The sequence below is a fragment of the Sorex fumeus genome, unplaced genomic scaffold, assembly GCF_029834395.1.
Source record: "Sorex fumeus unplaced genomic scaffold, SorFum_2.1 ptg000051l, whole genome shotgun sequence".
In the NCBI taxonomy this organism is placed as follows: Eukaryota; Metazoa; Chordata; class Mammalia; order Eulipotyphla; family Soricidae; genus Sorex; species Sorex fumeus.
This window is the reverse complement of record NW_026606108.1, coordinates 18,819,466-18,963,644: the sequence shown is the minus strand read 5'-3', so window position 1 is coordinate 18,963,644 and position 144,179 is coordinate 18,819,466. Positions and strand designations below refer to the sequence as shown.

The 144,179-nt window shown below is 40.5% G+C and overlaps 1 protein-coding gene across 1 annotated transcript; it reads left to right on the top strand.

The window, feature by feature from the left end:
* The first annotated feature begins 26,020 nt into the window (after positions 1-26,020).
* Positions 26,021-111,870, top strand: DTWD2 (DTW domain containing 2). Its single transcript, XM_056124632.1, has 6 exons — positions 26,021-26,299; positions 45,859-45,949; positions 49,988-50,082; positions 51,980-52,172; positions 100,086-100,214; positions 111,119-111,870. The coding sequence occupies exons 1-6, from the start codon at positions 26,091-26,093 to the stop codon at positions 111,287-111,289; spliced, it is 888 nt and encodes a 295-aa protein (XP_055980607.1). The 5' UTR covers positions 26,021-26,090; the 3' UTR covers positions 111,290-111,870.
* The last annotated feature ends 32,309 nt before the right edge of the window (positions 111,871-144,179 follow it).

Below are 144,179 nucleotides of genomic sequence, written 5' to 3'. Positions count from 1 at the left end.
TGCCTTTAATTGGGTTATTATATTTTTTTACTTGTTTTTTGTTTGTTCGCTTTGGGTCCACATTTGGCAGTGTTCAGGGTTTACTCCTGGTCCTGCACTCAGGGATCACTCCTGGTTGACTCGGGGAACCTTATTGGGTACCAGGATTGCCTGTATATAAAACAAACACCTTACCCATTGTACAATCACTCCAGCCCTGATTGTATTATTTAATCCACTCACATTTGTGTCATTATTGATAGTGTTGGGTTTACATCAGTTTTTTTTTTTACTTAAAAAAAAACTATTCAGCACTGATTTAAAATGTAATGTGAACTGGGGGTTTAGTCTTCTATTTCTGTGTCTGTATAATACTCATCAGCCTCTCATCAAAATTCCAGTGCCATCCCACCACCAAAAAGACTTTTTATTTCTTTCACTCCTTCTAACCTCTGTCTCTCAAAAACCACCATAATTTTCACTGGGTCTAGAAGTTTTGTTTGATTTTTTGGGGGGGTCTTTTTTGCATTAGTTATTTATTTCAACATGAGTGAAACCATCAAGCAACTGTCTTTCACTTCCTTGATTCATTTAGTATATCACCCCAGGTTCTCTCCATTTTGTCTCAAAAGGCACAGTTTGATCTTCTTTAAGGGAAGAACAGTGTTCTGTTGAGTATCTATCCCATATCTTCTTTATCCAATCATCTATAGATGGGCATTTAGGGTGAGTTCATGTTTTTTAAGCCATTTTACTTTGTTTTTATGTTGCTAAAGCTCTTTTTTCTTTTCTATAGGTACTTACCACTTTTATTACTAAATGATGTTACTAAGTGATATTTTCTATAAAAATATCATTATTATTAAATGATATTTTCTCATGTAACTTTTTGCTTTTACTAATAACTTTTCTGACATTTTTAGTGTTTACTTGTTGATTATTGTAGGATTGACCATATCATCTTACTTTATCATAATTAGCTTCATATCTATACTAAATTAATTTCAGAAATATACAGAAATATTATTCCTATGTATTTCGATTTCCTTTTCTCCCTATTGTTCGATTCTGGTTATAAATAAAACATCTATCAAAGTCAGAAACCTAATCATATATTAATATAATTGTAACTTCGTATAATTTTATGGCTTTTTTGTGGGGGGGAGGGTTGGGTCACACCTAGCAATACTCAGAGGTTATTCCTGACTTTGCATTCAGGAATTACTCCTGGTGGTGCTCAGGGGGCCACATGGGATGCTGCCAGGCAAGCAAGCTAGATTGGCTGCATGCAAGGCAAGCACCCTACCTGCAGTATTATCACTCCAATCCCTTAATTTTAAAGCTTTTAAGGAAGTGAAGGCAACAAGAATACGTTGCCCAGATACTTGTCCACAAAGTAACAAACATTGTAAAACAGAAGAGGGCCTAAACCTTGAACTAATTTTCTGTAGTTTTGCCTTCTCCTGTGTTTTGACTCACTATTTATTTGGTTGAGAATTTGCTGCTACTCTTGAGCAGATATTTTCGATTTCTTGACCAGTTGTAGTTTCTCTCAATAAGAAGATTCCTGCATATGAACTTGTCTACTACCATTAGAAGCAGATGTCGTCACTCTATTTTTGAAAAAAACAGATTAAACTCTTTATTTACTGCTACTCTACTTATCAAATACTGAGTTTGCAGTCTCTTATGTTTGTTTTAGAGAAGACAATGAATGAAAGTTCACTTTATGGCAGATGCTATCCTGTTCTGTTGAATCGGTGAAAAGAAAAGTGATTCTCAGGCAAACTTTGTATCAAATGAAAATGCTAGATGTGCTTAGGTTAGATCAGAGAAGAGTTGAAGGATAATTTGCAAAATTGGAGAGCAAATATTCTCTAGGATTCCTCTTGGGGTTTCCTTGCAATATTTGGGGCAACAATACCTAAATCTGTTCTCAAGGAGATAGGCTTTTTTTCTTTACATTGTCCACTAGATGTTGATAAAATATCTATCTCCCATTAGACGGGCTTACCACTGTGTGTATGTTTTCTCCTTTGTCTCTGCATTGCTGGGAAAATATTTGTTTACCAATACTTTCCTCATTTTCTTGGAAATTGTCTTTCTCTCCAGGTATCTGCCTTCGAATAGCTAATGGCTCTTGCTAAGAAAGAGAATTCCAATCACATGTTGTGAGGTCTTTCTCATCTCACCTTGTTCTGTCATCCCTCTCCCTCCAGAAAAGCCTGGATCTCAGTGGAGTGACTCAATAGCATATCTTACCTATCTGCCATGGTTGCCTAATGCTGTAATTTGCATAGTAAAAGCTAATGTTATTCCTTTCCTATTGTTTTCCCTTTCTTGTCTTAAAGACCTATTCTTCAACCTGCCTCTGAAACTTACATACCAAGAAAACTACCTACCTTTAAAGTTTTGTCTTAGGGTACTATTTTGGGGAAATATGGTCTCAGACACTCTCCACTCCTTTCTCCCTTGTCCATCTGATTTTTATTTTCCTGGCTTTTGGGTGACACTCGGCGATGCTCAACAATTACTCCTGGTTCTGCCCTCAAGAATTACTCTCATAAGTGTTTGGGGGACAATATGGAATGCTAGGGACTGAACCCAGGTTGGCCATGTGGATAGCAAATGTTCTACCCACTGTACTATCACTCTAGTCCATTACCCGCCCACCTGAGCCCAAGAAACAAGAAATGGTTTTGCAAAAATGACCAATATGCAGGCTCAAATTGCACTATAGGGCTGAGGATTTGGATCAGAGATAGAGCAAAATGCTTTGCATGCTTAAGCTTTTGGATTCAATCCCTGGTATGGCAGAAATACAAAATGCCCCTTCACATGACAGGAACATAAGCTGCATGTAGAAAGTAAGCAACAGTCCACATTTAGTAAGACACATTTTTTTTCTTGGGGGAACAGTGACTTGTGAAAATGAATCACTTCTTTAGCTTTCCTTTTGGTTATTTTAATTGTTTGACCAGCAAAGAACCCAGAAAGATATATGGAAGTGATGTCCACCCCTACAATGTGAAGCCCAGGCTTTATGTCCCTTGTTTTTCTCTGAAAAAGAGAGAGCAGTAGGAGGTGTCATACATCCAGCAGTATCCTGACCCTGCCAGGCTCACTTTTTTTGCAAGAGGCCCAGGGAATGGGGCACACTTCTTTGTGTGGCATACAGCTGGTGATATAACTGACTTCTCCTTTGGTGTGATAGTTCTTTGAGCCTCAGTTTCCTCATCTTACCCTCAAGATAAGGGTAAACAACGCTAATCAGACAGAACTGCTTTGAGAACTAATTTTCTCTCTTTGTTCAACTCATGTGTAAACAGCACCAAATTAGCATTCATATATTTACTGCAAGTATGGAAATAAACTCTTTTAATAGAGTGAGGTGTTCTGAAAAGGGCATGGGCTTTTAGCCGTCCATTTGGCTTTGCAATTCGATATGCTCAACAAACAGGCAGAGTGCACTTGGGAGGGCTGGATTCAATCCTGGCACAGCATGTCCCCTGAGCACCACTGGGAGTGGTCCCAAAACCAAGAAAAGAAATCTTATTACATTTTGATTTTGTTGCCTTGTGATCTTGAGTAAACTTTTAGCTCTCTGAAGTGGAATGTGTGTTAAGAGGGATGAGGTCTATCAAAGCATTGAATGCATACTAGAAACTTAACATGTGTGCAATAAATGTCTGTTTGGCTTCTGCTTTCTTTCCCTTCCTTATTACTTCCATTCATTCTTGCTTGGCTTCTCACACCTTTTTTGACTCCTCCTCCTTTGTTCCATCTATCCTGACCTTACCCTGCTCTGAAGTTTCCCTGATAGACAGGAAATGCTTTCCTTAATGCTGCAGATTCCTAGAAGGCTGCTCAGAATGCAGAAGTGAGTCTTTAGTTGACTTTATGAGATTGGGCATGTTCAGAGAGGTATGGCCATGCTTAGCTGACTTGTGCTCAGAGCCTGGTGCACTTTCTTGACAGCACCACAGAGAGGGACAGGGAAGTCAGCATTGCTTTTCATCATCTTCAGTTTTGAACTCCTCACATGTGCAGTGCATTGCTCACATTATCAGTCTTACTGAGGCTGGGGTGAACATCCCAGCGGTATCCGGGAGCTAGGACACTCTGTGACACTGCCCTCCTGCCTGCAGAGCTGGGACCCTGGTGGCCATGAGGGCCATCCTGCCCCTGGCTGGCTTGGGGTAGTGCCAAGTGGAGTCAGGGAGCCAACCTTTGAGCTATCTCCCTGGCCCCGGTCCTCAGATTTTTATCTTCATGCATCTCTGGGCTGTTCTTTGCTTCCCTCTTCTGGTGAGTTTCCTTTCTTGATTTCTTCAAAGTGTGAAGAGTCAAATATTGCCCTAATTGACACCCAGTTCTTACCCTTGTTTCTCAGCCCCCGAGATAGTTTTTTCCTTTCATACAATGGTATTACTACTATCCATGGAATTAGAAAGACTAGAAGAAATTGAAACTTGGAGTTAGACACTCTCTTGAGAGATGGGTATAAATAACCCAGTGATTCAGGTAATGTGGTGGCCTCAGTAACTCAAAAGGCTTTGAGTTTTGAGTCCGTAATGCAAATTAATAAAGAGACCGGTGTTTTATAGGTTTTTTTTTGTTTGTTTCTTCCTTTTCTTTTCTATTTTTTTTTGTTTTTATTTTTAGGGGCAACAGATATTATGTAATGGGGAATACTGGATCAGTGGGGAACTAGAGAACTTTCCTTCAGACTATGTCAGATTATTTATCATGTTATTGATATAACTATAAAATATAATGGTACAACAGGGAAGAGTGCCTGCCTTGCATGCTACCAACCTGAATTTGATTCTCAGTACCGTGTATAGTCCTATGAGTCCCACCAGTACAGATCTCTGAGTACAGATCCAGGAGTAACTCCTGAGCTCTCTAAGGTATGCCAAGAAAAGAAAAGAAAGAAATAAGAAAAAACATCAGTTTTTATGTTATAGCTTAATTTAATTGGTTGGTTGTGTTCTTCCAAAATGTTTGCATTCCTATCTTGCTAAAATGAATATCCTAAATTCCACTGTAAAAATTATAGACTATTTTGGATTTATATAACCTCTGGTTTTTCAAAATGATTTTGTTTTAGAATAATTCTAATTTGGCTAAAATATGTAAAATGAGTGTGACTCTTCTTGGTCTTCATTATTGGTTTGTGGTATATAATAGTTGTATATGTTTGTAAATAGGCAACTACACACATTTTTAATATCAAAGTAACTTTACAAGGCAAATTGAGACTATAGCTTAGTTGAAACTATAGCCTGAAGTCCAAATTAATTGTTTTTATTATCTGCTAATTTTAGGCACCATAATTTACAATTCTGTTAATTATAAAGTTTCATAGATACGATATTCCACATTCCACCCAGCACCACATCTGCCACCAGATGAAATCAATTGTTTAATACCTGGTATGTTTTCATGTTGAGATCCATCTCTGGAGCTGTATTACAAAATTTGCTATTTGAGAGCAAGAGTATTTTTTCTCTAACTGATCCCCCCAAGAAAATTTTAGAAATTTTAGAAGACTAACATCATCTTTGGAGAAATGTTCACTTTTCAATTCTCTGGGCTCCTATTAAACTGCACTTACACCTCTTTTAAAGTACACAAAATAAATCATCCATCATTTATCCAGATAGAGGCATATTCACTGAATAGGGGGCTTTATGTCTAACGCAACTCCAAAATACGAAATTTAAAATTTTCCATATGTGCCACCACAACAAGTCTGCTCAAGCATCCTAACATTTCTTCTACCTTTAGTCTTTCTTTAAACTTCTTCATTTTGAGGGGTGTGGGGAGGCAATGGCTGCATCTGTTTAGTTATGTGACTTTTTTAAACTTCCTTCTGGGAAAAGATTTTTAAAAACAAGCATGCCACTTGTACAACATAACCATTTTCTGCATAAACTTGGATGGAAATGTAGTTAAAGTGCCAGAAATTGTATTAAAAGCATCTTACTTATGTCTTGTTGTTGTTATTTTTGTTTGGAGGCCACACCTGGTGGTACTCAGGGCTTACTCCTGGCTCTGTGTTCAAGGATTACTCCTGGCATGGCTTGGGGGACCATATGTGGAAGTCAGGGATTAAACCGCATCTCTAGGTGAATCGTCAATGAATATTAGATTAGTTAAGAAATCAACTAGGAATTACCCATCTTTGATTAGAAATACTAGGCTTAACTTTTTGGTTCAACTATAGGATGGGAAGTCATTCATTTTACTCATTAGTTACATCAATTTTCATGAACCACCTCAGGCCCCAAGTAAGCTCCTTCACCAGCCATGATCCAGAGGTGCATAACTAAAATCTCGAAAGAGATCAACAAGTAGTGGACAGTCTCCTCTCCCAGACCCTGCACTAGGCCGAGTCATCTGGGGCTCTTCAGGGAAGGGGGTGTGGGTCAGCCCAGAGCCCGCTTAGACAGAGCCCTGGCAGCCAAAAACCTCACACTCCACAATCGCCACTATGTTCCCAGCTGGACTCCATTGCTCAGGACGATCCTCACCCAGAAATTAATCTACTGTGAAACTCAAGTATGAGGCTTTTGTGACTGAAATCTCCAGGCTTTTACAGAGTCAAGGAAGAGTTACCTCCCCCATACTCCTTGTACTTCTGGGAGCCCTACAGTCATGCACACACTCCAAAGTTGTCACCCAGTTAAAAATTTAACTCCAGCTTTATCACCCCATTAAAAACTCTGGACTTCTTGGAATATGTGGCAACATTCAGAGCTGCATGAAATCTCGAACTCTACAACACTGAGTAGTACCAGGAGTAGTACACCACATTGTATGGGATGTAAAGTAGATGACAACCAATTTCCATCAACAAAATATAAACACAGAAGGCTTAACCTGTAATAACATCTTAGTAATCACTTATATAAGTACTTAATGGCTCCATGGTGAGCTACAACAATTTTCATCACTTTTTTCTAAGAAAACATTTTTTGATCATTCTGTTAGCAAATTATTGATAACAAGCAATGTAAAACAAGCAATGTAAAATAAATTATTGAGGGCCTGCTTTGGGGAAAGTCTTAAGGGGTGGTTGGGAAAATTGGAGACAATGGTGGAAGAAAGGTGCAATGGTGATGGGATTGGTGTTGGAATATTGAATGCCTATAACAAATCACCACAAAGAACTGTGTAAACCACAGTGTTTATATAAAGTATAAGGAAGAAATAAAAACAAACACATTTTTAAAAATTATATCAATTTTATCTGTTATGAAATTGGTGAAATTATTTGTGGGTGTGGGGGAAGTGAGGTGTCCCTGTAGTGCTCAGGAGGCCTGGGGGGCCCCTACTGGTAATTCTCAGCCAATTTAGCCAGAGGTTCAATACAAGGACCTGAGGGTGCAGTGTTGTCAGAGCCCCGCACGGCTGGGACCACTGGGGCAGCCAACCTCAGTGGACCAGTGATGCAGATAGGGCATCCTGGGGTCACAACAGGCCATGTCTAGGGGACCTTGTTGTGCTGGAAATCTAACCAGGGTAGGCTAAGTGCAAGGCAGGAACCATGTCCTCTGTATTCTCTCTGGCCCTGAAACCATGGCAATTTCTAATATCTACTTACTGTGGGGTGGGGGGAGGGAAGAAAACCTTTTTACATTATCTCTGAAAGACAAATAGGTTCAGTTAGATCTCGTTTTTCAGCCTTGTCTTAGCTCTTAAAATAGCCATGTGAATTGGGACGAGCCTCCTCATTTTTAGAGCCTGTCAGTTTGTTCTTATCTGTCAAATAAAGATAGTAATGTATCTTGTTTACCTTGTTAGCTGCAGGAAAGAACAAAATGAAATGTTGATAAAAGGACTTTATAAATTGCAGAGTGCTGCATGAGTGTTCATTATGATTTCAGAAATCATTTCAGGGCTTGGCTACATACAGCACCATCTGCTGCAAGATGGAATTCAATATAATGCTGCTCTATTTCAAGAGGCAAGGCTATTTATGTTCATCATTGCAGGAATTTTGAGGTTGGTATTATCATGAAATTTATGGGATATTTATTTTGGAATTCAGTGTTTCTGTTAAATTATATTCACGCTAACTCAACGATTTACATTCATTTTGAGAAATATCGGATTTTCCCCTGTTCCTTTGCATCCCACTCCTTCGGCTACCCGTTCCACTGTCTGGAACAATGAAGTAAAGACATTTTTATTAATGCACCAGTGATTTCCTTTATGTACTAGACCTTTTGGAAGTTGAGAATAATATTAAAAGGACTGAAAAAAAAACTCATAGAGCTATTTTAGACCACATGTAGAAAGCTATGGTTTGCACTCAGGGATCACTCCAGGCAGACTCGAGGGACCATATGGGGTACCGGAGATTGAATCCAGGTCAGCATGTGCAAGGCAAGCACCCTATCCTCTGTACTATGCCTCCAGCCCCCACTCCCAGTATTTGTAGGGGTTAGTATATTCCCACCCCCCCAAATTTAAAGCACATTCCATAATATCAGCATTAATTTTAAATCTGCATTTCCAACAATGTCCTCTTTCTAATATTGCAAATTCTTCTCTCTAACTGGAATAGTCACTATCTCAACATAATTTTAATGTTGATACTTAAAGCACATCAAGGACAGAGCAGAGTTCTTGGTACCCAATTTTGGCACCCTACTTTCCCAAACACATTCATAACCCATCTTCCCAATTTCAATTGACAATACCATTGTTATTTAGTTTTGCATGATTTTTTTTTCCAGTCTTGGGACCACATCCAGTGTGCTCAGGGACTACATCTGTACTGTGCTCAGGGAACTGTCCTGATGGTGCTCAGGGAGCATACATTTAACTGTATGTAATTGAACCTGAGTCAGCTGTGTATGTGCAAAGCAACCACCTTACATCCTGTAACTATCTTTCTAGCCTCTGATTTTTGGGGGATTCGTTCCTAATCAATATCAATGTTTCCCAAAGTAGGTAATGCTGTCTACCCTACCCCCAGGGTACTGAAACAATTTTGGGGTGGTAGTGATCCTCAGGTGCAATTGGGGGTAGGTGGTATGGATGTGTTACTTTTTGTTTGCTTAAAGCTGGTAGATTTTTCTGGAGGACACTGAGTGGTTTTGTTTTTTTGAAAAGGTGATGGGGGTGTGGGGGTAGGCCAAATAAGTTTGGTAACCGCTCTATATATGGTGATATATATATGTGTGTGTGTGTGTATATATATATATATATGGTCACAATCACGGTCCTCCCGTTGTTCATCGATTTGCTCGAGTGGGCCCAGTAACGTCTCCATCATGAGACTTGTTGTTACTGTGTTTGGCATATTGAATACTTCATGGGTAGCTTGCCAGGCTCTGCTGTGCGGGCGAGATACTCTCGGTAGCTTGCTGGCTCTCCGAGAGGGGCGGAGGAATCGAACTCGAGTTGGCCAACATGGCCGCTTGTGAGGCAAACGTCCTACCGCTGTGCAATTGCTCCATATATATGGTGCTAAAAAGTACCCTTTTTTCACTTGCCTGACATAGGCCTCAGAAATGTTTCCCTTGCTTACTGAAAATAAGGCCAGACACAGACAGGCCCCACCTCAAATTCCAGAAATGATTAACAGATTAACAGAACCATTTGCCCTCCTGATCAATTATATATATATATATATGGGCTGGAGCGATAGCACAGCGGTAGGGCGTTTGCCTTGCACGCAGCCAACATGGCCGACCCGAGTTCGATTCCTCCACCCCTCTCGGAGAGCCCAGCAAGCTACCGAGAGTATCTCGCCCGCACAGCAGAGCCTGGCAAGCTACCCGTGATGTATTCGATATGCCAAACACAGTAACAACGAAGTCTCCAATGGAGACGTTACTGGGCCCGCTCGAGCAAATCGATGATCAATGGGAGGGCCTTTACTTTTATATATATATATATATATATATATATATATGTCACTGGTCACTGTCCTCCCGTTATTCATCGATTTGCTCGAACGGGCCAGTAACATTGTGAGACTTGTTACTGTGTTTGGCCCTACCCGCTGTGCTATCGCTCCAGCCCATACCATATATATACATATGTATATATATACATATATATATACACATATATATATGGTAATGGCCCTCCCGTTGTTCATCATTACTCTTTGCATTTTATTTTCGTTTTCACTCTAGTCTAACTCATATTTTTCTCTGTGCATACATACACACATGTGTAGACTTTCAATTTTTTTTTTCCTACACATCTAAGAGTAATTGCAGACTGGAGATGTTGCTTACTAAGTAGAGCACATATGAGGCCCCTGGCTTAATCCTCAGGTTCAAACCCAGATCCATAAATAAGTAAATAAATAGATAATGAGTTACAACCATGATGACTCATTACCATAGAAAACTTCAGTTACAAGATATTATATAATTACATACTTTTTTTTTTTTTTGCTTTTGAGCCATAGCCAGTGGAATAGATAATAGCTATGTTAAGCAATATTTTCTCCAATTTTTTTGGTGGGGGTGGGGGTCATAGCCAGCAGTACTCAGTTACTCTGGTTCTGCACTTCAGAGTATCACTCCTGGCTGAGCTCTAGGGACCAAGCTGCACGCAAGGCAAGTACCTATTGAACTATCACTCCTGACTGTTTTCTTCAAATTTATTCAAGATGATATTATTTAGAATATCTACTATCTACTTTTTTCCCCCAGTTTCATTAGTTTATATTTTTTGTTTTTTGCTTTTCCCCTTTGCCATACCGTCAGTGCTCTGGCACTCCGAAATCTCTGCTGACAGACTTGTGAGATCTGGGAATCAAACCCAAGTCTGTCACATGCAAACCAAGCACCTTACCTGCTGTACTCTCTGGCCCTCTTTGGTTTAGATTTTTGGGACTAAGAATCAAACCAAGTCCTCACACATGGGAAGGGTATGTTTCACCACTGAGCCACATTCACAGTGCGAGAGTTATTCTGTTCTAGTGAGTGATCTCAGTATCATCAGCTCATTTGCAATACTAAGAGCAGAATAACATGCTGAGAATTGTATAACATGGCAGTCTTGCTTGCAAAGGATAGACAGTGTTGTTTTACTTACTTCTGGAAAAGAGCAATGATTAAGAAACTGCATTTCAGCAATGTTTTATTTTGCTTCGAAGTACCCTTTTTCACTTGCCTTATGCAAGCCTCACAAATACCTCCCTTATTTACTGAAAACAAGGGCAGACACAGATAGCCCCCACCCCAAATTCCCATTCACAAATGATTAACAGAACCGTTTTGCATCACTGATTAATGGCAACAACAAAATGCTGATTAATCAAACCCCATTAAGATTCTTTCCTTCCTTGGGTCCCTGAACTTTGACCTACCCTCAGCCTGAGCCAGCACTTAGCCACTCCTACCTGTCCTTCTGGAGAAAGGCTGGCTTGGGGTGAAGTATTTCCTCTTCCCACTCTTTTTTTTTTTTTTTTTTACAAATAGTTGTTTTTTTTAAAAAAATTTTTGTTAGTGAGACACCATGAGGTACAGTTGTAGACTTATAAATTTTTGTGCTTGGGTTTCAATTATACAATGATCAAATACCCATCCCTCCACCAGTGCCCATTTCCCACCATCATGGATCCCAAAATCCCTCCAACCCCCATCCCTCCATCCCACCCTGCCTCAGTGGCAGGGCATTCCCTTTTGTTCTCTCTCTCTTATTGGGTGTTGCGGTTTGCAAAAGAGCCATTCAGTGGCAATCATGTTTGGTCTATAGTCTACTTTCAGCATTCTTCTCCCATCCTGGGAGAATCCTCCCAACACCCTTTATTTGTTGCTCTCTTCTCTATCTGAGCTCCCTTTCCTCTTCCCACTCTTCCTCCTCCATGTCACATCAGAGTTATTCCAGTCTTGTTTATTCTGCTTTTAAAAGTAAATATTTTTATTTTTTTCAATCAAACCTTTGAGACATGTGCAGACATTCTAGTAAGACAGTTCTCACTACTGCTTTAGTCCTTTATCTTCCTTGAAATTATCCTTTCCATAAAATCTGTCTTTCTTAAGTCTGGATTTGTTTTATTTTTCTATGAAAAAAAACTGATTCATTATCCTTTATTACCATACATGTCTTTTAAGATTTTATTGGTATTGAGGTAACAAGATTTATAATAGTGTTGTGTTTACGCCTCCATGTTCAAATTTATTGCACCTTCTGCCCCCAACCCAAAGTACCTGTGACTTTCTACAACTCCTGATTTTATGCCACTTGCATTCCACACCATCAGTGTGAGACTGGCTGCTATAAAAATAAAATAAAATAGTTTTAATTTTTTGCCACTTTATTTTCTGGCTCTACAAAGTGCTCTAGGCTCATCCTGTCTGTCCTGTCCCAGGCCAGACACTGGCTACTTTGCCAGGCAGACTTAGTCTCCTTTATTAGAGACTAATAATAGACAAAAATCTGTGTACTATGTGTGCTAATTATTTTAGAGGGTTGTTGCTCTTGCTGAAAGAGCAAGAAAAGATGAGTATTATACCAGTGTGAGTATATATAAATATCATTATACATTTCTAGATGTAACCATCTGTATCTTCAATAGCTAAATGTGAAGGTAGACTGATGTCTCCATTTCTGACCCACTTCTCATCCTCAAGCTTCATTCAAGCTTCCACATCTATCTGTAAACTCCCATCTGCGTCCCACCACCTACTCTCAATTTAGTGTTCCAGATCAGAATCATATAGAGGAGTGGAAGAATTTTAAATTTGTGCTCTTGTAGGGAACATCTTTGTTGAATGGAGTGCAATTCTTACATATACTGTCCATTGTTTTTAATTTTTTTAATTCTATAGACTATAGTAAATTTACAGTAAAATTATAGTCATTTTCTACGAATGTCCTTTGCTACATAGGAAATCTTAATTTGGCTTTTTATCTTATTTCCTCATTTAAGCTTTAAAATTTAAGCTTACTGAATATTCAGGCTCTGTTATTGGGGAATCAAGTCTGGCAGGGCTTGAGGGACAATATAGGGTGCCGGGAATCAGCAGTATGCAAGGCAATCATCCTACCTGCTTTATAATCTCTCTAGTCCTGAAATTATTTTCTTACGGAATCTTATAGACTCATTTGAACCTATAGTATAGCACTGTAGCACTGTCCTGTTGTTCACTGATTTGCTCGAGCGGGCCCAGTAATGTCTCCATTGTGAGACTTGTTGTTACTGTGTTTGGCATATGTACTGTGTTTGGCATATCAAATATGTCACGGGTAGCTTGCCAGGCTTTGCCATGCGGGTGAGATACTCTCAGTAGCTTGCCGGGCTCTCCAAGAGGGCCAGAAGAATCGAACCCAGCTCGGCTGGGCCGGCTGCGTGTAAGGCAAACGCCCTACCACTGTGCTATTGCTCCAGCCATATAGTATGCTGGAAGAATTTCTTTCTTTTTCTTTTTTTGTCTTTTTGGGTCACACCCAGTGATGGTTGGGGCTTACTCCTGGCTCAGTAATTACTCCTGGTAGTGCTCCGGGGAACATATGGGATTCTGGGGAATGAACCCAGGTCATCTCCACTGGTCTATCACTCCAGACCCTGTGGAGGAAATTTCTTGACAACCTTTTCAAAATACTGATCTACTCATGTCTTCTGTTTTTTTCTCTCTCTGTCTCTTTCTCTCTCTCTCTTTCAAAATTTTGTAATTAAAAGATCCCCAAATGGCTTTGGTGATTAAAGAGAAGAATGTAATAAAAAAAAAGAAACTGGGAGAATTCAAGCAGTATTTCACAGAATCATTTTTGACAGACTTTGGGTATTCCTTAGAACATTCCTATAGTTCTGAGGTAAAACTGCTAAGGTTTCTAGTCTGATCACTGATTCTGTGTCAGAATGATCTCATTTGAGTCTTGATTAGAAATTCTAACTGGAATTAATTTTGGCCAAACTCTCAATATTTAAAACTCTGTCTTTAGTTCCTATAACCATGGAAGAAACTATAATCTTCTCTGAGGGATCAGTGATGTGGGGGAAAGGAAACTCTCTCTCTCTCTCTCTCTCTCTCTCTCTCTCTCTCTCGTTATTGAATCACCGTGAGATATAGTTACAAAGCTTTTTTATGTTTGAGTTTCAGTCATAAAATGATCAAATACCCATCCCTCCACCAGTGCACATTTTCCACCACCAAAATTCCCCGAATCCCCACTATCCCAATTCTTCCCCTGCCTGTGTAGCAGATAATCTCCACAATACTTTCTCTCTACTTTTATTACATTCAATATTTTGACACCAATCCCACCATTGCTATTTGGAATTTTCCCACCACCACTTAAACCTGCTGAAAAGACAATGCTAGACAATTTGTTTTATATTGCTTGTTCTGAATCCTGGAATTCTAAAATTTTAATAATTTGGGTCTGGAGAGATCTCTGCAGTGAACTGCTTGGTTCTGAGATTCATTTGCATATCTCTGGATCTTGGCCATTTAGAGCTTAATAAGAGTGGGGGGGCAGTTCGTAGGCATCTTCTCAGAGTCTCATCGGGTCAGGGGGAATGAAAGGCATCTTTCTTCTTGTTCACTCACTCCCCCTTGTACCTTTAAAGTCAATCTGGATTAAGCAAAAGGACTAAGTCTGGTCATCTCTTTACTCACTTGAGACCTCACTGTCACAGATGTTGTTTTAAAGACCTGCCTGGGAAGTTAGCCTCAGGTCTTATCACAGGCTGCTGGAATGCACCTGAGGGCCAGAGGAGATGGACTGGGCAGCAGGGAGGGAGCATAGGCCCACGCGTCTCCAATTGTGACACACGCTGCTGTCTTTGGAGAGGTGGAAACAGTTTACTGCCATGAGTCACGGAGACTCACCAGATGTCTCATCCTGCGGTAGCAAGTCTACACTGGGTGCTGCTTCAGGCAGAGGTTATGTGAAGGAGGGCCTTACCCTGGGAGAAGGGAGAGTACCCAGGGAATTGGGCCTCTGAAACTGCATGGATAGGATACCCCTCTTGAAGTCTCATCATGTGTTAGATATGTATATGTAAAGTGCCACAATCCACTTTGGGTGAAGGCTATTTTCACCACAATAATTAGTTACTACTGGGTAGCTATTAGATTTTCCCTTACAGCAGTCTTCAGTCCTACCTGCCTCTGGGCTTATGCCACACGGTCTCTGTACCTGGCTCCCACACTAACAATGCCTTCTCAAGAGTTAGCTCAGCAGCTGTTAGGATTTTACTCTGCATCTATTTGAAGAAATAAAACACTTTAAAATTGTATGATTGTAACTCATGAAAGCTTGTAGCTGTATCTCATGATGATTTAATAAATTAAAAAAAAAGGAAGAAGAAAATTTGGTCTCATCCATTAATTGAAAAAATTAAATGAAATTTTATAAAATTCACTAGGGAAACCTGAGCAATAGGGTGTTGGCCTTGCAGACAGCTGACCTGGGTTTGATCCCCAGCACCCCATATGGTTGTTCCCCCCAACCCCCCTTCCCTGTCCCCTTCTAGCCTGCCAGGAGTGATCCCTGAACACAGAGCTAGGAGTATGCCCTAAGCACTACTGGGTGTGCACCTCCCTCCAAAACAAACAAAACCAAAACAAAAGAAGGAGAGGAAAGTCACTAGGACAGCCAGCAAATCATGATAAACTGAGTTTATGTAAACCCTAGGATTTGAGAGAAGTCTTCTCAGTTAGTGTCCCTTATACCCAGGGACCAGGTACATACCTTGGCATTGGACATTTTTGTTAGTCATTCACAAGGGGCCAGAGCACATGCTTGACCTGCTGAGACCCCAGTGTTCTGTCCCTGGCAGGCACCGCATATAGCACACTCCCCAGCACTGCTCCCATTCCCCACAAGTTACTCTTTCTATACTTCAATTTTCCTTCTTGGTAAAGTGCTTATTTTCCCAAGTGTTTATCTTGGTAAAGTGTTTCTAGGATTTTATGTCATGCTTGCCCTTATGATATTCCCACCACAAAGCATATAAAATGGCCCTAATAGGTTATGTCTAATAGCTTCTATGTGTGGTGACATCATCTAGGTTTGTTTAATTACACTCTGAGAGTGTCCCGTTGATGAAACTACATAATAACACACTTCTAAGAACATATCCATGTCATTAAGTGATTGCATAGCTGTGATACAATACCTGACAAGTGGGGAGATTTTCAATACACTATCAATCAATGTGTTTGTTATTTTTGTTATTCTCTTCTCGAATTGTTCTGTCAACATCTTTTTGAGTTTTTGACATTCTATTTTTAATCATTATGCATGTTTTTCCTATTTGATTTTCATATTTACTTATTGCCTTATCTCAACAACTTACAGAATTTAGGACATAAAAATATGAGGGGCAGAGAGAGTAGTAATGAATTATTGTGGTGAAAATAGCCTTCGCCTAAACTGGATTGTGGCACTTTACATATACATATCTCTCTTATATTTATATGTATATACTCACGCATATTAATAGAAACAAAGAAGATAAAGATGTGAAATATTGATTATGATTTATTATTATAAAAGTAATTTATTTAAGCAAATTTCAGTGTTTCTCAACTTCTGGACTCACCCAAACTATTTGGGTAACCGATTGTTCATCAGATTGACAGACTGTTTCTTTAGATTTGTGGTAGAACCTAGGACTTTATGAGAGCATTGTGGATGCTCTAATGAGGATTTCAGTTGAAATCTGACTGAAGAAAACTTTTTTAGGCAAGGTTGTCCTTCCTACACACTTTCCCCAAAGTCTAAAGGCAGGGCCTCAGTGTACCCTCCCCTCACCCCAGCCCTAATCTAACTTTACTTAGGTTTGTAGATAAGAATTGTGCCTCCAGGGACCCGTACCCACCCCCACCCCACCCAGAGGATTTTATTGTTGCTTCTGGTGCCCTTGGTCTGCAAACCACCCTGTCTCAAAACTTTCCATTCTTTTCTCTAAAAAACTTGTTGTCATGGTACAGGCAAGAAGGTTCTTTGAGGGAAAGGAGCCACCATCTTCACCCATCAGTAAAGCTGTCATTGACCAGCCTTTGAACTTCAGTAGAATCAGACCCTTGCAGCTACACAATCACCCCAAAGAGGGAGAATGAGGTGAGCAGTGGAAAACACGTGAGGTTTAAAGTCAGGAGTTTGCAAGATTGGCCTAGATCTTTCCCTCTTCTTTGACTTTAATTTTCTAATCAGTTAAAATGGAATCTTGGAACAGAACAGTGATTTTTTTAAATTCAAGATACAAAACAGAACTTCAGAGATCTTTACAGAGACGGCTGCCTGCAGGCCCCTTTGGGTGATTCCAATGTTAGCCAAACTAGAGAAGTACTGTGTTACATGATGTTTAAGTTTCCTTCCAGCTCTAAAATTAGATGCATCTTGTAAGTTCCAGATGTTCCTAGAATTACTTTTTATGTCATTCGAATAGTTGAAGCAACTGTTTCAACTGCCCATTATCAGGGGTTTTAAATTTTAATTATTTAATTTTCAGTAGGGAGAGTTGATTTACATTGTAAAATGAGTATCCCCTGTCAGAAAACTGATTGGTAAAACAAACAAATCCAAGCACATATGATGCTTTAAAAAATCCCGAGAGCAGAGGATTAAAATTATACATGTGCGTGGGGGAATGATACATTTCCAAGTTAATTAACCTAGACTTTGAAGAAAAAAATGAAAGCAAGACCATGCAGCCCGGGAATATAAAACATTAGAGTGGGTCCCACAGAGAAAACCGGGCTGAAAAACAAGGTCAGTTTTGGAGTGTCAGCAAAGTTAAAGAAGGAAAAAGACAAACACTATCTCCAGGATACAAATGAGGAAGTGGTGCATGTGATCTGGGAGGGGAGACTGGGTGTAAGGCAGGAAGCCCCTGCACAGAAGTTAGAGAGCAGAAAATATCAGGGACGAGGGGTCCAGAAGAGACTGCCTCTCTATCACCACCTGGGCCACTTAAGAGTAATTTATGCCAAAATAGTAATGACAGGTGTATTCAGGGAACTTATATTAAACACAAGGATCACTGAGCTCATTACTGATTCACATGTAACGAGATGGCAGGACTGTCATGGCTGCTGCTGTACTTGTGGTAGCAGCGGGTTTGAGCTTGGGGTTTCATGCGGACCACACAAGAACTGTAAGCCATTGAGCCAACTTCTGGGCTTCTAGTGAGAAGACCTTAAAACTAGAGAGAGTAGAGGTTGGGGAGAGAGCTCAAGGAAGGAAGGAACCCCTGAGTTCAATCCTTCGCGCCCGCTCCCTTCCTCCCTCTGCCCCTCATAGTTCTGGGGTGACCCTAGTAGCTCCTGAGCACTGAACCATTAGGCCTGGACAGCCAAGCCAAGTCTCTCTACCACCCCCAGCCAACAGAGAGGTTATTATGGAAGATCTCAGTGGAAGTCAAAGTGGAAAAGGAAGAGAAGAGGGTTGATCAGTGAAAGTGACTGTGAAGGAAGGGATGGGAGAGATTCAGATGGTCAGAGGGACTCAACATTCCATTAGTGGTGAGGAGGAGTAAAAACAGGTTGCCCTAAAATAGGCCACATTGACGAGGGGATTAGTTTGATTGTAGGTAATTAGGATCCAGCGGATCCAGGAAGTATTTTCTTTATGTCTCCATTTTCTATTACCAGAGGTAGAGGAAGGCTTTCTGGAACAGAGACATCATCAGAGAGAACTGCACAGATTGTGGAACTAAATGTGGTAGGCCAGAGGGGACCAAGGGCCTGGTGGATGCTGGCAATCCCGTCTTCCCATCTTCCTATAAATTGTCTTCCTTACCTTTGAAGTTTCAACTCTTACCATGAATTTCTCCTTAGCACACAATCCCGTTTTTCAAGGACTCCCAGGGAGTCTTTTGGGAGTCTTTTGGGGCACCCATCTGGACATAATTCACATGTTTCCCTCCCATTAATGTCTTTTATAACAGAGAGTATCTCAAACCATAGCTTAGAACAGTATAAGAAATTTATTTTCATCTTTATTCTGGCTTTAATGATAGAGATAAGGGGCCATGAGCCTGAAGCAGTTCAGAATATGTTACCCAAACTATGTGCTAGATTGCCTGAGTGATTCTTTTCAATTAACAACACTGAAAAAAAAGCTGTAGATACAAGAAAAACACTGGACTTCCTCTTATTTGGCGAGATGGGTGACAGCTGTCCTATTACTTCTGCCCACTTTCCTCTTTTTCTTAAAAGCAGGAGATCAAATTCCTATATCAGAGAGATGTTTTCTGTAATGTAATACAGAAGTATTCTGTATTACGCTACAGAATGTAGAAAGAAATTACAGTCTTTTGATTGTCTGTTATTTGGGCCACACCCAGCTGTTCCCAGGGCTTACTTCTGGCTCTGTGCTCAGAGATTACTCCTGACAGGTCTTGGGGACCATATGAAGTGATGGGGATCGAAACCAGGTCACCTGTGTACAGGGCAAGTGCTCTACCTCCTGTAGCATCTCTAGCCCAGAAAGTACATTCTTACCATCAGCGCTGGGAAACTAATTACAAGAGAATTCTACACAAATGGACTTTGTTAAATTAATGTTCCTTTTAAATTTCTCCGTGAGTTAATTTTCCATAAATGTCTTTCTTTGTTTAACCTAATATTAAAGCAAGGCATTTTCACAACTTCCTTGGGTCTTCGTTCCTTTTAAAGGCTCCAGTGTCCCATAAAATTTATGTCAAAAAAATTTTATGCTCTTCTTCTCCAGCAGATGTGCCTTATGCCAATATAATCTCCAAGCTCAGTCAAAGTAAAACGAAAACCCACCTTAAAAAACCCCAAAGGCCTGGATGCAACTATTCAGAACTATCATGAAACAGATGGGCAGGCTGGATGCATGTGTCAGTCAGTAAACAAAAGGACCCAGCTAGCCTGGCATGTCCTACTATTTATTTCTCTGGTGCAACTGCAGATATGGTTCTCCAGAGGCTACAGGGTTGCTAGTTTCTGAACATGAACTTGGTGTTCAGCATGAATGCACCGTATTTGTCCTCTCTTCTGGTGTTTTCTTTCCAAATAAACCCTGTTTGGTGTTGAAATATCCAAATGCTTTTGTTTGAGGTCATCATGGGTAAAGGTAAAAGTTTGATTTTCCCTACATTTCCAAGAGCATGAGTGGCCTCAACAAGCTGAGAACAGCTCTGGCCTGTTAGTTCTCAAAAAATGAACAAATAAGCAAACAACAAACAAACAAAACCCTGACATTGCAACTACAGTAAGTGAATTCTGCCAAGAACTTGAATAATGAGAAAGGAAATGAAATCCGCCTTAGAGCCTTGCAAGGAATGCAGTCTGCCCACACTTAGATTTGTGTCAGGTGTGTGTGTGTGTGTGTGTGTGTGTGTGTGTGTGTGTGTGTGTGTGTGTGTGCCTGCGCGTGCATGTCTGTGTGGGCGATAATTTTGACACAGACTGACACTAAATGTGGATTGTTTTAAGCCACCTAATTTGTGTTTTTTATGGCAGCAGTGTTTTTTAATTCAGCAAGATGCGCTCGATCTCTATTTTATTTAAAAAGAAATTTTTATAAGGTGGAATCTTAACTTTGCTGGGCTGGCATTCAGTTCTCGACACTGAGGTCTTTCTCCCTACATGGGTACCAAGGATCTCAACATGTGAGCCTTATCAGGGAGCTCCTTAGACCTGCTCTCATTATTTGAGAAGCCATTATCCCTCTGAATTCTGGTGGGTACACAGGCAGTTTACAAGGCCACAAAATCTAAGGGTGAAGTTTACCCACTGGTGACACTTGAAGACATTCCTTTATCCCTTCAGTTTGGATGTACATCTTTGGAAAGCATTATGGGGGTGGGATTTAGATGGGTCTTTTCCAGATTTTCAGAAAATTTCAGCTTGCACTCTGAGACATAAACCCATTCCTCCCTTCTGCTCCACACACGACAGTGAGTTTATTTCCACTTTTACCACCCAAATCCTCCTAAAGCAAAATTCAGTGGTTTTGTTATGTTCTTGGCATAGGGAGATAAACAAAACAAGTTCACCCTTCACTGCATTATCTCACAACATGGAGGCATGGATAGGTTGGGTATATTCTTTATGGGAACTCTAGGACCTGTGCCAAACTAATTGGCATAACTTCATATAAAATAGCAGTTGATTGGAGGGTGATTTACCTAGGCTTCTCTAAGGTAGGGTTCATGAATTTCTTGAACTACTTGTATTAATTTATTGCTTTCAGAAGGGGCAAACTCCCTCTTTTTTATACCCACTCTGGCTTTATCTTGCAAGTGAGTTTCCTCTTATTCTGATGGAGCTCAGGGAGAATAGATTACAGAGAAGCAAGGATGGAGAAGGAGACTAACTTAAATGCCAATAGAAAAATCCTTGCAGGCGATGATAGGGGCTTTGCACAGAATAGAAGGAGAGATTTATTCAGGATTTTAATTCTCAAGGGTAGAGCTCATGATCTGGGGTTTTAAAGAGAAGGACACAATGAGTAGCTTATCCCTCACTTCATCTCATATACCTCATAGATGGAGTCCAGAGAAACCATAGCTTGTGAAAATTCTCACCAAGAGCCAGTGAAAAACCAAGCAACACACTCTGAGAGGTTGGAGAACTCAGGTTTAATTATGCTGGTGAACTCAGCTGAACTTTTTAGACAAATTATTTGATTGACTTTGGATTTTGGGGATCACTGAGATCTATTTATGAGTCTCAGGAGCAAGGCTGGCAGTGCCAGAGGTGGTTAGTGAGCATGACTGTCAGGGCTTCCGGAAGTATAGGGGGTGGGGGATGGGCAGTACATCCCAACTCCAAGAAAGCCTAGAGATTTCAGTCACAAAAAAACTCATACCTGAATTTTCAGCAGGTTAATTTCTTTTTTTTTCCCTTTATTTTATTTATTTTTTTTAAAGTTGTAGATTTACAATTTTTTGTGCTTTGGTTTCAATTATACAATGATCAGATACCCATCCCTCCACCAGTGCCCATTTTCCACCACCATGGATAATATCCCTCCCACCCCCATCCCCCCATCCCCCCTGTCTCTGTGGCAGGGCAATCCCCTGTGTTCTCTCTCTCCTTTTGGTTGTTGTGGTCTGCAAAAGAGGCATTGAGTGGCAAACATGTTCAGTCCATAGTCTACTTTCGACATGCATCTCCCCTCCTGGGAGGATCCTCCAAACATCTTTTATTTGGTGCTCACTTCTCTATCTGAACTGCCCTTTCCTCTAGGATACCTGGCTGGCCTCTAAGTTATGGAGTAATCCTCCTGGTGCTGATCTCAGCTATTCTTGGGTATTAATCTCATACTTTGTTGCTTTATATCCCCCAGATGAATGCAATCTTTCTATGTCTATCCCTCTCTTTCTGACTCATTTCGCTTAGCATGATACTTTCCATATTGTACCACTTGTATGTAAATTTCATGACTTCATCTTTTCTAACAGCTACATAGTACTCCATTGTGTAGATGTACCAAAGTTTCTTTAACCAGTCATCTGTTCTTGAGCATTCAGGTTTCTTCCAGTTTCTGGCTATTGTAAAGAGCAGCAGGTTAATTTCTTGTTGAGGTTCATCCTTGAGACAAGTGAAGTCTAGCCAGGGGGCATAGTAGTGACTTTGAAGTATGGGAGCAGGCTGCTGCCATGGTTCTGTTTGGGCGGGCACTAGGCTGACTCAACCCCTCTGGAAAGACTACTGTTTTCTAGAATATCTGTTTTCTAGAATATCTGTTTTCTAGAATATCTGATGAGAGATGGAACATTTCCAGCCAGCTGATGAGCGAGCACAGCAGCAGAGATTCTTAAGCATCTCCTCCATGAAGCAAGGGAGAGACCACTTCAATGACATGAGCACACTTGCAGCACATTCTCAGGTGACCAAGGAAATAAAGTGAGACAATGACTGTCTCAATGCATTCCATGGTAATGTCATGTTGTTCAGACTCAATTGCCTCTTGGCAGTTTCTACTCTCTGTGATAGCCTTTTTGAAACGTGGGCAGGCTTCTATTTTCCTCATCAGATGATAGAGCACAGAGAAGATCAATTCATATCTTGAAATGACCAGGAAGAGTTTAAAGGTGGTCACAGAAGAATCCGGTTTTGGAAATTGAGTTGGTTCTCCAACCTAAATTTGAAACCAAGGTTATTATCATCACCATAACTGCCTCCTTTTCCTCCTCTCCCCCTCCTTCCTCTTCTCCTCCTCGCCCTCCCTTCCTCCTCCTCCCCTTCTTCTTCTCCCTTGCCCTCCTCCTCCTCCTCCTCTTTCTCTTTCTCCTTCTCCTCCTTTTCCTCCTCCTTCTCCTTTTCCTTCTCCTTCTTCTACCTCCTCCTCCTCCTTCAAACCCTCCTCCTCTTCCTTCTCCTCATTTTTTGGGCCACACCTGGTGTTGCTCAGGTCTTATTCCTGAGGCTTGGGGGACCATATGGAATGGAAGGAATTGAACATGGGTTGGCTGCAAGCAAAGCAAAAGTCCTACCCACTCTATCTCTCTGGCCTGCATTACTTTATGTTCAAATTCACTTCCTTTCTATAATCTTTGGGTTTCAATTACACCTCAATTCCAATTGGTCACTTGATCATTTGACATCCCATTACTCATCAATTTGCTTGAGCGGGCACCAGTAACATCTCCATTTGTCCCTGTCGCGTGCTAGTGTAGTCCACTGGTGTCTGCTTGCTCCAGGAACAAAAAGAGCCTCAAACCAATCATTCAGGGACTTGACAAAGAAGTCTGACAATCTCGTAGGTGAGCGGCCACACAATCTTTTGACATCCCCTGGAAACCAGTCAGTAATGCTCTAGTCCACCAGTCATCTCCAAATCGCATTACATGTCCAGCCCATCTGATTTTCGATGTCTTGGCAAATGAGACAGCGTCCCTGATTCTCCATCGTCGATGGAGGTCGGAACTCCAGATTCTTTCTCTCACTTGAGTGAAGCGTGATACTCCAAGCATAGCTTTTTCAATTCCTCTTTGGGAGACCCAAATAGCATTTTCATCCTGTTTTTGTAGGGCCCAGGTCTCTGCGGCGTATGTTAATGCAGGAAGAATAGTGGAGTCGAAGAGATGTGCCCGGAGCTGGAGGTTCTTTGTCCTCTTAGCTATTTCATTGACGTTCTTGAAGGTGTTTCAAGCCACTCTCTTCCTCCTGCACAACTCAGGTGCCAGGTTATTTGTCATGTTGAATTCTTGATGTAGGTACACATAACTGTTGCATTTGGAGATGTTCGTTCCTTGAGAGCGAATGGAACATCAGGAACAAGTTCGTTTCTCATTAACATTGTCTTTGTGAGATTCAGCTGTAGTTTGACCTTTCCACACTCACGGTTGAAGTTGGCCAGCGTTTGTGCGGCTTGGCTAATATTTGGTGTTATTAAAACAATGTCATCAGTGAAGTGGAGGTGGTATAGTTCCCAACTGTCTATCTTCACTCTCATTCCTTCTCATTCTAGTTGTTGGATGACTTTCTCAAGGGTGGCACCGAAGAGTTTTGGTGAAATGGTATCACCCTGCTGAACCCCTCTCTTGACATGGATGATCATTTCCGTGCAGAATGGTGAGATTCTGGTAGTGAATCTGTAATACGGCATGGAGGATCCTGATGTTTTGAGTTTGAATACCCTGTTTGGCTAGGGCTTCAATGACCTCTTCAGTCTCAACAGAATCAAAGGCTTCTTAATCAATGAACGTTAGACAGAGCAGCATCTTGAACTCCTGAGAAACCTCAATGAGCTTGATTACCCTGTGGTATTCCAATTGGTATAAGTATCAAACCTCTGGTCCACCCCCACCCTGCTCCATTCTACATTAGTTGGGCATTTGAGTCTTTCTATCCCTCCAATCAGTTCAAGAGAAAATAATGAGTGCTGTTGGCAGAGGGGGGAAAAAATTCAGAAGAGTTGAAAACAGCCATATATTCTATTCTCAAGCTTGGTTTTAAGACAGCTGAAAAATCTAACAGTGAGACAAATACACTTAAAAACACAGTACTTCTCTGTGTCTTCTATTTAATCCTTTGTAGCTCTAGAATCAAGATAACTACCAATGTAAGCCATACAATGGCTTTTAACTGAATAATTGTTCAAAATTTGAATATTGGTAAAAGTAACATTAAGGATAAATTTAAACTTATTTTTATTCATTTGGAGCAAATAGTACTTCTGTTTTTATTCTATCATGGGCTTCATTTGACCTTAAAAAGCAAAACCCAAGCTAAATTTCCTGCAGGCTTGTTATTTGTTATTCCAGAGCTGTAACAGCTGAGTGAAGTAGTTATCTCTCCAGGACCGTTTTCTCATGCAGAATCCTAGGTCCTCCTATTTGCCTCCCGATTTTAGAGGTCTCTACTTTGCAAAAGCGACGTGAAAATCTGATGCAGTATGCTTGATGTTGAGGAATTTCAAGAAGTACAAGCACAGGACACAGGCCGGGCTCCATTTCTCCAAGAGATCAAGAAACTCGCATAACGAAAAGGACCAGTTGAGAATCCACCTTGCACAGGCACCACTCCTAGCTACCTCTCAAGGACACCTACTTTTACCTTGTACCCACATTTTTTAATTTGCAAATATGTTTTTAATTTATCCTTTCTTTTGTTTTTTGGAGCTACACCCAGCTGCGCTCAGGGCTTACTCCTGGCTCTGCACTCAGGCTTCACTCCTTTTTCTTCTCTTTTTAGGTCACACCCAGTGATGCTCAGGGGTTACTTCTGGCTCTGCACTCAGGAATTACTCCTGGCGGTACTCAGGGGACCATAAGGGATGCTGGGGGGATCAAACCCTGGTAAATTGCATGCAAGGCAAACGCCCTACCCACTGTGCTATTGCTCCAGCCCCTCAGAGGGCCTTTCAAGGAAGGAATTTCTTTAACCCGCAGGCTATCACCTGTCATTTGTCCCACCTGCACCCCGCAGGGAATCTCCCACAATCCACCCAAACGCATCTCCTTCCTGCTTCTAGGGCAAACGGCCTTCCAGCCCCTGACCAATAGGTTCCTTCCTCCGCCGTGGGCGGGGCGGGAGGGCGGGACTAAACGCCCGGGCTTTGGAGCTCCGCCCCCTACGTGGCGTGCGTCCGCGCGTGCGTGCGTGCGTGCGTGGCGGGCCCGGTTTCTGCAGCGTGTGGCGCCCCCCGGCGGCGGCGGCGGGGCATCGCTGCGACCGCCGGCCTGAACGCCCGCCATGGAGCCGCTGGAGGAGGCGCGAGCCCCCCGGGAGCCGCTCCCGGGCCCGCCGGCGGCCTGCAGGTCGCAGACGTGGAGCGAGGAGGAGGCGGCGTCGGCTCAGAGGGGCGCCGCCCCGGACGCGGAGGTGGACGGCGCCAGCGCCGACGGCCTGTGGGAGCTCCCGGTGGAGCCGGCGGAGCGGAGGCCCGAGTGTGGCCGCTGCAGGTGAGCGCGGCGCCGGAGGCGCGGCTGCAGCGTCCCCTGCTGGGGGCGCGGCGCTGCGGCGGGCAGCTCGGCGAGCCGGTCCCGGGGAGCCCGGGCTGGGCGGACCTTGCTCGTGAGTCACGGCTCGGGAACCCTGGTCCGGGTCCGTCGTTGTTTCCCTTTCTTTCTTGCAGGACGGAGCGCGCCGTGCGCAGACCCCAGCGCTGCTCGCGGGACCTGCTGGGCTTGAGTTGTCTCCAAGTTGCACTTAGTACTTGGAATTATATTTTGATTCCAGTATTTCTGCACTTGGCTGTATTGCTAGGGTATGTTTCCTGCCGTTAAAAGCTCTTCACCTCTTTAGTATGTTTTTCTTTTTAAAAGTTGGTGAGAATACAACTCTGGAGATGTGGAGAATTAGAGGGATGTTATCTATAAAGTATAAACTAGTTGGTTGGCTCCTTCTATTTGATTTGATGGTTAGGATTCTCCTGCTTTTCTTGGTGAACTTTTTTGTTTCTACTCATCATAGTTCTTGAAACTAAAGTGCAATCTTAGATTTGAGTGATCCATTAATTGGTAATTTGCACTGTAGCACTGTAGCACTGTCCTCCCATCGCCCATCGATTTGCTCCAGCGGGCCCTGTAACATCTCCATTGTGAGACTTGTTGTTACTGTGTTTGCATATGGAGTACCATGGGGAGCTTGTCAGGCTTTGCTGTAATTTGCACTCAACAGTTTAATTTCTCTAAGCACAGTACTATACCTGTTCCAGCCGAGGGAGTTCAGTAATTGGTTCTGTTCAGGAACTTGTTGGGAGCATAGCACAGTGGTAGGGCGTTTGCCTTGCACGCAGCCAATCATGGCCGACCCGAGTTCGATTCCTCCGCCCCTCTCGGAGAGCCTAGCAAGCTACCGAGAGTATCTCGCCCGCAGGGCAGAGCCTGGCAAGCCACCCGTGATGTATTCGATATGCCAAACACAGTAACAACAAAATCTCCAATGGAGATGTTACTGAGCCCGCTCGAGCAAATCGATGAACAACGGGAGGGCCTTTATCCTTATCCTTTATCCTGATCTGTTACAAGTTCTGACTTACTCATTAGAGGTATAGTGTATCTTAAATGTGTTTCGTTTACAAATCCATAGCATGATTTGCTTCTAGGTCAGTTACTCTCTTAGTCCCAAACACATCAAATCCAAAACTTTGATCTCCAAAATATATGTGGTTCTGATGGCACAGTGGGTAGAGCGTTTGCCTTGCACTCGGCCGATCCGGTCGGCCCAGGTTCGATTCCTCTGCCCCTTTCGGAGAGCCCGGCATGCTAACGAGAGTATCTCGCCCCCCCACGGCAAAGCCTGGCAAGTCAAATACCAGTGACGTATTTGATATGCCAAACACAGTAACAACAAGTTTCACAATGGAGACGTTACGCTCCAGCAAATCAGTGAGCATCAGGAGGACAGTGACAGTGACTATTTGATATGAAATTAAGGCTAAGGGTTATTGGTCATTGTCTGTACACAGAATGGTGAATTAATTGGCAAAGAAATTTGACACTATGAAATCAGACACTATGATGGGGCATGAATATGCGATAAAAGAGTTAGGCAGTAATTTTGCAGTAACTCATGTCTAGAAGAAAATGGCATATCCTTAGGTCGAAAATGTGAGGCTTTTGGGCATATTTCCCTTTCAAATTACAGGTAATGAGCCATAGAGAGGCTTTTATTTTACACACATCTCGATGTTTAATTGTCTGGGGGTCATTGCCAGGTGTTTGGGGCACGTGGCCAAACCTAGTGCTCCAGGGGCCCTGTAGTGCTGAGCAGCTCAGGGCTTCAAGCTCACAAGGCCTGCAGTGTCCTGCTTGAGGCACATCCCTGGCCCTTTCACGTTTTTCAAAGTAAAAATGTGTTAAGCGACTTTGTTCCCTTAAGAATCATTTTGCTGGTCCTGAGCAATAGTACAGCAGGTGGGGTGTTTGCCTTGAATGTGCCCACCTAGGTTGGATTCCTAGCATCCCATATAGTCCCCTGAACACAGAACCAGTAGTAACCCCTGAGCATTAGCAGGTGTGACCCCAAAACAAAACAAATGAAATCTCTTCGCTCTTTGTCAAGGCATGTGGGCCTCATTCTCCATCCTGGAGACTGGCCCACATTTAATCTGAGATGTATCCTCTTGGCTCTTTTCCCTCTGGTGAAGCCCATATTCTTTTTTTCCCCCTCTCTCTTCCCTTTTCTCTAAGTTTGATTAAATAAAACTATTTTACTTCACTAACAAAAAGAAATACCTTGCTAATTAAAATCTTGTTTGAATTACAGGGAAGCCAAACATTTTATGCATAGAGATGTGAATATGTATCTATAGCGATCTTTTTATTTGATAGTCTCTGAAACAAAGACATGGGACGGAGTCAGAAGCTAAAGAGGACACATGTCCACTAAGTTGTTAATGTTCCAAGAATTTACTTGTCTTTCAGTGGGTTAGGAGGTCAGGTGTAAGCATATTTTCTTATGTACCCTTGGTACAGTCTGCACTATTAGCTTCTTGCTCTGGTGGGTGTATAGAGAGTGGTCACTGTCACTGTCACTGTCCTCCCATTGTTCATCGATTTGCTCGAGCGGGCCTAGTAACATCTCCATTGGAGACTTTGTTGTTACTGTGTTTGGCATATCGAATACATCACGGGGAGCTTGCCAGGCTCTGCCATGTGGGCAAGATACTCTCGGTAGCTTGCCGGGCTCTCCGAGAAGGCAGAGGAATCGAACTCGAGTCGACCATGTTGGCTGCGTGCAAGGCAAATGCCCTACCGCTGTGCTATCGCTCCGGCCCATAGAGAGTCCTAGAGTCGTATAGAACACAAATGGTGCAGCTGAACCTTCTATATAGGGGACCTTGAAGAGAGGGTACAGGAAGCTTGGAAGAAACATTGACTCTGAGGCAGAAAGGTAAAATGGTTGTCCTTATGTACTGGCATTTGGATTGACTAGAGAAGAATCTGGGTGAGGGTACGTAGTATAAGGGAAAAGCATATATATTTTTTTTTGGTAAGAAGCAGCTTGTGTAGGAGAATAGTGGACAGCGGCATTTCTCAACCATGGGTTTTATGGTTCCTGCTGTGGGTTCCCTGAGCTGGAGCGATAGCACAGCGGGTAGGGTGTTTGCCTTGCATGCGGCCAACCCGGATTCGATTCTTCTGCCCCTCTCGGAGAGCCTGGCAAGCTACCGAGAGTATCCCGCCTGCACGGCAGAGCCTGGCAAGCTCCTGTGGTATATTCGATATGCCAAAAACAGTAACAACAAGTCTCACTATGGAGACGTTGCTGGTGCCCACTCGAGCAAATTGATGAACATCAGGAGGACAGTGCTACTGTGGGTCCCCAGGATATTCCAAGGCTACTGGCAAAAATTGTGTAAGGGGAGAGGGGCACATATGAGATAATGGGGCCAATTGGTAGTGTGGGATGGCCACAGGAAAAACAAGGTCAGCAGAGGACTGTGGTTGGATGAAGGTTGAGAAACGCTGACATAGAGAGTGCAGTGGGTTTGGAAAATGTGGAGAAAAGAAGGAGTGATGTATAGGTGGGCCACAGAGATTGTAGTGGTTGTACTGGGGAGGACTAGAATAAACTGTTAGGGAGTTTGAGCCTCCTGGGCTAGAACTCAAAGGACCAGCCACACTAGTTGACTTTTTTGTTTTGCCCTTGGGCCTCACCTGGGACTGCTCAGTGCTACTCCTGACTCAGTGCTTGGGGGTTGATGTGGTGCCAGGGACTGTACCCGGAGCTCCTGCATGCCAACTATATGCCTCAACCCATTGAACCATCTCCCCAGCCCTGAAGTGTGAATTTTCAGATTTCAATGGTGGTAACAAGTTTTTGCTTCTAGGTTGCTGCTTTATTTTATTGAAAGAACAAACAAATGACACCTAACCAAAAGTCTACCACTACAGATTTGGTAAGGTCCAATGGTAAAAGACTTGCCTGGGAAGAGTTAGCGTCTCATGCCAGTGAAGATGTTAGGTACCTTAATTATACTTTTATGTCTTCTATAGATAACGCTCTGAGCCTGAATAAAGGCATCAGAAACCCACTTGCTAATCATTGGACATAAGAAAGGTGGAAGCACATCTGAATACAGAGCATTTGGTGTGGGGGAGGGCTTGAGAGGGGTTTGTACCACACTTGGCAGTGCTCAGGGCTTACTTTTGGCCCTGTGCTCGAGGAGTAAACCCAGGTTGGCCTGGTGCAAGGCCATCACCCTACCCACTGTGCTATTGCTCATCTTAGTGTGGGGTGTTGAAAATACACTGATTGAGAGAAACAGTGGGCAGAGCATGCACTCACTGCTGCTGGGAGACCTTGAGAAACTTGAGAAACAGAGTCTACAATTGTAATGATGATGATAAACCACACATGTCTATTTAGCGTCAAGCACCTGCCAGTTGCCTATCAGACCTAGGTTTTTCTTGGGGGTGGTGGTGTGGTGGATGGGTTTGAACTCAGGGTCTCATGCAAGCTAGTGTTGACCAACATTCCTGGCTTCTAGCTATTTGGTGTAGCCATGGCCTATTTATTGCCCCCAGTCTTCTGGAGTGGATGAAAATGATGACTCTAACTTGTTTTTTTGGAGGAAGGTCATACCTGACTGTGTTCAGGATTCACTCCTTGTGGGGCTTGGGGGAGCATGTGGTGCCAAGGATCAAATTCCAGGTTGGCTGCATGCAAGGCAAGGGCCTTGTATTAAGTTTTATTTTTGAAATAAAATTTAAAATCTGAGTTTGGTGCTCAGGGCTTACCCCTGACTCTGCTGTTAGGGATCACCCCGGTGGACTTAGGAAACTGTGTTTACAGGGGATTGAACCTGAATCAGCTGCATGCAAAGCTCATAACCTACTCACTGTGCTTTCTCTCTTGGGCCCTGAAAAGCATAAGACTCAGAGCTGCCCAGATAGCCCTTAGCATATCATTGGAAAATGGGGCAACACCACACTGGCCCCAAACATTAAGGTGTTAACTTTTTTTTTGTTTGTTTATTTTTTGGGTCATATCTGACAATGTTCAGGGATTACTCCTGGCTCTGCACTCAGGAATGATTCCTTGGGGGTGCTTGAGGAACTTCATGGGATGCCGGAGATTGAACCTGGGTTGACCATATGTAAGGCAAGCACCTTGTCTGCTGTACTATCTCTCTGGCTTGATGGCATTAACTTTTAAGTGATAGGGAGGTGGAGGTAGCAAGCACGGGAGCTTGGCTCCCAAGGACATGTGAGCCCGTTGGCTCCACGCTCTTTTCCAGCGACATCTTGATGTTTGGGGTCAGTGTGGTGTTGCCCCATTTTCCAGTGATATGCTAAGGCTATCTGGGCAGCTCTGAGTCTTATGCTTTTCAGGCTCATAACAAGATGCTCATATTTCAGTGTTTTCCAGCTCTTTTAAAATGTGCCTTGAGATTGAATTGACAGTTACTATTTTAGAAGTTAAGGTGTACAATGTGTTGATTGGAATATGTTTGCCCATGACAGCTCGCAGCCTTCTCTTATCATGCAGTTATCATGTAATTTCTTCTTTGAGGTGAGAACATTTTATATCTAGCCTTCCCAGAATTTTGAAGTTTGCCATACAGTGTATTTGACTGTAACTACATTACTAGTCAGTCTCCAGAATGTATTCATCTCCTTGTTGCAAGTGTGTAGTCTTTAATAATATCTGGCTCCTTTATCCTTTTCCTTCTCCTTCTTCTTCTTCTGCACGGCTGCAGAGGAAAATAGGACTGGGAATAACATCATCAGAGAAAGAAGCAAGGAGACTAAAAGGTGCTTAAGGAGAACACAGCTGCCAAATTGTCTTTTTTCAGGTTTCATATTAGTCACTGATATGAAGAGTCAAAGAAAGATAGAAGATTCAGATACTTGGCTTCTGGGAGGATGGGAAGATGTCTCTGCACTGGAACTGCCTCCTAGGCAGTAGGTGGCCGAGCTGCATTCTCGCCATGCCCTGGGAGTGTGCTCACTTTTCCCTAGCAGCTTGACTACCGTGAGCCCCACAGAACCCATCCAGGGTTTGCTGCCTGCCCGAGTCTGGTTCACTTTTGGATTCTGAAGTTCCTACATGTCTTTGCCTTGGTCTGCCTGAACCACAGGGCAGGCCAGTCTGGAAGATTCAAGTCATCAGTAATCCTTCTCGGGGTTTAGAAGAATTAAGACTGCTGAATCCTTATCAGTGTTTAGGGTTTGGGGTAGTGGGGGAACAATTTTTGTTAAGTTTGGAATCAACTTGATTATTAATAATTTAAGGATGAAAAGTTGGGTGTTCTGCCTGTTCTTTGTTCATAGCAAAAGTGTCATACTCCCGAGAGAAGATTGTTATTTATTATGAATTTTTTTTGTGGTGCTCAGAGATTATTCTTGGCTGAGTGACTGGGGTGCCCAGGGGATGGAGATTCAAACTGGAGTCAGTAGAAAGCAAGGCAAATGCCTCCATCTCTGCATTGAAGATCATTACAGTAATTTGTTCTATCCTGTTGGTTTAGAAAATGTTTTTTCTTTGAAGTAGTAAAGTCGTAATGTGAAAAGCGAACTGATTTACTAATTGCTCTGCAAGCTAATTGGACGTTCAAACATAAGCAGAGATGATATATGACAAGAGGGTTTCTTTTTTCTTAATCTTAATTAAGTCTCTAAAGGAGTGACCAATTTTTAAAAACCACATGAATGATTTTTAAAGGTTTGATTTATTTCCTCGTGAAAAATTAAAATTGTTTTTTTTCCTGTTAATAAAACTTCCCTTCAAAAGACATCAAAGCCCATGAATTCCTTAAGCTCATGTGTCCACAATTATTCATTCATAGTTCTGTTAGTGTTGGTGTCATTCACTTGATCACTTGACATCCCGTTACTCATTGATTTGCTCGAGCGGGCGCCAGAAATGTCTCCATTTGTCCTTGTTGCTTGCTAGTGTAGCCCAATGGCGTCTGCTCGCTCCAGGAACACGAAGAGCCTCAAACTGATTGTTCAGGGTCTTTTTTTTTTTTTTTGCTTTTTTGGTCACACCTGGCTTTGCACAGGGGTTACTCCTGGCTCATGCACTCAGGAATTACTCCAGGCGTTGCTCAGGGGACCATATGGGATGCTGGGAATCGAACCCGGGTTGGCCGCATGCAAGGCAAATGCCCTACCCGCGGTGCTATTGCTCCAGCCCCTGTTCAGGGTCTTGACAAAGAAGTTTGACCATCTCGTTGGTGGGCGGCCAGGCGATCTTTTCACATCCTGTGGAATCCAGTCGGTAACAGCTCTAATCTAGTAGTCGTCTCCAAATTGTATTACATGTCCAGCCTATCTGATTTTCCACGCCTTGGAAAATGAGACCGTGTCCCTGATTCTCGATCCTCAACGGAGGTCGGAACTCCGGATTCCTTCTCTCACTTGAGTGAAGCATGATACTCCAAGCATAGCTCTTTCGAGTCCTCTTTGGGAGACCCAAATAGCGTTCTCATCCTGTTTTTGTAGGGCCCAGGTCTCTGAGGGGTATGTTAATGCAGGAAGAAAGGTGGAGTCGGTGGTGTCATGAATGTTTTTCAGAAATACTCAGGTCTAAAATTTTGTATTATTTGGAAAAATGGTCCCTGGTTTCACAGCTTTTAGATGTACACTTTTATCACTGAAGACAGTGCAGTGATTTGTACAGTTATGCTGTGCATACACATTCAGGGTCAGGTTTTGGCCAGGGCAAAACTGCAGTATCTTTTGTAGTTTCCTTACAGCACTGTCTGATACTGACCTTGATGAAAACTATGGTTTCCCATGTTCTTTTGTACATCCTTCCAGCAAGGCATTTCTTGTCCTTCTCCTGCTGATACTGGAATGGGCCTGATTTAAGTTTTGTCTTTCTGATGGTGAGATTCTTTTTCATTTTCTGAATCCTTTCTCTGCCTATGATTAGCTTCTGATTTCTTGGAGTGGCATCTTATGTTTTAGGTAGACAAATACTGCGAGTAAAACTTGTTTTCTGTGCTGAAGTTTTGTTAGATTGCGTGTGTGTGTGTGTGTGTGTGTGTGTGTGTGTGTGTGTTTCTTTGTTGGAAGCCTAGTGCAGAAATGATAGATGGGCCCAGTGAATTCAGCAGCAGAGTCCTGAATGTGCTCATGGAGCATGGACAGGGAGGGATGGGTGCGCTGGCCTTGCAAAATCTTGGAGACACGAGCCTGATTGGGATGCGGTAGATCTGTTTATGGAGGGATGTATCTTGGCAGTGGACCTTTTAATTGTTATGGATACATAGCATAATATTTATAACTTGAGCGCTTATAAGTATACGAATCAGTGGCTTTAAAGTCACAATGTTAATCAATCATCAGCACTCTCTATACCTAAAACCTTTTTATCATTCCCAAGATGAATTTCGTACATATCTTTAAATAGTAATATTTTCATTAAACATGTATTAAAGCACTGTGAATTGCAAAGTTAGTCATAGCTGGGTTTTTGACACACATTGTTCCATCGCCAATCCAGCTGCCAGTGTCAGTTTTCCTCTGCCAGGTTCACCTCCACTCCCTTCCCCCATGGGCCCCTCCAACCCTAGTCACAGCTGCCATCTTGACAGACACCGTTTACAGTTGGTTATTAAAGTTTGGATCTCATGGCTGGAGCGATAGGACAATGGTTGCCTTGCACATGACCAACCCAGGTTTGCTTCCTGGCATCCCATATGGTACCCCAAGCACCGCCAGGAGAATTCCTAAGTGTGCAGCCAGGAGTAAGTCCTGAGTATTGCTGGGTGTGGCTTCCCCTCTCCCCCCAATTTTGGGTCTCACAACTTCAGTATTATTGATTCTGTGGTTTGGATATTTAGTTTCTGTCATTCCTTAACACCACGGTCCCCTTCCTCCGGTCTCTGCTAACCCCTGTTTGCTCCTGTCTTTGGGCTCTTCATTTAGTCATGTAATATTGTCCTTCTGTGTATCACATTTCACTTGTGTGTTTGTCTGTCCATGTCCTGGGCCTAAGGGATAGTACATCATGTTGGGTGCTTGTCTTCCAGGTGGCAGATCCAGGTTCCATCCCTGGCAACCCATATGGTCTCCTGAGCCCTTGAAGATCAAATGACTTATTATAGACAGAGTACTCAGAACAGTGCTTTTCTTTATAGTAAATCCATAATAAATATCAGCTGTTTTATGTTTTACATCTTAAGACTCTTATTATTAGTTTATAAAAGTAAATTCTGTTTTAAATTAGTATGAAAAAATTTGAGCTACAGACCATTTTTTAAAATAATAGCAAAATACACAAAATATACAAGTGTATTTAGTGCTGATGACATCATTATATATTATTTGTAGCTCTTGATCGAGTTTTCATTCAATTATTTTTTTCTTGCCTTGTATAATGTTAAAGAGATAAGAATTGTAGCGTATTTTCAGCTATTTACATATAGTCATAATAAAAATGTTAAACATCTTTCCTATTGAAAAAAATTGTGAAAACTACAGATTATTAGAGAAACCTTGAGTTATCATTCATTCTTTGCTTCTTAAAAACTGGGGCTGGAGCATTAGCACAGCAGGTAGGGCATTTGCCTTGCACATGGCCGACCCGGGTTCGATTCCCAGCATCCCATATGGTCCCCCAAGCATATCCAGGAGTAATTCTTGAGTGCAGAGCCAGGAGTAACCCTTGTGCATCTCCGGGTGTGACCCAAAAAGTAAAAAAAAAACCCCAAAACTTTTTAAATACATCTGAGTTATATGGCACATAGAAAAATATATATTGCAAGAATATATAGTGGAGCATATGAAAATTTCTCATGATCCCTCATCACCTCCACCTCCCATCCATATATATCCTATCACTGTCTATGGGGCAGGAGTTGAGGATGTTGTGCCTCTCACCCAGTCATGCTCAGTGGTGACCTCTGTTGGTGCTGGGGAAATTAACATGATTTTGGGGATTCAAGCTGGGATCTTGGGGGAATGCAGGACAAATTCCTTAATCCCTGCACTCTCTGTCTGGCTCTCCTAATACTTTTTTTTATTCAATAATTCACTTATTTTATTTATTTAAATTTTTATTAGTGACACACCATGAGGTACAGTTGTGGACTTACAAACTTTGGTGCTTGGGTTTCAGTTATACAATGATCAAGTACCCATCCCTCCACCAGTGCCCATTCTCCACCACCACTAATCCCAGTATCCCTCCCACCCCCCATCCCCCCATCCCACCCTGCCTCTGTGGCAGGGCACTCCCTTTTGTTCTCTCTTTCCTTTTGGGTGCTGTGGTTTTCAAAAGAGGAATTGAGTGGCAGTCATGTTCGGTCTATAGTCTACTTTCAGCATGCATCTCCCATCCTGGGCGGATCTTCCCAACACCCTTTACTTGGTGCTCCCTTCTTTATCTGAGCTGCCTTTACCCCTAGAGTGTGCGGTTGGCCTCCAAGCCATGGAGTAAACCTCCTGGTACTTACCTCGGCTATTCTTGGGTGTTAGTCTCCTTTTATATTACTTTATGTTCCCCAGAAGAATGCAGTCTTTCTATGTCTGTCTCTCTCTTTCAATCCATTTATTTTAGTGGAGTAAGATAGCTTTATTTAGGAAGGGGTGAAAAGAAGGGTAAGGGGAAGAAAGAGAAGGGAGGAAGAGGGAGAGGGTGAGGGAGAGAGAGAGGGAGAGGGAGAGAGAGAGAGAGAAGGTGGGAGGGAGAGAGGTGGGGGAAGGGAGGGAAGGAGTTGTTGGGGAGAAAGCTCATCTCAACTTGAGATATGGGTGAATCTCCAAGATAGAGATGTGCCCTTCTAATAATTTTAAACTGAAATGTTTCATAGCTTTCTTTTGACCTTTACTCTTGTAAGACTGTCAGAATGGTTGAGAAACAACCCAAGTCTATCTATGTGGTTAGGAAACTAATAATAATGATAAGAATCACTGGGGTTTTGATAGTATTGAGGTAACTTTGTGACCGGGGACTTAAGTTATGTCAGTGATTACCTCCAGACCATATCCTTTCATCAAGCTAGGCACTGTTCTATTAAAATGAACAAAATTTGAAAGGACTTTAAAGGGAAAAATACATAAAAGCAATTTAAAATCATAACAGTCTGTGTTGTGGGAGGGACCTTCTACTATCTTAAGTGGAGCTTTTCAGTGGAGATAGAATTTGGAGCATTCTTTATATGTGGCTTTTCTCAGTGAAATACTCTGCCCTGGACTTTTTTTTCCCCCCTTTTTAAAAATTTTTTTAAAAAGTTTTTTTATTAGTGAAACACCATGAGGTACAGTTATAGACTTATAAATTTCTGCGCTTGGGTTTCAGTTATACAATGATCAAGTACTCATCCCTCCACCAGTGCCCATCCTCCACCACCACGGGTCCCAGCATCCCCCCACCCCTCATCCCCCCGTCGCACCCTGCCTCTGTGGCATCTGGACTTTTACAGTCTGGTACTAAGTGTATTCTTTTAACCTTCATTTTATCACTCTCTAATCTTCATTTTTATCAGTCATCCAGTTCCCTTTCAACAAAGTTCATTAGATTTTTTTGAACATCTGGGTCTTCTCATTTTAGTTTCCTGGAGACTGTCCATGCTTATGTTTTATTTGTCTTTTTGTGTGTGTGGGGGGGGGTGGGGTGGGGTGGGGTATTTGGCCTCACGTCTTGCAGTGCCCAGGGGTTGTTCTGGTTCTGTGCTCAGGAATGGCTCCTGGTGGTGCTTGGAGGGTCACATGCTGTGTTCACCGTATTCCAGGTGCCTTAACTCCTTATTCCCTCTCCTCCTTTATGCTTCTGTTCGAGATGAGACACACAGCCCCAGACTCTTCACCAGGACATAATAGAACACCTCCTCTATGTTGTGCTACTCTCAACCAGGTTTCTGCTGGGGTCCTAGGCATGCAAAGCATGAGACCCGCTCTACTGCTGAGCCACATCCTCACGTCCTCAGCACCTAAAACAGGTGTTTTATATTTCGCTTTATATCTTTGTTCTGTTATTATCTCTGTATGAAATATTCCTCCTTCATCTCTATCTAAAACCTTCATCTGCTTCAAGGTCTAGCTCAAGTACCATGTCTTGCATGACACCATATCTCATTCCTCCTGCTGTCTTAAAGTTTGAATTGTTTCTTCTCACTGCTGTTTTCTCCAGGATACAATTATCTTTCTGTGAGCTTCCCCTTTCATCTTTCCTCTCTTATTGTTGGCCTCATGTCCTTAACTACTTGTATCCACTTTATTTTGAAAAATTTTATGTTTTAGCTTTGACCTTTTGCCTCATGTTCCTCTCATAACTGATATATATATATATATATATATATATATATATATTTTTCCCCCCTAAGCTTTCCTTTCTAAACTCCTGAAGGAGTTATAAGATGAAATAATATAGCAGTGTAGCACTGTCCTCCTGTTGTTCATCGATTTGCTTGAGCGGGCACCAGTAACATATCCATTGTGAGACTTGTTGTTACTGGTTTTGACATATTGAATACACTGGGGCTGGGGGAGCTTGCCAGGCTCTGCTGTGCAGGCAGGATACTCTTAGTAGCTTGCCGGGCTCTCCGAGAGGGACAGAGGAATCGAACCTGGGTCGGCCGCATGCAAGGCAAACGCCCTACCTGCTGTGCTATTGCTCCAGCCCATGAAATAATACAGTGATGACAATTTTGGTGAGGTCTGTTGGTATTTATGCTCATTGTAGAGGTGGTAGACGTTACCTGTTTTTCTTTTATAAAATGAAAGGCTAGTATATTAATAATTTTTTTTTTGAGTAATGGGTGCCAGTATTTGAATCTAGGTCCTTATACATGTGAGACATGCTCTACCACTGAGCTACATCTCTGGTATTATAATGAAAAACTGCCTTCTCTTTGATTATATTGAAGGTAGTTTTAGTGTAAAAAAAAAGAGTCCACCAGCAGATTATTTGTTCCTTAATTTTTTAAATTTTTGAATTTTTTTCAGAGAAACAATTTATTATAGCATGACCCCTGCCTAATAGAATCCCCAGTAAGTCATATATATACCCAAGATTGAGCTTCCCACCCCCACCTCTTCTTTCAAAATTAAAGTTTCAGCTTCATAACTAATACTGAATTTTTTGTTTGCCCTCCCCAACAGTTGGAGAACTCCGTTGTCATTAAACATTCTCCTTTTCTACTTCTTGGATAGACTATATCAACAAAGAAATAACGGATCTAATATTTTCTGCCCTTTGATTTTAATTTAGCCTATTACAAGCTCAGCTGGTTAAACAGTTGGATGAAATTTAAGTTCCTCCAAAATGACAGCAGAGGGCACTATAGTGTTATGTTTGCAAAACTGTTTCAAAATTAGAACATTGTTGCTATTTTTATGTAAGGAAGTATATCTGTTCTACTAGTCTATAGACGGTGGAATTCCTTGTTTGCTTTTTCATTGTGTTGGGACTATAAAATATCTATTGATCTTGGGAAGTTTGAGGTGAGCTATTTTCTTCTGGAGTCTAGAATTGTTTTGTTTTTGTTCAGTGGGTAAATAATGTTCTTTGAAAATAGTGATTTTGCTGGAGGCATAGTGTAGGAAATAAGACAGTTGCCTTGCATGTGGCTGTTCCTAATTTGATCCTCAACACTTCCTGGTCTCCTGAGCAACCCCCAGCGTCACTCCTGAGCACACAGCCAGTGGTAGCTCCTGGGTACTGCTGGGTGTTACCAACTCCTAGAAAAACAAGCACCCCCCCCAACCCCAAACAGAGTAGATCTGAGGGCCGGGGAGGTTGCTTAAAGGGCTGGAGCACAGGCCTTCTTGCATGGTGGTCCAGATTCCGGCCCTGATCCTGTGTCACAGGGTCCCCAGCACCCCTGGCAGCACCCCTGGCCAGAGCGGCACAACATGGAGTGGTCAGCACTGGGCTGCCTCGGGGAGTGGCACCTCCACCCTGGAGTCAAATTGTAATTTCCCCTTCCTCTATTTACTAGCCTTTACTGTTTGCTGCTGTGCGATGATCTTGATTAAAGTCAGTACTATGAGAAAACTAGCTCTCCCTGGCTATTATGTAAGGCATTTAATTAAATCTTGGAAAAACATTGTTTTGGTAGCTGCAATTACCTGTAGTTGCTTGTCAGATATGATAGGATTTGCCTGCAGGCTGGCTGGGAAGGCAGGCCTAGAGTGACAGGTCACCCTGGAAACGCAGCTGTCTTCAGAAGCCAGGCTTAGTCTGGCAGAAGCCTACGCATTTACACCCATATTTTAATGAGAAGGAAAAGTTGTTTCATAAGACCCCTCCAGGGAAATTTATTAAAAATTTCATTTGTGTTTTAAGAATTAGCATTATTGGGTTATAGAAATTTATTCTTCTCTCTCTCTCAACTTTTTTTTTTTTTAAATTTTTGGGTTGTACCCAGCAATACTCAGAGCTTACTCCTGGCTCTGAGCTCAGGATTACTGTTGGCAGGGTTGGGGGATCAAATGGAATCGAACCCTGGTTGGCCATGTGCAAGGCAAACACCCTATCACTACCACTGTACTATTGCTCCAGCCCAAGTTAACAGAAGTTTTAAAGATGATAAACCTCAATGATAGAAAGTAAAACATTTTGTACTTATGATGTGTTATAAATATAGAGTAAGGGAGAAAAAAAATCTCAATTCTTTCTTTGCTTATTGTATTTACACATTAGCTGAAAAATAGTATTCGTACATACGCCTACATTTCTGTAGATAGGATGGGATTTGCCTGCAAGGTTCTTGGTGCCTTTAACTTGAACACTGTGACTTATTCAACGCCACATAACAAGACAGATTTTTGTCAATAGCACATGATAGCGTTTATTCCCAGGGCCGGGAATGGAGCTCAAGTGCTAGACCCATGTGCTTTGCATGTCTGAGGCCCTGGATTCGATCTCCAGCCACAAAAAAGCAAAGCAAAGCAAAGTGATGAGAACACTTACTCCTTAAACTTCTACCCAACTGGCCGTTTTATCTTCTCAGATATTTCTTCTTCATGTCCATATATAAGTGAAACTATATAAGTGAAACTATTTTAGTTTTTAATATTTTGGGGGACTCCTAAACAGTGCTCAGGGGGCTTGCTTGGGGTGATGATTCTTGGGCAAGCAGGGCAGCTGTTTGGTGCTGGGGTGCAAGGATGTGGTGCTGTGCAGGCCTTGTGATGCTGGGGTCTCCATGGCCACCCTGCCACCCTTACCCTAGACGGACTCTATGGCGTCGAGTTTTGTTTTAAAATGAGGTTGTTATTATTTTGAATTTGGGCCTCACCCAGTGCTACCCAGGGCTTGCTCCTGGCTTTATGTTCAGGGATCACTCCTGTTGGTGGTTGGGGGACTGTATACAGTGCTTAGGGATTGAACCACGGCTGGCCACTTGCAAGGCCCTATACTAGTCCTCCAACCCCAGTGCTCATTGTTTTCAGATAATCAGTTTTGATGAGTAGTTACCTGGTATTTTTTTCTTCTTTCAGCCATTGTATTTCATAGGTAGGTGACTACTTAAAAAAATCTTTCCGGCACAGTGATAACAATTGAGCTCTGCCAGGGAAGGAATCTTTTTTTGTTTATTATTCTGCAGGCCTGGCATATAGCAAGTTGTCTACAAGTGTGTTGAATTTTATAAATTATTTGACCTAAAAGAATATGTTTATGTGTTATACTAAAACAATTTTTATTGGAAAATTTATTTGATCCATTATTGATTTGAAATCTATAAGCCTTTAAAACTTAACTCTGAACTGGGGACTTTATATTCTCTGGGAAAAGATTTTAGACTGAGGGAACAGTTTCTTTCCACTTTTAAACTCTTTTGGTAAGAAATAGTCGAGTAGTTGGATAGCTAGTCACCATGGTGGACCGCTGTGGAGGAGGGATCTTTGAGAAGAATTGCCGTTAAGCACAAATTCAATTTATAAAGTAACCTGTCAAGTTTCAAGTTGATCAATTGGAAATAAAAAATGCTTTAAATTACCAGGGTTGTATTAGTTTGAGGTCATTGTAATTAGAATTAGGTTAATAAGGGAGACATGCTTTAAAATAACTAGGTAATGAAATTTTATGAGCACGTCAAAGCTGGAGTCAAAACTATGAGTTTTAGCTTTACAGCTGTTACAGTATTTACACAGTGCCTGTGTTGCTTTAGTACTTTTGCCCTTTGCATGCCATCCTCTCCCCAAATGGTCACAAATCATAAAAAAAAAAGCAGTTATGAAACTACGCATTTTATTTATAATACCAGTTGCTTAAGTTCTAAAGAAGTAAAGGAAACAACAGTTTTGAAATGGGGGGTCACTGTCACTGTCCTCCAGTTGTTCATTGATTTGCTTGAGCGAGCCCAGTAGTGTCTCCATTGTGAGACTTGTTACTGTGTTTGGCATATCGAATATGTCACGGGTAGCTTGCCAGGCTTTTCCGTGTGGGCAAGATACACTCGGTAGCTTGCTGGGCTCTCCGTGAGGGGCGAAATAGGGAGTAGGCTGAAAAATTGGAGAAGAGGGGAAAGGTATCCTAAGGCGGAAGTAAGACACAGCAGTTGTGGGTAGTTTGTGGGGCTGTGGTCTGGGATAGAAAAATGGAGAAAGGAGACCAACTGCCTTCATAGAACTTGCATTAGAGGGAAGAAAAGTCACTTCCAGTAATGTAAGGTCAGATGAAGTGCCTTAAGAAAAGTCCACCTGAATCAGGGGACAGAGTGTGATGGCCAGAGTAGCAGATGATGATGATGGATGATTTTTTTTTTTTTGGCCTTACCCAGTGATGCTCAGGAGTTACGCTTGGTTCTGTGCATAGGAATTACTCCTGGCGGTGCTCAGGGGCCATCTGGGATACTGAGGATCAAATCCAGGGTCAGCTGTGTGCAACGCAAGTGCCCTACCTGCTGTACTATGTCTCCAGCCCTAAAAGTAGTTTCTTTTTTTTTTTTTTTAAATAGGTGTCACTTATGTGCTCAGAGACCTTCAGGGCCTCACCTAGCAGTGCCGGAAGTGGGGGCCATGAAGTACTGGGGATCAAACTCAGCGCCTTGTCTTTCTCACATGGATTATCTCTTTAGCTGGAGAAGCTGGTTATATTATTTTGGCCTGGGCCCATATCTGCCTGTGCTCAGTCAGGGCTTACTCCTGGCTCTGCACAAGGGATCACTTGTGGTAGGGCTTGGGGTACCATCTGGGGGTACTGGGGATCAGCGCGGGTCAGGCACATGCAAGGCAAGCCTGTTTCCAGCTGTTCTATCTCTTTGGCTCCAGAAGTGGGTTATTTTCAAGAGAGACATTGGTAGCTATATCCAAAGTACAGACTCAAGAACATTGAAAACATGAAATCTAGGCTGCAGTCACTGAACTTTGTGATATACCTGTGAAGGTGGGTGGATTGGGAGTGAGGATGGGGTCTGGGAAAACTGGTAGAGAGGTGACACTGGTGGTGAAATATTGTATGCCTTAAACTCAGCTATCACAGTACTGTAATTAAAAAAAAAATACAAAGATACCCTGAGTATGGCCCTGGAGGCCTCTGTCACTGGAGGACTCAAATAGTATTTCATTGCTGAACCTTTGAATTGTTCCTATCACTAGGAATGGGGATGGGGTGTGTGTAGGAAAAACAGTTAAAGGGAGTCAATTGTTTGGATTTGGTGATAGATGAAGACTAGTCTTTCATTGGTACTCATTATGTAGTATAGAAATGTAATGTTGAAATGTAATGCTGGTTTGGGGCCAGAGATAGCACAGAGGTTAAGGCACTTGACTTTGTATAGGTCAATCTTACTTTGGTCCCTGGCACCACATATAGTCCCCCGACTACTGCCAGAAATAATCACTGAGCACAGATCCAGGAGTAAGCCTTGAGCACCACCAAGTGTGAACCCCTCCCCCCCACCCCATACCCCCACCCCCGAAACAAAAACAATCTGAATATGTAATGTTGTGTTCTGGAACTTGAAACAACACTAAAATGATAGCCATCACAGAGGAAGGGTTAAGGAGAGGGGCGGATTGAGAGATGAGAACTTGTCTTTTGGGTAGATTATAAAGTAGTAGATGCAGAGGTTGAACTATATATAAATTGAACTATATTATAGATTACATAAATTCCCTATGTAATTTACATGAAATTACGAGTCAGTGTTACTTCAATAAAATGTAAGCAAAATACCACATTGAAAGTAAGAATAAATCTTAAATATTCTCATCATATGAAAAAATGGTGGATATTAACTGGAATTACTGTGGTGATTACTTTGCACGGTATATAGGTCATCAAATGATTATATCTAACATACCTAACATCTAAAACTAGTATAATGTTATTTGACAGTTATATTCCAATGAAAAATGGGTAGAGTTCTGGAGCAGAGTTTGTGTAGTTTCTATTGAAAGATAATTTCAAGGATAACATAGATAACTTTATTTCTGTAGAGAGTTGTCTTCTCTACAGAGATTTAGATTTTCAAAGTTGTCATTTAAAAGGTCAAAAGTTTGTTTGATTTATTATTTTAAAATTGGGTCTTATTTGACATTTTCACTGAGTCTATTGAATATAAATTTCACTGAATTCATTGAATATAAATTGTCTTTGTGGAGTTCAAAAAATGGTAGTTTGTGTAAGTTGTTTTATTGATATTTCAGAGAAATTTCAGTTATATTGACATTGTGTATAATTCTAAGTGTCCCTCCAGTGAAGTTTGACTCACTTTATTTATTTTATTTATTTTTGCTTTTTGGGTCACACCTGGAAATGCACAGGGGTTACTCCTAGCTTTCCACTCAGGAATTACCCCTAGTGGTGCTCATGGGGCCATATGGGATGCTGGGAATCGAACCTGGGTCAACCGCGTGCATGGCAAATGCATTACCCGCTGTGCTATCATTCTAGCCCCAAAGTTTGGCTCACTTTAATAACAGATTCTTTATGACATTTTTAATGAGCAGTAACAAAGATGCAGATATTAAAAACATGCGTAGTAGTTGGCTTGTCTACTAAATGATAGAAACCAGTCTGTTAGGCAAGACGTTACATGGCTAGCTAAAAATCATACTATAGTAGGACTTTTTTTTTCTGTAAAAGTTTAGTAGATAAAAATAATTTTGTTTGGGCTGTAGGCAATCGTGTTGTGTATATTGATTTTATAGCCTGCCACTTTAGTGGTTTATTATTTCTAGTAGGGTTTAGTGGAGTCTTCAGGATTATTTTTTATATATTATCTTGTTAAAAGCTTTCTGTATGCACAATTGTTTATACAATTTTAGCTTTCCTTTTTATTTGAAATATAAGTTAGTATGTTACTTCACAAATATAGGACTGTGGTAATGTTTGAGTTTTTCCACTGAAGATTCTATGTAATATTGTTTTAGGTAATATAATTTAGAGTGGCAAAGTAGAAGCAGAGAATTTACTACCTGATTTTTTATTTTTACCCCAAATTCTCATATCTAAATTGTGATTCAGTTTATTCTGTTCATTTTTAAAGAATGAAGTATTAGAAGACCTTTTAATATAATGAAGTGGGATCTTGGCGTAGATTTTAGGTGGTTATTATATCATTGCATTCACATTTTTTACAGGTTTTCTTTTTCTTTCTTCCCTTTAGCCGGCCTATTAAAGTATGCTTGTGTCCGTTTCTGCCAGTGCATCCTCTGCACATCTCCACTCACTTGTACATAATTCAGCATCCAGCAGAGGTGAGTGAGCTTTGTCAGATCCACAGTTTCATGAAGAACGTTAGTACAGGAGGAAACACAGATGAAAATGCTCATTCCTCCCAGCTTTTTCGCTTTTCTGAAAATAAGTTGTGGCATTTGGGGAAAATAGTTTCTTGTACTTCTTATCTTACAGAAAAATGCAATAGCCTTTGGAGATAGATAAAAGCTTCTATTTCATAAGATGGTATCGTTTCATAAGGTCATTATTAAATAGTGTAGAAATTTAGAACTTGAACAATTTCTGAGGTTTTTTTGAGTAGAGAGATAAGAAAATAATTGCTTTATTTTAATCATAGCTTATATTCCTTGATATATTTTCCTATTAAAGTAGATGTAACTTTAGAACATTAATGTTATAGTTATGAAGCATTACAAAAATAAATGTACAAGTTAAAAATTGTTTTAGATGAATAGATCAGCATTTTATAGTATAGATGCTTCACATAAAGACTTAAACATTTTTAGTTAATACCCTCCTATATTGAATTATGTATGTTATGGTGTATATGTTGCTATTCACTGCTGGTATTAGTGAGGAGGGGAGGAAGGAGGTTATAAATAACCACAGTTCAACATAAGCTGATGCTTAAGCTCTTCTAGCATTTACGAGCCAGGATACCAGATATCAAATCATGCTTTTGAAGAAGGATTATTTCTAAAGCCTATAGTTACTTAAAGACTTTAAGATGTGAAAAATACTAATCTTTCCCCCTCCCCCCTTTTTCCAAGTGGTGAAGCAACCTATACAAATTTAAACATTCCATTTGTTGAGAAAACGTTTTTTTTTCCTGTGTGTGTGAGCATGTGTTTCAGTGTTAACAGCAGCATGCTCTGTGAGCATCGTAACGTGAATAGCATTATTTTACTACATTTAAACTTACATCACTCTGTAGCTCCATTTGCATAAAATGATAGCTTACTGGTCAATGAGAAATTCCTGGTGAAAACTTTCGATAGTAAATGGTATTTTCTTTTGTCATAGTGAATGGTATAATAGTGTGGTGCCTTATCCTTTTCCTTGAGATAGCTCTTAGAATGCAGATGCTTTTATTATTTTGTGGTAATTTTAATATTTTCTAATCCCTGCCTCCTCTCCCCTCTCTCTTCTCTGAGCTAGAAAGTATACCTTTTTTTTTTACATACACATATTTATTTAATTTTAATTAGTGATACACCATGAGGTACAGTTGTAGACTTACAAACTTTCATGCTTCTGTTTCAGTTATACGATGATCGGGTAACCATCCCTCCACCAAGGCCCATTCTCCACCACCAGTGATCCTTATATTCCTCCCACTCCCCTACCCCCCTGCCTCTGTGGCAGGTCATTCCCTTTCGCTCTCTCTCTCCTTTTGGGTATTGTGGTTTGCCATAGAGTTACTTTTTTTAAAATTCCATCTTCTTTTCATTGCTTCTGTTCTTCCATCATTCTTTCCATGCTTGTGTGGTGAAAATGTATTTTTGATATATCCAAATACATTCATACTTTTCCTTATCACCCAAGTAACTTTCTAGTCTTCGTCCAACTTAGTGATATTACTGGGTTGCCTTCTGTTTAACACACAGGTTTCAATAAGAAGCATGTCAGTTGGATGGGTTCACAGTAAAAAGTGACTGAAGGTTATTTAAATAGGCTTTAGGAGCTGTGGGAAATGAAAACTGAAAGGAAGTAGATGGTTTGGAAGGGATATGATGGGGCATTTCTAAGAACAGACATATCTATGTATTCAACTAAGGATTAAAAAGAGGACATTTATTCCTCAAAATAAGTTTATAAGAAATAAATGTTGTGTTCGGCTTCTTGGTCATTCATGAATGACGTCTGTGTAATCATAATTTATTATGTAAAAAATGTTGGAAGTTGCATGACTGGAGTGATATAAGAGCAAAAATCCTCATGAATTCGAAAAGAATTTACCAAGTGCTGCAGGTAGAATAGGGTTCTAGAGCTAGATTGCTTGAGTTCAAGTCTGTATACCTTATAACCCTGGTAAAGTTAACCTCAGTGCTTTAGTATCATTTAGTAAAATATCTATGATGAAAGATAAAGTTCTTTTTTGGGGGGAGGCATTGAAACCTCCATCTCAAATGTACCCCTGAGCCATATTCTCAGCCCCTGTCTGTTTTTAACATTTTAAGGACTCTCTATACTGTTTCCCATAGAGACAATTCCAAGTTTTATACCCACCAGTGGTGTATGGGGTTCGTTTTACTCCACACCTTTGTCAATGTTCTTTTTTGGGGGGGAGGGTCACATGGGGTGATGCTCAGCGGTTACTCCTGGCTCTGCACTCAGAAATTACTTCTGGCAGTTCTCGGGAACCCTATGGGATGCTGGGAATCGAACCTGGGTTGGCCGTGTGCAAGGCAAAGGCCCTACCCACTGTGCTATTGCTCCAGCCCCTGCCAACGTTCTTTTTACTAGTCTTTGATGCCAGCTGTTAGATGGTATCTTTTTGTAGTTTTGATTTATATTTCCATAATAAGAGTGAGCATCTTTTCATGTCTGTTGGTCATATACATGTTTTCTTTGAGACATGTCTATTCAGATCTTTTGGCCAATTTTTGTTAGATTATTTGTGGGTTTTATTTTTTGGTTAAGTTGTATGAGTTCATTGTATGTTTGTTACCTTTTGTCCAGATGTGTGTCCTGCAAATATTTTCTCCCATTAATGACAGGATTCTTTTTTGGAGGAGGGTGTAGCCACACCTGGCAGTGCTCAGGGCGTATTCTTGGTTGTGTGGTCAGGAGTCACTCCTGGTGAGGTGGTCGTGGTGGTGGTGGTGGTGGTGGTGGTGGGGATAGGGGGGTGGGGGCTGAACTAAGTGGTAGAACAAGGCAAGTGTTCTACCACTGTATTATCTCTCCAGCCCCAAGAAAGTTTGTTTTTTTATTTTATAGCTAAAAGAATCACCCACTAATGATATTAAGTGGAATTTATAGAAATGACTACCAGATTCTCCACCGAAGGGTTATTTTTCTTTCATCTTTCTATACTCTTTTCCTTTGAGAATGAAGTACAGACCCAGCTTGTACTTCAGTGGGAGAAGAAGACTAACCCATCTCCCCACGTGCTGGGGGATATTTCTGTTTGTTGCTGGCAATTTATTTTGAAAGGAGATTTGTTTCTTTTCCCCTGCTTGTTTGTTCAACCATTCATTTATATCAATCAAGGATCTGTTTTATACTTGGGTTATAATCCAAATACTAGGTGACTTATTTTGTTACTCAGATCATTTTGGCTGTGAGGAGTTCTTTATGATTAGCTTTTGTATCCCAGTGATGTGCCCTGTTTTTTTTTTTTTTTTTCCCTTTCTCTCTTCCCACCACCGACAGGCTGTCAGGATTATTTCTGAAACTGCAGCAGTGTGGAGACCCTGGGGATTAAACTCAGAATAGTCCTCATGGGGTTTGAGCCACTGAGCCATCTTCCAGGTCCCTCCAGCCCCTCCCCATCCCCGCTTTGTTATTTTGAGCACTTCCTTCCTTGCTTTCTGAACACAAAGATGTAAGCAATTATTTTCAAGATGACGTACTACAAAATGCAATTACTCTTGATAGCAAACGTCTATCAGAAAGTGATTCAATTTAGCTAACCAAATTTAGTTTTCATAATCTTAAACATTATTTAGATTGATGTTATGTTATTTGAATAGTAAACTTCTGAGCATACCCCCATAGACGTGTACATGTTTATAATGTTTCATACTGATGAATTAGAGAAATGATAGAACTTCTTATTATTAAACTATGAATTGTAGCAAAAGAACCAGTGAGTGGCTGAAGAGAGAGTACAGTCTGTTGAGTGCTTGCCCTGCACACTGCTCACCCCAGACCTTGGCATCTCATATGGTCACTCTGAGCAGTGCCAGCCCTGCCAGGCCAACCCCCCCCCCATTTTTTTAATAAAAAATTTGGTTAAATATTTACGTAATACAGATAAAATATTCAACATGAAAGATTCAGAAGTGTGTTTGTTTAAGTGAAAAAAATTGTGTTTTATTTTTTAATTAAAGGAAAATAAAGTGTTACGGACAGTTCCTCTGCTGGCAGCGTGCCTCCCCCAGGACAAGTGTAAAGTCAAGATTGGGCGGCGCTTCAGTGAGGAAAGGTGAATTACTATGTTTATTGGAAATTTAAAATAATTCTTTTTAGAGGGAGAAGGACAAATGCTAGATGATCTCGCTCACCTGTGGCATATAGCGAACCAAAAGAGGAGAGTAAACAATATCAAATGATGATAAACCCTTGACCTTTAATAACAATGAGCTTACCAAGTGGGGGTGGAGGGTCTTGGGGAAAAGGAAAGACTAGAAGTGATGGTGAGGTGCAGTAACTCTTGATGTCAAAACCATAAAGAGTAGCACTATTCTGTTACCCAAACTGTAATACTGATAACAACAACAACTGTTGTTACTATTATTATTTACTGCACTTATCTTTTGTTTTTTTTTTTCTTTTTGGGTCACACCTGGCGATGCTCAGGGGTTACTCCTGGCTCTACACTCAGGAATTACTCCTGGCAGTGCTCAGGGGACCATATGGGATGCTGGGATTTGAACCCGGGTTGGCCACATGCAAGGCAAACACCCTATCTGCTGTGCTATTGCTCCAGCCCCTGAACTTATCTTTTAAAATAGTTTTCTTCAGCTTGTCCCAAATGTGGTAAATAGTTTGTTTGTGGCAGCACCCAGTGAAGCGTAAGGCTTACTCTTGCCTCTGTGCTCAGGGATCATTCCAGGTGGAGCTCCGGGAACCATATACTGTCCAGGATTGAGCCAGAGTAAGCCACATCCCAGGCACGCACTTTCACCCTTGTATTATCTCTCCAGCCCTATACATGGTACATTGGGGGTAACGGAAAATAAGTTCTACCTTCCCCCTCAGAATAATACACTTCCAAACTACAGATCAAATGCAGAAAACCTGAGAATGATGGCATTATCTGAATTTAAGCATAGCAAAATATGCTTAGTCTAAAAGGCATGTATGCGTGCTGTTTATTTCACATTTAGTAAAGGTGCCTTTAAGATGGTCATTTTATATTAGATTTAGCCTCACTCTCTCTTGCTATCTAATATGGTACTATAGTAAGTCATTCTCTGATGGATTTTTTTTCTCTTTGTTTTGTCTGTTTTCCATTTTTATTGAGGTATCATGATTCATAATACTGTCATGATACTTTGATGTATGAACTCTGATGGATGTTAAAATAAAGTTGATTTGGGGCTAGACACATAATAGAGGGGTTGAAATGCTTGCTTTGTACATGGCTGACCCTGATTTGATCCCTGGCACTGCTTATGGTACCCCAAGCACTCCCAGGTGTGTGGCCCCTGAACACAGAACCAGCTGGGTGTCCCACCAAAACCAAGGAGAAATAAACTAAGTTCATTACTAATATGGTTCTTGCAATTGAATGACTGTTTTGAGCTTTTGGTAGAAGATCTGATGAAATCCTGGAGAAATGATTACGGAATATTGCTTTTGGTACCCTTGTAGATGGAATTTTAAAAATAATTTCAAGTGTTTGCTCTAGTATCTAGTAATCTAGCTGTGTTTTGTATTTTAACCCTGTCTTAGTGTTTTTCTTAGTTCGCTTATTGTAAAATTTTTTTAGATTTCCTAGAATTTTCTATTTTTTCTGAGTACCTTTATTTCTATTCCTTGTCTACTGCACAATTGCTGCTGCAATAAGTACAGTGTATACAAGGAATGATGAAAGCCAATATCTTTATCTTGATCCTAACTTTAAGGGACATTGTTAAATGTGGTATTGGCTATACAATTTTGTAAATGCCATCTTTCAGTGAAGAAGATGCTGTTTATTGTCATTGTCTCCTTCCCCTTTTCCTGAATTTTGTTGATTCCATGCACAGGCCATCTCATTCAGTATTACATTTCCAGTGCCAGAAAACTCTGACATCTATTTTTGAATGAAGTCCAGTAAGAACAGCAAAACTTATTTTGTCTACACAAGCTAACAAACGTTATTTTTAAACTTGTAGAGATCCTGAACTTTCATCTATTTGTCAGAAGTCTGGTACATTAATATTATATCCAGGAGCTGAAGCCGCTAACTTGGAAGAATTTATATTAGATTCTCCTATTTATCCTTCGACACTCATCATCATTGATGGTACCTGGAGCCAGGCTAAGGATATTTTCTATAAGAATTCCTTGTTTCGACTTCCTCAACAGGTAAATTAGTTTTATAATATAGAACAGGTAAAATGTACTCTTTTTTTTTAAATGTTTTATATGAGGTGATAAACAAGTATAAAGCTACTTTATTCTTATTATGAATAATTGAATTTTTATTTATCTTGAAATCCCTTGTTTTGGTTTTCATTACTTTAATCATATGGTTTAGCCTTTAATTTGTTGCTGTAATTAATGATGATGATACATTTCTGAGCTGAATCAACCATTCTTGTGTTCCTGGAATGAACTGTTCTCTCTCTCTCTCACTCTTTCTTTCTCTCTCTCACTCTCTCTATATATATCACACGCATATCCATGTATATGTATACATAATATACATGTATATGTATACATATGTGTATATATACACATATATTATCACTTTGCTATATTGCTAAAACTTAAACACTGTTTAATGGCATTAAATTTCTTCTACATGTTTTGTAGTTGTATTATCAGATTTGAACACTAAAATAACTAATCTCTTAGATTGAAGAGATTTTAATATTTTTAGCAGACTGGAGTAGTATACATAATATTGGAATTCTCTGGTTCTTGACAATTGGCTTTAGCTTATTGAAAAACTCACCTATTCTTGGTTACTTTAAATATGTTGTCTTTCAAATCCTTTTGTGGAAATTATTCAAATTCTCTACTTTGATTTAATTTTAATGGCATATTTTCTAGGAAATTACTCTTTTCACTCAAGTTATTAAATATGTATTTAATTTCTTTATTTTTTTTTATTAGTGAGACACCATGAGGTACAGTTGTGGACTTACAAATTTTGTGCTTGGGTTTCAATTATGCAATGATCAAATACCCATCCCTCCACCAGTGCCCATTTCCCACCACCACGGATCCCAGTATCCCTCCCACCTCCCATCCCCCCCATCCCACCCTGCCTCTGTGGCAGGGCATTCCCCTCTGTTCTCTCTCTCCTTTTGGGTGTTGTGGTTTGCAAAAGAGGCATTGAGTGGCAGTCATGTCATGTTTGGTCCATAGTCTACTTTCAGCATGCTTCTCCCATCCTGGGAGGATCCTCTCAGCATTCTTTATTTGGTACTCCCTTCTCTATCTGAGCTCCCTTTTTCACTAGCATGTGTGGCTGGCATCCAAGCCATGGAGCAAAATTCCTGGTACTAATCTCAATCTCGGCCACTCTTGGGTGTTAGTCTCCTATTTTGTTACTTTATGTTCCTCAGATGAATGTAATCTTTCTATGTCTATCCCTCTCTTTCTGAGTCATTTCACTAATTTCATGGCTTTATCTTTTCTAACAGCTACATAGTACTCCGTTGTGTAAATGTACCAAAGTTTCTTTAACCAGTCTTCTGTTCTCGGGCACTCAGGTTTTTTCCAGATTCTGGCTATTGTAAAGAGCGCTGCAATGAACAAACAGTTGCAGATGTCACTTCGTCTATACTTTTTTGCCTCTCTGGGATATATTCCCAGGAGTGGTATTGCTGGGTCAAATGGGAGTTCAATTTCTAATTTTTTGAGAATCGTCCATACTGTTTTCCAAAAGGGCTGAACCAGTTGGCATCAGCATTGAGTTGTTTAATTTCCAGGTTTAATTTTCACTTGGTTCTCCATGTCTGTGTGTGATTCACTTCTATCCTCAGTGCATTGTGATCTGAAAAGATGGTTGAGTAACCCCTGAGCATCGCTGGGTGTGACCCAAAAAGCAAAAAAAAAAAAAAAAAAGTGTGGTTATTTAGAATCTTATAGGTCCAGCTCAGTATATGAGTGTTACTTGGTCAAAAATTTATTTTGAGGGTCTGGAGTGTAGCACACCGGGGAGGGTGTTTGCTTTGCACGTGGCTGACCCAGGTTCGATTCCCAGCATCCCATATGATTCCCCGAGCACTGCCAGGAGTAATTCCTGAGTGCATGAACCAGGAATAACTCCTGTATATCGCCGGATGTGACCCAAAAAGCATAAAAAAAAAAAAAAGCCTTTTTAAAAAAATTTTATTTTGAGGGGCTGGAGCAATAGCACAGTGGCTAGAGCATTTGCCTTGCATGTGGCCGACCAGGGTTCGATTCCCAGCATCCTGTATAGTCCCCCGAGCACCGCCAGGAGTAATTCCTGACTGCATGAGCCAGGAGTAACCCCTGTGCAAAGTCAGGTGTCACCCAAAAAGCAAAAAAAAAAAAAAAAAAAAATTATTTTGAGTCTGTAGCATAAAACCAATAAAATTTTTTTAGTTTTGCGATAAGTAGATCAATTGAGTTGAAAAGGGAATTTTATTTATTTAGAATACTTTTAGGGTCACACCTGGTGGTACTCGGGGTCTGTTCCTGCTCTGTGCTCAGGAGTCACTTGTGGCATTGATCGAGGGACCATGTGTTGCTAGAGATTGAAAAGGCTCAACCACACACAAGGCAAGTGCCTTACCTTCTGTACTGTCTCCAAGTATTGATTTTTTAAGTACAAGTTGATATAATTCTAGACATCTCCAAAATTATAGTCACTTTATAGTAAGTTCTTATCCACTGTCTGTTAGCATTAAGGAGGTTTACTTATTTTTAGTGCATTTACTAGCTCTTGAAAAAGTTCCATTCATATGATTTTGAGTTAATTAGTAACCTTCCAATTTTTCTGGGAAAATTGTTCACTTACTATGTGATAGACTTTCCTAGGAACCCTGCTTTGATTACTGTATCACTGCATCACTGTCATCCTGTTGTTCATCAGTTTACTTGAGCAGGCACCAGTAACGTCTCTATTCGTCCCAGCCCTGAGATTTTAGCAGTCTTTCCTTACTCGTCTTTCCCAACAATTGGAGGCTCTTTCAGGGTTGGGGGAATGAGACCTGTTATCGTTACTATTTTTGGCATATCGAATACACCTCAGGGAGCTTGCCAGGCTCTGCCTGTGCGGATGGGATACTCTTGGTAGCTTGCTGGGCTCTCCGAGAGGCATATACATATATTTAATATATATTAAATATATATATATGTTTCTATAATTTGTTGCCTACTGTCTGAACCCTATCAAATATGGTATGGTAATTATGGAAAATGGGTAGGAAGTGTCTTATGAAATGTCGCATGGCCTCTTTGCTGTCATGCAGTTTGGAAAGCAGCCTGGAGCGTGGTGGAGGTTAGGTAGTGGAGGTCGGCTGCTGGGGCTGGGTCCCTTGGGGTGGGGAGGGCTGTCGCCCACCCCCCCTCTGGGGTGCCCTGAGTGAAAACAGTCTGGTGCAGAGTCCAGTGGCATGGTTATGGGAGCCTCATTTTATGCTTCCTTCCAGGAGAAGCATCCGTGATCAATCCCTACTTTGATAAATGGACATTAATAACTTGCAAGTAATGTGCCTCTGTCTAGTTAGAAATTTGACTCAAACTAACTCGAAACAAACAAAAAAAGCAGTATATAAGGCATGCATCTTAGGAGCTAAGACTGATAGGGCTCCTTCAGGCTTGATTGAATCTTATTCTCAGCAGTTATTTTCTCTCTCTCTCTCTCTTCCTCTTCCTCTCCCTCTCTCTTCCTCTCTCTCTTCTCTCTCTCTCTTTTGCTTTCTCTCTCACTCAGTATCTCTCTCTTCATTTCAAGCTTTGGTTTCCCTTGTGTTTGTCTGCTTTTCTCATTTTATTTTAGGCACCGGGGTCTACAATAGTGTTAATGGTAGAGTTTCATGCCTAAAACATTCCAGCCCCACACCCTCCACCAGTGTCTACCTTTCTCCACAGTGTCCCAATGTCCCAACTCTCTCCTATGCTCCTCACCCCACACACTTCCTACTAAGGTCAATTCTAGTTTGTTACTTTTGAAAATTTGTTGTTCCTCTACTATATTTCTTTATATCCCACATATGAGGAAGATCACTTTGTGTCTGTCACTCCTCTTCTTACTAACTTCATTCAGCATCATACCTTCCAGATCCATCCATGTAACAGCAAATAGTATGATTTTGTCTTTCCTTTTTCCTTCTTTTTCCTTCTTTTTTAAAATTTAACTTAATTTTTATAAAGTTGTTCACAATAATTTATTACATTTAATATTCCAACACCAATCGCACTACCATTACACCTTCCTGCAACCATATTTTGAATATTTTCATCCCGACCCCCAGAGCCTGTCTCCAAAACAGGATCTAAATAATTTATTTTGTATTGCTTGTTACGAATAATCTGCTAAAAATTTTCCAAAAGTATCTTTAGAGGAAAATGTGTGAAGATTGTTGTATTTCACCGTGGAGCCATTAAGCCCTTGTCTTGGTCTATCAGTGGTGTAGAGTATGAGATGTTGCATGGCTGTGTGCTTCAGGAATTCTAAACTTTTAAATAAGGTGATACAGCTGGAGGTTAATTTTCTTTTTCCTTTTTTCTTTTTTTAACTGGCTGTGACTTTGGGGTATAAAGGCATTTCAGTGGATTGTTGCTCCTGTTGCTCTCTTCGTAGAGATTTATGTCTGAGTCTGGATCATGGCAGCTAATGAGCTTATATGGTGCGAGAGGTAGTTTATGGGTGTGACTGCTAGGCTACTGGAAGCACAGGGAGGTGGGGCGGGGGGAGGTCACCCATTCCCGACTGTACGAGCCTGGAGATTTTGGTCACAAGTCCTGCATACCTGTGTTTTTCAGCAGATTCACTTATGGATGAGGCTTGTCCAAGCCTATGGAAGTTGTCCCTGAGCATAGCAATGATTGAGTTCTGGAGGTTTTCGGTTGCTGGGGCTCTATTGGGGTGGGTGGGGGGACTCGCCAGTTCTGCTCCGGGTTGCCATGAATGAGATAGCCTGGCATGGGGTCCGGAGGCATCTCTGAGGCGTGTTGTGTTACTCATGTTGCTGTCTCTTCTTTTTTCTTTTTAATTGAATCACTGTGGATTACAAAGTTACCAAGTTATTCATTATTGGGTTTGAGGTGTACAAGTTCCAGCACCAGTGTCTTTTATTAGAGTCAAGTAGTACTCCATTTTGTGTGTGTCTCATAGTTTCCTTATCCATTCATCTGTTCTTGGATACTTAGGTTTTTCTAGTCTCTTTGGAGGACAACATGGGCACTTCTCAAAAAACAAGGAATTAGTAAATGGATGACATGGAGAATATCATGCTGAGTGAAATGAGTCAAAAGGAGGAGAGATATAGATGGACTGCATTCGTTTGTGGTATATAAAATAATATATAGTAGAAGAGCAGTATCCAAGTCAGGGAGAACAGGGGCTAGGAGGATTGGTCAGTGATTGGAATCAACCACAAGTGTGTGGGGGCAGAGAGTAGATAAGATAGATGAAGGGACCAGTATGACAGTAATAGTTGGAAATGATCACACTGGACAAAATGTGAGTGCTGAAAGTAGGTAAAGGGATATACATGACACCCTTTCTGTACTTTTTTCGCAAACCATAACACCTAGAGGAGGAGAGAGGAGAGAGGAGAGAGGAGAGAGGAGAGGAGAGGAGAAGAGAGGAGAGGAGAGAGAGAGAGAGAGAGAGAGAGAGAGAGAGAGAGAGAGCGCACGCCTATATAGAGGCGGGTGGAGGGTGATGGTAGGAAACCTGGGGACACTAGTACAATGTACACTGGTGGAGGGATGGGTGTTGGAATATTGTATGACTGAAATCCAATCATGAACAGCTTTGTAAGGTAAGGGTCTGTCTCACAGTGATTCAATAAAAAAACAAAACCTAGGAATTGAGTTTCCATATCACCAATCAATTCCACTTCTTGACATCAACCCCAAGGGGTCCCAGAACTCTATTCTGAAGTCACTTGCATCCTATATTAATTGTAGCACTATTCACACATCTGATTTTCTCTTAACATGAATGGAACGTCTCCTCCCTGATCCTTCAGTATTGGGGGAAGCTGTACATTAGTGTCCTTCCAGTTTTATATATGAATGGTTTCTCTCAGAGTAGAATCTTGGGTAGTTCTGTACTTGGAAGTGGGCTAGATGGTTGAAACCATTATTGGTAGCAGGACCTTGTGATAGGGACAAATTCTTTAAAAGATAACAGCTATTGCTTTTAGAAGGATAATTAGAATGTTTGACTGGGCAAAGTATTCTAATGAAAAAAGACTGTTTTGCCAAAGACCAAAACTGTCACAGATAGTTCATTGTTCATCAGTTGTTTATAATACTTTGTCTTTTGTAAATACCTCTTTCAGTTTCTCCAGGGTTAGAGCACTATATAAATATTTTAACAAGTCTAGAGCAGAAAAGAAAAAATTAGGCCAGTCAGTTCTTCCTAAAATTTCCTTAATCTATAAGTAATATGGTTTGAACAAGTTTGATTTTATTTCTGAATATAATTTATCACTTTTCTACACATACATCTACAAACTTGTTTTTTTTTGGGGTGGTTGTGGCTATATTTGTGTTAGCTCTTACTTTTAGTTTAGTTGATCCATAGCAGTGTAAAATTTTTGCTCCACAGGTTCAGAGAGAGAATGCAGAGGACTGAATGCATACTTAGCATTCAGAAGGCCTGAATGCTTTCCTCAGTGTTACTTGGGTGAAGGGAGTACTGAGCCAGAGCCAGGGATAGCTTCCCCCAGCACTGCTGGGTGTGATCCCAAACCCAAACAAACAAAATGAAAATAAAAAAAAAAACCAATCCAAATAAATTTTTGCAAATTTGTTACAAATACCTAAGAAAAAATGTCAGGAAGAAAAAAAATCAGGTTTAAAATGCAAAGTTTTATTTGCTTTACAAATAAAAAAAAAGCAGATAACCATATGTGAACTTCATACTTACATATTGAGAAATGAAAAAATAATAATGCAAGACCATTAACTTGGCTTCCTTTTAATCTGGATTTCTAATATATCCAGACCATTTGGCAATGAATCTCTTTCCTCAGAGGAATTTTACACAGGAGACTCTTGACATTTGCTAGGAATAAACCCAAGGTGAATATGAAAGTGTTTGCAGAAGGTTCTGGCTTTCTTCAAAAGTGTATTTCCAGCAGACATTTGTATATCCTTATTCTACTGCCTTTAAAACTCCTTAAGCCTTATTTCTTGATAAGCAGAACACTTTTGGGAGCACTCACTGGTAAGACATTTTCATAAAAACTTTTTCTTGTGTACATACAGAGCTGTCACATTGATCTATGTGGCATATCTAGTTATTACAAAATTTAATAGGATATTATCCATTAATTCGAATTTTCTTTACCTCTATCACTGGTATTGGGTATTGGCTGATTTTGTTTTCTTTTGGGGGCACACCCAGCAGTGCTCAGGGCTCTCTGCTCAGGGATCACTCCTGCTGATGCCCGGGAAAACATATGGTGCTGGAGATTGAACAAGGCTTAGATGGAGGAAGTGCCTTATATCTCTCTGGCCTGGATTTTTTTTTATTGCCTTTCTACCTCAAAAGAAGCAACTTTTTTTTTTTGAACTTCAGTGTTAATGCATAGAAGATGTGGTGATCTAGGGAATAATAAACCCTTTTCAAGATGTAGATTTTGAACAGCCTACTCTGCTTACTGTTTATCTAGTGACTTTTGTACTGTGCCTTGCAGTAAATATGCTTTAAATTAGTATGACAGCAAAAATGTTATCTCATGGTCTAAAGTGTCACTGTTCTTGGGAAAAAGTCAGAACTGTTGATTGTTAAACTCAAGATTTACTCATTTAGTGATTACATTTTTTGACCTTTCTGTAACTTTCATAGTTTTGTGGACAGAATATATCCACACCTCTGGGTCTTTTCAATTCTCTTTTATTGGAGGGTACATATTACTTACAGGCTTTGAAGAGGATTTCCAAGGAGGAGCTGCCAAACTACTTTCCAAGGTTGTAGAAAGCATTATAGTTACCTACAGAACGTGAGTTACTGGTTTTTATTGGTATGTGATTTCAGGTGATAGAACATGAAGTGATAGGATTTATGGTCTTGCTGTTTGTGGAAGAGCAATTTAAAGAAAGTTATCAAAGATCTTCACATAGAATTCTTAACTTCACCTGTTATTTATTGAGTTCTTAACTATGAACTTAGTTCTCTTAACTGGGAGAAATTCTCAAATCCCTTGGCAGCTAATAATGTAGCTTTTGAACTGGAAAGAATCTTAAAGATTAATAAATCATCAGTATTTCAGAAGTGAGGAAGTTAAAGGCCAGTAATAAATTATTCTTCCAAAGTTATAGTTAGTTAAGAAGAGAAGTAGGAATGTAATTTGTTTCTCTGGCATCCTAATTCTCCATGTCATGCTATCTCTAGAATTTTTTAATTAATTTAATAATTTGGAATAAGTTTATTTTAAAATTAACCTAAACTTGTGCTTTTATGGTACAAATCACTTGTTCTAAATTAGTGCCTCAGACATCCCAGGCTTTTTTTTTTCTTCTCGCTTTTTGGGTCACACCCAGCTATGCACAGGGGTTACTCCTGGCTCATGGACTCAGGCATTACTCCTGGCGATGCTCGGGGGAACCATATGGGATGCTGGGAATCGAACCTGGGTCGGCTACGTGCAGGGCAAATGCCCTACCCGCTGTGCTATCGCTCCAGCCCCCAGGCTTTTTTTTAAAAACTGGAGGAACTTTTATAAATCACTGAAGTATAACATCTTAACTATGAACTTAACTGTTTATAAATAACAGTTAATATTATTTCAGTTTCAAGCATATAATGATTTGATATTTGTTTACAGTGTAAAATTGATAATCACATAACTTTAATTGCATCTTAGAAACTTAAGAATTTGCAGTACTGTATTTTTGAATATGGCACTCATTGTAGCTTCTTTATAATTTTAAGGCATTTTGGGGAGTCTCCAAAATGCCTTACAATTGGCGAGTTAGATGGTCAAGCAAGGTGATGCTTGATCACCTAACTGAATGCTAGGGAGCAAGGATGCTGCAGTGCTCAGTGGACGCTTTTTAGTTGAGATAGAATTTATAACCTTAAAATTCATATCTTTAAAGTATGCAGTTCAATAGACCTTTATATATATTTATAAAGCAAAGCTGTATAACTGTCACTACTTTCTCACGTCACATTATTGTCAAGTTCAAGAGTTTCACCTCCCCATACCTATCCTTTTTTTGGGAGGGGTTTCTTTTTTTTTTTTTTTCTTTTTGGGTCATACCCAGCGATGCACAGGGCTTACTCCTGGCTCTGCACTCAGGAATTACTCCTGGCAGTGCTTGGGGGACCATATGGAATGCCGGGAATCGAACTCAGGTCAGGAATGTGCAGGGCAAATCCTTATCCACTGTACTATCACTCTGGCCCTTACACCTATCCTTTTGTGCTTAATTTTTCTTTTCTACCTTTTCCACAACAGTACCACCACTAATCTGATCTCTTTCTGATAGATGTCCTCATTCTGCACATTCCTGTCAATAGAATTTAATAATACTGCCCTTCATATGCTATGAGCATCCAGTTTGTTGACACTATTGTGAATAAGGCTGTTAAAATATTTGTGTGCAAGATTTTGTGTGCATACTTGTTTTCAGTTATTTTGTGTTTCTACCAAGGAGTGGAATTGTTGGGTCTTCCAGTAACTGTTTATTTTTTATTTTATTTTATTTTTGTTTGGGTCATACCCGGAGATGCACAGGGGTTATTCCTGGCTCTGTGCTCAGGAATTACCCTTGGTGGTGCTCAGGGGACCATATGGGTTGCTGGGAATCGAACCCGGGTCGGCTGCGTGCAAGGCAAACGCCCTACCCGCTGTGCTATTGCTCCAGCCCCCTTCAGTAACTGTTTAACTTTTTGAGGAGCTGCCAAAGTGTTCCCCACAGCCGCCCCATTGCTTTGTAGTTCTTCCCACAGTCTTTGAATGGACCAGTCTTCTGTATCCTGCACAACTAGTTATGTATCTTTTAAGAATTCTGGCTGTGCTGGTGGCTATAAAGTGGTTTTCATTTGTGTAATTGTTCTCATTTGTGTTTTCCTAGTGACTGATATGTTGAACATATTTCTTAATTATTATTATTATTATTTTTTTGCTTTTTGGGTCACACCCAGCGATGCTCAGGAGTTACTCCTGACTCTGCACTCCTGGTGGTGCTCAGGGGACCATATGGGATGCTGGGAATCGTACCCGGATGTGTCGGGTACAAAGCAAACACCCTACCTGCTGTGCTATCCCTCCCGCCCCAGTTGAATATATTTCTATGTACTTCCTGGTAATTTATATGTCTTCTTTGGACATATATCTTTCAAATCCTTTGTGTATTTCAAATTTTTTTTATTGTTAAGTTTTAGGTACTTGTATGCATTTTGTAGATTAGCCCCATTTCAGATACATGCTTGCATCCATTTTCTTCCATTCTGTGGTTTATTTTTTCATTTTCTTTATTTTATTCTTTCATGTCAAACAACTTTGATGAAGTCCAATTTCTTATTTTTTCTTTGAAGTTAAAACTTTTTATTATAGTTTAGGCATTGTAGTATAACTCTCGAGCTTATTTTCCAATGTGGCTAGGCGCTAGCCTGAGGCAACCACAGGCTAATGTCTGAGCTTGCAAAGCAGTGCAGAGAAGCAAAAAAGGAAGATCTTAAAGAGAGAAGAGCAGCAGCGCTGGCTGATGTGGCAGAAGCCGGAGAAAGCATTCACAACACCCGCCTGTCCTTCGCCAACTACAAGACCAAGATGAGTGCCCTCCGACATCCTGATGGATCTATCACATCTTCTAGAAGGGCAATGGAGAAGATTATCCATGACTTCTACTCGGATCTCTTAGGTAGCCACGTCCACCTGCCCATATAGCAATTTCTGCAGGATGGGTATTTCGCTCCCAACTTTCTCCCTTCTGAAGTCCAACACGCTATTTTGTCGGTAAAGAAGCAAACAGCACCCGGCCCAGACAGTGTCAGAACCGAAGACCTGAAGAATCTGCCATCTGTACTCATAAATACACTGGCTTGGCTCTTCACACGCTACCTGTCTGAATGCAAGGTTCTGTCCCAGTGGAAAACCATCAGGATTGTCTTACTGTATGAGAAGGGAGACATCCATGACATTGGCAACTATCGCCCAATCTGCCTGTTTTCTATTGTCTACAAGCTGTTCACTCGAGTCAACCTGTATAGGATTGGCAGAACACTAGACGAAGGACAACCATGCGAGCAAGCCAGGCTCCGAAAAGGATTCAGCATGATCAACCATATCCACATGGTAACCAAGCTCATTGAGGTTTCCTGGGAGTTCAAGATGCCACTTTGTCTATCATTCATTGATTTAAAGAAGGCCTTTGATTCTGTTGAGACTGAAGCGGTCATTGAAGCCCTAGCCACACAGGGCATTCAAACTCAATACATCAGGATCCTCCGTGAGCTGTGTTACAGATTCACTACCAGGATGTCACCATTCTACAAAGAAGTGATCATCCATGTCAAGAGAGGGGTTCGGCAGGGTGATAACATTTCACCGAAACTCTTCAGTGCCATCCTCAAGTACGTCATGCGATGACTGGAATGGGAAGGAATGAGAGTGAAGACAGATGGTCGGCAACTACACTTCTACTTTGCTGATGACATCGTGCTAATAACACCAAACATTAGCCAAGCTGCACAAATGTTGACTGACTTTGACTGTGAGTGTGGAAAGGTCGTACTGAAGCTGAATCTCATGAAAGCAGTGTTCATGAGAAACGGACTTGTTCCTGACATTCCATTCACTCTCAAGGGAATGAACATCTCCGAATGTAACAGTTAAGTGTACCTAGATCAAGAACTCAACATGATGAATGACCTGGCACCTGAGTTGTGCAGGAGGAAGAGAGCAGCATGGAACACCTTCAAGAGCATCAAAGAAATAGCTAAGAGGACGAAGAACCTCCCGCTCCGGGCACATCTCTTTGACTCCACCGTTCTCCCTCAGAGACCTGCGCCCTATGAAAACAGGATGAGAACGCTATTTAGGTCTCCCAAAGAGGAATCGAAAAAGCTATGCTTGGAGTATCACACTTCACTCAAGTGAGAGAAGGAATCTGGAGTTCTGACCTCCATTGACGATCGAGAATCAGGGACGCAGTCTCATTTACCAAGACATCAAAAATCAGATGGGCTGGACACGTCATGCGATTTGGAGAAAACTGCTGGACTAGAGCCGTTAATGACTGGATTCCATGGGACATCAAGAGATCGTGTGGCCACCCACCTACGAGATGGTCAGACTTCTTCGTCAAGACCCTGAATGATTGGTTTGAGGCTCTTTGTGTTCCTGGAGCGAGCAGACGCCATTGTGCTACACTAGCGCATGACAGGGACGAATGGAGATGTTACTGGTGCCCGCTTGAGCAAGTCAATGAATAACGGGATGTCAAGTGGTCAAGTATTGATTTACAAAGTTACTGCACCCTGTCACCAGCAAAGTTCCCATGACCCTCCACCACTGTTCTTATGACCTGTTCTCTGACCTGTTCTTCATTTCCCATATTTTTACCCCACTGTTTTTGATCCAAGTGTTTTAATCCAAGGGTAACAGTTTTTCATTATTCCCTGTATGTTCCCTTGTTTTATCTTCTATAGTCCACAGAGAGTGAAATCACCTGATACTTGTTCTTTCTCTGATTTATTCCACTCACGCCATGATATTCTCTAGCTCCATCCGTATTACAGCCAACTGCAACTGCATGAGGTCATATTTCCTTGCAGCTGCATAATATTGCATTGTTTTTTTTCCTTTGTGGGTCACACCCGGCGATGCACAGGGGTTACTCCTGGCTCTGCACTCAGGAGTTACTCCTGGCAGTGCTCAGGGGACCATATGGGATGCTGGGAATCGAACCTGGGTTCGGCCGTGTGCAAGGCAAACGCCCTACCCACTGTGCCATCTCTCCAGCCCAATATTGCATTGTTTATATAAGCACATATCTTATGTATGCACACGCACATATATATACATATGCATGTATGCATATATATACCACATACATGCATATATGTGATATATGTATACACGTATATATCATACACACATATATCTATCACACACCTATATATCACAACTTCAAGAGACGTTTTAACACTCAGGTAAAAGTGAGGAGAAAATTACTGAAGATCTAGTCAAAGGAGATTTCAATTTGGGAGTTCTTATGAGTCTAAGGATACTGAATAGTAGAAACATTTTCAGAAATCGAAAAACTATTACTTTATTATTTATTTTACTTCAAATATAACGATTATTTTGTCAATCACTTTTCTAAATAGAAGTATTAACTCATTTAATTGCTGTCACTGTCACTGTCTTCCCATTGTTCATCGTTTTGCTCAAGCAGGCCCAGTAACGTTTCCATTGTGACAATTGTTACTGTGTTTGGCATATCGAATACGTCACGGGGAGCTTGCCAGGCTTTGCCGTGTGGGCGAGATATTCTCGGTAAGATTGATACTATTATGACTTCTGTTTTGTAGGAGAAAGTAAGACACAAATGTTAAGTAACTTTGTCAAGATCACAAAGTTGGAAAGTTATGGAATGAATTAGGAGTCACACCCAGCCATGCATAGGGGTTACTCTTGGCTCATGCACTCAGGAATTACTCCTGGCAGTGCTTGGGGGACCATATGGGATGCTGGGAATTGAACCCGGGTCAGCCGCGTGCAAGGCAATGCCCCACCTGCTGTGCTATCCCTCTAGCCCCGTAATGCCCCCTTCTTAAAGTGATCTGTGGAAGTTTATTGTGAATGGATAGGGCTGGTTTGGAAAATCCTGCTGCAGTTTGGTTAAAGCATATGCAGTGCACATCTCTCTATGACAGAGAGAAAAATGGGAGGGGGAGGGGAAGTGGAAGGCTAAGAAGGTGAAGGAAGAATAGGAAGACAAAGGGAAGAGAGAAGAGGGAAAGAGGAGACACTTGTTTGTAATGACTTGATTTCCATTCAGGGGAGACTCTGATAAGTATAAAATATTTAGAGCCTTTTTCCATTTCCCTGATGACTAATATATTGAATATGTTTTCATGTGTTGGTGAATTGAGGTCTGTTTTCTCTTATTAACTTTAGGACTTCTTTATATATTTGGGATATTAACCTCTTATGGGATACATGTTTTCTTGCATTTGTCAGGTTGCCTTTCTTTTTTAAAAGTAAAAAGATCTTTTGGTTTGTTTCTGGGCCACACCTGATAGGGTGTACTTTTGGCTCTGTACTCAGCAATCACTCCTTGCACTTCTTAGGGGGCCATATGGTGCCAGGGATCGAACCAGAGTCTGGCACATACAAGGAAAATGCCTTGCTCAATGGAATTGGGAATGGGTGACCTCCCCTCATTTTTCCCTATTTCCAGCAGCTTGGCAGTCACACCCACATGCTGCCTCTGGTGCCATATAATCTCATTAATCACCATGATCCTGAGACTCAACAATAAATCTCTCTCTTTAAAGAGAGTATAGAATGATACACCATAGACATGCCCCCAGATGCCATGCCAGGCTGTTTCTTTGGGGGCAACCTGGAGGGGGTGGGTGAGTTTCCCTCCTCACTCAAACAGAGCCAGCCCCAGCAGCGGAAAACCTCCAGAACTCAACTGGCTCTGTGTTCTGCCTTTGGTAACAGTAACAGAAAAAGCCAGAGCAGCTCTTCTGATTTTTTTTTTTTTGAGATTCCTTTTACTAGCAGTATCTAGCAATCTGTTGTCATAGTTAAATCAGAAATTCCATTACATACTGTTACTTGGAGAAAAGAGCAAGGCTAAGAAAATTAAATATTTTCAATTTGAAATCAAAAGGGAAATTTTATTTTAACAAATCAAGTGTGATAATGAATGTTTTGTTTCAAAAACAGACTTTTGTAAATATGTATGTACAGAATATATGCACATATGATACAGTTGTTAACAGAAGTTGGTTATCCTTTTAGATTTAAATAAAATTGCCTTAAGTTCTATATCAAATATGCTTTGGCACTTTTCTGCAAAAGCATTTTGATTATTCTAGCTCTGAGTTCTCACTCTGCTGGACTGATACTTCTCAGAAATGTGTTTCTCTCTCTCTCTCTCTCTCTCTCTCTCTCCTCTCTTTCTCTCTGGCCCTCTCATGGATATTTTCTTCTCACCTCTTGTCTTTTCCGTGTTGAATGGGACCTCTTTTCTGTGACACATCACTCACAGTAAGCTATCATATGCTTGTATATGAATATATAGAGCAGAGTCTATTGAATGTTGGGACAAATGACATTGTTGAACTGTAGGAGGCTTGTATCAGGGTGAACTATTTAAAATTGAGTATTTTATAAATCTGTTCCTTATCAACGTGTGTCCAGTTCATTTGGCTCGCTCCTTCCTCCCTTCCTTCCTTCCTTCCTTCCTTCCTTCCTTCCTTCCAAGTTATTCACAAAAATTTATTATATTCTGTATTCCAACATCAATCCTACCACCATTACACCTTCCCATCACCATTATTTCAAATTTTCTACAAACACCCAGGCCTGCTCCAGAACCACGCCCTAAATGATATATTTTGTATTGAATTTTTGTGTTTATTTTGTATTTATTTGCTTGTTATGAATAATCCGCTAAAAAATCCAAAAAAGTTTCCTTAGAGGAAGATCATTGTGTAAAGACAGTTGTATCTCAACCTGGAGCCATTAAGCCCTTCTATAAGAGATTAGTAACATGTTGTTACAGGTTGAGCCTTGTGTGCTAATACATATATTTTTTGATCAGAATAAGTTGTCTTCTACTTTGCACCTCATCCAATGTGGTATGCTACTCCTGGTACATCAGTGGAATAGAGTATGAGATGTTGCTCCATGAATTCTAAAATTTTAAATAGGTCATTACAGCTGGAGTTAAATTGTTAACTGGTTGGTGACTTTGGGGTCCAAAGGCACCTCTGCAGCTTGTTGTGAGTCTTCTGAGATTAGTGAGTCTCTGAATCATGGCTGTTCATGCGCTTAATGATACCAGAGGCAATTTGTGGGCATGACTGCCAGGCTCTCAAAAAGCACAGGGAGTTGGGAGGAGGTCACCCGTTCTCCATTCTTTGAGAGCCTGAAGATTCAGTTACAAAACCCACTACCTGACCTTTTCAGCAGATTCATACTCATGGATGGGGCTTGTCTTGAGCCTGTGGAGATTAGCTGTGAGCATGGCGGTGATTGGATTCTGGAGGTTTTCAGCTGCTGGGGCTCTGTTTGGGCAGGGTGGATTCATCTTCCCCTCCTCTGGGGTGCCCTGATGAGACTCAGCCTGGCATGGGCTCTGGAGGCATCTCTGAAGCTTGTTGTCACTTTTAAGTTTTTAGACTTTTTCTCTACACATGCAGAAACCTTCATGTCAGTTGGTTTAAAAAAAATCTGTTTTATTTATGCTCTGTAAATGTGTGTATTTCAAATAGTGGTTGATATTTGTACATCTCACCCAGGAACTTGCTGATATTTTTTAAAAAGGATCTTCGTCTAAGCAAGTACAGCACATAAATGTGATAATTCATTTTGCTATTTCTTTTGTTGGGCGTTTAGGGTATTATTGTTCTATGTTAGTGAACATTTTCTGGACTGTGTGGCCTCAACACATCATAAGACACTTCCTACCCATTTTCCATAATTACCACACCATATTTGATGGGGTTCAGACAGTAGGCGACAAATCATAGAGGGAAATATATATATATATATATATTTATCTCGGAGAGCCTGGGAAGCTACGGAAAGTATTTCGCCCGTATGGCAGAGCCTGGCAAGCTACCTGTGGTGTATTCGATATGCCAAAAACAGTAACAATAGCAGTCTCATTCCCCTGATCCTGAAAGAGCCTCCAATAAGGCAGTGTTGGGAAAGACGAGTAAGGAGAGACTGCTAAAATCTCAGGGCTGAGGCGAACGGAGACATTACTGCTGCCCACTCGAGTAAATTGATGAACAATGGGATGACAGTGATACAGTGATTAGTGAACATTAGCTTTTAGTCTCTTCTCATTATCATTCCTCTTGGGATCTGATTTTTTTTTTCTTTCTTGGTGCCAGGTATTTAACCCATTGCTTCAAACAAAACAAACACTGTCCTCCCATTGTTCATCGTTTTGCTCGAGCGGGCCCAGTAACCTCTCCATTTTGAGACTTGTTACTGTGTTTGGCATATTGAATATATCGCAGGGAGCTTGCCAGGCTTTGTTGTGCAGGCAAGATATTCTCGGTAGCTTGCCGGGCTCTCTGCGAGGGGCGGAAGAATCAAACCCGGCTCCGCTGGGCTGGCTGCGTGCAAGGCAAACGTCCTACCCCTGTGCTATCGCTCCAGCCCTCCCATTGCTTTATACATGCACATATGTGCTTTACGACTGAAATACATACTTGCCCATGTTAACTTTCTGAGCAGTATGAGGAATTGTCAGAACAGCTCTTTGAAACAATTGAAAATTAAAGTCCAAGCATGAAATATGAGCCTTTGTTTTCTGAGCCCTAGAAGGCTATGCACTCCTTTGTGGACTCAGTGCACAAAGCACAGTTGTGTAGATCTCAAACCCACTTGGGAATAGTCATGAGGGATTGCTTGCAGAGGAGCCATCGTTGAGTGGGAACAAAGTTTACAGCTCACAATTTCTTTGACTTTGGTGCTTAACTGTCCGTATTGCAGAATAAAATTGCAAAAGCACTTCCATTGCTATTGTTGAGGTGACATGGAGTATTTGTATTTAGGCTGACACTAATCATTCTCCCACTCCTGCCACTAAAGAGCCAGTATTCCTCCACCACTAGCTCCAGGTTCTTTCTGTTCCCTCCCTTCCCATCTCATGCCCCAGCCCCAAGGTGGTACCTGCAATCCTGTTATTAAAAGTTTTAGTATTTGTTTTCTGTTTGTATTTGTTGTGAACATGTGAGAATTTTTGTAAAGATGCATAAAAGTAGATTTTGGGTCAAATGGGATATTTTGTAACTGCTAGTTCAGTATTAACTGCCTTTATTTTTATTGAGAAAACACGGGGTTTACAAAATATAAATGCTTATATGTTTTAGGGGTACAGTGTTAGTACACCACAACCAAAATACCAGTAAGTATCCTTTCACCATAGTTCACTAGGAGTTTTTAAATATCTGTCCCATACTCTGAACATTCCTGGGTATTTTATTATCATTTATGTTTTTGCTAATGTGATAGTTCAGAGTCTGATTACTGTTCTTAATGTCTTTTTAATTGAATTCCCTCTTTTTTCTGTGTCCTGACTTAATGTGGATACTAAATGATGTACATTAAAGGGTTGCTTATAATTCTGAATAAGGAACAATAGAGATTTTGATTCTCTGTTACTGGGGACACATTTTCATAAGACTATATTTAAAAAACCATCTAACAGAAGTGTTTTACTTATTTTTAATTTTTTTTTTAAAAACAGAAAGTCCCTTCTCCTTAAGTCTTGTTTTTCACTTAATTTTTAAAAAGTTGTATTTGTTGACATATAATTTTTTTACATTTCATGTGAACTTTATTTCAATGGGATTTTTATGTTTATAATAGCAGTGTATGATGTTTACAGTATTCAGTAGAACTATTAAAGAATGCATAGGATATGAGACTGCTTTAGCGGGTTAGCTAGAGATTTGGAGATCTTAGCCCTCTTCTTGACAGTTTGGATGGACTTCAGAGGATCTTGTTCTCTAAAGTATTTGGGGGCCAGGCATATATCATAGAGTAGAAAGAACTCCCTGTCAGCCTTTAATACTGATAAGTATTATTTTCACTAGACCATCTTTATAATGAATGTTTTAGAAAAATTAATGTAAAACAAGCAAAACTATGTTAAGAAGACTTTTACTTTCCCTTCCATGAATACATTGTATTATGCCCATTTCTCTGTTTGTCTTATTTGTGTATTATTTGTTCAGTTTTGGATGCTTGGATTGCATCCATTGTCTCATACATGTGAGGCATGAACTTGTTGCTGAGCTACATCTCTGGGCCCAGTTTTTGTCTTTTTAAAGGAAAAATACTGTTGAGGTTTTTGTAGTTATAGAAACACACTGATAATACTATTTGTGTTTCAGTTTATAATTTTCATTGCTATTTAGAATGTCTCTCATTTGTTCCCCAGAAAAACCTTTTAGGTACTATTGTTGTCACTGTGTTAGAGGAAATCTGACATAAGTTATATCAGATGGAAGAGTGAACATTAATAACCACAGTTTTTGATGAAAAGGTTTTAGGATAAATAACTCTAACTAGTATTAAAGGCTTTTAAAAATAACTGTTAAAAACAGTCCAACTAACGATAAAAATCTGTTTTTCATTATGGTATGATACAATGCATGGACACACCCAAAAAGTTATAATGTCAGATATATAGAAAGACAGCTCAGTAATACAAAAATCTATTTATATATCATAAAAGGATGTCAACAACTTTTTAATGATTTATATGCATAGAGCATCTGGTCCTTTGATATCATTAACAAGTTTATATTCAGTTCAGATCTTGAACCATATGGCAGTCATGTGTGTAGAACATGATAGAATATATCTCAGAAATGATTTTAGAAACAGGGATTCTAGGAAGTTTTTAAACCTAATATAAATAATATGTTGATTAACCATAGAAAGCAACTTATTTTTTCCAAATAGACTGAATGAAAAATAGGGTTGTTCATACTCTTTTTCTCTGATAAGAAACATTAAAATAATATTCTTTATGTGAATAGCATTCATTGTTGAAGAGAGCTTGTTATACGTGTATGTAACGACAAATGAATAATACTTACTCTCAACTGAAATGAAATATTTTAGCTTACATAAAACTGGGGGCTCTTAACAGTTTACAATATATCTTTAAATGACATGTTTAGAAGGATAAGTGTATTGTAGTTACATATTCTTTTGCTTTATAATTGAGCACTACAGCTCAATACATGTACTATTAAGTTTTCTTTAATCCTGTGGAGGCTTATTGAATCCTACAATGTTTTCTATACTCTTCAACTGTAGGACTTGTTTTTTTTTGCCTATGAACATTAGATAAATTACATTTCAACTTGCATATTTGTAGTTCTCAACTTTTCAGAACTTTATCAAGTTAGATAATGTTTTTTGTAAATTATTTTGCAAGTGATTTATTTCTTAGAGAATCACTATAGTTATATGATGATATAGCATAAGATGAGAAAAGGTATTACTAAGTGATCATATGAACACATTTTTAGAATATACTTAATAATAGACTTTTCCAAACATCAAAAAACTAAAAAGGAATTTAGTATGATATATTTAGAATACCTTAAGCTTATCCAGAAGTATCTGATTTTATTTTGAGTCTAGCTTGTGTTAAACATAAATATTCCCATTTAAGTCATTTTAATCTCTTGATAATCTCAGCTGGTAATTTACATTATAGATCATTAGAACACACTTAAAGAACTCATTGATGTAAACAAGCTGTAAACACTAGCCTCCAGCCATTTGTAATACTCAGCCAGATAAAATATATTTCCTTTCTAAAAGGTACACATGTTGTAACATAGAACATAGAACATTTTCTTTTTTTTTTTTCTTTTTGGATCACACCCCACGATGCTCAGATGCTCAGGGGTTACTCCAGGCTCATGCACTCAGAAATTACTCCTGGCGGTGCTCGGGGAACCATATGGGATGCTGGGAATCGAACCCGAGTCGGCTGCATGCAAGGCAAATGCTCTACCCGCTGTGCTATCACTACAGCCCTGAACATTTTCTTCAGCTTCATGAAAGGTGTGATTTAGGCACTATGCTAAGTGTTAGGCGGTATCCCAATCTCTAGTTGCATATTTGATTCTCAGTTCAAATAGGTAAAAAGCTGATAAGATTATGAAACTATGTACCATCTGTCTTTTAAATTTTGTTTTAACACTGCCTCATTGTTTTTTATTACATTCTTAAACATGTTTTAACATTTGACAGTGTTAGATTGAAAAACATACCTATTGTACAGTTTGTGCGTTCAAGCTTTGGAGTCTTCCCATTTTTCAGTTTCTTGATTTTTACCTTAAACATGTTGATCACATTGTAACTACCCCAAAATGCAGTCAAAAGATCTCAGAGGAAAGATATAAACTGCTAATGGAAATTTTAATGATCCTTTTTATTAATAATTAAACATTTAATTCCATTTCCATGGCATGCTTTATCATTTAACTATAGTTAAATCCTGAGAGAATGTAAAGTACATGTCAAAAGATAAATTCTTGGAGAGTGATAATTATTTCAAGAGTCCAGAGTTAATAAGTATAGGACAAAATTAACTTTGGGGTAGTTTTTCCAGCATTGGTATCTGTTTAATCTATTAGCTTTCTTGTTCAGTCCATCTTAAAACACTGTTATCTTTATATTTCAGGTTTAGGGCTGCAGTTTCTTTAAAGACAAGTGTTTCTACTTTTTCACAAAGATTTCCTCCCTTTGTTGTTGTGTTGGTGGTGTGCTGGGAATCCAGTCACACACTTGGTTGCAGTGTTCATCACCCCCTTGGAGGTGGTACTTTTCACTTTTGTGTGTGCTATGCTGGGGGTTGCAAACTTGACTGAGGCCCCAGGGACCACACTGGCATGGAGGGCAGTGCAGCGACTGATCCCTCAGCCTCATGTGTGCACAGCAGGTACTCTGCCACTGAGTCACATCCCCATCCCCCCAACAAACATTTTTCTTTTCTGCAAACGGAGCTGTTCTTCATTTTCTCTCTCATCTTCATGTAATACCATGTCTGTTCAACCTGATAAAGTTTTATAGCATTGCTTTGTTTACACTGTTTGACTTGGAGATACTCATGTGACATCTCTGTAATTGAGTTTAATGTGCTTTAGATGGTAGTGTTTAAAAAAATTATTATTAGACTAACAAGTACCAGAATGTTTATGTTAACACTGTTTATAATCGTTACAGTGCTCGTCAACAATAGAATGTGTAAATAGTTGTATTTTTTTTTGTAGGAGTACTGCTATTTGTTCAGCCACTGATTAGCTGATTGAATTGTGTATGAACTCCATTTTACTTTTTTTTTCATTTTTTATAATTTTATTTATTGAATCACCGTGAGAGCAGTTACAAAGCTTTTGGGTCTAAGTCTCGGTCATACAATGAAACACCCATACCTTCACCAGTGCCCATTCTCCACCACCAAAAATCCCAGTATACCCCCATCCCACACCCTCCCCCTACCTGTGGGGAAGATGATTTTCACATTCCTCTCTCTCTATTTTGATCACATTCAATATTTCGACACCAGACCCATCATTATTATTTGAGATTTTACCCCAACACTCAGATCTGCTGAAAAGGCAACAGTAGACAATTTGTGTTCTATTGCTGGTTATGAATAACATATGATGTCTCGTGACTGCAGTAGGGCCATGTGATTTTGAAATTCTGAAATTTTAACACTTAAATCTGGAGGGATTTCTGCCAAAAGCCACTGGGTTTCGAGATTTGCTCCTGAGTCTCTGGGATCATGGCCGTTGAGCAGCTTGATCAGGAGCCAGAGAGGCCGTTTGTGGGCAATGACTTGGGGTCTTGTTGGGGTGAGGATGACACGCCCGGCTCCACCCCCATCTCGTGAGGCCCAACAAGTTTCATCACTGTGGGCCTAAGCCTGACTGTCCAATGGCCTCTGGAGGATGACGGCCACTGAGCCGCTGGGGGGAAGCAGGCGGAGGGGCAGCACCCTTTCCTCCCTGGGGTGGCCTGGCGACAGTAACCTGCTGCGTGGTCCGGAGAAATAGTTGTATTTTCAATGACATGCTTTTCGGTTATAAATACTAGCTGATAAGGAGCAGCCTCAATGGATTTTATAAACATAAAAGGCCTACACATGAGTATATATAACTCAGTTTATGTAAAAAGTGTATCTATATGAATCAATTTACATAAAGTCTGAAGGTAGCAAAAGGATGGCTTTAGGGGTTAGGATACAGTTAGTTTCTCTGTGAAGGTGAGTGCATGGAGACAGCAGAGGTGGTTTGTGTTTCTGGTTATTAGGACTCTCGATTGTGGGGGCTGGTCACTCAGCTTATGTTCACACTGCGAAAATCCAGGACCTGCACACCCGTCATTTTCCCCCATCTTTTAAAAATGTATGCTTATCATGAAGGAACTTGTATATGCGGTTCTTTGTGATACACTTTTACCAAGTTGCTGTAAAATCTTCAATTGTATTTGATTTCAGAATTCATTGAACCTGTCAGTCTGACCCCAATTTCTAATAAGTTTATAGATTTTCCTTATTTTTATATATTCCTACTCCTGCTTAGATCCTGTACGTGATTAACTATTCAGTTTTCTAGAAAGGCACTCAGATAGTTTTAGTGTTTGTTTTGACTGTAAAATTGTCCAGCTTTTGAATTTTTTGCCAATTAGATCGTAAAACATGGCATCCCATCACTTTAAAAATGAACTTCATTGAGGTGTAATTTATATATGATAAAATGAATTTATTTAAAAATGTACAGTTGATGATTTTTGACAATGCATATTCCTTATAACCACTGCAATCTAGTTGTAGAACATTTCCACATTTATATAATTTCCCAAAGGCTTCTTGTCTTTTTTGGATTCAGTTTTCTCATCTTTTACCCCAGCCACAGATAATCACAAATGTGGAATCTGTCACAGTTTATTAAATTTCCCTTTTAAAAAGAATTTCATGTAAGAAGACTTATACTTTGAAAAGTGTGTAATTATTAAAATAAGTGGAAGAGTACACTGGGAAATGGAAAATAGTACATGCTCATGGATTGGAAGAATTAATGTTAAAATGACCAACTGTCTAAAGCATTAGACAGATTCAGTATAATCTCTCAAAATTTCAATGATATTGTTCAAGGATAAATATAAACAGTAGTAAAATTTGCACAGGACCACAGAATCTCCTAAATAGCCTCTAATCCTGAGGAAAAAAGATGGGAGCATAACATTCTCTCACTTTAATCTATGCTATACAGCTATAGTAATCAAAACCATGTGTACTGGAATAAAAGTATTCACGCCCATGGAATAGAGCTGACAGCTCAGCAATAAACTCTTGGATATATGGAAATTTATGACAAAGGAGCTAAGAGCATAAAATAGAGAATGTCTCTACACCAAATGATGCTGTTTGGAAGAATTGGATAGTCACATGCAAAAGTTGGACCACTAACTCATACCATGCACAAAAATTAACTCAATATGGATTAAAGACTTAGAGGTTAAAGTAAATTGAAATCCATAAAATACATTGAAGAAAACATCAAAACACTCTGTGGTATTGGCTTCAGAAGTACCTCCATAATTTAATTCCAGCAGCATGGTAAACAAACAAAAGCAAAAGTAAAAAATTAGGGATTGCATTAAGCTATAAATCTTCTGCTCTGAGGAAAACTGTCATAAAAACAAAAAAGAATTACCAGGAATGGGAGAAAATATTTGGGGATCATATACCTAAGGGTTAATATCCAAGATATCTAAAGAATTCAACAAAATAAATCAGCTCCACCAAAAATTGAGAAGGGCCAGACACTGTGCCAGACACAGTTTACCAACAGACCTATGGAAAAAAGTGCTCATCACTGATTATCTGGGAAATGCAAATCAAATCACAATGAGGTATTATCATACAGCAATAACAATGTCCATGTGTAAATGGGCCAGAAACAACCATTTCCGACAGAGTCATGGGGAAAAGGGAACTCATTCACTGATGATGGGAATATAAATTTTTTCAGTCTCTATGAAAAGCAGTGTGGAGATTTACCAAAAAATTTAAAATAGGGCTACCATATGGTGCAGGAATTGCACTCCTAGGCATGTATTCCAAGAACGCAGAAACACTAATTTTAACAGATTTGTGCACACCTATGTTCATTGCAGGCTGGAGTGATAGCACAGCGGGTAGGGTGTTTGCCTTGCAAGTAGCCAACATGGCCGACCCGAGTTAGATTCCTCCGCCCCTCTTGGAGAGCCCGGCAAGCTACGAGGGTAACTTGCCCTCACGGCAAAGCCTGGCAAGCTCCCCGTGGCGTATTCGATATGCCAAACACAGTAACAATTGTCACAATGGAGACGTTACTGGGCCCGCTCAAGCAAATCGATGAACAACGGTAGGACAGTGACAGTGACAGTGACAGTGATGTTCATTGCAATGCTCGGTGAAATAGCCAAGATCTGGAATCAACCTGAGTACCAAATGAGATGAGGGTATAAAGAATATGTAGTGTATGTATATACACAATGGAATACTATCTGACTAAGAAAAGATGAAATCTAGCCTTATGCTGTAACATGGAGGAGCTGGAGGGGAGGGATCATCGTAAGTGTAGTGCATTCAGAAGAAGAAAGACAAATACAAAATTATCTCGTCATATGTGATAGAGACTCAGAGCAAGGGGAAGATCAGATATCGTCTGATAAAAATCAACACAGAATAATTTTACCAAGGCAGGAGTGAGGAATGGGGGATAGGCTGAAAGAGTTGTAGGAATTTTGATGGAGGGATGTTGACACTTTGGTGGTTAGGCAAGGTGGTGCAACATTGTGTTCTTAAAACACATTAACATGCACTTTTCTAAACCAGTGTTACCTCAGTAAAATTTTCCATGTAAGTGAAATCATAAGGTGTATTTTTGTGTGTGTATGTGTTTAACTGTTTCTTAGAAAAAATGCAATTGGAGCTAGAGAGATAGTACAGTGGGCAAGGTGCTTGCCTTACTTGTGGCCAGCCTGGGCTCGATTCCCAGAATCTCATATGCCCCCCCCTCGAGTACCACCTGGAATGATCCCTGAGTGCAGAGCTAGGAGTAATTCCAAAAAACAAAAAAAGAAAAAGAAAAATGCTCTTGAGATGATCTTGAGAGTAATCCATGTTAGCATGTGTAATAGCAATTTATTCCTTTTTGCTCAGTGTATTTCATTATTTCATTGTATGGATTCTTGTTTATTTACCTGTTGATTGATCTTTAAGTTATTTCCAGTATTAACTTTTTTTTTTTTGCTTTTTGGGTCACACCCCGCGATACTCAGGGGTTACTCCTGGTTCTGCACTTAGGAATTACTCCTGGCGGTGCTCAGGGGACCATATGGGATGCTGGGAATCGAACCTGGGTTGGCTGCATGCAAGGCAAACGCCCTACCCACTGTGCTATCACACCAGCCCCCTCCAGTATTAACTTTTATGACTAATTGCTATGAACATCTTATACAAATTCTTGCATGGATGTGTGTTTTGTTTCTTTTAGGATTATGTTTTGGCGTAAAATGGCTGGTAACTATTTAATGTTGTAAGAAACTATCAGAGTATTTTCTAAATAAATACAATTCTGCATTCTCATTAGTGGTAGGAAAGTCAAATTTCTTCACATCTATGATGACATGTGCTATAGCCTGTCATTTTAACTTTAGCCATTCTAGTATGTGATTAATGGCATCTCATTAACTGTTGGGCATTCAAATGTTATTTTATATTGGGTTGTCTTTTTGTGATTGGGTTGTGAATATGCTTGAAAATAGTATGTCACTGTCACTGTCCTCCCGTTGTTCATCGGTTTGCTCCAGCTGGCCCAGTAACGTCTCCATTGTGACACTTGTTACTATCTTTGGCATATTGAATACATCATAGGTACTTGCCAGGCTTTGCTGTGCGGGCAAGATACTCTTGGTAGCTTGCCGGGCTCTCTGAGAGGGGCGGAGGAATTGAACCCGGGTCAGCCGGGTCGGCCACATGCAAGGCAGATGCCCTGAAAACAGTATACTGTTTTATATATATATGCATATGTACACATGATATATGTGCACACATATCATATATATGGTATTTTCATTCTGTGGTATTCCTTCTGATTTCTAAACGTCTTTCAAAGAACAAAATAACAATTTTGATGAAATCCATTTTTTTAATTTATTGAATCATCATGAGATACAGTTACAAAGCTTTCATCTTTGAGTTTCAGTCATACGATGATCAAACATCCATCCCTCCACCAGTATACATTTTCCACCAATAATGTTCCCAGTGAGCTGGAGCTATAGCACAGCGGGTAAGGCATTTTCCTTGCACATGGCTGACCCAGGTTCGATTCCTCTACCCCTCTTGGAGAGCACAGTAAGCTACTGAGAGTATCCCTCCCGCACGGCAGAGCCTGGCAAACTCCCCGTGAGGTATTCGATATGCCAAAAACAGTAAAAACAAGTCTCAAAATGGAGATGTTACTGGTGCCCGCTCGAGCAAATCGATGAACAACAGGAGGACAGTGCTACAGTGCTAATGTTCCCAGTGTCTACCCCCTTCCACCCCCCTTCAACCCCCCTGCCACCTCTATGGCAGACAATTTCCTTCTTATTCTCTCTCTACTTTTGGGCATTACTTTTTTTTTTCTTTTTGGGTCACACCCGGCGATGCACAGGGGTTTCTCCTGGCTTTACACTCAGGAATTACTCCTGGTGGTACTTGGGGGACCATATGGGATCCTGGGAATCGAACCCAGCTGCGTGCAAGCAAACACCCTACCCGCTGTGCTATCACTCCAGCCCCTACTTTTGGGCATTATGTTTTGCAATACAAATACTGAGAGGCCATCATGTATTCTCCTCTATTTTTAGCATAAATCTCCCATGCAAAACGACCCTCCATTATTGACTTAGTGATCCCCCCTCTATCTCAGATGCTTTCTCCCCCAGTACATGAGGCAGGCTTCCAAACGTGGAGCAATCTTCCTGGCCCTTGTCTCTGTTATCCTATTTTCCTTGCATTTTAGTCTCATATTAAGATATTTTATATTCCACAAATGAGTGCAGTCATTATATGCTTATCCCTCTCTTTCTGACTCATTTCACTTAGCATGATACTCTCCATGTCCATCCACTTACATGCAAATTTCATGACTTCATCTTTCCTAACGACTGCATGGTATACACTGTGTAAAGGTACAAAAATTTCTTTAACCAACTCAGGATGTTTTCAGATTCTGGCTGTTGTGAACAGTGCTGCAATGAATACATATTGGTGCAGATGTCATTTCTACTGTGCTTTTTTGCACCCTGGGATGTATTTCTACAAGTGGTATTGTTGGGTCATATGGTAGCTCAACTTCTAGTTTTTTTGAGGAGTGCTCATATTGTTTTTGAGAAAGGCTGGACGAGTTAGCATTTCCACCAACAATGAAAGCATCCCTTTCTTCCCACATCCACACCAGCACTGGTTGTTCTTGTTCTTTTTGGTATGTGTCAGTCTCTGTGATATAAGATGATACCTTATTAGCCATGTGGAACATTTTTGCATGTGCCTTTTGGCCATTTGTATTTATTTTTTGAGGAAGTTTCTGTTCATTTCTTCTCCCCATTATTTTTTTTTATTTAAAAAAATTTTATTTTTCCAAATGGTACTACATGGAAAGTATTATGCTAAGTGAAATGAGTCAGAAAGAAAGGGACAGACATAGAAAGATTGCATTCATCTGGGGAGTATAAAATAACAAAATAGGAGATCAACATCCTAGAATGGTCGAGATAAGTTGCAGGAGGTTGACTCCATGGCTTGAAGGCCAACCGCACATGCTATGGGAAAGGGCAGCTCAAACGGAGAAGGGAACACCAAGCAAAGGGTGTTGGGAGGATTCTCCCAGGATGGGAGATGTATGCTGAAAGTAGACTGTAGACCGAACATGTTTGCCACTCAGTGCCTCTTTTGCAAACCTTAGCATCCAAAACGAGAGAAAGAACAAAAGGGAGTGCCCTGCCACAGAGGCGGGATGGGATGGGGGTATGGGAGGGTTGGGAGGGTTATTGGGACCATTGGTGATGGAGAATGGTCACTGGTGGAGGGATGGGTACTCAATCATTGTATGACCAAAACCCAAGTACAAAAACTTGTAAGGTCAACAACTGTACCAAATGGTGTTTCACTAATAAAAAAGCAATAATAATAATAAAATTTTATTTTCATAAAGTTGCTCACAGTAATTGATCACATTCAATTTTTCAACACCAGTCCCACCATCATTACACCTTCCCACCACCATTATTTCGAATTTTCCCACCACCATTCAAGTCTGCCTGCCAGGGGCAGATGCTAGATAATTTATTTTCTATCGCTTATTATGAATATCTTGACAGATTACGCTGCTGCAAAAGCAGCTGTGTGCTCTGGATTTCTAAAATTGCAAATGGTTGCGTCCAGAGACATCTCCGTAGGGAGCTAATCCATTTGGAGATTCATTTGAAGTCTCTGGATTAAGGCAGTTCATGTGCTGAGATGGTGCCCAGAGGCAGATTGTGGGTGTGACAGCCAGGACCCGAAGCAGGCAGGGAATCTAGAAGGGGTGGCCTGGCTCTGCTGCCACCATTCGCCTGGAGTCAGTTCTTGAAAATGCATACCTGGGTTTTTCTTCTGGCAGCTCTTGGCCACTGGAGTTTCATCTAGAGTGGGCGGAGAGGCTGCACCTCCTCCATCTGAGGTGCCCTGGTGGAATTGGCTCGGTTCGGTGTCTGGAGAGATTTCTGGCAAGCTGCTGTCTTCCGGGATTCACTGCTGTCTTCTCCCCATGTTTTTGGATGAGGTTGAAAGTTTTTTCTGTAGTGTTCTACTAATGTCTTGTATATCCAGGATACTATTCCCTTATCTAATGGGTATGGAGTAAATAGTTTTTCTCATCCTGTGGGCTCTGTCTATAGTTTGGTTACTGTTTCTTTTGAGGTGCAGAAGCTTCTTAGTAGTCTCATTTGTTTATGTTTGTTTCCACTTGCTTGGTCAGTGGTTTTTCATCCTTAAAGATTCTTTTAGCTTCAATGTCATGGAGGTTTCTACCAACATTTTCCTCCATGTACCTTATGGTAAAGTCCAGTTTTTTTTTTATGTTATTCTTCTATCATTCATGTTTGTAGTGTCCTAAGAAATTGTTTGTTACATCTAAATTACAGGTTTCTATTGTGCTTACTTTTAGCACAGTATGATTTTGCCTTTATGGTAGTGGATTTTGAGTTAGTATTTGTGAGGTAAGAATTGGGATGATTTTTTCCCCTCTTATGAACATCATCGTAGGTGCAGACACTAATGTAGATAGTTTTTTTGGAGACTATATTCAGTTCCATAGATCTGTGCCTTATGCTAATGACCTGTCCTAAATACTGTAACATTAAAATTATTCTCTAAATCTGCTTATAAGTCATTTAGCTTCGTTTCTTTTTAAAACTGATTTCACTAATTCTCAGTTCTTTGCATTTTTATGTAGATTTTTTAATCCTCTTGTTAATTTGAACCAAAAAGTCTGAGATAATTTCCATTTGAATTGCACTAAAACTGTAGATTAATTTTGGGAGAATTGACATCTTAACAAGATCGAATCTTTTAATCCATTTGAATAAAAATAGTATCTCTATTTTTCTCCTTTATATTGTTTTGGCAATTTTTTTGGTTTTTAAGAGTTAGGTCTTAAATATAGGAGTGATAGCACAGCGATAGGGTGTTTGCCTCTCACCCAGTCAGCCCGGCCAAGCTGGGTTCAATTCTTCCACCCCTCTTGGAGAGCCCAGCAAGCTACGGAGAGTATCTTGCCCGCACTGCAAGGCAAAGCCTGGCAAGCTACCTGTGACATATGTAATACGCCAAACACAGTAACAACAAGTCTCAAAATGGAGACATTACTGGGCCCACTCGAGCAAATCGACGAACACGGGAGGACAGTATAGTTATCTCCAGATATATTTTAAAGGCTATTAGAGTTACATTGTGTTTATTGATTAAAATTCCCAGTTGTTTGTTCCTAATATATGAATTCAGTTTTGTACATTGACTTTGTTTTCAAAGATCTTTTCAAGTTTCTTAGTATTTGCTGTAGATTTTGAATAGATTTCTCCCAACACCCTTTATTTGGTGCTTCCTTCTCTATCTGAGCTCCCTTTTCCCCTAGCATGTGTGGCTGGACTTCAAGCCATGGAGCAAACCTCTTGGTACTAATCTCGGCCACTCTTGGGTGTTAGTCTCCTAATTTGTTTTAACCCATTTTGAATTGACTTTGAGATGGAGATCTGGGTTCCTTTTTTTAACATGTGATTGACTAGTTTTCCCAGAATCATTTGTTGAAGAGAACTTCCTTGCTCTACTTCATGCGTTTAGCTTCTTTGTCAAAAGTTAGCTGTCTATACCTGAGAATCTCTCTCTGAGCTTTCGATTTGATTCCATTAGTCTGAGAATCTAAAATTGGGAAGAAAAAATAAATTTAATATTATCTAAAGTGATTTATACTGTATTCAATCTACCAAAATCTCAAAGATTTTTAAAAATTTGTTTATTTTTTAAATTTTTATTAGTGAGATACTATGAGGTACAGTTGTAGACTTACAAATTTTGTGCTTGGGTTTCAATTATACAATGATCAAATACCCATCTCTCTACCAGTGCCCATTTCCCACCACCACGGATCCCAGTATCGCTCCCACCCCCTATCCCCCCATCCCACCCTGCCTCTGTGGCAGGGCATTACCCTTTGTTCTCTCTCTCTCCTTTTGGGTGTTATGGTTTGCAAAAGAGGCATTGAGTGGCAATCATGTTTGGTCCATAGTCTACTTTCAGCAAAAGCATTGTTTTAATCATGTCAACTCTGAGTCCCGGTTGGTCAGTATTTCAGTGGTTTCATTTATTTGAATTTTTTAAACATGAAACACTTTTCTAAAACTTGTTTAATCATATGATTTTATTAAAAAGATTTGTGCCTTGGTTTTCTAAAATAATCTCCATTGGAACATCATGCGTACAATTGTTAAAAAGAATTCTGGAAATCTGGAAATGTGTCTTGGTAGCAGAGCATATGTGGTTTAGAATGCATGAAGTACTGGACTAAATCGTAGGCACCCCTCCACCCAAATAAAAGATAACATAAAAGTTACAGTATTTATCTACAACTGTACCTCATGGTGTTTCACTAAAAATAATAAAAGAAAAAAAAGTTACAGTATTTCTGTAAATACGCACAAATTCTGTGAATTATTGCCACCTTTTAGATTATTGATATAAATAGAGGAGAATGAATATAATCATTGTGCTACTTGCCCTTGTATGTTGGTTGTAGCATAGAGGTTTTTACAACGACTTCTCTGTAATAGCAAGAATGCTCACAAATGTTCAATAATCAGGCATTTCAAAAAATATTGTGGTTTAAGTTTTATTGCTGCTATTCATATTAATCAGGTAAGTAAGAATTTCAAAGAAAGGAAAACTAAGAAAAAATAACAATGAGTGATATAATTATAAAGTTTTCAATTTGTGTAATAATACTTTGAATATTACAGTTAAGCTGAATTGATAAAGATTTAGTAAGTTTACTCTAGAGTATTATGATTTTAAAGTAGTTAAATACTTTACTTCTGAATTAAAGCAGTAATTTTTGAATGATCCTGTTATGTCAGTGTGTATACAAATTTTGAAGAAATGTATTTATGTGATATTGATTGTGCTCTTGGAAAATGTTGATGTATATTTGGGATATGAGCTATTTTTAAACTCTATTGGATAAAATTTAAGTATACATGAGATATTTCTGATTAAATTTAGCCTCCTAAGTAAAATGTTCTGTGTATATAAAATACACAGTGAACTTTAAATTATTATAAGAAAAATATAAACTCTCTTCTTTTAGTGACTGCATGTAAATACTTTGTTTTTTGGTTAACTGAGATAGACAATTATATTAATCTTACCTTTCCCCCTTTTAAAATAAAATAGTTGGCAGTTAGAAAATTTTACAGTAACTCACATAGGTGGCAGTATATTTCTAACAGATACTTACTTTGGGCTGGAGCTATAGCACAGCGGGTAGGGCTTCTGCCTTCCACGCGGCTGACCCAGGTTCGATTCCTCTGTCCCTCTTGGAGAGCCCGGCAAGCTGCCGAGAGTATGGCACCTGTACGGCCCGGCAAGCTGCCGAGAGTATGGCACCTGTACAGCAGAGCCTGGCAAGCTCCCCATGCCATATTCGATATGCCAAAAACAGTAACAACAAGTCTCATAATGGAGATGTTACTGGTGCCCGCTCGAGCAAATCGATGAATAACGGGAGGGCAGTGCTACAGTGCTACAGTGCTACTTACTTTGATTTTCTTCTGGGTATCTTTTGATTCTTGGGGTTTAGAAGGTTTGAGATAAAGACTGTTTGCTCTTAATTCAGCCATTATTAATTTCTTGGTTATCTGGTCACTTTGGTTACTCTGATAGTACGTGCGTATTTTATTTATTAAATGTTAATGCCTGATTCGGTGCATTTATTGGGTTGCAGTCATATGTGAAAGCACCTACTTACATGAAATAAATTTGTGTCTGTATCTACTAATTATTGCAACGTCTGGTGAGCCATATTATGACTCTGATGGTGTTTCAGCCTCTAATTGCTTGCATTCTTTCATAGGAGTGCATTATTCAGAACTGTTTTGCATAGCCACAATTCAGAGTAGGAGGGAGCGGCAGTGCATGCACGATAGGCTTTCTTGCAACAGCTGTCACAGTTGGCAAAGGTAATGCTGGAGAAACGCTGCATTATAATGGCCCAGTGGACACTATTAATTCAGAGAAAGAAGAGCTGTTTTCATAGTAAGCTCACTTGGCATAGTTAGGCAGCTGGTATGATTATATGCCACAATTACAGGGCATGGTGGGTAAAACTGCCTCTGTTTGGGGAGTGTTGTGGATTGTGTAGTGTGAACAGATGGCTGAAAAATACTTGCCATTTTATTTTTTTGCCATACTAATAATGAAAAATTTTTTTAAAGAAATCAGAGAAAAATAAATTAAAAATTAAAAAATTTAAATAAATTTGGAAACCAGCCTGAATACAAATGGAAAAATTTAGCCAAATTTGGTGAGAATAAAGAAAGTTACAGTTAAAAAAAAAACCCAATAAACTCAGGATTGGGGATTCGGTTTAGTGGTAGAGTGCAGCATTGCATGTATAAGATCCTTATACATCTAGAGGTTGCTAATGAAACCTCACTGTATCACTGTCATCCCATTGTTCATCAGTTTGCTCGACCGGGTGCCAGTAATGTCTCCATCCATCCTTGTCACATGCTAGTGTAGCCCGATGGCATATTGGGGGCTCTTTCAGGGTCGGGAATGAGGCATCATTGTTACTGTTTTCAGCATATCGAGTACACCACGGGTAGCTTGCCAGGCTCTGCCGTGTGGGCAGGATACTCTCAGTAGCTTGCCGGGCTCTCCGAGAGGGATGGAGGCTTCTAGGGCAGCCTCTAATCACCTTTACAGGTGGTGTTCCCAGTCAGGCATATATGCGGGCAGGATATTTTTGGTAGCCTTCCGGGTTCTCTGAGAGCAAAAACTAGACAATAAGAGGTCACGCTGCTGCGAATGTGACTATATATTGCATAGTTGACACAATTATAAACATTTTTAAAAATATACACATAAAAAAAGGTCTAGAAGAGTGTTAGCTACTACCACTTTAGGTGACTATAAAAATGTTTTGTATTTGGACCAGAGCGATAGTACAGTGGGTAGGGTGCTTGCCTCGCATGCAGTTGACTCATGTTCAATCTCGACACCAGGAATGATTCCTGGAGTAAGTCTTGAGTATTGCTGGGTGTGACCTCCCCCACCAAAGAAAAAAAAATTTTTTTGCAGCAATGAAACCTCATTGCTGTAATATACTATTACATAAATATGTAAGAAGTTTTCACCCTGATAAACGTACATCTGTCCCTACCTATTTTATTTGCTTAAGTAAAAATAATGTCACTGTCACTGTTACTGTCCTCCCGTTGTTCATCGATTTACTTGAGCGGACCCAGTAACATCTCCATTGGAGACTTTGTTGTTACTGTGTTTGGCATATCGAATACATCACAGGTAGCTTTCCAGGCTCTGCCGTGCGGGCGAGATACTCTTGGTAGCTTACCGGGCTCTCCAAGAGGGGCGGAGAAATCGAACTCGTGTCGGCCATGTTGGCTGCGTGCAAGGCAAATGCCCTACCACTGTAAACAATTCTTACCTGTGAAAATATTTGACTTTTAAATATGAGTTATTTATATATATATGGGTATAAAATTTGTGAAATCCGTATTTGGCATTTTTGTAATTTGCTTAAATGTGTGTTCTTAGGATAGCCTTCTGTTTAAGAGTAAGGTCCGTCAAAGCTTTCACAGATGTATAAAAATTTAGCAAATTCAATTTAGTATCTAAGAACTTCAAGTTTTAAAAATGTGAACCACTAAAGAATATTCAGAAAGTTCTGTGCTGAGAGCTTTATCATACCTAGAAGAATGAAGAGTTCAGTCTTCAGGTCAGCCTGCCTGACTGTATTTGACTGTGCAGTGTACTTGCTTTTGACTTGGCAAGTTTTTTCTCTGCCCTCTGAATTCTTCATTTGGAAATTGGAAACAATGATAGCATTTATGTCATACATGGAGTGCAATTTAAGTGAGATGATGTATGCAAAGTTCTTAGTATAGTTTCTGACTTATAGAGAATATTATCAAGACATGTTTATTGAATTTGAGAGAGGGTGATGCTGTACCATAACCAGTGGTGCTCAGAGACTATTTTTTTTTTAAATTTTTATTAGTGAAACACCATGAGGTACAGTTGTAGACTTAAAAATTTTCTGCTTGGGTTTCAGTTATGCAATGATCGAGTACCCATCACTCCACCAGTGCCCATTCTCCACCACCAATGATCCCAGTATCCCTCCCATCACCCCATCCCCCCCCATCCCACCTTGTCTCTATGGCAGGGCGTTCCCTTTTGATCTCTCTCTAGGATCCTCCCAACACCCTTTACTTGGTGCTCCCTTCTCTATCTGAACTGCCTTTTCCCCTAGCATGTGCGGCTGGCCTCCAAGCCATGGAGTGAACCTTCTGGTACTTATCTCGGCTGTTCTTGGGTGTTAGTCTCCTATTTTTTTTACTTTATATTCCCCAGATGAATGCAATCTTTCTATGTCTGTCCCTGCAATCTTTCTATGTCTTTCCCTCTCTTTCTGACTCATTTCACTTAGCATGATACTTTCCATGTAGTACCACTTGTATGTAAATTTCATGACTTCATCTTTTCTAACAGCTGCGTAGTACTCCATTGTGTAGATGTATCAAACTTTCTTTAACCAGTCACCTATTCTCGGGCATTCGGGTTTTTTCCAGATTTTGGCTATTGTGAACAGTGCAACAATGAATGTAGCAGTGCAGGTGTCATTTCAGCTGTACTTTTTTGCCTCTCCGGGATATATTCCCAGGAGTGATATTGCTGGGTCAAATGTCAGGGACTGTTTTTGGTTCTGTGTTCAGAAGTAACCTCTGGTGATGTGGGTGGTGTATGCAGTACCCTAGATCAGATAGGGGTCAGCTGCATGCAAAGCAAATACTTTACCTTCTGACCCCTTCATTGCTCCCCCCCACGATTTTTTTCTGTTTTGGACAATCCTAGCATTTCTCAGGGAACCAGGCAGTGCCAACAATCAAACTGTGGAGTTATGCATGCAAAGCTTGTGCTCTAGCCTTTGAACTATATCTCAGGTTTACAGAACTATTTATTGAAAATGTATGTAATGACACGATTATTTTATTGAATAAGAAACTTGCTCATTTCAGTTATTTTTTCTTGGTAGATTATATTTTGCATCTTATTATTTATTTATTTAAATAATTTATTTATCGAATCACTGTGGGAAAAGTTACAAAGCTTTCAGGTTTAGGTCTCAGTCATGCAAATATCAAACAGATTTCCCTTTACCAAAACTTATTTCTTACCATAAAGAACCCCAATAAAACCCCACCCCCACCCCTCCCAATGCCTGCGAGGCAGATGAATTCTAGTTGACACTCTATCTGCTTTGATTAGATTCATTGTTTCAATAAAAGATGCACCACTATTATTTAGAGTTTACCCCCTCCCCCCACATCAGACATGCTGAGAAAGCATTGTGAAGTGATTCGCTTTCTACAGCTGGGTTAAAGAATTAAATGTTGGTTTTGGATTTCCGCTATTTTGCTAATTAACCCTGGAAGTATTTCTACTGAGAGTCAGATAATTAAGAGATTGGTTTCTGTGCTCTGGAGTTGTGGCCGTGCTGGAGAGCCGCTCGTGGGGGGCAACTGGCGGCCTCGGTAGGGCGTGAAGGACGGACTGGAATGCCCCCCTTCCCATGAGGTTTTAGTCGCCCCCACACCCCCGGCTCACACCTGCTCTCCACAAGGCACCCATGTGGCTGCCATCTTCTTTCCAGAGAGGAGAGGGCGAATGGGGCAACACCCTTTCCCCTCCGGGCAGACATGATGGCCTGGATTAACGCATAGTCTGTTCAGTTTTCTGCTCCAAGCTGCTGGGTTCTGCATTAAGTCCTTGTGCTTCTGGGGCTGTGGCTGGGCGGGGAGCCGCTCGTGGGGGGGCAACTGGTGACCTCGGTAGGGCGTGAAGGACGGACCAGAACGCCCCCCTTCCCATGAGGTTTTTGTCGCCCCTGCACCCCCGGCTCATACCTGCTGTCCACAAGGCTCCCATGCGGCCGCCATCTTTCTTTCCAGAGGGAGGAGGGCGGAAGGGAGCAACACCCTTTCCCCTCCAGGCAGACATGATGGCCTGGATTAACGCATAGTCCGTTCACTTTTCTGCTCCAAGCTGCTGGGTTCTGCATTAAGTCCTTGTGCTTCTGGGACTGTGGCCGTGCTGGAGAGCCGCTCGTGGGGGGCAACTGGTGACCTCGGTAGGGCGTGAAGGACGGACCGGAATGCCCCCCTTCCCATGAGGTTTTAGTCGCCCCCACACCCCCGGCTCACACCTGCTCTCCACAAGGCACCCATGTGGCTGCCATCTTCTTTCCAGAGAGGAGAAGGCGAATGGGGCAACACCCTTTCCCCTCCGGGCAGACATGATGGCCTGGATTAACGCATAGTCTGTTCACTTTTCTGCTCCAAGCTGCTGGGTTCTGCATTAAGTCCTTGTGCTTCTAGGGCTGAGGCCGTGCTGGAGAGCCGCTCGTGGGGGGCAACTGGTGACCTCGGTAGGGTGTGTAGGACAGACCGGAATGCCCCCCTTCCCATGAGGTTTTAGTCGCCCCCGCACCCCCGGCTCATACCTGCTGTCCACAAGGCTCCCATGCGGCCGCCATCTTTCTTTCCAGAGAGGAGAGGGCGAATGGGGCAACACCCTTTCCCCTCCAGGCAGACATGATGGCCTGGATTAACGCATAGTCTGTTCACTTTTCTGCTCCAAGCTGCTGGGTTCTGCATTAAGTCCTTGTGCTTCTGGGGCTGTGGCCGTGCTCCAAACTTAACTCTGATTTTCAGGGAGAAACGTTGGGTGATTTACTTCCCATTGATCACTTTGTATATACAGAGATGTTGCGAGGCCACATAAGCGGCTGCGCGGTTTGGAGGAAAAGTCCTAGTTCCCGCATACTCGAGCTGTGCTTGTGGAGGCTTCTGGTCACCGGGGTTCCATTTGGGGGAGGCGGGATGCGGTACCTACCCCATCTCGGACTTCCCGATGATCTCGGCTCTTTTTGGAACCTTTTTTTTTTTCCTTCGGGATCTGTGGATCCCGCCCTCCATGTAGTCCTTCTCTTCGGCTGAATGCTGTAAATATGGCGCTGGGGGGCGGGCTGTGGGTGTGACTTCCGGAATCTGAGGTTACCTGGGAGTTGTAGTCCCGGCAGATTTGAGGAAAAGTCCTAGTTCCCGCATACTCGAGCTGTGCTTGTAGAGGCTTCTGGTCACCGGGGTTCCATCTGGGGGAGGCGGGATGCGGTACCTACCCCATCTGGGACTTCCCGATGATCTCGGCTCTTTTTGGAACCTGTTTTTTTTTTTTCCTTCGGGATCTGTGGATCCCGCCCTCCATATTGTCCTTCTTTTCAGCTGAATCAAATTAGGGGATTTATAGTCTCAGATTATGTATGTTTAGTTGTGACTTTTGTTGGTTATTTCAGTTTTTAGAGGTTTGTATTCCCCTGCTAGCAAAGACCATGAAACGTATGAGGAAAATACTACTTTTTCACTTGTATACAGAAATAACTAGATGGTATAATGCATACCTGGTTAAGTGAAGCATACCATCCTTTGAATGCATTTTAGTTCATGGGATTTTGCCAATAGAATGAGTTTATAGAAGTCTCTAAGAGAATTGAGATTATATTTATAGGGAAAAAACCTAAGATGTACTTTAAAAAAAATGAAATAAGGGAAAAATAACAATTTTTTTTGTGTTCAGAGTTTCAGAGAAAAGCTCATTCCACTTAAAAATTTTTAAGCAGTATACTTTTTTTTTAATTTCAGAAGGAAAATCAGTTTAATTACCATCTGATTAGGACTTTTTTTGAGATCATTAATTATAAAAGTTTGGTTTTGACGTTTGGAAATCTAAAATGCTGTTTATGAAGACACGCCCTAATTTCAGACATATTAAAATGTGTGGGGAAAAATTTATAAAGATCAGTGACTCTAGACTATTTTTTACTAGCAGAAAAAAGGCAGAACTCATTCAAAGTTACAAAAGTAATTGACAGACAAACCAGTGCAAATCAAGCTCTAGTTTGGCTCTAAATTCTTTCTTTGAAAAACTTAAATGCAGTACCTCACCTATAAGCATCTTTGGAAGTCATTCCATAAGATCCACCAATTTAGGAAAACCCTTGCTACACCAAATTTCATTGTATATGTAGTTTATTTAATCGTTTTCGTTTGTCCTATATTTAGTTTGAACTAGCAGTTAGCCCAGATAGTTGCTCTTATAAAACCAGTAAGTAGTACAGGAACTAGAGAGAGAAGTTAAGGCAATTCCTTTGTATATGGCCAGGCAAAGTTTGATCTCCAGATCCTATTTGATCCCTTGAGCACTGCCAGGAGGAGCCATAGCACAGCGGGTAGGGCATTTGCCTTGCATGCAGCCTACCTGGCCTACCCGAGTTCGATTCCTCCACCCCTCTCGGAGAGCCCGGCAAGCTACCGAGAGTATCTCGCCTGCACGGCAAAGCCTGTCAAGCTACCCATGACGTATTCGATATGCCGAACACAGTAACAAGTCTCACAATGAGACGTTACTGGGCCTGCTCGAGCAAATCGATGAACAACAAGAGGACAGTGACAGTGTGGGGTGCACACGTGGTGATGTTTGTGGATCACCAGAACTGCACCCAAGTAGTACTCTGGGGCTGTGCAATGCCAGGGATGAAACCTGGACCTCAAGGCACATGTTCTGCCACTAAGCTGTATCTTCAACCCCAGGCATTTATATTGATAAAGTGTTTATACAATCGAAACAATCTGCAGATTCTAGAAATATCACAATTGCAGAGGCAGGTTTTACAGAAGTGGATCAAGTGGCACTAAAGTTTGTATGGCATCACAAGGGACCTTGAATAAGAAAAGTACTCTTGAGTGAGAACAAAAAACTCGGGGGGGGGGGGTATGGTGCCGCCAGCAGGTCAATCTGTACCTGTGAGGCAAGTGCATCAGCAGCCTGATGGCGCCATCAGACTTCCAGATACCCCAAAATTGCTGCTGTGCCTTTGGCCAGAACCCAAAAACTTGGGGCAAAGTTTACCAAGAGAGTAAACTGCCAAAAATTAGGTATGTGGGAAACACACCCACAAACCACCTGTGGCTCAGCTATATAATTGGAGGCATGGCCTCTCTGGTTCCTGATTGAACTGCTTAATGGCCGTGATCCCAGAGATTCAGAAACAAATCTCAAAACCCAGCGGCTTTTGGCAGAAATGCGTCCGGTCCCTGCAGTAGGTTACTGGTGCTGGGCCAACCCAGGTGGGAATAAGTTTTGTGCCTTGGCCTGCTCTCCCCAGCAGCCAAGTGACTGCCATCCTTCAGAGGCCACTGGACAGTCAGGTTTGGGTCCGCAGTGACGAGACACACAGGGCCTGACAGGATGGGAGTGGAGCCGGTCCTGTCCTCTCCATCCCAACGAGACCCCAAGTCATTGCCCACGAACTGCTTCTCTGGCTCCTGATCAAGCTGCTTAACAGCCATGATTCCAGAGACTCAGAAACAAATCTCGAAACCCAGCGGCTTTTGGCAGAAATGCGTCCGGATCCCACAATAGGTTACTGTGGCTGGGCCACCCCAGGGGGGAAAGGACGTTGTCCCTCTGCCTGCTCCCCTTTGGCGGCCCACTGGCCATCATCCTCCAGAGGCCATTGAACAGTCAGGTCTGGGCCCGCAGTGACGGGACACACAGGGCCTGACAGGATGGGGGTGGAGCCAGTCCTGTCCTCGCCAACCTAACGAAACCCCAAGTCATTGCCCATGAACGGCCTCTCTGGCTCCTGATCAAGCTGTTTAACAGCCATGATCCCAGAGAGTCAGAAACAAATCTCGAAACCCAGTGGCTTTTGGTAGAAATGCGTCCGGACCATGCAGTAGGTTACTGTCACCGGGCCACCCCAGGGGGGAAAGGGTGCTGTCCCTCCTCCTGCTTCCCACTGGTGGCTCTTCGGCTGTCATCCTCCAGAGGCCATTGGACAGTCAGGCTTGGGCCTGCAGTGACAAAACTTTTTGGGCCTCACAGGATGGGCGTGGAGCTGGGCCTGTCCTCCCACCCTAACGAGACCCCAAGTCATCGCCCACAAACGGCCTCTCTGGCTCCTGATCAAGCTGCTCAATGGCCATGATCCCAGAGACTCAGGAGTAAATCTCAAAACCCTGTGGCTTTTGGCCGAAATCCCTTCAGATTTAAGTGTTAAAATTTCAGAATTTCAAAATCACATGGCCCTACTGCAGCCACGCAGCATCATATGTTATTCATAACCAGCAATAGAACACAAATTGTTTACTGTTGCCTTTTCAGCAGATCTGAGTGTTGGGGTAAAATCTCAAATAATAATGGTGGGTCTGGTGTCGAAATATTGAATGTGATCAAAGTAGAGAGAGAGTAATGTGGAAATCATCTGCCCCACAGGTAGGGGGAGGGTGTGGGATGGGGGTTTACTGGGGTTTTTGTGGTGGATAATGGGCACTGGTACGGGTGTTTCATTGTATGACCGAGACTTAGACCTGAAAGCTTTGTAACTGCTCTCACGGTGATTCAATAAATAAAATTATAAAAAATGAAAAAAAAAAGTAAGGTGGAGTTCATGCACAATTCAATCAGCTAATCAGTGGCTGAATAAATAGCAGTACTCCTACAAAAAAAAAAACTCAGGAGGCTTTGCACTCCTAGATTCCAAATTATTTTACAAATCTGTAGCAATCAGTTTAGTATGGTTTTGGCATAAAAACAGATACATAGTTCAATGGAACAGAATAGAGCCCAGAAGTAAACCCACACATATGTAGTCAATTAGTTTATGTCAAAGCAGCCAAGAATATGCAATAAAGAAAGGATGGTATCATAAATAAATGGTGTTGGGAATGTTGAATAGACACAGGTAAAAGAATGAAACCGAACCACAACTAAAACGAAACACAAATGCAAAGTCAAAGTAGAACAAATATATGAGTGTAAATATTAAAACTATAAAACTTTTAGAAGAAAACAGGCAGTAAAATCCATGACATTGGTTTTGGCAATGGCATTTTGTTTTTTGTTTTATTTTGATTTGCCACCAAGAACGCATGCAAAGACAAACAGGACTACACTGTATAGTAGCTATCAACAAAATGAACAGTCAACCTCTGGAATGGGAAAAAATATTTGCAAACCAGGTATAGTATAAGATTAATATCCCAAATATATGAAATATTCATAAAACTCAGCAGCTAAAAAACCAATTTGATTATAAAATGGACAGTCTATGAACAGACAGTTTCCCAAAAACCTTCTGAATGCCAGTAATTAGGTAGATGGAAAGGTGTTTTCATCATTAATCATCAGGAAAATGTAAGCTAGAGCCACAGTGAGATATCATTTCACACCTGTTACAAGGGCTATTCATCAAAAAGTATAGGAAAAGCAAGTGTGGGAAAGAATGTGGGCAAAGGAACCCCAGTGCACTGTTGATGGGGAAATACAGCTATGGCCAAAATATTGGAATTTACTCAAAAAATGAAAAATAGAACTGCCACCTGGTCCAGGAATTACAGTTCTGGGTACTTGTATAAAGAAAATAAAAGCACTTGAAAAGATATCTGCATCTTCTTTTACATGTCAGCATTGTTTGCAGTAGTGAGGACACAACCTAAATGTCTCAGTGGATGGAGAGATGAGGAGGTTGTGTTATGTGTATGCAATAGAATAGCCTATTGTTAAGCCATGAAAAAACTGAAGTCCTGTTATTTGTGACAACACGAATGGGCCTCAAGGGTACGATGATCAATGAAATAAGTCAGAAAAATTTATATGTTGAATGCTCTCACTTCTCTGTGGACTGTGAAAAAATATCAGGGTGATATATAGGGAGTACAGACTACTGGTTGCCTGAGGAGGCTTTGGTAGGTAAAATGGGTGAAGGGGATCCAGAGTACAAAATTCCAGTTGTGAAATCAGTTATGTGTCAATATACAACATGGTTAGTATAATAATGACTTTAATAATATGTATTGATATTTGTCGATTGCTAAGTGTATGTCTTGAAAATGATCAACATAAGAAGAAAATGTAATGGTATGGTTGTGGATGTTAACTAGACTTGTCATGGATATTATTTTCTAGTATGTGCAAATACAAAATTCTTATATACCTGAAATGTTGTGTGTTAATTTTACCATAATAAAAAAAATCCCCCAAATTTAATAAATGTGTTGGAAGAGTACATTCCATCTACTAAAGTATTCTCTGGGTGGTGACATTACAGAGCACTTGAACATTGAATTTCTAAATCTTGAAATTATTTTATAATTACTGTATACTTTTTAATTTCTAAAAAAGACTGATGAACACCCAAAGTGAAAACCACTAAAAAAATTATTTAATCTTTGTTTAATGAGGATGGTCGCTGGAGTCACATTCTTTCCTGAGCCTTCATATCAGACATAATATGTCACTAGATCCATTTCACTTCATTTCAGAGTTTCAGATGAGAATCTTTCATCTAAACTTTAGTAAGACCAATTCTTGGTCCTTGTTCTCCATGCCAAATGAAATCTACAACTGACCTTTATGTTGTCAAAAGACAAGTGTTAGATGATACATTGCTATAGTTATTGTACGTGAGGAACAACTTGTGCTTATTATTAAACAATTTCCAAATTATTTGAGTAGAAGTTTACTTTATAAGTAATTTTATAAACATCCTTTGTAAGATACTTCTTCATTTTCAGAATTTCTCTTTGAACTTGTAGCTGAAAGTAAATATGTTATCATGAGAAATTTGGGTAAAAGATTAAAAGCATTTTAAGAGGAATACAACATAAATTTTGTGCTTATTAAGATAGTTTGATTATTTAAAAGTTAAAAAAATTAAGTGTTAAATGTCTAAGGGACATACAAATGTACCTTACATGATCAGTCATAGTACTGATAAAAAGTTTATGTGTATTTTTGGGGTTTATGATTTGGAAGCTTTAGTTATCTTCATTATTTATGATTAAATAGAATCTTTATGCATGTGTATTTTGAGTTTATGTTGGATTACTATAATAGTTTTGAAAAAGGGTTTGGTCACATCTGCTTTCCTTATATGACTATATGGTGTAAAAAATTGCATGGGATTTGTTTTCTCTTCAGAATTTTTTTCCCTACAGATTTATGCTCTTAAAATGTCACTCTGAATTACAGCATGGTGTTTAGGAAAGATAAGTTATTTATGTCCTTGATGTAGATTCTAGTAACAGTGAGTTTTATTCTGGTTGAATTTTTCTCTATCTGAAAAGAAATTACTGCAAATATTGAGATGTTTTTTTTTAATATTTAAAAAAATTGCATTATAGAGAACAATGTTAAAACTGCATCGAATACAGGGAAGTATTATTATTCCTAGAAATAGGCAGCACTATGTATTTTTTATAGAGACCACTCTCAGAAGTGATAATGGGGGACCCAAGGTAAGTATTTACACTTGGCCACTAGTGGAAGTCCCACCTGGTGGTGCTCAGGGACAACTAGGACTTTTGTGGTGCTGGGGCCCAGTTCAGGGCTAAATTTTGTGAGTATTAAATGTGTTCTAAAAACTGTGTTTTGATTGGAGATGGGGATTTGCAATGATCCCTAGTATTTGAGAACTGAAGGAGGAGGAGTTGTTATCCAAAGAGTCGTGTAAAGAAATTTCCACACTTAGTCTGGCTGGTACAAAGGAAGGTGAGGAGAGAGTTATTAGTAGAAATGGTGAATTATGGTAAAGTATGGAGTTGGGAGGACTAGAGTGACAATATAGCAGGTCAGTGCTTGTCTTGCATGCAGCCAACCCAGCCATCCCTGGCACTCCATATGGTCCAGTGAACCTTCCAGGAGTCAACCCTGAGTGTAGAGCCAGGAGTAAGCCCTGAGTACTTTCAGGTGTGGACCCAAAACAGACAAAAGAAAGTATGGGTTTTGACAAGGTATTGATAGGGAGGTAAGGGTTTGCTTAGTGGCAAGCTAAGGATTTTAATTAGTTACATGTGATTCATTGATTTTCTTTTCTTTTTTTAAAAATTTTTTTTAATTTCAGAGCCATAATGGCAATGCTTAGGGACTACTCCCAGTAGTACTAGAGGAACACATGATCACATGTTACTGGAAATAGAACCACTGGCTTATGCATGAAAATCGTGGCCCTTTGAGCTATCTCCCAGCCATGTTCAGTTGTGTTGTACAGAATGACTTTGCTGACACATTGAACATGATTTTGAAGAAGATTCAATTAGAAAAAAATGTACAGATTCAGTCTCAAAATGATTGAGACTTCGGAGTGAATATAACAGCCCAAGTGTCGGCATTATTTAACATCTCAGCACGTTGACTATACCCAAAGTACAGTAATCTTAGTTAAAATTAAATTGCACAACTACATGAAATAGAATGCGTGTTTTATTTCTCTGGAACCTTTACAGCTCTCAGAATGGTTATTGTTTGAATTTTAAAAGAATGTTCATCACACAGGGGATTGCCCTGCCACAGAGACGGGGGGATGGGGGGATGGGGGTGGGAGGGATATTATCCATGGTGGTGGAAAATGGGCACTGGTGGAGGGATGGGTATCTGATCATTGTATAATTGAAACCAAAGCACAAAAAATTGTAAATCTACAACTTTAAAAAAAATAAAATAAAATAAAGGGGAAAAAAAAAAAAAGAATGTTCATCAATCAATAGCTATTTATATCCTCAGTTCTCTGCTACAGTGACAAGGGTTAGTAATTCAGGGCCACAATATGGCAGCTTGTTCCTTAAATAGCATTGTACTCTTATATTTGCATGCATGTCTATTTGATATTGCATGTGCAGTTTTATCTACTTTTCTGTACCGTAAAGAACGAAAAGAACATCCATGAGAGTTAATTAGGACCTTGTTGGTGTTCACCTGAATGATGGAAGATAGAGAATCACAAGTACTGTTCAGCAGTAAGCAGCAATGAGCATGTACTGCAAATAAAGCTTTTTGCAGTAACATTAAGTTTTATTGTGAAATGAACCAAAGAAAAACAGCATATGATTTCACGAAAACATGGCATGTAAAGATAAAGAAGCAATCAGATTAACTAACTAAAAATAAACACTCTTGGGTCTGGGGATGTGATTTTTAAGTGCAGCCTGGGTTTGATCACTGGGCCACATGGCTCCCTGAGTATTGCAGGAGAGATCCTAATGTTTAATGTTGGCTCCACAATTGCAAAAAAAACTTATACAAATATAGTTAATATTTAGAAATTGTTATGGCTCTATAGATAACGTTAATTTTTAAAATGTATATAGTTTTTTAAAAATTTAATGACCATGTCACCATCCACCATCAATACTGTCCCTCTTTATCCCTCCTGCCCCTGTTCCCCCCTTACCCACCCCCCGCCTCACCCAGCTTGCCTCTATGGCAGCTCCTCCTCCTCCTCCTACCCCTTCTCCTCCCCCCCCTCCCCCTTCCTCCTTTTGGGCCTTGTTTGCAGTACAGATACTGAAAGGCAATCATGTTTGGTTGTTTGCCCACTTGCAGCACACGTCTCCAATCTGGAGCAATCCTTTCCAACTATTATTGTCATAATGGTCCCTTCTCTGTCGCAACTAACCTCTCCTCCAGCCCTTGAGGCAGGCTTCCAACCATGGACCATTTGTTCTGACCCTTGTTTCTACTGTCCTTGGCTGTTATTCTCTTACCTATAGTGTTAATTTTTATGGTAGTGATGTGCTAAGTTATTCTACCTTTACCACAGTGCCCAAGACCTTTCTCCTTGATCCAATGTCTGGTTTTTAATTTTTCAATGTTTTTTTGTTTTGGGGCCAGCTTATAAACTGGCTTATTTCCTGACTCTGTGCACAGGGATCACTCCTGGCAGAGTCCAGGGGACCATATGGGGTGCTGGGGATGGAACTCGGGTTAGCCACGTGCAAGACAAGAGCCTTACCTGCTGTACTATCACTCCAGACTTCCATATTCACTTCTGTGTGATCTTCATTATCTTCCTTGCTTCCCCACTGCTTAGTAATCAGTTTTGTAACCCAAGGCCAAGGATTTGTCTACAAATTTTATTGGTTTAGGATTAGGTTGGATAGAATTTCATGAGTGCAGCCTCACAGCTCTGTAAGTTCTTAAGACTCACTGTACCCACCGCTGAAGTTTTAACACTGTGTCACCATCTAAATGACCCTCTCTGTCTACTCCTCTTCACCTTTCCCTCTGGTACATGTATTTTATTTCCGCACAGTGTCTGAGAGTCAGTTTGGTTGTTTTGCCTATTCATTGACCATTGGCTCTTCTTAGATCTTTTTCTGTGAAGTGTCTACTCACTCTTTTTATCTATTGGGAGAGGGTAACTAGCCTATTTTTTGATTTGTAAGAATTTGTAAATATTTCAGCATGTGCTGATACATGTGTAACTGTCCTCTTGATACCATCTAACAGTACCATGAACAGAGGTAGCATGTATAAAAGATGGTGATATATTTGACAGTTCTAACCTGGCAGTTTGGGAAAGAAATTAATTGGTATTTGAAGGAAGGGCTTTAGAGTTTTACAATTAAAACAGGAATCACCCTGTTGCTTTGTTTTTGGTTTCAGGTACAGTTGAAGACCAGTGTTTCTAGTCAATATGTGATTCGGACACAGCCGACCAATTGGTGCCTTTCCACGCTGGAGTGTGCTGCAGTAGCGCTTTCCATTTTGGAGAAGAATAATTCCATACATGAGGTATGTCTTTGGGGGCTTATTTAGTTTCTGTAAGTAACTAATGCTTGGTTAGATTTTATCTATAAAATCTAGAAATTTGTAGTAGCTTGTTAATTTTGTAGCTCAAGTAATAAATAGTATGTGTCTAGGGTAGAAATTCTGTGTACTTTTATAACCTCCTTTTCCCCTGGGTATTTTTTTTTTAAATGTTAGTTTAGCATTCCAGATTGAATTATTTAAATATTCATTCAAAATTGTACAAACATCATTTGTAATAAGCTAAATTTCTTTTAAGCCACGCAACAATAAGTACTGTGCTTCTTTATGAGGGGGAGGGGTGTGCTACATTTTTCTTTTACTGTTTGGCATGTTATTTTAGTATTTTGTGTCCTCTTAAAAAATAACATTCATTTTATTAATTTTTTTTACCGAAGCAAAATAATTTTTACTGAAAGAAATTTAGATAAGTGTGAGGGAGAACAATAGAGATACTTGTTGATGGGAAAACATGGCTAGCCTTTATGGAAAGCAGTATAGAGATCTATTCAAAATGTAAGAATTAGAACTCCCATATGGCCCAGTGATATTGCTGTTGGCATCTATCCTTGAAACTCACACACATTTACTCAGAAGGTCATATGCACATCTATGTTCATCCCCACACTTAATACAATAGTCAAATGCCTAACTATAATTAATCAGGTTAAAAAGTTGTGATACATACACACACACATACACACACACAGTATACCATGGAATACTATGCAGCTCAAAAAAATTCAAATTCATTAATTTACAACAATGTGAATGGATGTTATCATTCTGAGTGAAGTCATTTACAAAGAAAACAATAGACACAGACCTCTTGCATATGTAGGACTTAAGGATATACAGTAAGCTAACAACAAGGGGCCAATGACAATATAATGGGAGAACCAATCCACAAAATTTAAGTTGTTGTTGGTGGTTGGAGATTGAAAGAGAGGGGTGTTGTGGTCCTTCGGGGAGGGATTTTGGTACACTAGTGATGGGTGTGGTGTTGGAATTATGTGCATGAGAAGTCTTTACTAACAGTATTGTAAATCATAGAATCTCAAATCAATAAAATTAGTTAATGAATAAGTCAGAATTCAGGCTCCTCCCGAGGGGAAAAAGTCTTTGTTTCCTCTTTTTTCTCAAAAAAATTTAAGCTCTCAAAAAAAAGTGCATTCATAACAACTTTTTTGGGCAGGAGAATTTTTATTTCAGTGGCATATTATCGTTCCACTGATGTTATTTACCTTGTTTAGAAAAAACATAGATATTCTTATATATTTTGTAGGAAAACACATACAGAATATGAGGAGTTCAGAACCACTAATCATTTTTTCCCCTTAATAGTCTGAGGGTTTCATCCATGATTAATGGTGGTAACGTAACAAATATGTTTTCAGGAGGGGCTGCTGGGGATTTGACTTAGGGATAGAGCAGCCTGCCTCTCGGGCACAAAATCTCAAGTCCTATCCCAGGGGCCTCCCTCCATGTGCTGAGCAAGGTCCCACTATTTGGGATCCCATTTGGGATCTTGGCACCACAACACAAATTTGCTATCTCTGGTACTTCCCAGTCAGGGGGTGTGAGTCCCGCTGCTGAAGTGTGGGACTCCTAGTCATCACAGGTTCTATTCCTCTGTCCCTCTCAGAGAGCCCAGCAAGCTACCGAGAATATCCTGTCCGCACGGCAGAGCCTGGTAAACTCCCCATGGTGTATTTGATATGCCAAAAACAGTAACAAGTCTCACAATGGAGACATTACTGGTGCCCGCTCCAGCAAATCGATGAACAAAGGGAGGACAGTGACAGTGCTACGTGCTTTGCACAAGAAAAAAATCAGAATGGCATGGGGCAGGGGGGGAGGTTGAAGGGAGACTCTAAAACAGTGGTGGAGGAAGATGGACTGATGTTGGAATGTTGTATACATGAAGCCCTACCATTGACAATATTGTAAAATTGTAAGTCATGGTGACTTAAAATTAAAACTTTAAAAATAGGAATGGTTCTTCAACTGTCAGGGGTTTTAAATCCTTGCAGATTTAAATTTTTTTAAAAAAATTTATTTTCCTAAAGTTGTTCACAATAATTGTTTAATTCAACATTTCAGCAACAATCCCACCACCATTACACCTTCACACCACCATTATTTCGAATTTTCCCATCACCACTCAAGCCTGCCCCATAGGCAGATGCTAAATAATTTATTTTTTATTGCTTGTTATGAATAGTATGAGATGTCATGGCACTGTGAAAATGTCTGTGTGCTTCTGGAATTCTTTTTTTTAAAATTTTATTTATTTATTTATTTTTAAAAACTTTTATTAGTGAAACACCATGATGTACAGTTGTAGACTTATACATTTTTGTGCTTGGGTTTCAGTTATACAATGATCGAGTACCCATCCCTCCACCAGTGCCCATTCTCTACTACCAGTGATCCCAGTATCCCTCCCTCCTCCCATTCCCCCCACCCATCCCACCCCACCTCTGTGGCAGGGCATTCCCTTTTGTTCTTTCTCTCCTTTTGGGTGCTGTAGTTTGCAAAAGAGGCATTGAGTGATAATCATGTTCGGTCTATAGTCTACTTTCAGCATGCATTTCTCATCCTGGGAGGATCCTCCCAACACCCTTTACACGCTTCTGGAATTCTAAAATTTTTTAGATATTTGTGGTCTGGGGCCATCTTTGAGGTGTATTGCTCTCTTTTAAGATTCTTTTGTGTGTCTGAATCATAGCCATTAAGTGCTTAAATGGCGCCCAGAGGTAGTTCTTGGGTGTGATTGCCAAGAAACCAGAAGGGCAGGGAAATAGGAGGTTGCCCCTCCCTGAATCCATGAAGCTTGGTGTTTTCAGTCACTAGTCCAGCATACCTGGGTTTTTCAGAGGATTCATTCTCATGTGTCTGGGGCGTGGGACTAGCCTGTAAGGTTGGCCGTGAGTGTGACGGTGATTGGGTTCTGGAGGTTTACAGCTTCTGGGGTTTATCTGGGGCAGGTGGAGCAACACAGCTGCCCCGTTTGAGGTACCATGGTGAAATCAGCCCGGGGTGGGGTGAGAAGACTTCTCTGCATCATGCTGCTCTCCTGAAATTCTTGTTAGTCTCTGATTCATGGCCGCTAATGCGCTTAAATGGCCTGATTTTGATTTCTTTCGAGATTTAGTTATGGGTCTGAAGCAAGGCCGATAAATGAGCTTGTATAGCTGAGCCGGAGGTGGTTTGTGGGAGTGACTCCCACCTAACTTTTGGCCATTTAATTTCTCGGGGAAACTTGCTCTCAAGTTGTTGGGGTCCAATCAGAGGCATAGCGGCAATTTTGGGGTATCAGGAAGCCTGAAGACACCATCAAACACTTGCCTCAAACACAGGTATGTGTTAGAGATGAGAAAAATTCATGTATTGATGCTCACTGTCCTGACTTACGTTGAGCTTCATTTAAAATCTGCAAGGCAGGGGTGTGGTGCCGCCAGCAGGTTCAGTCTGTACCTGTGAGGCGATTGTATCAGCAGCCTTATGGCACCGTCAGACTTTCAGATACCCCTAAATTACTGCTGTGCCTTTGGCCAGACTCCAAAAATTTGGGGCAAAGTTTACCAAGAAAGTAAACAGCCAAAAGTTAGGTATGTGGGAGACACACCCACAAACCACCTCTGGCCCAGCTATATAATTGGAGGCATGGCCTCTCTGGTTCCTGATCGAACTGCTTAATGGCCATGATCCCAGAGACTCAGAAAGGAATCTTGGAACCAAAAGGCTTTTGGCAGAAATGCGTCCGGTTCCTGCAGTAGGTTACTGGCACTGGGCCACTCCAGGTGGGAATAGGTTTTGTGCCTTGACCTGCTCCCCCTGGCGGCCTGGTGACCGCCATCCTCCAGAGGCCACAGGACAGTCTGGTTTGGGCCCACAGTGACGAGACACGCGGGGCCTCACCAGATGGGGGTTGAACCGGCCCTTTCTATTCTTTAAAAAATTATGAACAGCCCTAGATAATTAGATCAAATGATTGGTTTTTCTCAGACTTCCCTCCACTCTTTTCCCCCCACTGCGTGATTCCTTGAACCTGACCGTCATTCTGGTCCTTTGCTTATCCCTGTACCTCTTTTCTAGGTTTGTTTATTCACCCTCACACCCTTTGTTTTTGGAAGAAAAGAAAAAAGAGAGAGAGATCTATATTATTTTTCAGTCTCTTAAAAGAAGACTGAGGGGCTGGAGCGATAGCACAGCGGGTAGGGTATTTGCCTTGCACGCGGCCAACCCGGGTTTGATTCCCAGCATCCCATATGGTCCCCTGAGCACTGCCAGGGGCAGTTCCTGAGCGTAGAGCCAGGAGTGACCCCTCTGCATTGCTGGGTGTGACCCAAAAAGCAAAAAAAAAAAAAAGACTGAGATCCAAGGCTGTTGTTATTTGTTATTTTTATTTTTCTTGTCACTGATGTAAAACTCTGGGGTCAGCCCGCACAGACCTCTGACCCACTAAAAACTCCTATCTTGAGAGGAAATCGTGACTTTTTTGACTTGAGATTTAAAACAGTTTTTCCTCACGGGTCCTGAAAAGCATCCTATAGACGCAAAACTCTTCTTCTCCCAACTGGAATTGGATTTCTGTTGTAATATTAAAGAGGCTTATTTAGAACTGCCTTATTTAAAAAGTTTTAAAATTCAGGGGCATGACTGATAGTACAGGAGATAGGGCACTTGCCTTCCACACCACTGACTTGGGTTTAATTCTTGGCATCCCATATGGTCCTCTGAAATCCCTGAGAGCAGAGACAGGAGCTCCACTGGATGTGGCCCCAAAACAAACAAAACAAAACAGAAGTTTTAAAATTGAGGTGACATTGGTTTACATCATTGCATATCTTCTAGGGGCACTCTGTTAGTTTTTTTGGCCACACATGGTGATGCTGGGGCCTACTCTCAGTTCTGTGCTGAAGGGTCAGTCTCAGGGTGTTTAGAGAGTCATATGGTGCTGGGGATGGAATCAGCCCTCTTTTATGCGTGCATAATACCAGCCCATTAAGCTCTCTCTCTGGTTTAGGAAGGCATTTTTACACTCTTTGACAGTAGGCTGCCACACCCTGCCCAGCTGCGCCTCTAGATCCCTCCACCACCACCTATTTGAACTCCTGTCTTTTGCATCCCTCTGTCTCCCCTGTTTCACAGTGTCAGCTCTATCCACAGGCTATTTTGGGCCTGGTTTTGACTGTTACCTTGCTTTATTTTGCTATATCATGAATGTGAATGAGATTGTCCGGTATCTATAATTTATCTTTCTAACGTAACTCAGCAGTTAACCTCCTAATGCTGTTCATGTGTTTGCAAATGGCAAGGTTTCATTTTTTGTTCTTTGTTGAATGTTACTCCATGTATATACGTGTGCACCTTATCTTATATATTCATCATCCATCCTGTGGCACTTGAATTGTTTCCATTTCTTGCCTGCAGTGAATAGAGGAGTATCTATATCCTTTCTCATTAGTGTTTTGTGTTCTTCCCATAGATACCTAGGAGTGGAATTGCTTGATGGTATTTAAGTCTTATTTGTAGCATCTTGAAAACTTCGTTGACTTCTAAAGAGGCTGGACTAGTTTACATTTTGTCAACAATGTACAGTTATTCCTTTTCTCCATAACTTTGCCAACATTTGTTGCTTTTAGTGTGTGTCATTCTCAAGGTTAGAGTTGATACCTGATTAAACAGAAAGATGTTTTGTCTTTGGTGCTACTACTACTATCTACAGTTAAGGAAAGTTATCACGTGTCTTTGAGAAGCATTTACCTTGCTCTGTTCAGAGGTGTTCTCTCGAGATTCCCTGGGGTGGAAAGGCATGGCATACTCTGTGTGTGTGTGTGTGTGTGTGTGTGTGTGTGTGTGTGTGTGTGTGTGTGTTTGTAATTGTTTTTCCCATTAGGGTAAACATGACATCGTTCTAATAACACATCAGCCAAGCGGCACAAATGCTGAACGACTTTAACCGTGAATATGGAAAGGTCGGACTACAGCTGAATTTTACAAAGAATGTTTATGAGAAACAGCCTTGTTCCTGACGCTCCATTCGCTCTCAACGGAACCACCATCTCCGAATGCAACAGTTATATATACCTAGGTCGAGAAATCAACATGATGAATGACCTGGCACCTGAGTTGCGCAGGAGGAAGAGAGCGGCTTGGAATGCCTTCAAGAACATTGAAGAAATAACTAAAAGGACAAAGAGCCTCCAGCTACGAGCACATCTCTTTGATTCCACTGTTCTTCCTGCATTAACGTATGCCTCAGAGACCTGGACCCTACGAGAACAGGATGAGAACGCTATTCGGGTCTCTCAAAGAGGAATTGAAAGAGCTATGCTTGGAATATCACGATTCACTCAAATGAGAGATAGAATCCGGAGTTCTGATCTTCGTCAATGCTCCAGAATCAGGGACACTGTCTCATTTGCCAAGACATCAAAAATCAGATGGACTGGACACGTAATGAGGTTTACAGACAACCGCTGGACTAGAGCCATTACTGATTGGATTCCACGGGACATCAAAAGATCACATGGCTGCCCACCTACAAGATGGTCAGACTTCTTCGTCAAGACCCTGAATGATCGGTTTGAGGCTCTGCATGTTCCTAGAACGAACAGATACCATTGGGCTACGTTAGCACGCAACCGGGATGAATGGAGACGTTACTGGCACCCGCTTGAGTAAATCGATGAATAATGGGGATTAAGTGATTAAGTGATTAGGGTATAGAGATGAAATATTACATTAGTTTCAGTTACCACATTGTCAGGGTCCTGGCCAGTCGACCCTGGCAAACTGGAGAACGAACCCCTGAAGTCACCGGACTTACTCCCTGTAGGAGAGGGAATGGGTAGGGAAGAAGCCTCTGCCCGGCCCTCCGCTCACCGCGAGAAAAAACAGAGCAGATGGAGGGGAGTCTGGTGGTTTAACAGTTCTCAGTTTATTGGCCCCTATCCAGGGATTCTTATAGTACACTGGGGGTAGGGGGGCAATCCCACACTCAGAGAGGGGGCCAATCCCACATACATTGCGTTTCTCAGATAGGGTTTGTGCAGATGTCAGTTAATGATTTACATATCCTGCTCTTAGGGCCAGGTTAACAATATGGGTGGGTGGGTACAGTCATGTCCCTCATTCTTAACCAGAGAGCCCCCTGTGGGGAGTGCTTGAGCGGGCCCCCTGTGTCTTTATAAATAGGGCCTGCTCTTGCTTCCAGGGGCAGGGGATTTGGTCAAAGTCTGAGACTAGCTGCTGAGACCCCAACACCACATAATGATTCAATATTTATATATTGTGAAACCACCACATGAGTCTAATTAATAGCTATCATCATGAATAAAATTTTTTCCTTGTGATAAAAGCTTTTATTACTTACTCTCCTAGCAACTTTCAAATATAATCTGTAGTATTTTTAACCATAGCCTCCACTCTGTAAATGGGTTAGGGTTCTTGCCTTGCACACAGCTGATCCCAGTTTGATACCTGCACCATATGTCATCCCCACAGCCCTGCCTGGAATGATATCAGCACCAGGAATAAGCCCTGAGCAGAGGTAGAAATAAACCCTAAGCACTGTTGTGTGTGGCCCAATCCCTCGTCCTCAATAGTACTGCAGTAATTATGGGGGTGTTTGTATCTTTATGAGTTCATATTATTTTCTTTGGTTAAGTACTCATAAATGGACTCCTTGGTTACATATTCTATTTTTAATGTTTTCAAGGAACTTCATAGTTTCCCACAGTGGCTGCTTCAATTTACATGTCCACCAATGCCATTCATTTTCTCTACCTTCTTTCCTATGCCTGCTGGTTTTTGTGTTATTGATAATAGCAATTTTAAAATGTGACCATAATTTCTTGTGGTTTTGATTTGCATTCTCTTGTGATTAGTGATACTGAGCATCTTTTCATGTGTTTGATAGCTATATGACTGATTTGGAAAAATATCAGTTTAGACAAATAAAAACAGCATTTCTTTCTTCATTGTGTTTTTTTCTTTTTTTTCACTCTTAGGTGATATAAGTTCCTTGTATATTTTGAATATTAATGTCTTATCAGATAACTGACTTGCATATCTTTTCTATCAATCCAGAGGTGACCTTTTCATTTTGTTGATGGTTGCTGTGCAGAAGTTCTTTACATTGATACAGTTCTGTTTCTTTATCTTTGCTTTTTATCTTGATGTCAAATCAAACCAAAATCATAGACAAAATCAAAATAAGGATCTCGATGCCTGTATTTCTTTTCAAGGGGTTTGTTTCAGGTCTTAAGTTCCAATCTTTCACCTGTTTTGAGTTTGTACTTGTGTATGGCGTTACACAGTGGTCCTTATGCATTATTTTACTTGTTGCTGTCCAGCATTCCCAACATCTTCTAATGACGACATCATTTTGCATTTTGTCATTGTGTATTCTTGAATGCTTTGTCATAAATTAATTGACCAAGTATTTGTGAGTTTATTTCTCCATCAATGGAGGTCATTGCTCTGCTGATCTATGTGTCTGCTTTTATGCAGTGCCTTGGTGTTTGGGTTATAGTTTTCTAATATTGCTTTGAAATCGAAAGTTAATATTCTTTTTTCTCAAAATTATGTTGACTATTCTGAGCCTTTTATGATGCCACAAAACTGTAGTGCTGTGTGTTCTATTTATAAAAGAACAAATTCAATTAAAATTTTAATAGGGACTGCATAGATTCTGTAGATTGTATTTCAGTAATATAAATTCTTCCAAATGGAATCTTATATTTCTTCGGTTCTTCATAACTTCTTTTTAATTAGTTTATCATAGGTTTTAGTGTGCAGGTCTTTTACCTGCTTCATTATATTTATTCTTAGGTGCTTAATTCTTCTGATATAATTATAAATAGAATTTTTTCTTTCATTTCTACTAGTTTATTATTAGTGTATATGAGTGAAACAGATTTTTTACATTGATTTTGTATCCTACAATTTTATTTAATTTTCATTTTCGAAGAGGTTTTGGGTAGAGCCTTTTGTGTTTTTATATATAATACTGTGTTCTCTACAAAGGTAATGTCAGTTTAAATTTATCCATTTTGATTCGCATACTTTTTCTTCTTTTTCTTAAGTACTCTGGTACATTCAATACTATTTTAAACAAAATGTCAGTAGTGTCTTTTCCTGGTATTTGAAGGAAAGCTTTCAACTTTTGCTAATGTTATGATGTGGTGGTATATGATATGATGAAAGTATGATGTTAGCAGTGGGTTGCCATTATGGTGTTTATTATATTGAGGTAAATTCCCTCTAAATCTACTCTGCCGAATTTTTATCATAAGCAGATGTTGACTTTTGTCCAATGCTTGTACTGCATCTCTTGGGATGATCATGTAGTGTGTGTGTGTGTGTGTGTGTGTGTGTGTGGCGGGACGTTTAAGGGTGGTGGCTGTGGGGAGGAGTGCTGGCTTCAAACTCAGGTCCTCTCACATGCAAGGCGTGTCTCTAACATTGATCCATATTCCTAGCCCTCACAAGCATGTGATTTTTAGCCTACACTTTATTATGTTGTGTGAATCATGTATTGCTTGATTTGTGAATGTCTAACTGTCCTGAATTCCTGGGATAAATCCTACTTTATCTTGGCATGTGACAGTTTTATTAAATACATTTTTGAATTTGCTTTACTGATTTTTGGTGAGGATTTTTGTGCCTTTGTTCATTAGGGATATTGGCCTATAATTTTCTTTGTTCTGCCATCCTTGTTTGGTTTTGTTGTCAGAGCAAGGCTTGTCTCATACAGATAGTTTGGAAGCATCCACTCTGAAGAAAACTTCCGTTTTCTCTTGGAAGAGTTTGAGAGGGACTGGTATTTACTGTCCTTTGTGTGGTGGAACTCACTGGCAAAGCTGTCTGGTCCTTGACAGGCATACCGGAGTTTTCTGATTACGGATTCAGTCTCTTTACCAGCAATTTGTTTTGATTTCTTAGTTTTTCATGATTTATACTTGGTAGGGGCTGGAGCCATAGCACAGTGGTAGGGTGTTTGCCTTGTGTGCAGCCGGCCTGGCTGAGCCGGGATCAATTCCTCCACCCCTCTCGAAGAGCCTGGCAAGCTACTGAGAGTTTCTTGCCCACACGGCAAAGCCTGGCAAGCTACCCGTGATGTATTCAATATGCCGAACCCAGGAACAAGTCTCACAATAGAGATGTTACTGGACCCACTCGAGCAAATTGATGAACAATGGGAGGACAGTGACAGTGACAGGTTGTATGTATTTGAAAACTTACTACCTCTAGGCTTTTAGTTTGTAGCTCAAGACTTGGCTATGCTCAGGGCTTACTCCTGGCTCTACAACCCAGAACCAGGCCTGATTTGGCTTAGGTCACCAGATATGGTCTCTGGGTGTTGAACCCTCTGGCCAGCTTCGTGCAAGACTATGAGAGTTATTTACTAAACTTGCCCAGAAAAAGAAATAAACCAAAGCCATAAAAACAGACAATTTTCACCCTTACTTTTAAACATTTATAGCTTACTGTTACAGTGCTCTGTGGTGTAGCCAAAGTATCTTAGGTTTACTTGATACTAATAGTTGGTAATAATGGACCTGTGAAAACGTTATAGCATGAGCAAAAGAATTGACAAGACACTGGTTTTCTCTCAAATAAACTTTTAGAAATGAACTGATTTGTAAGTAGAGGATTGTCTTTGTTTCTGTGGTATTCCTCAGTGGTAAGGAGGATAGGAATGTAAGTGTACTGTTTATTTAGTAATCATCATATGCTTACTAGAATACTTGTTGCATTTTGTAGTGAAAAACCCACAAAATTCCCTTTTTATGAAGAAAAAAATCTGAATAGAACATCATGATTTGTTGCAAACATTCTATTTTAGTGTATTTTGTTTTTTTTTATCTTAACAGACTTTGCTTCGCCCTCTTCAAGCTTTATGCTCTTTTCAACTTCAGCATGGAGCTCAGATTCGCCTCAGCAAGGAACATCTTCTGAAAAATGGATTATATCCTAAGCCAATGCCAAAGAACAAACGAAAACTCAGGAAAATGGAACTGTTAATGAACAGTGTCAAAATTTAGTGCAAATATTTCTTATGGTGCGAATTCTAGTGACTTTGGCCGGTGTTGCCAAGTTTTCATACAGTTTAAGTTTGTGGGTTTTTGACTATGGGAGTTAAATACTAACTTGCCCAGAAAAAGAAATAAACCAAAAGCCATAAAAATAGACAATTTTCACTGACTCAGTAAAAAGTAACTTTATATTACATTTATATTTTTAGAAAAAATGAAAGCCTTGAATGCATCTTTTCAAATCCATAATGTAAAAAATGATTAATTTTTGAGCTGGGTTTGAAGTTCTTATATAATGGAAAGAAATTGTTGTACCCAAGTAGAACAGTGTTGTTTATATTAACATTTATACATCATTAGTGTAGATATAAAGTAGAAAATACCTACATCAATTCACAATGTAGTACATGAACTTTATAGTTTGAATAGCTGATGAAAATAATGATAATCAGGTAGTTTAGACTTATTTATTTCATAATAGAATAAGGAAACTGTCCTTTAGGAACAAAACTTGAACTTAGCTAATGGGATTTAAATGTTTGGTTAATTGCTCTAATTTTTGAAGAGCTGTGTGTAATTTTGAAATAGCACGTTTTTATTTATAACCACTATTAATAAGTTTTTTGGTATTCATTAAATATGATAACTGATAAATACTTATACTGCAGTGAAAATAAATATAATGCAATACGAATAATTTTTTGAAAAACTAATTTCTATAGCTATTCAAATCTCTTTTCATAAATAAACCCAAATTTTCAATTTGAGAATAAATTTCCCCCATTGTGATCTTGGGATTATATTCACTGAAATTTCTGTATAGATGAGATATGTACATAATGTATAATTATATCTAACTCACATTTGTTGTACATAGTGGCAGTGTTTTGGCAATAAGAAATTTTGTTTTATTCTTTTTTATAGTGATTTCTAGAGTTTCCTGTATCCAGTATTAAATTGTAAGGAAAAATTAAAGATGCAGTTTTCAAAGTAAACTTGACATTTATTATGTGTATTTGTGATGCATAAGTAAACACCACTAAATATTTTTTATCTTTTTTTTTTTTTCATTTTCGACCACACCAGGTGTTGCTCAGGACTTATTCCTGGCTCTGCACTCTGGGATCACTCCTGGAGATCCTCAGAGGACTATATGGGATGCCAGGGATCGAATCCAGGTTGGCCTTGTGCAAGGCAAGCACCCAGCCTTTTGTACTATCTCTCTGCTGTGCCATTTTCATTCATTTTTTTTTTTAAATTTTGAACTGTATTAGATCCTTATTAAATACTGTCACAATTAGAATGTTAAAAATGCTATACAAAACTGCAGAAAATATTTGAAAATATTAAATAACAGTTTGGTTTCTGGAACGGCTCCAATTCCAACAGGTACAGCCCGCCCCCAAGGGCCTGGGTCCCTCTCTGGGCACGCGCAGCTAGAAACAGCCCCTAGAAAGCCGGTTTTCAACCCCTGATCTGCGTGGGACGGGCACAGAGGCCCAGCTCTGGGCAACAAAGCTGAACGGCTCCAATTCCAACAGGTACAGCCCGCCCCCAAGGGCCTGGGTCCCTCTCTGGGCACGCGCAGCTAGAAACAGCCCCTAGAAAGCCTGTTTTCAACCCCTGATCTGCGTGGGACGGGCACAGAGGCCCAGCTCTGGGCAGCAAAGCTGAACGGCTCCAATTCCAACAGGTACAGCCCGCCCCCAAGGGCCTGGGTCCCTCTCTGGGCATGCGCAGCTAGAACCAGCCCCTAGAAAGCCGGTTTTCAACCCCTGATCTGCGTGGGACGGGCACAGAGGCCCAGCTCTGGGCAGCAAAGCTGAACGGCTCCAATTCCAACAGGTACAGCCCGCCCCCAAGGGCCTGGGTCCCTCTCTGGGCATGCGCAGCTAGAACCAGCCCCTAGACAGCCGGTTTTCAACCCCTGATCTGCGTGGGACGGGCACAGAGGCCCAGCTCTGGGCAACAAAGCTGAACGGCTCCAATTCCAAACAGGAGACGTTCCCAACTCCTCGCCAGTGCCAGGGACTCTTTCCGGAGCCGCGGCCGCTAATGCGGCCGCGAAATATTTTCCCACTACGTATGCCATAGGAACCATAAGCTACCTTCTTAGATGGAAACTTCTCTATTTTAGCTCAGCCACTAGAAACACAGTAGCCAATAACTCATAAGCCTATCTTAACTCACACTGCATATCAAGCAGACTAGTAACAGTGAACATGAAGGACTAAACCACACCTCTCACAATGGTAAAGCAACGCAAAAGCCCACCAAACTTTCATATTGAAGAGTCTAGCCCAGATGACACCAACAGTACTGTAGTGTTAGATAACCTCTCTGACAAGGAATTCAGAAGGGAGCTACTTAGGATGCTTAGGGAATTAAAAGAAACAATGGAAAGCAATGCCAATAGAAGACAAGAGGATCTGAAGGCAGAAATGAGGAAAATGCAATCAGAAATGTCAGACCTGAAAAATCTCGTAGGCGAATTGAAAAGCTCAGTGGAAGGCCTCAGCAGCAGAGTAAGAGCGGCTGAGAACAGAATCAGTGAGTTCGAAGATGAAGTTCAGAGACTCTCCAGAAAAGAGCAGAAAATGGAAAAGAGACTCACAATTCAGGAACAGATGGCAAGAGAAGATCGTGATGAAGCCAAGAGGGGTAACATAAGAATTATTTGAGTCCCAGAGGTACAGGAAGAAAACCTCGATGAAGAAGAAACTGTCAAAGACATCATTGCTACAACATTTCCAGAGCTGAAGAAAACTTGTGACCACATTCAGGAGGCCTGAAGGGTACCAGCTAGAAGAAATCCGAATAAAAATACCCCAAGACACATTCTGATCAAAATGACCAAAACCTTAGACAGAGACAAAATTCTGAAAGCAGCAAGATCGAAGAAAGAAATCTCTTACAAAGGAGCATCCTTAAAATTCACAGCTGATTTTTCTGATGAAACCCTCATGGCCCGAAAACAGTGGTGGGACATAGTAAAAAAACTCAATGAAATAAATGCCTCCCCAAAAATACTTTTCCCAGCAAGACTCTCATTCATAATAGAAGGAACAACACACAGTTTCACAGACAAACAACAGCTCAGGAACTTCATAGACTCAAAACCATGGTTACAAGAACAACTAAATGGGCTACTTTAAGGCAAGAAAGGCCCCTCAAATACACCAAATTTTAACAGAACAATGGGACAAAATCCCATAACAATAATCTCTCTCAATGTCAATGGGCTAAACGCACCAATTAAAAGACATAGAGTGGCAGGATGGATTAGAAAATTGAACCCAACATTCTGCTGCCTGCAAGAAACACATCTCAATAGTCAAAGCAAACACAGACTCAGAGTCAAAGGCTGGAAAACAATCCTACAGGCAAACAGCTCCCATAAAAAAGCTGGGGTAGCCATCCTTATATCAGACCACATCGATTTCAGAGTGAGGAAGGTCATAAGAGACAGTGAAGGCCATTTCTTATTGATCAAAGGATCTGTACAACAGGAAGAACTTACAATAATAAATGTATATGCACCTAATGAGAGACCAGCAAAGTACTTAAAACAACTACTCATAGATTTGGAAAAAGACATCAATAACAACACAATACTAGTGGGAGACTTCAACACTGCTTTGTCACCTCTTGATAGATCAACCAGACTCAAGCTTAGGAAGGACATACTTCATTTGAGGGAAACAATGGAAGAAAGGGACTTAGTAGATATATACAGGACACTTGATCCACAAAAAGCTGAATACACATTCTTCTCAAGCGTACATGGAACATTCTCCAAGATAGACCACATGCTGAGCCACAAAACATGCCTCCATAAAATTAAGAAGGTAGAGATTGTATCAACAATCTTCTCAGACCATAATGCGCTGAAATTAGAAGTAAATCACACACAAAAACAGAAAACTAAATCAAACACCTGGAAATTAAACAGTGCACTATTGAACAACGAGTGGATTAGACAGGAAATCAAAGATTCCTAGAAACGAATGAAAATGAGAACACGAGTTACCAAAACTTATGGGACACAGCAAAGGCTGTGTTAAGAGGAAAGTTTATAGCTCTACAAGCATTCCTCAGGAAGGAGGAGCGAGCACACATAAGTAACCTAACCTCACAGCTTAAGAGCTTGGAGAAGGACCAAAAAAAAGAAGCACAACCCGAACAGGAGAAAGGAAATAATAAAACTCAGAGCAGAGATTAACGAGATGGAAACCTAAAAAACAATCCGAAAGATCAATGAAACCAAAAGCTGGTTCTTTGAGAAAATTAACAAGATCGATAAGCCTCTAGCAAAACTCACAAAGGGAGAGAGAAAACCCAATAAACCGAATCAGAAATGAAAAGGGGTTCATTACAACAGAAACCACAGAAATTCAGAGGATCCTCAGGGAGTATTTTGAGAAGCTTTATGCCACGGAACATCAAAACCTCGAGGAAATGGATAAATTCCTAGACTCCTACAGACTCCCAAGGCTGAACCAAGAAGACCTGGAATACCTGAACAGACCTATCACCATCAAGGAAATTGAAATGGTAATAAAAAGTCTCCCCAAGCACAAAAGTCCTGGCCTGGATGGATTCACTAGTGAATTCTTCCAAATCTTTAAAGAGGACTTACTCCCGATGCTCTTTAAGCTTTTCCACGAAATTGAAATATCAAAAACACTTCCGAACAGTTTCTACGAAGCAAATATCACACTGATACCAAAAGCAGACAGAGATACCACAAAGAAAGAGAATTACAGGCCGATATCCCTGATGAACACAGATGCAAAGATCCTCAACAAACTACTAGCAAATAGAATCCAACTACTCATCAAAAAGATCATACACCATGACCAAGTAGGATTCATCCCAGGGATGCAAGGAGGGTTTAACATTCGGAAATCAATCAACATAATCCACCATATCAACAAAAGAAAAGATAAAAAGCATATGATCATATCAATAGATGCAGAGAAAGCATTTGATAAGATCCAGCACCCCTTTATGATGAAAACCCTAGCCAAAATGGGTATAGAGGGGACCTTCCTCAACATAATTAAAGCCATCTACCACAAGCCTACAGCAAGCATCATCCTCAATGGGGAAAAACTGAGAGCCTTCCCTCTAAGATCAGGGACGAGACAGGGATGCCCACTCTCTCCACTGCTGTTCAATATAGTACTGGAAGTACTTGCAATAGCTATTAGGCAGGAAAAAGATATTAAGGGCATTCAGGTAGGAAAGGAAGAAATCAAGCTCTCACTATTCACAGATGATATGATACTCTACATAGAGAACCCAATAACTTCCACCCAAAAACTCCTAGAAACAATAGACTTGTATAGTAAAGTTGCAGGTTATAAAATCAATACCCACAAGTCCATGGCTTTCCTATACGCAAACAGTGAGAGAGAAGAAAGCAACATGAAAAAAAAATCCCGTTCACAATTGTGCCCCAGAAAATCAAGTACCTAGGAATCAGCTTAACTAAGGAAGTAAAGGACCTGTACAAAGAAAACTACAAAACGCTACTTCAGGAAATAAAAGAGGACATGAGGAAATGGAAAGATATCCCCTGCTCATGGGTCGGGAGACTTAACATTGTCAAAATGGCAATACTACCGAAAGCATTGTATAAATTCAATGCAATCCCTATAAGGATACCCATGACATTCTTCAAAGAAATGGAGCAAACACTCCTGAAATTTATATGGAACAATAAGCCCCCACGAATAGCTAAAGCAATTCTTGGGAAAAAGAAAATGGGAGGAATCAACCTCCCGAACTTCAAACTGTACTACAAAGCAGTAATAATTAAAACAGCATGGTACTGGAACAAAGGCAGAACTGCAGACCAATGGAACAGGGTTGAATACACTGACATCTCCCCTCAATCATATGCTCATCTAATCTTTGATAAAGGTGCAAGTAATGTGAAGTGGAGTAAGGAAAGCCTCTTTAATAAATTGTGTTGGCATCACTGGATGGCTACATGCAAAAAAATAGGCTCAGAACTCTGCCTAACACCATGTACAAAAGTAAGATCAAAATGGATTAAAGACCTCAACATCAGACCAGAAACCATAAGGTACATTGAAGATAAAGTTGGCAAAACCCTCCATGACATTGAAGCTAATGGTATCTTCAAAGATGCCACGCCACTGGCCGAGCAAGTGAAAACAGAGATAGATAAATGGGACTATCTTAAACTAAGAAGCTTCTGCACCTCCAAAGAAACAGTGACCAAAATACAAAGACAGTCTACAGAATGGGAAAGGATATTCACCGAATACACATCTGACAAGGGGTTGATATCCAGGATATACAAAATACTGATTAAACTCCACAAGAAGAAAACATCCAACCCCATCCAAAAATGGGGCAATGAAATGAACAGAAACTTTCTCAAAGAAGAAATCCGAATGGCAAAAAAGCACATGAGAAAATGCTCTACATCATTAATCATCAGGGAGATGCAGATCAAAACCACAATGAGATACCATCTCACACCTCAGAGACTGGCCCACATTCAAAAGAACAAAAGCAACCGATGCTGGCGTGGATGTGGCGAGAAAGGGACACTGCTTCACTGTTGGTGGGAATGTCCACTGGTTCAGCCCTTCTGGAAAACAGTATGGACGATTCTCAAAAAATTAGAAATTGAGCTCCCATTTGACCCAGCAATACCACTCCTGGGAATATATTCCAGAGAGGCAAAAATGTATAGTCGAAGTGACATCTGCACTTGTTTGTTCATTGCAGCACTCTTTACAATAGCCAGAAACTGGAAGAAACCTGAATGCCCAAGAACAGATGACTGGTTAAAGAACCTTTGGTACATCTACACAATGGAGTACTATGTAGCTGTTAGAAAAGATGAAGTCATGAAATTTACATACAAGTGGTACAATATGGAAAGTATGCTAAGCGAAATGAGTCAGAAAGAGAGGGATAGACATAGAAAGATTGCATTCATCTGGGGGATATAAAGTAACAAAGTATGAGATTAATACCCAAGAATAGCTGAGATCAGCACCAGGAGGATTACTCCATAACTTAGAGGCCAGCCGGGTATCCTAGAGGAAAGGGCAGTTCAGATAGAGAAGGGAGCACCAAATAAAGGATGTTTGGAGGATCCTCCCAGGAGGGGAGATGCATGTCGAAAGTAGACTATGGACTGAACATGTTTGCCACTCAATGCCTCTTTTGCAGACCACAACACCCAAAAGGAGAGAGAGAACACAGGGGATTGCCCTGCCATAGAGACAGGGGGGATGGGGGGATGGGGGTGGGAGGGATATTATCCATGGTGGTGGAAAATGGGCACTGGTGGAGGGATGGGTATCTGATCATTGTATAATTGAAACCAAAGCACAAAAAATTGTAAATCTACAACTTTAAAAAAAATAAAATAAAATAAAGGAAAAAAAATAAAATAACAGTTTGGTTTCTACTGTTACTGACTTTTTTGTACTTAAATACATTAATGCATCTATTCATTTATTTATTTGATTTTTTTTTTTACCACATTTGGCTGTGCTCAGAGCTTCCTCCTGCTTGTATGCTCAGGGATCCCTCCTGGCTGGGCTCAGAGGACCATGTGGTGCTAGTATTCAGCTCAAGTTGGCTGTGTGGAAGGCAAGTAGTGGTCTGCTTGCTGTACTGTTACTCTGGCTCAAGGTAGCTCATTTATAATAGAAAAGCACTGAACAGTTATCTAGGAATAACGAAACAATAATGTGTACTACTGCATAGGAATTTTTTAACAAATGGGTTAAATAATTTTGAAGTAATTTTTTTTATGTTAAAATCAAGCATTACAAGTGTATTTTGCCCTGTTTTGAGAGGAATTGAACCCGGCTCAGCCGGTCTGGCTGCACGCAAGGCAAGTGCCCTACCGCTGTGGAGAGCCCGGCAAGCTACCAAGAGTATCTCACCCATACGTCAAAGCCTGGCAAGCTACCCGTGACATATTCAATCTGCCAAACACAGTAACAAGTCTCAAAATGGAGACGTTTCTGGGCCCACTTAAGCAAATCGATGAACAACAGGAGGATAGTGTGTGTTTGTTTTGTTTTAGAGAAAGTTTTTTTATAAAACAACTTTTACATCTAATTTTGTTTTAATCCGAATTAATCTTTTAGAATTTCTGTTTTTTGTTGTTATTGTGGTGCCCATCTAGGGGTGCTCTTTACCTAGGTGGTAGGCAGAGGGAAGAGGGGGACCTAAGGGCCACAAATAAATAATCGGTATTTATAAAATAAAAAAAATAAATTTAATAAATGTCTTTTAACTAGGTTTTAGAGTCTTTTTGACAGTTAATAAAGATGTGTATTTAATATTGCTACAAATAATATGCATTTGTTTTGTTTTGGGGCCATACCCTGTAGTGCTCAGGCCTTACTCCTGGCTCTGTGCTCAGGAATCACTCCTTGTGGTGCTCTGGGAACCATATGCAATGCTGGGGATCTGTCCCAAGGCATCTGCTTACAGAACAAGCCCCCTACCCACTGTACTGTCTCTCCAGCCTCCAAAAATACATTTTAAAAGATAGTCCATAGTTAAGGTAGAGAAGGGACCACTATGACAACAAAAGTGACAATAATAGTGACAAAATATGACAAAAATGACCAAAAAAGACAAAAATGATAAAAAAATGACAAAATATAACGATTTTATTGGACATGAACCAGGTGTTGAAAGTAGATAAAGGGACATACACGATAACCTTTCAAATAGCTATATTGTAAACCATAATGCCCAAAAAGAAAGAGGGAGAGGAAAAGGAAGAGGGAGAGGGATAGAAGAAAAGTCCCTGCCATAGAGGCAGGGGTTGGGGTGGGAGGGAGACTGTTGGTAGGAAATGTGAAAGGATGGGTGTTGAAACATGGTATGACTGAAACCCAATCATGAACAACCTTGTAACTGTGTATCTCACCATGATTCAATAAAAAAGAAAGTCCATAGTCCTCCAAAATATTTTACTTAGAACTCCACTCTTTCAGTTTATAGTATCTAATATTAAATTATTAATATTATGTTAAGCTTTCAAAGGAAATAGCTAAATTATTTTCTAGTTGTTTTAGAAATTCCTTTACTTTTTTTTGTTGATAAAAGTTACTTGAATTGTTTTAATATATATCATTGCTGTGTTTTATTTTGGTGGTGAGTTTCAATACATAATTATTAAGATATAGATTGAAATATTCAAATAATTCCTAATAGCAGCACAGAGAAGAGTCTATTGGATAAGTAATAAAATGGATTTAGTCATGGGCTAGCAGTGAAATAGCCGTGGGTGTCCCTTATACTGATATTACAGTTTCTGTACATTATGGTTTGTGTGTGTGTCTTTTAGTAAACAGTTAAACCTGTTTAATTCCTGTTTCTCAGTAATCAGCCTAGTAAACCACTTAAATACTTTTGCATATAATTTACGATAAGTTATAAAACAGGCATTGTTTTAGGTAGTGGAGAAAACGAGAACATAGAAGAGAGAGTCCTTGGATCCAGGAATTACAAGTTGTGGTGGTTGAAGGCAGACTAAAAAAATTTACTTCCACATATTTATAACTGCTATGAAAAGAGTCCTGTACAAGAATACGTGACTGTAGCTGAAGTAGTTGAGAAAGGCCTTGCTACTAGAATGGGTCAGAGTTTAGAGGAGGCTGCATTTCAGTTTTGTGCTAAATGAGAGGAACTGTAGGAGAGGATTTTTGTTTTAACATTTAAAAAAGACCTGTTGTTTTCAGTCCTCATGAATTACAGAGTTAGAAAGTTATCCATTATTAAGTCTGAAACATACGGTGTTCCAACACCAATCCCTTCACCAGTGTCCACTTCCCTCCAGCAATGTCCCCAGTTTCCCTCCTATCCCCCCACCTGTTTGGTGACAGGCACTTTCCCCTTCCCTTTTGTCCTAGTGACCCCTTCCCTAACTTATCCCCCCTCCCACACATACTCCCATTCCAGCAGCAAACTTTCTCCTGGAGAACAGTTCTCCTATTGCCGTTGGGACTTTGTTATTCCCCTACAAAGTTTCTTTATATCTCACGTTTGGAAAGATCTTTCTGTGTCTGTTTCTATCAGGAGAGGATTTTTTTTAAAAAAGAGATATGCCATTGTCTGATTTTGGGGCTGTACCCAGCAGTGCTTGCGGTGGAGGGAGATCAGACCTGCTCTCAGCCCATTGCGCCCTCAGTGACAGAGATCTGTCATAGTTTTCAATGAACATTACAGTTTTTGTTAACCAACTGCTACTTTCCTATAGGTAAATTGAAAATGGCCTTTGCAGTAAAATCCGTGAATTACAAAGGTCTAACTCATGTTTGCTCTTTTTTTTCCTGGGAAACATTTCAGCTTTATTTATTTTTAAAATAAATGTCATATTTGATGACCACTTAGTACCTGTATTGCAAACCATTAACACCCAAAAGGAGAGAGAGAAAGAGGGAATGTGCCTGCCACAGAGGCAGTGGGGGGGGGGTGGTGGTGATGGGAGGAATACTAACTGGGAACATTGGTGGTGGAGAATGGGCACTGGTGGAGGGATGGGTACTCGATCATTGTATGACTGAAACACAAGTATGAAAGTTTGTAAGTCTGTAACTGTACCTCTTGGAAAAGGAATTTTAGACTTTTAGATTAGGTTTTTAAAACTCAGACAGCTAAAGAACCAGGAGGCTGTGGAATTGGATTGTACTTGAGAGCAAGAGGACTGACTGTGGAAAGTTGCTTCTAGTTCATCAATGAGTGAGAACTGTTTGGAGGTTAGCTGGGAAGAGTATCAACAAGAAAGGTAAGGATGAAAGTCAGCTAATACTTTTTAAATGGATGAGAGTTTTCTAGTGGGGAAGGAGAGAACTATCAAGTTGGATGGAAAGTAACAGTGGCCACCAAAGGGGTGACCTACCCTACCTGTGGCCCCTCTGGTGTGAGTGATGTAAGAGAGAACCTCCTCCACTTTAGGGGGCTGCAGTTGATGCTTGGCTTTAAGGGGCTCGCAAGTGTCAGTGATGGTAAGAGATAGCCAAGCTCTCTATAAATTAGGGTCATTATCTTATATATTATTTTTTTAATTTAAAAACTAAATTTTAACTTAACCATGATTTAAAAAGGTATTGAGTTTGTTGAGTTTTAGACATACAATGTTCAAGCACCAGTGTCAACTTTCTACCTCTGCTGTCAACTTTCTGCCTCTGCTGTCAACTTCCTACCTCCAGTGTCAACAACTTTCCACCACATTCCCAAGTTCCCTCCTGACTCCCCAGCCTGCCACCTTGATAGGCACATTTTAATGTTTGGTGGTTGTAGTTAGAATCTCATGTTTTCAGTGTTGTTGAGTTTGTGGTTTGGATATGTAGCTATATAGCACTTCCCCATATTACCAGTATCCCTGAGGATCCTAACTTCTATTCCGTCATTGTTTCCCTTTATCATTTTCCTTCCCCCTAAATTTCTTTTTTTTAATATGTCCTCCCTATACTCTGAGATCAAGGTTGATCTAGGTATCCCTCCTTTTATTACATTTCATTCTCTCATCCAGGTATTCTGTATGCCACAGATCAGTGAGATCCTCCTTCTGGCTGATGTCATTCACATATTATCCTCCATCTCCACCCAGGTTGCAGAAAATTGCACTATTTCATCATTCCTTACATCTATATGGTATTTCATTGTGTATACACACCACAGTTCATAATCCATGAATCTGTTGTTGGACTTCTAAGTTGATTCCGTATCTTAGCTGATTGTGCTAAGTTGCTGCAGTGAATAGTGATGTGCATAGATTCTTCCAAATGAATGTTTTGTGTCCAGAGGTGCAAGGCAAGCGCCCTACCCACTCTAAAACGCTCTGGCCCTAATTCATACCACATTTTATTGGTCAGTGCAGAGCTCCAGACAGAAAGAAATGAACCCCATATCTTTTTTAAATTTTATTTTTATAAAGTTGTTCATGATGATTTATTACATTCAGTATTCGAACATTAATTCCACCACCATTACACCTTCCCACCACTGTGATTTTCAGTTTTTCCCAACCACCACCCAAGCCTGCTCCAATAGAAGGCCCTATATGATTTATTTTGTATTGCTTGTTATGATTAGTTCTCTAAAAATGATCAAAACAGATTTCCTTAGAAGAAAGTATGTGGTGATTGTTGCATCTCACCCTGGAGCCATGAAGCCCTTGTATAAGAGAATAATAACATGTTGTTACAGGTTAAGCCTTGTGTGTTTATATTTTCTCAGTTGAGCTTGGTTGCCTTCTACTTTACATCCCATCCAACGTGGTGTGCACTCCTGGTATAGTAGTGGTGTAGTACGTCTATGGGCACATGCAGAAGGAATGATAAAAATTCTTAGCAGCAATTTTTGCAGACAGTTTTCCTTTTGGATACAACTCACATCCTTTCAAAATACACTCAGAAAGAGCAAAATTTTATGCTGAGTAGGTTTTCTCATCAGCTTTCTGCTTACAGAAAGGGTGAAGCATTGGGGCAGAGTGATAGTACAGAGGGTAAGGCCTTTCCCTTGCACATGGCCAGCCTGGATTCTGTCCCTAACACCCTATACAGTCCCGGGAGTCTGCCAGGACTGATCTTTGAGCACAGAGCCAGCAGTAAGCCCTGAGCACAACTGGGTGTAGCCCCCAAACAAACCAAAGGTTGAAGGATAGAAGTAATGAGGGAGGGGTTGTCCTGCAACTACACAAATTTGTCTCCTTTCCTCAAGACTCCAAGACACTTTTTTCCACTGACAGATACTTTTCCTTCCCAGACTGCACTAACAGATTGTTCGCCATTTCTCTACCTTTGTCAGCAGACTCCACTGATTTTGAAGCTTCTGCTAGCATTCCACTTGCATCCTTTACATAACACCAGGGTTACACAGTCTCTAAATATTTGAAAATCTGTGTAGAAACATAGTATTTTAATTTACTGAATATTATTCTGGTTTCCCGTGAGATCGGTTTTCTTTGTATATGTCATTTATTCACATTCACATCCTTTCTAGTTAAGTACTGTTTGCATATGCTGCTCATTTTCTTAATGACTTATTGATTTCCAAGAATCCTATAACTTGGCTCCATTTATGATATTTCTTTTCTTGTGAATATTATAAATCATCTCCCAGCATGAGTGCACTTTGAGAATAGTATTTGTTTTAGAGTAAATTTAATTGTAATTTATCCAATATGATATCTGCCTCTTAGTTTTATCTAAAAAATCACTTGTTACTACATTATTAATTCATTATATAAACTGAAATTGCTTCCTAACATCTAATGTCCCTATTTCCGCCCACAGAATGAGTACTCTGGGAAATCTGCTCCACATAAAAGAGTATGTTTTCTAATATCTTGCAACTTGATATGAACTATGATATATGAGACGATTTGTTTATTGATTTGCAGTTTTATTTTTTGGTCACACTCAGCAGTATTCAAGGACTATACCCAGATCAATGCTCAGGGGTCACTTCTGGTTTTGCCCAGGAAACCATGTGGTTGATCGAATCCAGCCTTCTGTGTGTGAAGCATGCACTTCAGCCTGGTGAGCCATCTTTCTGTCCCCTAAAAGACATTCTGTGTATGGCACTTCCAAGAAGACACTATCCAGGAGAATGCCTACATATCTCACTAACAGGAACCAACATTCCCTGGAGAAATAGCTGTTTACTTCGTGGAATGAACCTGGCATATTTTGTTATGCTAGGAGATAAGAATATGTTAAGAAAATAGAGGATTCTATAAAGGCACCAATAGAGTTTGATTAAGAAAGGACAGTGTTTTCAACAAGTAATTCTGAAACACTTAGAAACCCATATACAATAAAATCAGCCTCTGCCAGAAACCCATACTTTATATTAAAGTAATGGATTCTAGACATAAAAATTTTAGGTCCTAAACTACAAATCTCCTATAAGCAAGTCTCAAAGAAAATATTTGTGACCTTGTGTAGTCTGAAATGTCTTAGATCTGACACTAAATCCATACCCCACAAAACAAAAAATAAATATGTTAAATCAAAATTAGGATTAAAAAAGTTGGGGCTACATCCAGCAGTGCTCAGGGCTTACTCTTGGCTCTGCACTCAGCTCACTCCTGTCAGGCTCAAGGAATCATATGGGGTACCAGAAATTGAATTTGGACTGGTCACATACAAGGTGAACACCTTACCTGCTGTACTATCTCTCTGTCCCCCACACTAGATTTTTAAATCTTGTGAAGATAAGCACCTTAACTACAATCTCTGGCCCGGGACTGTTTCTTTCATTACTCTTTTCTATTTGATAGTATTCACAAAAACAAGCATAAGATAGTAAATGTATATAGTAATATTGCCTTTTGTATGGTATTTTAAGAAATTCTTTTAAAATTTGAAAAAGACTACAATGAGTATTTAATATACTTAGAATCTACACAGCTTTTCTTTTCTTTTTTTTTTCAAAATGTAGGAGTACTGCGATTTATTCAGCCACTGATTAAGCTGACTGAAGTGGGCATAAACTCCACATTGCTTTTTTTTTTAAAAAAAAAAATTATTGAATAGGTTTCAGTCATACAATGATTCAACACCCATTATTTCATTTACTCTTTATAAGAGTCTACGGAGTTTTTTCTATCACAGTACGTGATTCATAAGTGAGGTTGAGGCTACTAAAATTTAAAATATCCATTTAAGTAAAATGCCAAATTGGTGGGATTATAAATTGATAGGGTAAGTTAGTAATACATTGTAAGGCAGAGAGACCTCTACTTCCTGTGCTGCATAAGAAGTTGTCTGATGAAGCCAAAGTGACAGTACAGTGGGTAGGGCCCCATATGGTCCCCAAACCTTGTCAGGACCAATCCCTGAGTGCAAAGTCTGGAGTAAGATCTGAGCACCACCTGGTGTAGCCCAAAAAGCCAAGAAAAAAGGGACAAAAATGAAGACAATCACCACATGTTACATCCTAGTAAATATTAATTTCTTTATTCTTCAATTAATGAAGAAGGTGTTCCTTTAATAACCAGTGTACTAAGATCCCCTTCACCTCTGCTCCCCATTGCTTCCCTCTAATCTTTTCTTTCCCCCTCAGTTTCTTTCCTTCTTTGCTCTTCTCCTTCCTATACTCTGGAGGCCAAGCATTCCTTTTTTCCCCCCAAACATTGCATTCCTTCATCCACTTATTCTATATACCCTATATAAGATCCTGTGTAAGCCTTTTTCTTACTTACTTCATTTAACATGAAATCTTCCATTCCCATCCATGTTGCAGTGAATTGTGTCATTTCATCTTTCCTCACAGCTGTGTAGTTTTCTAATTGTATATTTACCACTGCTTCACAATCCACTTATCTATCATTGGGCACCTAGGTTGATTCCATATCTTAGCTATGTGCTGAAATGAATAATGGCATGCATATGTCTTTTTGAATGAATGATTATTTTGTTCTGGAAGTAAATAGCCAGAAGTGGAATTGCTGGGCTATTGGTAGCTCAGATTTTTGTTTACTGAGATATCTCCATACTGTTTTCCATAAAGGCTGAAACAGGCAACATTCTCATTAGCAGTTGATGAGTTTCTCTTTCACCAAACTCCTGCCAATACAGATTATTCCTAGTATTTTTTTTTTTTTTGTTTTGTATTGTTTTAGGCCTCACCTGGCAGTTCTGAGAGCTTACTTCTGGCCCTGTACTCAGGCATCACTCCTAGTGTGCTTAGGTTCCATATGGGGTGCCAGGGATTGAACCCTGATTAGTTGCATGCAAGACAACAACCCTATCTGCTGTAGTATGTAGTATTGCTCCACCATCTCTTCCTCACCCCCTGTATTTTTGATATGTGCTATTTTCACTGGTGCGAGATGATATCTCATTGTCATCTTGATTTGGGTTTCCTAAATAATAAATGATGATGAGCATTATTTCAGATGCCTTTTATCCAACTGTTGGTCTTCTCAGAGAAGTCCCTGTTCATTTTTGCTCCCCACTTTTTGTTGGGTTTTTAGATTTTTTATTGTTGATCTTTGTGAGTACTTTACATATCCTGGATTTGTGATCAGTGCAGATATTTTCTCCCATTCAATTGCTGTCTTTTTTAGTTTTAAACTGTGATTCTTTTGCCATGCAGAAAGTCATCAATTTGATGTAGTCCCATTTATTTATTTTATTACTCCATTGCCTTTGCCAGTGAAATTGTATCATTGAAGACACCATTGAGTTTCAGATCTTAGAACATTCTACCAACATATTCCTCGATGTATTTTATAGATTCTGGTATGATCTCAAGGCCTTTGATCTGATTTTAATTGACTTGTAAAGTGTGAGATATGGATCCACGTTTAATTTTTACATGTGGTTATCAATTTGTTGAAGAGCCTGTCTTTACTCCATTTTATGTCCTCAATTCCTTTGTCAAAAATTAGATGACCATGTATGTGGACATTCGTTTTATTTATTTATTTTTTAATGGGAAATGAATGGGAAATGGATTTCTCCTCTTCAGACCAGTTGCTCTCATCCTTCGGGAAATCCCTACTAGTAGCTAATAAAAGCTTCATTAGATGATTTTCATAAAGAAAATTAATTTTTATTTCTCAACTGAGTTCACTATGGTTATGAGAATATAATTCAGGAGAGGAAGTGTAATACATGTAGGCAGGGTCTTCCTGTGGAGAGGCTGTTTGTTACATTGCTGAATTTTGCAAGAGGATGCCTTAACTTATATATGATTTAGGTAAGAGAGTAGTAAAGAAAAAGAAAAAAATAAAACAGTAGGAAGAAATTGGCCTGAATGATGATATAATGTTGGAACTAAAATATTCTATGTAAAATGTATGATATGCTTAATGCTCACATTTAATATTTAATAAATACAGTTGTGAAGGATAGTCTTTTAACACATTTTCAGCTAGTTGACTGACATTTCTGTGAACCACAATTAGAGCTGCCAAACAATTTCTTTCAAAATAGAACCAAAAGGGCTCTAGTGCTTATTGTCTGGAGTTGTACCAATACTATTTGATGTGAATACAGATTTTGTTTCTGCAAGGTGAGAATAAAAAGTACTTTATCATATACAAAACAAATTCCAAAGGCAAGAATATTTTTCATGATTGACAGTGAAATATTTTTAAAATGTATTAAAATTTTTTTCACTTTATTTTATGTAGGAGTATTGCTATTTATTCAGCCATTGATTAGGCTGATTGAATTGGGAATGAATTTCACCTTTATTTTTTCTTTTTTTATAATTTTATTTATTGAATCACCGTGAGAACAATTACAAAGCTTTTGGGTTTAAGTCTCGGTCATACAATGAAACACCTGTCCCTTCACCAGTGCCCATTTTCGACCACCAAAAACTCCAGTATACCCCCCATCCCACACCCTCCCCCTACCTGTGGGGCAGATGATTTCCACATTACTCTCTCTCTACTTTGATTACATACAATATTTTGACATCAGACTCACCATTATTATTTGGGATTTTACCCCAACACTCAGATCTGCCGAAAAGGCAACAGTAGACAATTTGTTTTCTATTGCTGGTTATGATTAACATATGATGTCACACTGCGTGATTTTGGAATTCCGAAATTTTAACAATTAAACCTAGAAGGATTTCTGCCAAAATCTGCTGGGTTCTGAGATTTGTTCCTGAGTATCTTAGATCATGGCTGTTAAGCAGCTTGATCAGGAACGAGAGAGGCCATTTCTGGGCAGCAACTCGGGGTCTCATTGGGGTGGGGAGGAAAGGGCCTGCTCCACCCCCATCCTATGAGGCCCCACGTGTCTTGTCACTGCGGGCCCAAACCTGACTGTCCAATGGCCTCTGGAGGATGGCGGCCACCGAGCTGCCAAGGGGGAGCAGGCGGAGGGACAACACCCTTTCCCCCTTGGGGTTGCTTGGCACCGGTAACCCATTGTGGGGACCATCCGCACCTCTGCCAAAAGCCGCTGGTTCCGAGATTTGTCTCTGAGTCTCTGGGATCATGACCATTAAGCAGTTCAATCAGGAACCAGAGAGGCTTTGCCTCCAATTATACAGCTGAGCCGGAGGTGGTTTGTGGGTGTGTCTCCCACATACCTAACTTTTGGCCATTTACTTTCTTGGTGAACTTTGCCCCAAGTTTTTAGGGTCTGGCAAAAGTCACAGCAGCAATTTTGGGGTATCTGGAAGTCTGAAGATGCCATCAGGCTCCTGATGCACTAGCCTGACAGGTACAAATCGACTTGCTGGTGGTACCATACCCCTTTATTAAAATATTTTTGAAGATTCAGGCATAGTAAAAAATAACTATGAATTTCATGACTTTATCTTTTCTAACAGCTACATAGTACTCCATTGTGTAAATGTACCAAAGTTTCTTTAACCAGTTATCTGTTCTCGGGCACTCAAGTTTTTTCCAGATTCTGGCTATTGTAAAGAGTGCTGCAACAAACAAACAAGTGCAGATATCACTTCGACTATACTTTTTTGCCTCTTTGGGATATATTCCCAGGAGTGGTATTGCTGGGTCAAATGGGAGATCAATTTCTAATTTTTTGAGAATCGTCCATACTGTTTTCCAAAAGGGTTGGACCAGTCAGCATTCCCACCAGCAGTGAAGGAGGGTCCCTTTCTTGCCACATCCACGCCAGCATGGGTTGCTTTTGTTCTTTTGGATGTCATGAAATTCACATACAAGTGGTACTACATGGAAAGTATCATGTTAAGCGAAATCAGTCAGAAAGAGTGGGATAGACACAAAGATTGCATTCATCTGGGGAACATAAAGCAACAAAATGGGAGACTAACACCCAGGAGTCGTCAAGATTAGTACCAGGAATTTTGCTCCATGACTTGGAGGCCAGCCACACGTGCTAGGGGAGAAGGAAGCTCAGATAAAGAAGAGAGCACCAAATAAAGGGTGTTGGGAGGATCCTCCCAGGGTGGGAGAAGCATGCTGAAAGTAGACTATAGACCAAACATGATTGCCACTCAGTGCCTCTCTTGCAAACCACAGGACCCAAAAGGAGAGAGAGAGAACAAAAGGGAATGCCCTGCCACAGAGGCAGGGTGGGATGGGGGGTATGGGGGGTGGGAGGGATGCTGAGACCCGTGGTGGTGGAGGATGGTCGCTGGTGAAGGGATGGGTACTTGATCATTGTATAACTGAAACCCAAGCACAAAATTTTTAAGTCTGTAACTGTACCTCATGGTATTTCACTAACAAAAAAAATAACTATGAAGACATATAGGTAAATCATTCTAAATTAACTCATAAAATAAATAATAAAGAGACCACTATAACTTAAATAATAATGAAAAGCCAACTATATCTTTAAAAAAATGTTCACTGAGGCACTGCTCTTCCGGTAGAATTGCTTTTAGCTTTTGTTTTGGATTGTTCACCAAGGAATTTAAGTGAATGAGATTATTTACATGAGATATGGAGATAATTCAAAGGGCTGGAGCATATATTTTGCATTCAAGAGCATAGGTTCAATCCCTAGGTCCCCAAACACCATCTGATATATCCCCAAACCAAAAAGAAATGGCTCATAGGTCTATAATATCTTTTCCTGAAAAAAATCATCTCCAATGATCAAAATGTGATTACTGGGCTGAAGAGATAATATATGGTAAGGTACTTGCCTTGCATGCATCCAGCCTGGTCAGATCCCCAGCATCACATATATGGTTCCTGCAAGGAGTTCTGCAAGTGGTCTCTGTTGGGCTGGAAGTGGTCCTTAAACCCAACCTTTTCTCATTCACAAGTATGACTTCCCCTAATTGAGAAGTAAAATTCTTAGGCAATGCATATATCCTGCCAGTCAGCCATATAAAACTGTGATATTTTGTGACACTGTTTTTCCATCAACTTCTTGCTTATTTCAAGTGATTTACCTAAGCATTTGGAAAAAATACTTTAGAAAAGTTCTCTCAAGAGAAAGAGAGATAGGAAAGGTGCCTGCCATAGAGGCAGACTGGGGTGGGGGGTAGCTAGAAGGGTGAGAGGGAAACGTGGGACACTGGTGTTAGGAAATTACACCATGGTGGGGGGGATAGGTGTTGGAACATTGTATGACTGAGATGCAATCATGAACAATTTTGTAATGCTCTATCTCTTGGTAATTCAATAATATAAAAAAAGACAAGTTCTCAATTTTTAGAGTGACTTAGAATGTTTTTATATAAGCCAGACTCTTGGTAATCAAACTTTAAAATTCTGACTATATATTTAAAGAAAAATAGAAAAAAAAATTAACATTCTGATAGAAATTCTGCAAAAGATTCAGAGGCTGCATCTCAAACATCTCCGTGGTGGACTTCCACACTCATTTTAAATGGGAAGTAAGAACACAATTGAAATTGGTCTATCAAGTATTCTGCTCTCGAATTGTCTGCTTTGCTTCAGAAGTCAGGGAGAACAGAGAGAAGCCTTGGCCCTGCAATTATGATGAAGGTTTTCTTTTTTAATGTAGTAGTACTGCTATTTATTCAGCCACTGATTAAGCTGACTGAAGCAGTCATGAGCTCCACATTACTTTTTTTATTAAAAAAATCTTTTTTTATCGAATATCTGAGACAGACCATTATGAAGCTATTATTAATTGGATACAATGATCCAACACTTATCCCTCCATCAATGTACATTTCCCACCCCAATTTCCTCCATTTCCCCACCCCCACCATCCCCCACTTCCACCCTCTGTGGCAGGCACTTTTCTTCCTGTCTCCTTTTCCTTTCGTGCATTATGGTTTGCAATATAAGAGGTACTAAGAGGTCACTGTGTTTATTTAGGGCATTCAGTATTTTTATTAGGAAGATAAGGCTGGAGTAACTTTTTAACTTGGCGGCAGCTTTGGGGTTTGGATTTGACTGCTGAGGCTTCTGGAAGTCAGGGAGGTGGGGAAAGGTGGCCCATCCCAATCCCAAAAAAGCCTGGAGATTTCAGTCACGAAACCCGCTTACCTGAATTTTTAGCAGATTATATCTCAGTGAGGTTCGTCCTGTGATGGTAGAGACAGACTGGGAGCATGGCAATTTTGGATTATGGAAGCATGTGGCTGCCAGGGGCTCTGCTTGGGTAGGCACTAGGCTAACCTGTCCCCCTCAATTTCCCGGGTCTGCTTTGCCTTGCATAGTCCAAGATGAACTGTGGCTTTTGATCTCTCTTGAGATTTATTTATTTAAGGCAGATAAATGAGCTTGTATAACTGAGCCAGAGATGGTTTGTGGGCGTGACTCCCACATACCTAACTTTTGGCCGTTTAATTTATTGGGAAACTTGGTCCTGAGTTGTTGGGATCTGGCCAGAGGCACAGTGACAATTTTGGGGTATCAGGAGGCTTGAAGGCACAGCCAGTCTACTGCTGCACTTGTCCTGCAGGTATTGTTTGACCTGCTGGTGGCACCATATCCCCGATGCTGGCCCCAATTTAAAATGGGGTTATGACCTTCATGAGAATGGCTTATTTATTTATTTATTTATTTATTTACTTTTAAAGGGCTTAATGCTTTAAAGTCCTTCTTCACTCCTGCACTGGTTCTCCTGGACATTGAACTGTGACTATCTCTTTTCTAGAGTGGTACCCGTGGCTGGTCACTGCTAAGAGAACCATCAGGGAAAGAAACTCAGAACCAGTGGGAAAGGAACCAGTGAGGCAGTTGCATTAACAATGATGCCAGCCCAGGGGTACCCTGGGCATGTTCTCGTGACAGTAGCCCATGTACCTTGTTGTGCTGTAGTCTGATGTCCTGCCAGCTTCCTCAATGGTGCTTTTATGGAATCTCATTGGGAAATAGATGTTCTCTCACTTAAGAGTCCAATTCACATGACTAATAAAATCATACTTGTTTACTGGGGTACAGAGAACCCCCCTATCTGCCCTTCATCAATCTGGGGGTGGCAGGAAGGAGTACAGGGTGTAAAGAAGGTTCAGAGTGTTCAAACCCCAGAAAATGCTGCCCACAAAAAGATCATTCTCGAGAACAGGCAGCTCCTCTTGGCTGGCCAGCTTTCTTTAGGAAACGTTCAAGTTAGAGTTTTAGGTGTTAAACTCAATTTTCATTGTTATTGCTGTTGTGGGAGCCACATCTGGGGTGCTAGGGGACCATCACAGTGGGCCATGAGGTTTTGGGGATGGAAGCAGAGCCTTATATAAGTAAGACATGATCAAGCGTCTAGAGAACTTCCTTCCTTCCTTCCTTCCTTCCTTCCTTCCTTCCTTCCTTCCTTCCTTCCTTCCTCCCTTTTCTTTCTTATTCTTTCTTCCTCTTATTTTTTTTTTGGTTTTGCGGCCACACCTGTCTGTGCTCAGGGCTTACTCTTGACCCTGTACTTAGGGATCACTCCCGGTGGGTCTTGGAAGACCATCTGCTTCACCTGGGATCGAACCTGAATAGCCCGCATGCAAGTCAAATGCCTCACCCCTTGTACTAACACTCTGGCCTTGGACAGGTGCCAAATTTATAGCATCCAGTTCAAGATGAAACAATGTTTGGAAGTTCTTAAATTGTATAATAAGGAACAACAGAAAGAAGCAGTGGGTTAGTGGGACTCTATGAAGCTTTGGGTATAAGTAACCCCAGTTTTAGAGACTGCCTTCCTCCACTATATATTTTTTTTATCTTAATAACATTTTAGATTGTTTACATCTCAGTGTTGGTAGGGAGTAGGGGTTCTTAAAGATTTGTTCCAGAGACTAAAACACACATGGTTGTGTATCTACTGCTTTCCTAATAATCTGAAGTTTTTAATCTGAGATCTTGATGTTTCATTTTATTTTTAATTCTCCTAAGTTGAGACAAGGTGTTAAAAGCATATGTTGCAGAGTGAGCATCTGAAGATGTATTCTAATTCTGGAAGATGAATGTGAAAGTGTTAGGTTTTATGGAGTGTTAGGAGTGTGGTGGCATGGGGGCAGGGAATGAAGGGGAGGGTGCAACTGTGGGAAAGAATGGTGGGTGCATGTGTGTGTCTCAGCAAAGAATTCAACTGAATTAAAAGTCACTCAATGTACCTGTGTGATGCAATGGAGTAGAAATTCCGAAGCTGCTTCTCCCATATATTTTTCTACACATCTGTCTCCTAGCTGCTACTGCCATTTGTCTATATTTTAGTTTTTCAAGGAATTAAAAGATAGAGTAATTGATCAAATCAGTGAGAATCACTCAAAGGTTAGGGCAAGCAAAAAAGCACAGTAGAAATGACATCTGCATATATTGCAGCACTATTCACAATAGCCAGAATCTTGGAACTACCCGAGTGCCCGAGAACAGAAGACTGGGTAAAGAAACTTTGGTACTTCTATACAATTGAATACTATGTGGCTTTAGGAAAGATGAGGTCATGAAATTTTCTTATAAGTGGATGGACATGGAGAGTATCATGCTAAGTGAAATGAGTCAGAAAGAGAGGGACAGACATAGGACAGCACTCATTTGTGGAGTAGAAAATAATATAATATGAGACTAACACTAAAAGACAATAGAGACAAGGGCCAGGAAGATTGTTTCATGGTTGGAAATCTGTATCATGAATTGGGGGAGAAGGCAGCTGGGATAGTAAATGATGGTTGGAGGAATTGCTCAGGATGGGAGATGTGTGCTGAAAGTCGTTAAAGGACCAAACATGATGGCCTCTCAGTATCTGTATTGCAAACCATAATGCCCAAAAGTAGAGAGAGAGAGAGAGAGAGAGAGAGAGAGAGAGAGAGAGAGAGAGAGAGAGAGAGGGAAATTGCCTGCCATAGAGGCAGCAGGAGGGTGGGATGGGAGCGAGGGTACTGGGGACATTGGTGATGAAAAATGTACACTGGTGGAAGGATGGGTATTCAATCATTGTATGACTGAAACTCAGTATCTCACAGTGATTCAATATAAAAAAAAGGGTAAGGCAAATCAGTTTCAGTGACTGTTTGAATGCTGTTTATCTGAATGCAAAGTGGCATACCAGAGGCAAATGGGGCAGAAATACTAATAGTGTAGATTGTGGACAATTCACTACCAAACTCATGCTATTAGTTCAGTGTTAACTGGAGCCTGCAAATGCTTCAGTCTATGCAAATTCACAGAACTACCTATTTCCTTTTTATTTTCAACTTCTTACTTGCCATTAAGTTGCACTACATTTTGGAATCATCAGCTGCCTTCCGTGGTAAAATTAAAGATGCATGAATTGAGCTTTTATTATACATATTTTCTGAAATACTTTGAGATTATCACATTCCTATAAAACTCTCCCACTTGTAACTTGATGATATGATAATATACTGGAAGTCTTATTGGTTTAGTCATAAAATAATCTAAAATAATGACAGCAAATTAATGGTAAATAGTGTAATGCTATGTAAATTAAGCAGGTCTGTGTATTCTTAATACTTACCATTAAGAAGATCAGAACTTCATTAGCATGTTTAGAGGCTAATATTTAATTGAAATCATTGTTAATCTTACTAGAGAGTTTTAAAGGGAAAATAAACACCAGACAAATAATACCATACAGGCATTAGACTATTTAAGCTGAACCCAGAGAGAAGAATCATCTTAGTACCCTGATCTAAGAAATTTTATAAACTGATGTAGAAATCATTATGATTATTAACCCAACTCAGCTTCTCAAAGTCAGCCTCTAATATAGTGATCTCATCTGTTTAACATCAGCTTCTTATATTGTTACACAATAAATATCAAGTAAATGACAAGGAGATGAATGATTTAAGCAGATGATAATATTCTGCTTCAGTGTGATGGGAGCTGTAGCAGTGTAGCACTGTCCTCCCATAGTTCATTAATTTGGTCGAGCAGGCACCAGTAATGTCTCCATTGTGAGACTTGTTGTTACTGTTTTTGGCATATCGAATATGCCACGGTGAGTTTGCCAGGCTCTGCCGTGCAGGCAGGGTACTCTCAAGTAGCTTTCCAGTTTCTCCGAGAGGGACGGAGAAATCGAGCCTGGGTTGGCCGTGTGCAAGGCAAACACCCTACTCTCTGTGCTATCGCTCCAGCCTGTGATGGAAGCTATTCAGAGAAATTAAAAATGTGATTGTATATCCCTCATGGTGTTTCACTTATAAAAATTTTTTAAAGCAAGTAAAAAAAAGTTATTGTATTATTGCATATCCAAGACTTTGAGTTTACTGGTTTCCTAAAAGGTAAATGCTAAAGTGATGAAGACTTTTTTTCCCCCAACAATACTTATTTTCCAGAAATATACCATTAAAATATTTGCCTTACTGTATGCCTGTCACCATAACGTTGAGGTAATTAATGAAAATTAATTTATACATTAACAAATTTCAATAACCATATACATGCAATAGACCATTCAATTGTTGTCTTCTAACTTTGAACTAACATGCTGCTTAATAAAATTCTAGCTGAAAGTATTGCCTTTGGAAAGAACAACATTTTTTTTTTTTTGTAGGAGTACTGCTATTTATTCAGCCACTGATTAGCTGATTGAATTGTGCATGAATTCCACCTTACTTTTTTTCCATTTTTTATAATTTTATTTATTGAATCACCATGAGAGCAGTTACAAAGCTTTTGGGTCTAAGTCTTGGTCACACAGTGAAACACCCGTACCTTCACCAGTTCCCATTCTTCACCACCAAAAATCCCAGTATACCCCCATCCCACACCCTCCCCCTGCCTGTGGGGCAGATGATTTCCACATTACTCTCTCTCTACTTTGATCACATTCACTATTTCGACACCAGACCCACCATTATTTGAGATTTTACCCCAACACTCAGATCTGCTGAAAAGGCAACAATAGACAATTTGTGTTCTATTGCTGGTTATGAATAACATATGATGCTGCGTGGCTGCAGTAGGGCCATGTGGTTTTGAAATTCCGAAATTTTAACACTTAAATCTGGAGGGATTTCTGCCAAAAGCCACTGGGTTTAGAGATCTTCTCCTGAGTCTCTGGGATCATGGCCGTTGAGCAGCTTGATGAGGAGCCAGAGAGGCCGTTTGTGGGTGATGACTTGGGTCTCGTTGGGGTGGGGAGGATAGGCCCGGCTTCCCCCCCCGCCCCCATCCCGTGAGGCCCAACAAGTTTCACCACTGCGGGCCCAAGCCTGACTGTCCAATGGCCTCTGGAGGATGACAGCCACCAAGTTGCCAAGAGGGAGCAGGCAGAGGGACAGCACCCATTCCCCCCTGGGGTGGCCTAGCGACAGTAACCTACTGCGGGGTCCAGACACATTGGAAAGAACAACATTTTATATATGTTCATAGTACCTTGCAATTTACTCTTTAAAATATGTAATGTATTAATTACTTAACTACCAGAACTATGGCTATGGAAAGATAAATGAAATTTACTACATAACCCAATATGTTTTCTACATTTAAATAAAAAAATATTTGTACTGAAGTTAAAGAAGAAAGGCAACATGACTAAATAATAATGACATCATGCAACCTGGGTCTCAGTTTAAGCTGGTAAGAAACAACCAAATTGTTTTATTTATTTATTAAATTGTTTTATTGCATAGCTGTATCATTTTACATTCCCACTAGCAATGAAAGATTGTTTCCCTAAGTCTTCCTCCATATTTGATATCACTATTTTTATTTTTGCCGTTCTATATATACTGATATCTTTGTTTTTAATTTGAATTTCCTAGTTGATCATGATGGTTGAAAATAATATCTTGAACATATTTGCTCAAGAATAGTTGCTCCTAGATATGTCTGCCAGTGAAATCTTTTCAATACTTTTTATTTTTCAATTTTTTCAAATTTATTTATATTTTTTGCTCGAGCGGGCCCAGTAACGTCTCCATTGGAGACTTTGTTGTTACTGTGTCTGGCATATTAAATACTCTCGGTAGCTTGCCGGGCTCTCCGAGAGGGGCGGAGGAATCGAACTCAGGTCAGCCATGTTGGCCGCGTGTAAGGCGAACGCCCTACCCGCTGTGCTATCGCTCCAGCTCCAGCCTTTATTTATATTTTACAATTCCAATTGGTTGATCCATTTTATTCATACTGTTGAGTTTGAGAGTTGTATACACATTCTTTTTTAAAAAAGTTATTTTTTAATTGGATCACTGTGAGATGCACAGTTACGAAGTTGTTCATGATTGGGTTTCAGTCACACAATGTCCCAACACCTGTCCCTTCACCACTTTACATTTCCCACCACCAATGTCCTCAGTTTCCCTCCTGTCCCCCCACCCGCCTGCCTCTATGGCAGGCACTTTACTTCTCTCTCCCTCCCCCCTCTTTCTCTTCCTTCATCCCTCTCCCTCTCCACCTCCGTCTCTTTTTTTCCTTTTGGATATGATGATCACTTTCCTTTTGGATATTATAATTTGCAATACGAATGCTGAAAGGTTATCATGTATGTCCCTTTACCTACTTTGAGCACTCAGTTCTTAATTCAGAGTGATCATTTCCAACTATTATTGAAGAAGACAGTTTTAAATCTGTCCCGAAGTCTAGGTCTTATGAGTCCTTAGACTTACAATGAAAGACTTGGAGGTTTCCACTCTTCCTACCTCACCATTCCCACCCCTGTTTTTATTTGGATGAAATAAGATGCATGTAGTCATTCAAGAAAGCGCCAAAGGAATGGGCAAGGTGGTAGGTAATGGAAGAAGTCATAACTCATTCTCCATAATAGAATGTACACTTAAGGGCAGAAGCTCTAATTTTGCTGTTCGCTTTGTGCATGATGTAATTTTTATAGCTGATTTATGGAACCGACAGCTTCTCTTTTCTAACTCTGATTTATGGAACTGACAGATTTTCTTTTCTTACTTGATTTCTGGATTGGCCTTCTCCCTGTGCACTCTCTGACGGTACTACTTACACAGTGCTTGAGGAGCAGTCTACAGTAGGGGCCAGCAAACTGCGGCTGAGGGCCACAACAAGGCGTCCCACGTTTTGAGCTGGTGGTTCAGGACACGGTACTTGCAACCTTGTGCTCACAGAGCAGGCGCTCCGCCCTTTGAATTCTCCCTCCTGGACGCGGGGAGATTTTTTTCAAGGGTGCTCATTGGTCAGAAGACACCTCGATCTTATGCAAAACAGCCACTAACTTGCGGGCATTCACTGTGTTTGGGCGGGGCCTTCCCCCAAGCGCAGCACACACGTGGGCAAGATTCATTTCACATGCTCCTGTGTCCTGCCGCCTATCGAAGCTCTTTCCCGGAAGCTTCTGCCCATACATGCCCTCACCTACGAATTGGTGAGTGATGGAGCATGTGCGTGTGTATGCATCTGTGTGGAAAGTTCCAGGGAGCAGGGACAGATGTACTTTCCCTGCAGGCACACCGCGTTGGGGGCGCCCTGCAGCCCCTTTCACTCTCTGTGCCTCACTTTGTGGGCAGCTGCTTCCCTGTCTCCAGGTGTCCCCCTACCTAGCCAGACCCCATCTGCAGGTGCTGCTCGAACCCAGAGGTGCTGGACCAGCCAGGGCCACAAGGGGCATGGATGGTGTCTAACTTGATCACTTGATATCCCGTTACTCATCGATTTACTCCAGCGGGTGCCAGTAATGGCTTCATTCATCCCTGTTGCATGCTAGAGTAGCCCAATGGCATCTGCTCATTCTAGGAATATGCAGGGCCTCAAACCGATCGTTCAGGGTCTTGACGAAGGAGTCTGACCATCTTGTAGGTGGGCGTCCTTGCGATCTTTTGACATCCTGTGGAATCCAGTCAGTAATGGCTCTAGTCCAGCAGTGGTCTCTAAACCTCAATACATGTCCAGCCCATCTGATTTTTGATGCCTTGGCAAATGAGACAGTGTCCCTGATTCTTGAGCGTTGATGGAGATCGGAACTCCGGATTCTATCTCTCATTTGAGTGTATAACTATTTTTCTAAATCATCTTGTTTTAAAAAAAATCATCTTGATATATCGTAGCTAGCAGAATAGAAAAGTCAACACAAATGAAAACTTTAGAAATATATTTGGCAGTGTGCTCCAAGTATTTATTTACTGATGAGGTGTTAGCCAAAACACATTCGGAAATTACTAATTTTAAGGCAATATCAAATTTTGGAAAAATATGTTGTTTAAAGACATGTGGATTAAGGCTTCCTTAAATCATAAATAGTAAAAAAATTGCAACAGCAAATTATAAGAAAATTCAGATGTCTACTTTTGTGTACCAACAAAAGCTCATGGACTAGATTGATCACTTGTGGTCCCAGAAGATGTTGTGTGGAAATTTCAAGAATCATGTTTAATCCCAATTTGTGGGAGAATTTTATGATAATTAGAACTATTCAAAAATGAAATGTGCTGCTTTGGGATTCTACTATTACTCTACTAATCTGCTTTTTGCCCTCCATCTTTGATTACACACAGTTATTTACAATCTCTGAGACATTGTACATATCTCTCTTTTTGTTGACCTCCTTTTAGGCTAGAAAAGTTTTCAAGTCCTCTTGAGTCTGTATTCTAAGATTTAAAACCTGATCTTGGGCTGGAGATGTAGGTCAGCAATAATGTGCATGCCTTGTGTGTGTGAGGCCTCAGATGTGATCCCAGCGCCAAAAAGTATCTTAATAAAGTACCATACTAGAATCAGTCCTGAAAAAATAAAACCAACTTCAGAGTAATAGTTAGGGATATGATGTAGTTTAAATAGATGAAGATTTATCTGATTGATGACTGTTAGGAGGTATTGTTCAGTGGGTCTCCTTGACATTATCAAAGCAAGGGCTTGTCCTCCTGGAAAAGATATCCATCCACTTCACTGGGCTCTCTCACATGAAACATAAGTAATTAGAGGTCTGGATTTAGTAGGATAGTATTAAATCTTATCTGGAGGACATTTAAGGTTTATGTAATACCCAGGCATCAGTCAATTAAACCAGGAAAAAAATCGATTTTATGAGTCTACATAAGTCAGGCATTTGATTACCCTGAGAAAACAGAGGTCTGGCTCTTTTCACAGAGGCTTTCCTTCTGCAGGCTATTAACTGTTGACTCTTGTTCTGTTGACCCTCACTAATTCTGTTGTGTGACCTGTCATTCCTTATCTGGAGCCTCTTCTGTTAATATCAACAGCTGGTGAACCTCAAGAGGGCTCTATGTATTTGGGGTCACTGAGTGTGTAGAGGGCCAGTTCTGGAGCATTCTGACCAGCACATTTTCCAAGATAGACCTCTCTCTCTCCCCCATACAATAAATTGTTGGACAACCAATAACATCATGAATATTTACATTTAAAATTTTTCATTTTATTCTTTAGTTTTCACACTGTGGTCTTACAAAAGAATAAGTCAATGTGGAAACATAGTCTGGAGTCTCTTGTCAGTGGAGGGTCACCCTCCTGTTACATTGTGCTCTTGGTTTCTTATATAGGATGGGGATGAAGGCTCTTAAGCCTTAAGTGGTGTTCAGGGAGCTCTGGGCATCTCTGGAAATACTTGGACATTGGCAGGTGGTTCAATTGAGGGTTGGATAAAGAAGTGCTAGTTGGGTCGTGTGTGCTGGGGACCACCAGATTATATCAACAGTACTGAGGACCTTTAGGACTACACCTGGTAGCGCTTGAGGTTCCCATTTAACCCCTGTGCTATCTCCACATGCCTTTCAGTGTTTTTTATATCCCCAATATTAGTGGTTTATTTAAAAATAACAGCTTTGGGCCTAATTCTTTAATTGCTATAAAAATTAGTTAACTCCCTTAAAGGCTTGTTGCCATTTAATGATTTAATGTTATTTGCCGGATATCATTTATTTCTCTGTTTCCACTCCCCCTATAATCTGAAATCTGTTAGGTTGTCACATTTCTATAATAATCTTAAGAAAAATATCCTAAAAGTTGGCTAAATTAAATGATTATTTAAAGGGGCTGAAGCGATAGTACAGTGGATAGGGTGTTTGCCTTGTACGCGGCCAACGCGGTCTTGATCCCCGGCATCCCATATGGTTCCCCAGCACTGGCAGGAGTGATTCCTGAGTGCAGAGGTGCAGAGCCAGGAGTAACTCCTGAGCATTGCTGGGTGTGACCCAAAAAGCAAAAAAAAAAAAAAAAGATTAACAGGAACAGTAGAATGAATTTACTATAGAATGAGTTATCAGGAGTGGAACACGATCCAGCACTGATGAATCCTCTTCCTAGCTTAATAGCTATGTAGGGTCAAATAGAATGTGACTTATATAAAAATAGATCATTTAAATTTTGCAGAAATAAGATGGGCACTCTAGAGAGGCAGGATATCATAGACTCAAGGGCAGAGGAGCCATAAAAATAGTATAGTACAGGGGTTAAAAGTACTTGCTTTGTATGTGCCTGGTCCAGGTTTGATCACCAGCACAACATTTGATCCTTCGAGCCCTGCCAGGATGATCCAAGTGCAGAGCTGGTGAGCAAGCTCTGAGCACCACCAGGTGTAGCTCCAAATTGGAAACAAAACAAAAGAGCATAGACTCTTTTCATACTGAATGTCCCACATAGTGTCTATAAAATGATCATTTAATCACTTGATACCCCATTACTCATCGATTTGCTCGAGCGGGCACCAGTAACATCTCCATTCATCCCTGCTGCCTGCTAGCGTAGCCCAATGGCATCTGTTCATTCTAGGAACATGAAGAGCTTCAAACCAATCATTCAGGGTCTTGATGAAGAAGTCTGACCATCTCGTAGGTGGGCATCCACGTGATCTTTTGACGTCCTGTGGAATCCAGTCTGTAATGGCTCTAGTCCAGCAGTCGTCTCTAAATCTCATTATGTGTCCAGCCCATCTGATTTTCGATGCCTTGGCAAATGAGACAGTGTCCCTGATTCTTGAGTGTTGACGGAGGTCGGAACTCCGGATTCTAGCTCTCATTTGAGTGAAGCGTGATACGCCAAGCATAGCTCTTTCGATTCCTCTTTGAGAGACTCAAATAGGGTTCTCATCCTGTTTTTGTAGTGCCCAGGTCTCTGAGGCGTATGTTAATGTAGGAAGAACATTAAAGAAATCGAAGAGATGTGCTCAGAGCTGGAGGTTCTTTGTCCTCTTAGTTATTTCTTCAATGCTCTTGAAAGCATTCCAAGCCGCTCTCTTCCTCCTGCACAACTCAGGTGCCAGGTCATACGTCATGTTGACTTCTCGACCTAAGTATATATAACTGTTGCATTCGGAGATGGTCGTTCTGTTGAGAGTTAATGGAACGTCTGGAACAAGACTGTTTCTCATGAACATTGTCTTTGTGAGATTCAGTTGTAATCTGACCTTTCCACACTCGTGGTCGAAGTCGGTCAGCATTTGTGCCGCTTGGCTGATGTTTGGTGTTATTAGAACGACGTCATCAGCAAAGCAGAGGTGGTGTAGTTGCCGACCATCTATCTTCACTCCCATTCCTTCCCATTCCAGTTGTTGCATGACATTCTCGAGGGTGGCACTGAAGAGTTTAAAATGAGGAGGTGAAAAATAATTTTTACCCCAAGTGTGAAGAACTTCATCTTTTGCATCTCTCCAACTTTTCTACATGAACTATTATGAAAAAAAAGGTCATGTATAGATTCCTGAATATCCTGTTTTACTTCTTTTCTCTTTGCCTTGTTTCCTCTCCCATTAGAATCTTTTAGTTTGTTTATGGACCACAGCTGGAGGTGCTCATGTGTTCTTGCTGACTTCATGCTCAGGAATTGCTTCCCATAGCAACCTTGTGGCTATGTGGTGCTAGGAATCAAACCCAGGCATCCTTCTTCTAAAGCCTGAGCTCCAGCCCTTTCAGCTGTCTTCCTCCCTTGTTTGCCATGCTGCCTGCATTGGTTTAAGTCTGCCTGGTCATATTTCAGGACAGAATCATGCATTCTCTTTACAGTCTAAACTGCGACTAACCAAAGTAGGGTAGAGGCTTCCTTTTATTTATACCATTATCAACCCTTCTCATTCCATATAGTGGCATTTATTAACACGTGAGAACTCTATGTTCGGGACTCCAATAT

What these genes read in the sequence shown, in the direction of transcription:
- DTWD2 (XM_056124632.1), top strand. Translation starts at nt 26,091, where the DNA reads ATGGAGCCGCTGGAGGAGGCGCGAGCCCCCCGGGAGCCGCTCCCGGGC. An exon ending in TAATTCAGCATCCAGCAGAG is followed by an intron (nt 45,950 to 49,987) that starts GTGAGTGAGCTT and finishes TTTTAATTAAAG; the next exon opens with GAAAATAAAGTGTTACGGAC. An exon ending in AGAATAATTCCATACATGAG is followed by an intron (nt 100,215 to 111,118) that starts GTATGTCTTTGG and finishes TTATCTTAACAG; the next exon opens with ACTTTGCTTCGCCCTCTTCA.